This window comes from Bos indicus, chromosome 18 (assembly GCF_029378745.1).
Source record: "Bos indicus isolate NIAB-ARS_2022 breed Sahiwal x Tharparkar chromosome 18, NIAB-ARS_B.indTharparkar_mat_pri_1.0, whole genome shotgun sequence".
Classification (NCBI taxonomy): domain Eukaryota; kingdom Metazoa; phylum Chordata; class Mammalia; order Artiodactyla; family Bovidae; genus Bos; species Bos indicus.
Genome location: NC_091777.1, coordinates 52,450,197 through 52,566,211, shown reverse-complemented (window position 1 = coordinate 52,566,211; position 116,015 = coordinate 52,450,197). Strand labels below are relative to the sequence as shown.

Below are 116,015 nucleotides of genomic sequence, written 5' to 3'. Positions count from 1 at the left end.
TTAAAGTCCATTTTTACTATGTTGCCGGGAGCCAGCACGGGAGTTCCCACCCATGACAAAGGTCACGCGGAGAGGCCTGATATGCAAAGGCGAGTCAGGGCTCAAGGGGCCCCCCGGACCTGCCCGAGCATCTACCCCAAAACCAAAATCTGTTTTACTATTTTACGACTTTCACCAACTCTTCTGACATTAACAGGGAGTTATCCCCGACCACCTTTCTCTGTAAGAAAATCAATTTAGAGCTCTAGTTAATAAGTCTCCTGGGCATAATAGGAGTGTTTCAATTCAAACCCCCTGATGACTTTCTAGCTTGCCTGACAGGTTTGTTCAGATTCACAGCCTCCCAACCAAGAGAGACACAGGAAGCTTAAGGTATTCTAACAATGCAGAGCTTCTCAGAGTTAAAATTGTTAGACTAGAGCTAGTAGAGGATTTCTTTGTTGAGCTAATGCTTGCTGCCAAATTTCCATATCCCTTACCTACTGTCTCCCTGGGAGTGTATTGATTAATATAGTTGGTGTATAGAAATGTAAGTAGTAGCTTTAATGTTTGTAACCTTGGACCCTTGAGTTAATTCTTTTCTTGTTATAGCCCACCACACTTTTGCCCTATAGGAATGCAACTTTATCTAATGCTTTCGGAGGGTGGCGCCTGACTTTAGAATAATCACCTTGAGAGAATAATAAGTTTTCTGAAGAAAGGGTCATAAAATGTTAACAGAACTCCTGGCCAGAAGATGATGTAAATCACCTAAAACTTTTGCATATGATAAATTTGCAGAAAGAAAGCCTGGCTTCGATAAGGATCAAGGACTGCTGACCTTGCATGACTCTACCCCTTCCCCCATTATCCTCTATGCACAACTTAAGGTATAAAAACTACTTTGGGGAAAAAAAAAAAAAACTACTTTGGAAAATAAAGTGCGGGCCTTGCTCACTGAAGCTCGGTTTCCCCGTGTCGTCCTTTCTTGTTTTCTTTTCCTCCTTTTCTCTTCTGATCTTCCTTCAGGACATTTAATTGGAGTGTGGGGGTCCTCTGGGACTACTTATTTGTCTGGGCTTCTAAGACCCACTCGAGAAGGCGCCCAAGGTGGGGCACCTTCCTCTATTTGAGAGAGCGCCTGCGGCCTCCGTAGTCAGAGCAAGTTTGGTGCTACGAACTTTATTGATTTCCCGCGTAAACCAGTTATAATGAGCCTCTAATAAATCTCTCAGCCTTCGCTATTCTAATCGCCAACGCCGTCCTCCCGAGGGAATCCCTGGCTCCTACCGGGGCTGGACCCCGGTACTATGTTATGGTAAAGGGCAAAAAAAAAAAAAAAGGAAAAGAAGGGAGGGAGGAGGAACGGAGGAAGGAGGAGAGATGTCATTTTCAATGATTCCCGTCAATCAATTTCCAAATATCCAAGAATAATGGCCCATGGGAAGACCTCCATGCCATTTCCGGTTTCCAGTGCCAAGCACATGATGCTGAAGGGACCCCCACCCACCCCCACCCCCCACACACACACACTCCATCTCAGAAATGTCTTTGATAACTGGAACATCAGTCCTTAGCGGCTCGGATTTGGGGTCTCGTGCCTTTAAGCTAAGCCTCTTGTTCATTACGAAGCAGGATAATCAGCATTTTAGGTCAGGTTCCCATGGAGCAGAGGCTGTGATGGAGAAGTTGTCAAGCTGCTTAACTGAGAGCACTCTCAGGAGAGAGGGAGGGAGGTAGGCAGGTGCGGCAGGAGAGAGGCCAAGCAAGCCTGTTCCCACAAGGGGGCCCTGGTACACACACTGTTCAGTTAAGTTCAGTCGCTCAGTCATGTCTGACTCTTTGCGACCCCATGGACTGCAGCACACCAGGCTTCCCTGTCCATCACCAACTCCCGGAGCTTACTCAAACTCAGGTCCATTGAGTCGGTGATGCCATCCAACCATCTCATCCTGTCATCCCCTTCTCCTGTCTTCAATCTTTCCCAGCATCAGAGCCTTTTCCAAGGAATCCGTTCTTCACATCAGGTGGCCAAAGTATTGGAGTTTCAGCTTCAGCATCAGCCCTTCCAATGAATATTCAGAATTAATGTCCTTTAGGATGGACTGGTTGGATCTCCTTGCAGTCCCAGGGACTGTAGCACACTGTAGCACAGAGTTAACTCCTCCCTGAGACCATAGGCTGGGTTTACAGACCCCACTCCTGTCAATCATTGATCGCTAGCCATTCAGGTGATAGCCTCGTAGGTCAGGCTGCTCTTTAATGAAGGGCAAAACTCCTGAGAGATATACAGGTAAGAAGCTTTAGTAGCCAACATACACAGCAACTGGGGACGAGCCCGATTTAAGGGAGTTCCCCACACACACACTTCAATCTGCCTTGGAGGAGTACAGAGCCATGAACACCAGGGCAGATTCTGTGATAATTCCGCAGAATCCCATGTGTTGTGGTGAGTGAACACAGGTCATTAGGAACAAGTACAATGTAGAGAGGGGCTTCCAGGTTGCTCAGTGGTAAAAAAGAATCCACCTGCCAATGCAGGAGATGTGGGTTTGATCCCTGGGTTGAGAAGATGCCCTGGAAGAGGAGATCACAACCCACTCTGGTAATCTTGCCTGGAGAATTCCATGGACAGTGGAGCCTGGTGGGCTACAGTCCATGGGGTTACAAAGAGTCGGACATGACTTAGCGACTAAACAACAACACGTGTGGAGACGGGAAACTAGACATGAGATAACGAGAACTAAAAATGTGGAATAAGAACACAGACATCCAGGGACTTTCCTGATGGTCCAGAGGTTAGGACCAGAGGTTAGTTCCAATGCGGGGGGCTCGGGTTCAATATCTGGCTGAGGAACCGAGATCCCTCAAGCCAAGCAGCATGCCGAGAAAAAAACAGACATCCAGATATTTTGGAGTGAGCTTTCCTTTGTCAAAAAACAGCATTACATATAAGGGAAAGAAAGGAGGAGTAAGTTCAAGCAGGTGGTCACATACTCAGACAGAAAAGACAGTCCCCAGGTAAGAAGGGTAATCAATTTAGATTTTCCCTTCTTCAGGCGTTGGCCTTCAGCCAGCTGGGGAGAAGCAAGGTGGCAACCTTCTCCCTGCGGGCACCAATGACTAATGTTAAAAATAATGGCATGTTCAAATCTAGAGTGGATGTATGTATATGTATAACAATCACTTTGCTCTATGCCTGAAGTTAATGCAACATTGTTGTTAAGGTAACATTGTAAATCAATTAGACTCCAATAAAAAATTTTTTTTAAATAATAAATAAAATAGTCAAATTCAGAACAATAAATAAAATTGTTAGAAAAACCTTTTAAAAATAAAGAAGTCTGTTTGGTTTCTTTTCTTTCTTTTTTTTTTTTACTTTATCTTGATATTCTGAGAGTTTGGGGGCACTGCAGGGAAACCAGGTGGAGAATGAGATCCATATATTGAGAATGACAGAAGGCAAAGATTCAAAAACATCTGGGCCCTGATAACATCATGGAGCCGCTTTAAATAACAAGGCACATAGCCTCCCTACCTTCTGGACTTGTTACATGTTATAATAAATCCACTTTGCTTCAGCCAAAAAATAATCATGCCATCACTCCTCATTCAATGGGCTCTTTGCCAGGCCCTGCCCTGGCATGTTTCATTTCCTCTCCAGCACCGAGGGCAGGGTGGTGTCATATCTGGGCATGTGAGAGGGAGCCATCCTGAATTAGAGCCCCAAACTCAGGCTTTCCTGTCCTAAAGTCATGGCTCATTTTATGACTCGGGCTCAGTGCTGACAATGTGGTCCATGAGTGGCTTTATATCTATGCTTGGCTCTGGGAAATAAATTCAGGAGTACATCTCTCCTTGGACTTCCCGGGTGGCAGGTGCAATGAATAAGAACCCACTTGCCAACACAGGGGATGTGGGTTTGATCCCTAGTCCGGGAAGATTCCACATGCCTCTGGACAACTAAGCTTGTGTACGTGCTTGCTAAGTCCATGTGCCTAGAGCCCTGCTCTACAACAATAGAAGCCACCATAATGAGAAGCCCATGAACTGCAATGAAGAGTAGCCCCTGCTTTCAGCAACTAGAGAAAGCAAGCATGCAGCAGCAAAAACCAAGTGCAACCAAAAATAAAAATAACAAATAAATATATATATTTTTAAAAAAGGAATACATCTCTCCTTATAAGACTCAGAGTCAACAGTTACATCTCTTCCCTGTGGTCTAAGAAGAACTTGAAAAGAATAGGCTTTATGCCTTTTCCTCACACCACCCAAGGGGATAGCTCTTTATGGTTGTTTTTCTAAAGCTGATCTTGACCCCAGAGAAAACAAGAAAAAAAAAAAAAGAACCCACATTTTCTGTGTCAAAGCCAGACATTTATATAATTATATTTATTCTTCAAAATATTCCTACAATGGAGGTCCTGTGGTCCCCAGTTTTAAAGAAAAGTTTTAAAAGGTTGGAAGGAAAGGAAAATTCTAGCAAGTCTAATATTGAGAAAGTATGGACAAAAGAGGTCTCAGGAAGCCAAGAACAAAAAAGAAAAGAAGATGGGGACTCTTAACCCGCTCTCAGTGTCTATGCTGAGGGCTTTGTACTTTCCTCCTCTCTAATAAATCCTATTCTCTTGCTTAAAAAAAAAAAAAAAAGAAGAAGAGAAGAGTAACACAGTAAATGCCATAAAAAGGCAAGAGCTGGGACTTCCTTGACCATCCAGTGGCTAAGATGTCACCTCCCAATATCGGAGGTCTCGGGTTCAATTCCTGGTTGGGGAGCTAAGATCCCACATACCTTGGGGCCATAAAACCAAAACATAAAACAGAAGGAATATCATAACAAATTCAATAAAGACTTTTTAAATGGCCCACATTTTTAAAAAAAAAATCTAAAAAAACCTGCAAGCGCTAGTAGAGTCCTCATGAAGGTCATAGATTTCACTGTAAACTTCAGATTTAAGGTGACACACCACTTCTTCCCAAATAAGAAAGCATAGTAGGACTCCAAGATAAAGTTCCAACACCAAAAGTCACTCTGGGGGACTTTTTCTAACAGGAGAGAAAAGAAAAACATACTCACCAAGCAGCCCTCTGATATGTGCCTGGTGAGCCTGTCTCTGCCAAGGTTCATGTCTCAGGGTGTAAGAAAGCACCCCAGTTATAGGTTAGAGACACCATGACCTCATTTCCCACTAGTGCAGTCATTATAATGTCACTGGTAGCAGTGACATTGTCTGCCAGGAGAATTGATAATACCTCTGAGAAATGGTTGACTTTGGTTAAAAAAAAATAATAACATGATCAATTACTAACGCTTGATGAGAAAAATCCAGGAAGACCAATGCACCATGCAGAGAAACTTTCCTGTGATGCAAGGAGACAGACACATCCCTAGGGTGGAGCAGAGGGGACTTGCATGACTTGCGTGCAGTGACTTGCATGACTGTGCAGCGACAGACTCAATGACAAACTCCCATGTCCCCATGCTTACACTTCCATCTATGTTGATTGTCTCTACATCCGACTCCACAGTCTTCTCCCTTCAACCCTCCAACTGAGCTGCTCTGGGTCCACTGCCTACCAGCTGGTGAGGCAAACCTGACTTTTCAGCACCGAGGAATCCCCTTTGCCTAATTGAAGCCTCTTGTTTTCCCACTGTTGGAAGAAAGTGATTGCTTTTAAAAATCAAACTGTAAGTCACCTATACTCTAATAAAATTTTTAAAACCAGATAAACAAAGGGCTTCCCTGGTGGCTCAGTGGTAAAGAATCCACCTGCCAATGCAGGGGACACAGGTTTAATCCCTGGTCCAGGAAGATTCCACATGCCTTGGAGCAACTAAGCCCGAGAGCCCCAACTACCAAGCCTGCGTGCTGCAACTACTGTGGCCCTCATGCCTCGAACCCAGGGGTCCTCAATAAGAGAAGCCACCGCAAGGAGAAGCCCGCACGTGGCAACTAGAGAGTAGCCCCTGGCTGCCACAACTAGAGAAAGCCCGCGCAAAGCAACAAAAACCCACAGCAGCCAAAAATAAATCAATAAAATTATAAAAATTTTAAAAAAGAAATAAAATTCTAGCTCTTGAGGTAAATGCCCGATATCTAAGTGATACACTGAATGTGGACAAATAAACCCCACTATCTGTCAGGTATTTGTCTCTGTGCTGACTATAGAGCAGGAATTGGCACATTTATCCCATAAAGGACCAGACAGTAAGTGTTCAAGACAGGGTGTCTGTTCAACTACTTGATGTGGCCACTACGGTGGGACGGCAGTCATAGACAAGGGCCAAACAAACAGCAGAGCTGTGTTCCCATCACACTTGATTTAAAGACAGTGAAGTTCAAATCATAATAATTTTCAACTCGTCACAAATACTGTTTATCTCTCTTTAAAAAAAAAGTGACAACCATTTTTTTTTCTTAGCTCATTAGCTGTACAAAACGGGTGGTGGGTCTGACTTGACCCAGGGTTGTTGTTTTTGTTTTGTTTTGTTTTTAAGTTTTTTTGCCATCCCACCTGGTTTGTGGGAATCTTAGCTCTCCAATCAGGGACTGAACACACACCCCTGGCATTGGAAGCATAGAATCTTAACCACTGGACCGCCAAGGAAGTCCTGGGACCATAGTTTTCTGACCCTTGCTATCAATGAATATGGAGAAGGAAATGGCAGCCCACCCCAGTATTCTTGTCTGGAGAATCCCATGGACAGAGGAGCTTGGTGGGCTACAGTCCATAGGGTTGCAAAGAGTCAGACACGACTGAGCAACTAACACACATCAGTGAATAATCAAAGAGTCACAATGTCTGACTTAATGGACACTTTATTTGACCAAAGAATACAGACATAGAATAATCCAAATATAAAGAAACATAAAATCACACATTGTGATGAGTTGTAAGAACAAAAAGAAAAGGATTTTTGGAGAACTTGTGATGGATAATCATGATGTATATGTGAGTGTAGGGAAGGCCTGAAAGAGAAATTAGTGATTAAGCTGCTGTTCCAAAGATGAGAAAGAGTGTTTCAGGTGAAGATATGGAGGAGAGAATTTCTGGCATTGCAAAGACTTTGCGAGGGTAAAGTGCTTTGAGATTTTGAGAGGAACTGAAAGGTCAGAGGTGTGTGGGGGCACCACTTCTGGGTGTGCCCCTCATCTATCCTTCCATGAAAATTTAGTTCTAATGTAAGTGTCATTTGGCTGGATATCCTCCCTGAACAGGCTTCCCAGGTGGCTCAGTGGTAAAGAATCTGCCTGCTAAACAGGAGACACAGGAGACACAGGTTCGATTCCTAGGTCAAGAAGATCCCCTGGAGAAGGGAATGGCAACCAACTCCAGAATTCTCGTCTGGAGAATCCCATGGACAGAGGAGCCTGGTGGCTATAGTCCATGGAGTTACAAAGAGTCAGACACAACTGATCATGCGTGTAAGTATCTCCCTGAAGGGTTCCCACCAACAGTTTAGCTGGCTGACATCATTGCTGAGCTCCTCCACGACTAAAATTATCTTTCTTTTACTTTTATTGTGAAGGATATTTTGCCCAGTATGGCAGTCAACAGTGATGTGCTGTCCAATAACCATTTCCTTTTTTGATGACAGAATTGCAGTTTTGTTTTGTTTGGTTCGGTTGTTGTTATTACTACTGGTTTTGTTTTTGTTTTGGCCATGCCAAGCAGCATGCTGAATATTGTTTCCCGACCAGGAACCCGTGCCTCCTGCAGTGGAAGTGTGGAGTCCTAAAACCAGCGGACTGCCAGGGAACTCCCAAGTCTTGTTTTGAGTCATTAAGTTTTGGGGTGATTTCCTATTGTTGTTGTTCAGTCGCTCAGTCATGTCTGACTCTCTGTGACCTCATGGACTGCAGCATGCCAGGCTTTCTTGTCCTTCATCATCTCCCTGAGCTTGCACAAACTCATGTCCATTGAGTCGGTGATGCCATCCAACCATCTTATCCTCTGTCATCCCCTTCTCCTCCTGCCTTCAATCTTTCCCAGCATCAGGATCTTTTCCAATGAGTCAGTTCTTCGAATCAGATGGCCAAAGTATTGGAGCCTCAGCTTCTTCAGCATCAGTCCTTCCAATGAATATTCAGGACTGATTTCCTCTAGGATTGACTGGTTTGACCTCCTTGCAGTCCAAGGGACTCTCAAGAGTCTTCTCCAACATCATAGTTCAAAAGCATCAATTTTTTTGATGTTCAGTCTTCTTTGTGGTCCAACTCTCGCATCCATACATGACTACTGGAAAAGCCATTAACTTTTACTATACAGACCTTGATTGGCAAAGTAATGTCTCTGCTTTTTAATATGTTGTCTAGATTTGTCATAGCTTTTCTTCCACGGAGCAAGCATCTTTTAATTTCAAGGCTTCAGTCACTGTCTGCAATGATTTTGGAGCCCAAGAAAATAAAGTCTCTCACTGTTTCCATTGTTATCCCTTCTATTTGCCATGAAGTGATAGGACCAGATGCCATGATCTTAGTTTTTTGAATGTTGAGTTTTAAGCCAGCTTTTTCACTGGCTTAAAAGCATTCTCTTTTTTTATATATATTTCCTATGTATCAAAAAAACTGAAACTTTCTCTCAGATGTATAATTGTCTGTGTGCATGCCTGTGTGCTCAATTGCTCAGTCATGTCCAACTCTGTGCAACCCTATGGACTGTAGCCCACCAGGCCCCTCTGTCCTTACATATCCCCTCTATATCCTAGCACTCCCTACCCAGAAAAAAAGACTGAGGAAGCCGCCATATTGGATAGAAGTTTGGGAACCTTGTGTTGCAGGAGGACGGGGTGGATCAACGCTCCCTAGAGCTACTATCCCTACTCATCGCTCCTTAGGCACAGCTTCCTCTGGGACTGAAGACTTGCACCTGCTTCTAAATCTGAGCACCCCTGGGTGAATCCTGCAGCTATCTCTGGGGAAATGATTCCATGACATAGTCTTGTCAAAATCATGGATTTGGTCCATGTTGTTAAGAAATGATAATTCAGAGCACCCATTTTTCAGGTCTTTTATTTCTTTATTTTGACATAGTCTTCCTTGTCCTGTCATCTGGGATTGGTTGTTGGGAAACAGGAACAACTAAAACGTCCAACGTTAAGGAATTTGTTGGTACAGTTTTAACATCCAAACAATGATACATTGTTTAATAAAGTACTGAAGTACAAAACATTTGAATGAATTAGGTTCATCGTATATGACCTGGGACTCTCTACTGCAGAGTGATGACAGTATTGGTGCTTGGCTCAGTGGAACAAAGGGTATTTTTCCTGTTATTTTATTTGTATTGTCTTCTCATTTTAATGAGCAGACATTGCTTTTGTCATTACAAAATAAAAAGAAATGCATTTTACAAAAGTATTTATTGTTGTGGTTTTATTTATTTGTGGCCATGCTGGGGCTTCGTCGCCGCATGCAGGCGTTCTCTGGTTGCGGCGTGCAGCCTTCTGGTTGCAGTGGCTTCTCTTGTGGTGGAGCACAGGCTCGGTAGCTGTGGTGCATGGGTTTAGTTGCCCTGCAGCATGTGGAATCTTCCCAGATTAGGGCTTGAACCCATGGCCCCAGCACTGGCAGATGGATTCTTTACCACTGGACCACCAGGGAAGCCCATTGGGATTTTAAACTGATCTCACAAATTTCACATTTTCTGATGCCACAATTCTTCACTGTTTGACTTGTTAAGTCAATTCCTTTTACTAATGCTTTTCAGTGAGGAGATAAAACAGTAAGGAGTGAAGTCTTTCAGTTGAGTGCTTGAATATATCAAGAAAGAGTAAGCATCTGAGAGAGTAGAAAGCAGCATAAAATCTCTCAAAACAAGGAAAAATATGCATTTGGACTTAGTAATATTGAGTTGATTTTAGTTTTTAAATATTCAAACAACAGAGTCCATGGTGTTGCAGAGTCGAACATGACTGAGAGACTAATGCTTTCAACATTTCCAATACAGTAACTGGTAGTCACACTGACTAACAAGCATTTGAAACGTGACTGGTTTGACCAAGGAACTGAATATTAAATCTTATTTAATTTTAATAACTTTATTTTTTTAATGACTTTAAAAAGCCACAAATGGTTATCATGTTGTTCAGCATAGACTAACATTTCCTCAAAGGATTAACCAGAGGCTAATTTGGCATTACAGGCATGGCTTCATTAAGCTTTACTGTATTCACATCTCCTTTCAAGTCAGAATTTTTGTAAACTAGACTCTTTATGTAAAAATGCTGGTTTATTAGGGGTTTGCTTTCAGGCATTGTAATAATTATATCCAGATGAATTGCAAAAAGACTGTAGTCATTACCTATGAGAGTTCTCATTCCCCCACATTCTCAATAATACTGTATACTACATTTGTTTTTGAAATTTGTTAAGAGACATCATTTTGCCACCAAAGGTCTGTACAGTCAAAGCTACGGTTTTTCCATTGGTCATGTATGGATATGAGAGTTGGGCCATAAAGAAGGCTGAGTGCCAAAGAATTGATGCTTTTGAATTGTGGTCCTGCAGAAGACTCTTGAGAGTTCATTTGACTGCAAGGAGATCAAACCAGTCAATCCTAAAGGAAATCAACCCTGAATAGTTATTGGAAAGACTGATGCTGAAGCTGAGGCTCCAATACTTTGGCCACCTGATGCGAAGAGCTGACTCATTGGAAAAGACCTTATTGCTGGGAAAGATTGAAGGCAAAAGGAGAAGAAGGTGGCAGAGGATGAGATGGTTAGATAGCATCACCGACTCAACGGACATGAATTTGAGCAAACTCTGAGAAATAGCAGAGGAGGACAGAGGAGCCTGGCATGCTGCAGTCCATAGAGCTGCAAAGAGTCAGACATGACTTAGCAGGTAAACACCAACAAGTGAAGACATGGTAAGTCACTTGTTCCCATTATTAAATAATTGCCTCAGCTCGCAATGGTAAGCTTAACCAAAAGAGGGCACTAGAAGGACATTGCAGGTGGAGGAGGTAGGACTCTGGAAAGCTCCCTCATCCCCAGACCAACAAAACAATACATCAAGTCCTCATTTGTAGTAATTACCAATTCCCATGGTGTTAAGTGTCTTGTGATGGCCAATTTCTAGCTACCAATTCACTGAAGGTGGAGTTGGAAAGAGATGTCCAGTGAACACCATGATACAGTTATTTCCACCCTACAGACACAACAGACATAATCTCAAGAGCATAGATAATAGTTAGGAAGTGATGTGTTGAGTATTTATTACCTTAGTTTTCTAAACATATTTCTTTTAAGTCTATGTAACTTTTAAATATAATCAGCCCTCCATTGGAGAAGGCAATGGCACCCCACTCCAGTACTCTTGCCTGGAAAATCCCATGGATGGAGGAGCCTGGTAGGCTGCAGTCCATGGGGTCGCTAAGAGTCAGGCACAACTGAGCGACTTCCCTTTCACTTTTCACTTTCACGCATTGGAGAAGGAAATGGCAACCCACTCCAGTGTTCTTGCCTGGAGAATCCCAGGGACGGGGGAGCCTGGTGGGCTGCCGTCTATGGGGTCGAACAGAGTCGGACATGACTGAAGCGACTTAGCAGCAGCAGCAGCAGCAGCAACCCTCCATATCATAGGTTTAGCATTCATGAATTTAACTAAGCATTAATTAAAAAAATTTTTTTTTAATTCCAAAAAGTTCCAAAAAGCAAAACTTGGATTTGCTTTGTTGTTGTTATGTGGTCACTAAGTCATGTCAGACCTTTTTAAACCCCATGGATTGTAGCCAGCCAGGCTCCTCTACCCACAGGATTTTCCAGGCAAGAATACTGAAGTGGGCTGCCATTTCCTTCTCCAGAGGATCGCCCGGACCCAGGGATCAAAACTGTGTCATTAGTTATTAGGTAAATAATACCTAATACAAGTAATCCACAGATGACAATGTGTAGGGAAGGATATGCATAGGCCACATGCAAATACTATGCCATTTTATAAAAGGGACTTCAGCATCCTCAGCACTATCCACAGCGGGTCCCCAGCAGATACTGAGGGTCTACTGTAATGGTGAGGCAGGAGGTAGATGGGCCTCCCTCGGGTAGATACTTCAAAACAAGAATGGCAGGATAGAGAGAGGAGGCTGGGCCCTGCCCAGAGAGAAGATAAGAGACCACATATTTCTCATTCTCCAAGTCAGGAGACCGCCCCAACTACACATGCACAGAGAGGCTCCTTGGCGGTCAAAAGGGGAATGCTGCTGCTGCTGCTGCTAAGTCGCTTCAGTCGTGTCTGACTCTGTGCGACCGCATAGACGGCAGCCCACCAGGCTCCCCCGTCCCTGGGATTCTCCAGGCAATGATGCTAAGTGATGTTAACTAACCATAGGCCTCTTCACTGGAATCCATCTTGGCTAAGAGATGCACAGAGGGGAGGATCCTGAGATATACCAAATACGGGCTCTGAACCAGACAAATCAAAATGGTTAGCCAAGGAAAACTGCCGGGGTCCAGCCCCGGGCTGATCCAGGGTATTCGAAGGGGAGACGGCGTCGGCGACCTATTTATTTATTTATTCATCAAAGATATAAAGAATAATAGAATGAGGATAGCTCAGTAGGAAAATTCAGTGGAGAAAAGAGGCTGAGTAGCTTGGTTTACGCGGAAAATCAATATAACCTGTGACACCAGGTTAGCTCTGACCACGGAGGCCGCAGGCGCCCTCTCGAATAGCGGAAGGTGCCCCACCTTAGACACCTTCTCAAGTGGGTCTTAGAAGCCCAGGCAAATAAATGGTCGCAGAGGATTTCCATGCTCCAAATGGAGACTCAGCTGGAAATTGAGGGGAAGAATGACATGGGGAAACCAAGCTTTGGTGAGCAAGGCTCGTAGCTTTATTTTCAACAGGGGCTTATATACCCTAAGTTACACATAGAGGATAATAGGGGATGCAAAGTTAGCAGTCTTTGATCCTTATAAAAAACTAGGGTTTCTTTCCTGCAAATTTATCGTATACAAATGGTTTAGGTGATTTACATCATCTTCTGGCCAGAAGGCCTATTAACATTTTATGACTCTTGACAAAGGTTTATCAACCATAAGACTTATTTTCTCCAAGAGTAATTATTTTAAGGTTTGGCGCCATCTTCCGAAGGTGTTAGATAAAATTGCATTCCTATAGGGCAGAGGCGTAATGGGTTTACAACAAAGGAAAGAATTTATTACCTTAAGGGTCTAAAGTTGCTAACACCAAGGCTACTACTTTATTTTTCTACATACCAACTAAATTAATACACATTCAAGGATACAACACAGGGGATGTGAAAACTTGGCAACAAGCATTGGCTCATCAATGAAATCTTTTACTGGTTTTATTCTGACAGTTTCTAACTCTCTGAGAGGCTCTAAGCTATTTGAATATCTTAAGCTTCCCATGCCTCTCGAGGCTGGGAGACTGTAAACAATCGTATGCATAGCTGTAGGAGTCCGGGTAAACTTGTCAGACGAGTTAGAGAGCTATCTGAGGGGTTTGGATTTAAACACTCCTAATTGCCCAGGAACTTTATTAATTGGAGCTGTAAGTTAACTCTTTGACAAAGAGAGCGAGATGGTGGTGGGGGACAGCCCCTGGTAAAGTCAGAGGTGAGAGCACAAAGCAATAAAGTAGGCAGATTCTGGTTTTTTTGGGGTAGATGCTCAAGAATATCCAGGGGGACTCCTGAGGCTCGATCCCGCCTTTGCATATGCCGAGCCTCCTTCCTCATGACCTTTGTCACGAGTGGAATGCCTCACCGGCTCCCGGCAGAAAACCAGAAGAAATGCTCCATATAAGTAATTCAAACTTCCATGAAGGGGAGACTCAGCAACTGAGTCTGCCCACATGTCTATCCACGTATATTGTACTCTTTTTTTCCTCCTAAAAAATACTTTGTTACACTACTTTCCATCATTGTGAGAATTCTTTTTCTGCAAAGCTCAAGGGCCAGGGCCTTGTCACTGTCCATTAGCCTAGTGGCTGGGATTCAGTGCTCTCACCTCCTGGACTGGACCTTGCTCTCTGGCCAGGAACCGAAGCCTTGCTTCAAGCCAGTGCAGGCCGAGGCACTCCAGATCAATGGTTGTGTTAACACGTTTCAATTTTTCTGAGCATCTGACTGTAGGAACCAGCTCCAGAACACTGCCACACCCATCCAAAGCCATTCAATCTGTCCCTCACCTGTCACAGCAACCCAGAGTCAACACACACACACACTCCTGCTGGGACTCCAGAAGCTGGCGCGCCTGAAGGGACCTTCAGCCTACACTGGGCCTTCCGGAGCGCAAAGGTGCACAGGCACTCATATCGTCCAGCACCTGCTGGCCTTGGAATGCTCACCCTTGGCACCCAAGGCCAAGGATGGCCAGATCCGGCGCCTGCGCACTATGAGCCCCGACTACAACTCCCAGAAAACTCCGCGGCGAGGATGCCCCAAGGCCCTTAGGCTTCCGGTGTCTTCTGCTTTCCCGGCTCTGGACTACATTTCCCACAGGTCACAGGACGCGAATGACTAGAGCGGTCTTGTGGTCCTTGGGCTCCGGTTGTGAGCCGGTCCAGTGGAAACAGAAATCGATGTAGGGCGTGAAAGGGAGGACTTTGCTAACTCGGACCCCAGCCGGCGCCGGGGGTGAGAGGAGGGTAGCTGTCCAGGTGAACGCGAGTTGCGAGGGAGGTGATGCTGTGACAGACAAGAAGGGAGGGGTGGTCAAAACAGGTGAGGGTGTTTCCTGGTTGCGTGTGATGCAGTCAGGTATGGGACAAGGTCGGAGTGTGCTTCCGTGACCGTGAGGGACAGGTGTGGTGTAAGAGCTGTGTGTGAACACTGTGCACGTAGTAGGGCCAAAAGTGTGTCACACTGTATGAAAAGTGATGTTGTATTTGCATGACTGTGCACACGACAGGGCTGAGATGTCCTGTGACAGATGGAATTGGGTGTGTGGGTGTGTGTAAGCAGGCACCTGTGCCTACGAAGTGGCCAGTTTGTAGCTGCATGTAAAATACATTGTATGAGCTTCAACTAAGCTCAGTCGCTCAGTCGTGTCCGGCTCTTTGCAACCCCACAGACTGTGGCACTCCAGGCTTCCCTGTCCTTCACCAACCCCCGGAGTCTGCTCAAACTTATGTCTGTCAAGTTGGTGATGCCATCCAACCATCTCATCCTCTGTCATCCCCTTCTCCTCCTGCCTTCAATCTTTCCCAGCATCTGGGTCTTTTCTAATGAGTCAGTTATTCACATCAGGTGGCCAAAGTATTGGATCTTCAGCTTCAGCATCAGTCCTTCCAATGAATATTCAAAACTGATTTCCTTTAGGATGGACTGGTTGGATCTCCTTGCAGTCCAAAGGGCTCTCAGTCTTCTCCAATACCACAGTTCAAAAATATCAATTCTTTGTCACTCAGCTTTCTTTATGACCCAACTTTCACATCCATACATGACTACTGGAAAAACCATAGCTTTGACAAGACGGACCTTTGTCAACCATGTCTCTGCCTTTTAATATGCCGTCTAGGTTGGTCATAGCTTATCTTCCAAGGAGGAAGCGTCTTTTAATTTCATGGCTGCAGTCACCATCTGCAGTGACTTCGGAGCCCAAGAAAATAAAGTCTCTCACTGTTTCCATTGTTATCCCTTCTATTTGCCATGAAGTGATGGGCCTGGATGCCATAATCTTAGTTTTTTGAATGTTGAGTTTTAAGCCAACATTCATAAACTTTGTATGAGCTTATCTGTTGCTTATGATGGAGCTGGAGTGTTTTTCTATGACCGTGTGACAAGGCCATATGTGTGCGCCAGAGAGAAGGGACAGGATGACAGGATTGGGATGAATCTGTGACTGTGGTGAAAGTGTGTGTGTGTTTGTGTGTAGCATGACAGGGCTAGAGTGTGACTGTTGTGTGGTGGTGACAGGCCTGCGGCGTATCTCTGTGATTCTGTGTCATGTGTGTATGTATGCCCATCTATGCATGTGACATGTCAGCATATATCTCTGACTATGTGTGATGGGCATTGTGTATGTTTGCTGAGTGGGTTGTTTGTTGGGTGGGTTATTTAATATGATGTTTGCTCTAACTCTCTTTTTAAAAAACACACACTCTTAATTCAAAGAAATAAGTTCATTTCAATTATTAGTTTGCTAAAAAAATCTTCATAATTATTATTATAATTTTCTGTTGTTTTTTTTAATCAGATGTCTTTTCTGTGTCTACTAATATGACCATAAATTTTTTCTTCTTTATTTTGATAACATGGTAGCATACATTGATTTTTTAAATGTTAAACCAACCTTCCTTTTTTGGAATAAGCCAAGGGAGGGCATGATATAAGATCCTTTGTGTAAATTGCTGTGTAAGTGAAAGTGTTAGTCGATCAGCTGTATTTGACTCTTTGCAATCCCATGGACTATAGCCCACCAGGTTCCTTTGTCCATGGAATTCCCCAGGCAAGAATAGCGGAGTGGGCTGCCATTCCCTTCTCCAGGGGATCTTCCCAACCCAGGGATGAAATCTGTGTCTCCTGCTTTGCAGGCAGCAGATTCTTTACTGTCTGAGCCACCAGGGGACCCCAAATTACTGTCTACCTCTCTTAGTATTTTGTTAGTACCTTGATTTATATTGCTAGCATGTTCTGGGAAATTCAGGCTGAGAAATTAGTATAAAATTGATCCTGGGCTTGGAGTGCCAGGGTGTTTGGAAAAATCATCAAGGAAATTCTCTGGAGGATTGTAACTTCCATTCATACTTTGAAGAGCTTTTATAGACAGCCCCAAATTTAATGTAAGGGAACAAGCCACTATGCATTACAGTGGCAAAAACAACAAACAACATAAGTAGAACACCAAGAAAATTAGGTATTAAACTTAGTACATAAGTTCAAAACAGAATACCAGAATGAGTAACAGAAATTGGAGCAAAGCAAGTGAATTAGTGAAGCATGAGCTAATTAAGTAGAAAGCACTGAAAGGAAGGAAGGAAGGGACTTCCCTGGTGTTCTAGTGGCTAAGCTTCCACACTCCCAATGCGGGGGGGTGGGTTTGATCACTGATCAGGGAACAAGATCCCACAGGTGGCAACCAAGACCTGTTGCAGCCAAATAAATAGTTTTTTTAAAGGGGGGTGGGGAGAAAGGGAACAGATGACATAACAAATTCCTAGAAAGATACAACTTAAAGAATCGACAAGAACAAATAGAAACTTGTAATAGATAGTTAATCACTAATGATAATAGTGTCAGTAGTTTAGGAGCTAAACTCTAATCATCACCAGGCTCAGGTAATTGTGTAGAAGAGTTTAATTAGGGGAGCGTTCAGTCAGGTCTTAGGTGCTACTTCATTCATAGCCTCTCAGCCTCACCTGTGCCTGGGGCCTTGGGAAACTTGTTTCTCTTGATTCCCTGCTGTGGCAACCGTCCCTGCATGAATTCTGGTCAATTCTACATGGGCACAACCCACGGTAGTGCCCGACCTCATGCCTGACCTCATGCCTGCACTGGGTACCTCTTGCTTCAAGGCATCTGGGCCTGTCTGGTTGGACTTTGATCTTGATCACACAAATCAAATAGATTCTCCAAAGGGTTTTAATGGATATTGTGCCGCAAACCTATAACTTCTTTGTGGGCAAAAGTTCATGTTTGTGAATATTTCTCTTCGTTGGCCCTTCATTATTATTGCAGTTATTGTGTGAATGGGAGATAGATGACTGAGTTTCAAATCATTTAGCTCTTTAAAAATAGCCTGCAGAACCTAAGTGTCCAACAGATGAATAGACAAGATGTGGTATAAAATGAACTTATTTACAAAACAGAAATGGGCTCACATACTTAGAGAACAAACTTATGGTTACCAGGGGGAAGGGTAGGAGGAAGGGATAGTTAGGGAATTTTAGGATTGATATGTACACACTGCTATATTTAAAATGGATAACCAAGGGACTTTCTTGATGGTCCAGTGGCTAAGACTCTGCACTGCCCATTCAGGGGGCCCAGATTCGATCCCTGGTCAGGGGACTAGATCCCACGTGCCACAACTAAAAATCCCACATGATGCAACTAAGATCTGGTGCAGCCAAATAAATAATTAATAAACATTTAAAAAATAATAATAAAATTGATAACTGACAAGGATTGACTGCATAGCACAGGGAACTTTGCTCAATATTATGTGGCAGCCTGGATGGGGGGGGAGTCTGGGGGAGAATGGATGCATGAATATGTGTGGCTGAGTTGCTTTGCTGCACACTTGAAAGTATCACAACACTGTTAACTGAATTAACTGCAATATAAAATAAAAAGTTTTTTTTTAATGTTTTAAAAAAGAAGATGTGGGGTGTATATATATATACACACACACACACACACACACACACACACACATATGTATGTATATATGAAAGTGAAAGTGAAGTACCTCAGTCATGTCCGACTCTTTGTGACCCCATGGAGCCTACCAGGCTCCTCCGTCCATGGAATTTCCAGGCAAGAGTACTGGAGTGGGTTGCCATTTCCTTCTCCAGTATATATATACACACACACACACAATGTAATCTTAAACATAAGAAAGAATGAAATAATGCCACTTGCAACAACACAGATGGACCTAGAGATGATCATACTAAGAGCAGTAAGTCAGAGAGAGACAGGTATCTTATGATATCACATATATAGAATCTAAAAAAAAGATACAAATGAACTTATTTACAAAACAGAAATGGACTCACAAACATGGAAACAAACTTATGGTTACCAAAGGGAAAAGAGAAAAAAGCAGGGGTTTGGGATTAAAAGATACACACTAATATGCATAAAGTAGATAAACAACAAGGACCTACCGTATAGCACAGGGAACTATATTCAATATCTTGTAATAACCTATAGTGGAAAAGAATCCAAATCAGAATATGTATGTGTTTGTATAACAGAATCACTTTGCTAAAAAAACTGAAACTAACAAAACATTGTGAATCAACGATACTTCAATTTAAAAAGATAGCCTTCAGAGAGGGAGAGGGAGAGTCATACTTGGAAAAGATCATTGCCTACTCCAGGATTTATATTTAGAAGTTAAGCAAAATGATATCTGCCACTTGCTTTTACTGGTTCAACAGTAGTAGGTAAATAGAGCAAAAGTGCCAGCAAATGTGGAAAACTCAGCAGTGGCCACAGGACCAGAAAAGGTCAGTTTTCATTCCAATCCCAAAGAAAGGCAATGCCAAAGAATGCTCAACCTACTGCACAATTGCACTCATCTCACACGCTAGTAAAGTAATGCTCAAAATTCTCCAAGCCAGGCTTCAGCAATACGTGAACCGTGAACTTGCAGATGTTCAAGCTGGCTTTAGAAAAGGCAGAGGAACCAGAGATCAAATTGCCAACATCCACTGGATCATGGAAAAAGCAAGAGAGTTCCAGAAAAACATCTATTTCTGCTTTATTGACTATGTCAAAGCCTTTGACTGTGTGGATCACAATAAACTGTGGAAAATTCTGAAAGAGATGGGAACACCAGACCACCTGCCCTGCCTCTTGAGAAACCTATATGCAGGTCAGGAAGCAACAGTTAGAACTGGACATGGAACAACAGACTGGTTCCAAATAGGAAAAGGAGTACGTCAAGGCTGTATATTGTCATCCTGCTTATTTAACTTATACACAGAGTACATCATGAGAAACGCTGGACTGGAAGAAGCACAAGCTGGAATCAAGATTGCCGGGAGAAATATCAATAACCTCAGATATGCAGATGACATCACCCTTATGGCAGAAAGTGAAGAGGAACTAAAAAGCCTCTTGATGAAAGTGAAAGTAGAGAGTGAAAAAGTTGGCTTAAAGTTCAACATTCAGAAAACGAAGATCATGGCATCTGGTCCCATCACTTCATGAGAAATACATGGGGAAACAGTGGAAACAGTGTCAGACTTTATTTTTTAGGGCTCCAAAATCACTGCAAATGGTGATTGCAGCCATGAAATTAAAAGTCGCTTAGTCCTTGGAAGGAAAGTTATGACCAACCTAGATAGCATATTCAAAAGCAGAGACATTACTTTGCCAACAAAGGTCTGTCTAGTCAAGGCTATGGTTTTTCCAGTGGTCATGTATGGATGTGAGAGTTGGACTGTGAAGAAAGCTGAGCACCGAAGAATTGATACTTTTGAACTGTAGTATTGGAGAAGACTCTTGAGAGTCCCTTGGACTGCATGGAGATCCAACCAGTCCATTCTAAAGGAGATCAGTAGTTCTTTGGAAGGAATGATGCTAAAGCTGAAACTCCAGTACTTTGGCCAACTCATGCGAAGAGTTGACTCACTGGAAAAAGACTCTGATGCTGGGAGGGATTGGGGGCAGGAGGAAAAGGGGATGACAAAGGATGAGATGGCTGTATGGCATCACCGACTTGATGAACGTGAGTTTGAGTGAACTCCGGGAGTTGGTGATGGACAAGGAGGCCTGGCATGCTGCAATTCATGGGGTCGCAAAGAGTCAGACACGACTGAGCGACTGAATTGAACTGAACTGAACTGAACCATAAATTGGTCTTCTCCAGTGGCTCAGGGGTAAAGAATCCACCTGCAATGCAGGAGACACAGGTTCGATCCCTGGGTCAGAAAGATCCGCTGGAATAGGAAATGGCAACCCACTCCAGTATTCTTGCCTAGGAAATCCCATGGACAAACAGGCCCATGGGGTTGTAAGGAGTCAGACATGACTGAGCACAGCACGCGCGCTCGCACACACAGACACACAAAACATCTTTTTAAAAAATCCCTATTGGTATCTGTGCTTTGGCCACATTCAGTGTTTCATATTGCAATTCATAGTTTCTGCTAATTATTTACTATACCAGACTAGAAATACTGAATTCCAAATTTAAACCCATATATGCTTTCACTTGGCCTAAATCACTATATAATAACTAACATTTGATTAGGGTGTTCAGTTCAGTTCAGTCGCTCAGTCGTGTCCGACTCTTTGTAACCCCATGAATCGCAGCACGCCAGGCCTCCCTGTCCATCACCAATTCCCGGAGTTCACTGAGACTCACGTCCATCGAGTCAGTGATGCCATCCAGCCATCTCATCCTCTGTTGTCCCCTCTTCCTCCTGTCCCCAATCCCTCCCAGCATCAGAGTCTTTTCCAATGAGTCTACTCTTTGCATGAGGTGGCCAAAGTACTGGAGTTTCAGCTTTAACATCATTCCTTCCAAAGAAATCCCAGGGCTGATCTCCTTCAGAATGGACTGGTGGATCTCCTTGCAGTCCAAGGGACTCTCAAGAGTCTTCTCCAACACCACAGTTCAAAAGCATCAAGTCTTCAGTGCTCAGCCTTCTTCACAGTCCAACTCTCACATCCATACATGACCACAGGAAAAAACATAGCCTTGACTAGACAGACCTTTGTTGGCAAAGCAATGTCTCTGCTTTTGAATATGCTATCTAGGTTGGTCATAACTTTCCTTCCAAAGAGTAAGCGACTTTTAATTTCATGGCCGCAGAAATCATCTGCAGTGATTTTGGAGCCCAAAAAAATAAAGTCTAACACTGTTTCCCCATCTATTTCCCATGAAGTGATGGGACCAGATGCCATGATCTTCGTTTTCTGAATGTTGAGCTTTAAGCCAACTTTTTCACTCTCTACTTTCACTTTCATCAAGAGGCTTTTTAGTTCCTCTTCACTTTCTGCCATAAGGGTGATGTCATCTGCATATCTGAGGTTATTGATATTTCTCCCAGCAATCTTGATTCCAGCTTGTGCTTCTTCCAGTCCAGCGTTTCTCATGATGTACTCTGCGTATAAGTTAAATAAGCAGGATGACAATATACAGCCTTGACGTACTCCTTTTCCTATTTGGAACCAGTCTGTTGTTCCATGTCCAGTTCTAACTGTTGCTTCCTGACCTGCATATAGGTTTCTCAAGAGGCAGGGCAGGTGGTCTGGTGTTCCCATCTCTTTCAGAATTTTCCACAGTTTATTGTGATCCACACAGTCAAAGGCTTTGACATAGTCAATAAAGCAGAAATAGATGTTTTTTCTGGAACTCTCTTGCTTTTTTGATGATCCAGCGGATGTTGGCAATTTGATCTCTGGTTCCTCTGCCTTTTCTAAAGCCAGCTTGAACATCTGCAAGTTCACGGTTCACATATTGCTGAAGCCTGGCTTGGAGAATTTTAAGCATTACTTTACTAGCGTGTGAGATGAGCGCAATTGTGCGGTAGTTTGAGCATTCTTTGGCATTGCCTTTCTTTGGGATTGGAATGAAAACTGACCTTTTCCAGTCCTGTGGCCACTGCTGAGTTTTCCAAATTTGCTGGCATATTGAGTGCAGCACTTTCACAGCATCATCTTTCAGGATTTGGAATAGCTCAACTGGAATGCCATCACCTCCACTAGCTTTGTTCCTAGTGATGCTTTCTAAGGCCCACTTGACTTCACATTCCAGGATGTCGGGCTTTAGGTCAGTGATCACATCATCGTGATTATCTGGGTTGTGAAGATCTTTTTTGTACAGTTCTTCTGTGTATTCTTGCCACCTCTTCTTAATATCTTCTGCTTCTGTTAGGTCCATACCATTTCTGTCCTTTATTGAGCCCATCTTTGCATGAAGTGTTCCCTTGGTATCTCTAATTTTCTTGAAGAGATCTCTAGTCTTTCCCATTCTGTTGTTTTCCTCCTATTTCTTTGCATTGATCGCTGAGGAAGGCTTTCTTATCTCTTCTTGCTATTCTTTGGAACTCTGCATTCAGATGCTTATATCTTTCCTTTTCTCCTTTGCTTTTCGCTTCTCTTCTTTTCACAGCTACTTGTAAGGCCTCCCCAGACAGCCATTTTGCTTTTTTGCATTTCTTTTCCATGGGGATGGTCTTGATCCCTGTCTCCTGTACAATGTCACAAACCTCATTCCATAGTTCATCAGGCACTCTTGATTAGGGTGTTAGTAATCCACAAAGAATGTAGGTGGGTGGAAATGAAAGAGTATTACACAATAGTCTGTTAACTATATTATTACAGTAGTTGCTAATTATTGCCTTATAAATTTCATCAGCATAAAAACTATTCGAAAAATTAATTACTTGTTATGTACATGTTGTTTTAAGGTGTTAAAATTTTTAAAAAATTAATCCTATCTGACATCTATCAAGAAGGAAACACAGGGAATTCCTTGGCAGTCCAGTGGTTAGGACTCGGTGCTTTCACTGCTGTAGCCCCAGGTTCAAACTGGTCAGGGAACTAAAACCCTGAAAAGTCAAAAAAAGAAAAATAATCAGGGCCAGAACATGGAAAGCTATTACAAAACTAATTGGATCACTGAATACATTTTTGTGAAAAATAAGGTGGTGGGTTGGAGGGACTGTCCCAGGTGTTACTTCAGGTGAACATAGATGAATCCAGATCCATTAATTATTGGTCTGAATTTATCTTCTACCTCCATTTAAACTATGAAGGAAAAATGTCAAGAAATAACTAGAAGAGAAGGAAAACGAAGAATCCTTTCATCTAACTTTTTTTTGCATTCTTAATTCAACCCATGGACCTAGCCATGTAATTTGAATATGGGACTCAAATCTAAACTCTAGAAACTTGAATGTTTGGATATTAAACGCAAATTTAAATTCTTAAAAATTATTCGCTTTAAGTAGGAACATTGGGACTTCCCTGGTAAATTCACCTTGCAAGGCTGGAGATGACAGTTCGATCCCTGGCCGGGGAACTAAGATCCTATGTGCCTCAGAGCAACTAAGCTCACTTGCAGCAACTACTGAGCCCTCAAGCCACAACTAGAGAGCCTGTGTGCTGTAAGGAAAGATCCTGAATGATACAGCGATGATCCTGCATGCTGCAGTTAAGACCCAACACAGCTAAATAAATTAATTAAAATAATGTCATTTAATTAATTAAGATAAGGATGTTTAACTTCCAAAAGGCAGAAATGTTGTTTCACCAAATCCTTCCCACTGAGGAATCAATGATCAGATTCAGGTGAATTTATTTCATCTCAAACATTCTTAAAATTTATCTTTATTTCAAGCTCTGGAGATGGAAAAAAAAAATACACTAAAAAGAGAATGAGTAGAGGATGGTAGTTGCTGTGATTTATCACTAAGATCTTTTTAGGGATGAAGAACTTGCTTTTCATCTTAGCAGGTTCATGAAGAAGCTGCTAAGAACCCACACACTAGAGCTTCCCCAAGGTGGCCTGAGCCCTTCGTGGGGCTGAACCACAGCCCAGCTTTTCCCCCTGCCCAGCTCTGCCCCCTTGGCTTCCCTTCCACAGCTGTAGAGTCCCACAGTCTTGAGCACTTGCCTCTCAAGGAGTCACACAGAAATTGACAGACAGCGTGGATCACGTATTTGAAAACAAGAAAGTGAGGGGAACAATCCACAACGGTTTGCAATATTCAAAGTTAGGATCGGACTTAGTATAAATACCAAAGAATTGAAAGAAAGGTCCCCAACTGATGTTTGTACACCCATATTCATTGCAGCTGCATTCACAACAGCCAATAAGCGGAAGCAATCTATGTGCACGTCGACGGATGGATGAATAAACAAAATGAAATAGATAAATACAATGGGCTGTTACTCATCCTTAAAAAGAAAGGAAATTCTGACACATGCTACAACATGCATGAGCCTTGAGAACTACGTGAAATAACAACTGTAACAAGATAAACACTGTTTGACTTCACTCATACAAAGTAGTCAGATTCATAGAAACACAAAGTTAAATGGCAAATGCCAGAGTTTGGGAGGAGAGGGTAGAGAAGATACTGTTTAATGCGTCTGAATTTTCAGTTTTGCAGGATAAAAAGGGTCTAGAGATTGGTTGCACAACGATGTAAATATGTTTAACACTACTGAACTGTTTAAAAAAATTAAGGTCTGATCTGAAAAAGAAATAGTGATGTAGCAGAGTCTATGTGAAGTAAGAAAATACTGGCACACAGTATGCACAGTTCAGCTTTGGGTAAGGCTGTGACTAAAGTCCCAGAAGAAAACTCCACAGTTGTGATAATGTATGTGAAGAACATTTATGCAGAATATGAAAACTGGCAGGGACTTCCCTGGTGGTCCAGTGGCTAAGACTCTGTGCTCCCAAAGCAGAGAGACTGAACTCAGTTCCACTGAAATAAAATGAGAGAGGGGTTTTCAGCGCTGGACAAACTAGTGGGAAAGTGCCGGAGAACAGAGGGGAGGTTGGTCCAAGGGATGGCCCAGCACAATGACTTACTCCTGTGTTTGCAGTGTTCTTTGCTGTGATCAGGCATCTGCTGTTGCTAATTTGGCTCCTGCCCCACCATACACAGAGCCTGGGGGACAGGGGTACTATCTTCCTTAATGATGACATTTTGAAGGGATGGCTCCCAGGTCCCTGAGAAAGATATTCCTGGGCTGTAAAACTGGCAAGCAGCTGGGAGAGGATCTACCTACATTTCAAAGGGACAGGGAAAGAATCGGCAATGACAAGTTTTCTAAAGTAAATGCTCTAAGAAAAGGGAGGCTGGGGTTTCCTGTAGTCAGGAAAAAACCCCGTGTCGAGTTATAGTCAAGCTTAGGAAACCATTAAGGCTGTCCTGGTCACTGCCTCTGCCCGTCCATCTGTGGGCTTATGACTCTAGGTCTCTGCATCTGCCTGGTGCCCACCCCATATAGCACAGTGAGTGGGTATGACCCCAGCAAGCAGTGTCTTCAAGCAGTGAGAAGCAAGGTGGATCAGGCGGTGAGGACCTGGGGTCTCTGTCACAGGCCCCACTGCCCATCTGGAAGTCCCCATCTGCCCAATGTCTGAGCGTCCACGTGGGTGTGTCCGCATCCTTGGGCAACAGTGTATGTCTCCAATCATCTGACTGTGTCTGTCCCCTCCAGTGTTTTTAAATTTATTCATTTAACAATCTAGGGACTTCCCTGGTGGTCCACTGACTAAGACTCCACTCTCTTGCAGGGCCTGGGTTGGATCCCTGGTCAGGGAATTAGACCCCATATGCAGCCATTAAAGATCCTGTGTGCCACAACTAAGACCCAGCACAGCCAAATTAGGGGGAAAAAAAAAAAAAAGAATCTGACTTGCAATTCAGGGGACATGGGTTCGATCCCTGGCCAGGAACTAAGATCCCACATCCCACAGAGCAGTTGTGCCATGACTGGAGAGTCCATGCGCCACAACCAAAGGTCCCACGTGATGCAACTAAGATCCAACACTGCCAAATAAATAAAACATTTAAAACAATCTAATAAAAATCTATCAAATACCTTCTGTGGGCATGTCTGGCTCATCAGGTCTGGGTTGATTTGTCTGTCTAGATTTGCATCAGTTCACACCAGGTGTGTCTGTTTTTCTGCATCGCATGAGTAACTGCCTCTCTGGGAGGCTCTATCTCCCTGTCAGTTTGTCAGGCCTTTGATTCACTCATTCCTGCTGCTGCTGCTGCTGCTAAGTCACTTCAGTCGTGTCCGACTCTGTGCGACCCCATAGACGGCAGCCCACCAGGCTCCCCCGTCCCTGGGATTCTCCAGGCAAGAACACTCATTCCTACATCATCAGAAACGTCCCCTGAGGCCCCTGAGGAATTCACAGCCTGATGGAGGAGACAGACGTTAGCCTAACCCAGAGTGACCAAGGCTGGGAGACAGGGAGGTGCTTGAGGCCGAGGGTGAGGGGATGATGGTTGGGGCGGGGGTGCAGGTCAGGGAAGGCTTCAGGGAGGAGGTGATGTTTGCTTCTCTGGGTCGGGAGGCATGGTCCCCTACTGGTGGCATGTATCAGGGTAAAGGAAAAGAAGTTGGAGGCCACGTGTGCCCAGTTCAGACTAGAACACAGTGCTGGGGAAGTGGGGGGTAGACAGTCCCCAAAACACAAGTCCCCCAAAATGAAGGGTTACAAGGCCCCAGCCCCTCCTCCCTCAGACCCAGGAGTCCAGGCCCCCAGCCCCTCCTCCCCCAGACCCAGTGTCCAGGTCCCCATCATGATTATCTAGGAGGAGACTAGCCCAAGAAGGGGAGGGCGGGGGTGGAGGAATGCCAGCCTGCCTGGGTAGCCAGGATGCCTGGGGCTTGGCTTGGAGAACCAGCCAGGCAGAAGTCAGAGCAGGAGGAGCTGTCCTCTGTGTCTCCACTCAGGTCCACAACATGGCAGTGGGAGTCGCCAGAGTCATCCTGCTGGGCCTCTTTGGGCCTGTCCTCTGCCTGACCGATGTCCAGACTCCTGAGTCCAGTGGTAAGAAGGGCAGCTGGGTGGGCGGAAGCAGGACTCTTCTAGGTCCCAGGGAGCCAAGAGAGTGGGGGCCAGATTCCAGGGACACAGGGAAAAGTGAACTGGAGGCCCTGACTCCTGGTCTGAGGGAGGAGGGGCTGGGGGGCCTGGACCCCTGGGTCTGAGGGAGCAGGGGCTGGGGGTCTGGACCCCTGGGTCTGGGGGAGGAGGGCCTGGGGGCCGGGACCCCTGGGTCTGAGGGAGAAGGGGCTGGGGGCCTAGACCCCTGGGTCTGGGGGAGGAAGGGCTGGGGGCCTGGACTCCTGGGGCTGGGGGAGAAGGGGCTGGGGGCCTAGACCCCTGGGTCTGGGGGAGGAGGGGCTGGGGGCCTGGACTTCTGGGTCTGGGGGAGGAGGGGCTGGGGGCCTGGACCCCTGGGTCTGGGGGAGGAGGGGCTGGGGGCCTGGACCCCTGGGTCTGGGGGAGGAGGGACTGGGGGCTTGGACCCTGGGTCTGGGGGAGGAGGGGCTGGGGGCCTGGACCCCTGGGTCTGCGGGAGCAGGGGCTGGGGGCCTGGACCCCTGGGTCTGGGGGAGGAGGGGCTGGTGGCCTGGACCCCTGGGTCTGGGGGAGGAGGGGCTGGGGGCCTGGACCCCTGGGTCTGGGGGAGGAGGGGCTGGGGGCCTGGACCCCTGGGTCTGGGGGAGGAGGGACTGGGGGCCTGGACCCCTGGGTCTTGGTCAGAGAGACTGTGTCCTCTCCCTTCTCTTCCCCTCCTCTGGTCTTCCCACACCACTCACTTGCTCCACTATCTCTGGTTCACTACTCCAGCCTTTCTCATCCTCTTTGCCCATGTCCCCATTCATTCAAAGGTACTTCTGGGGAGGCATGGGGGCTCTTTTTAGAACTGGCAGGAAACCTTGACTCAGGCAACCTCTTCCCCTACAGGGACACAGTCATATCAGGATTGAAGTGGCTACAAATTTGAGATATTTGAGAGATGGGAAGGGGGTTATGCCTGCACACAACTTTGTGTGTGTGCGTGTGCTCATCCACAGAAAGAAGAGAGTACTATTTCTGTGCGTGTCCATGAGTCAACATGTGCTGTGGGTCTCTGTGCTTGTGTGTGTGTACATCTATAGCAGGTTTTAGTGTCTGGGTATTTGAACAAATATTTTCATGGGTCTGTTCATCTTTGATCCTCACTTTTCTTTGTAAAAGAGATGTGAGTATAATTTTGCATCTCTGCTTCTCTTTGTGCATCTCTATGACAGGTAGGCCTGTATTTCTCCCTGTGTATGTGTGTTTGGGTATTATGATGTGTGTCTGTCTCTCTGTGTGTCTCTTGTGTGTCTCTATGAATCTTGTATCTGAATATGATTTTAAGTTGCCTGATTTTGTAGGTCTCTTTTTTTGTATGTCTCTATCTTCGCCTAATTGTAGGCTCTGATTTTCTTTGTGATTCTTGGGTCTGTATTTTTCTCTCTCTGGGTATGAGTTCCTGTGTTCCTGGGTCTGTGTGTTGTGACTGTTTCTGTATCCACACATATTTCTGTCTGAGAGTCTGAATTTTGTATGTATGAGATACCTTGGTTTAGAGAGTTTCTATCGGAGGGTCTGGGTGGTACTTGTGTGTGAATGTAGAACTCTACATGAACGCATACAGGGTACTCTGTGTACATTTCTGAGATTGGCATGAGCCTGTGTCAATTTTGTTATTTTGCGTTTACAGCAGTGTTTCTGTGTTCTGTCCAGGTACTGCAGGGACTGGCTGTGTGTGTGTATTTGTGTGCATCCCGGTACTTGTACTAGAGTGCTTGTTTTCCATCAGCAGCCTTTTAGTACTACTGGATATTGTGCGTTTTGTTGGGAGAGGGGAAGGCCGAGCAGGAGTGAATTGCTTCCTCCTTTATCAAAATCTTAGAGGACTTCCTGGAAGAGGGTGGAAATTTGGAACAGCCTGGGGGGAAAAACTGGACTGGCAGGTGCAGAGGCCAATACCCTTGCCAAGAGTCAGGCATAGTCATGAGCAGCCACACCAGCAGACCCTGCTTCTCTCAAGGCAACAAGGCCTGTCACCTCTCAGAGCAGAAGGGCCTGGTTGTCATCTTTAGGACGGAGCCCCAAGTGCCTGGCCCAAGCTCATCGCGGGCCTGTTCCTCTCACCGTATCCCTGCTCTCCCCAGGCTCCCAGGCCCAGCAATGCTACAGCTTCCAACACATCTACTTCGGGCCCTTTGACCTCAGTAATGTGAACTTCAGCAATGTCTCCTGTCCGCAGGGATGCTCTGAGGCTGTCTTGTCCCTGAACACTGGTGAGGGGCAGGAAACGCAGGATAAGAAAGGGAAGGGAGACAGGGCACGGGGACGGGGGTGAAACATCAGCCAGGTGGGGTGGGAAAAGGGGGATGCAGTAGGAGACAAAGGATGGGGAGGAACTGGGTAGAAGAGGAGAGGAAAGACGGCGGTAGAGGTGGGGAGGTGGAGGGAAGAGGAAGCGGGAGAGAATGAAGGAGTGGGAGGTGGGAGGAGGGAGGAGTGGTGGAGTGAAGGGGTGGGAGGTGGGAGGAGGAGACCGTGCGGAGCCAGGAAGGGGCGACAGAGAGCAGACAGGAGAGAGAGAAAAGGAGGAGAAAAGGGCTGGTGGTGTGGGGCGGAGGGCGGGGGGCGCGGCGGGGGAGGGACGTAGGGAGAGCGGAGTTTGACAGAGAAGCGAGGGAGGAAGAGAAGGGCAGGGCAGCAGGGAGAAGAGAAGCCAGGCTGAGAGGAGAGTGGAGGAGGAGAGGAGACCGGAGGAAGAGACTTGAGACTACAGGGAGAGGAATGGGTGTGGGAGAGGAGGGCGGGCTGGAGAAGCAGTGCCCCAGACTCCATCCCCTCGCCCCCAGGGTACCGCTCCTCAGTGACCTTGGTACAGAAGGGCTGCTGGAGAGGCCCGCTTACGGGCCAGATGCTGTCGGATGACAAGTCGCTGCCGCCTGACTACTCGGTGGTGCGCCGCTGTGCCACCGACTTGTGCAACGCGAACCTCCAGACCCACGACTCCCTCCCCAATCTGAGCCCGGGTAGGCGAGAGGGCGGGGCTGGGCGTGGGGCGGGACGGCCCTCCGCGGCGTGCGGGGGCGTGGCCTCCGCTGGGCTCCTCCTCCCCGGCGCGCAGGCATTCCAGCCTTCTAGTCGAGCAAGGTGGGCTGCCTGGCGCAGAGCGCGCGCCCCACGCCCGGACGGCGGACGGTGGGTGACCTGAGTGTGCCTCCACGCTCTCTTGGCAGCGCCCAACCCGCCGACGCTCAGCGGCACCGAATGCTACGCCTGCGTGGGGATCCACCCAGAGGACTGCACCCCGGAGAAGTCCCGGCGGGTCCAGTGTCACCAGGACCAGAGCGTCTGCTTCCAGGGCAATGGACGAATGACCCTTGGTGAGGTGCTGGGAGGGCCTGAGCAAGGGGCGTGGAGGCAGGGCAGGACTGACTGAGACACGGCCCTGGTCTGAGGAAGGAGGCTTGGCCCTGGCCTGGGGGAGGAGGCATGGCCCTGGTCTGAAGAAGGAGGCATGGCCCTGGTCTAAGGAGGGGACTGGAAGGAAGTCCGAGGACCCAGTCATGGCCTTGGCCTCTGAGGTGGAGGTTCAGGTGTGGCTGCCTCCCTCGGTCCTGACCCCTCCTCACCACCCCTTTCCCAGGCAATTTCTCAGCCCCTGTGTACATCCGAACCTGCCAGCGGCCCTCCTGCACCATCAAAGGCACCACCAGCCCCTGGACAAACATCGACTTGCAGGGCTCCTGCTGTGAGGGGGACCTCTGCAACAGGGACTCCCTGACCCAGCCCTTCACCAGCGCCTCGGACACCGCCGCTCCCCGGGTGCCCCATGTCACAGTCCTGCTCCTTGTGGTCTCCCTGCTGGGTGGTGCTCTGGGAGGACCCCTCGGGCTCTCCTCATAGTCAGTCCCTCCAGCCTCTTCCTGAGTGGGATGCTGGGGGCAGGGGACACACATCCACTTCTGATTGCTTCACTCCCTGGAATGTGGAAAATCAGAGTTACACACCTGTCTCTCTCTCTCCCTCCCTCCCTCCTGCTTCCCTACTGATGCCTAGCCCTTACCTGGTCAGCAGGCCTGGAAGAAACTGGGCAAGGTCCCCAGAACCCCAGGGTGGGGAGAAATGGCCACATTCCACATAAAGAGCAAATCTGATCCCGTGCTGAGCACCAAACAGGCCCAGCCTCCCCGCAGCCCATTTCCTGTTGTGGGTTTCCTGGTCTGAGGCTCTCCCAGAACCTAACCAGCTCCAGCAGGGACCTACAAGGATGTCTTTACTAGTACCATCATGGGAGACTTGAAAGGCACTATAACCAGCATATCCTAGACATTAGGAGCCCAGACCCTGAAGCCAGGCTACATGGGTTCAAATCCCACCTCTACTGTTTAGCCTGTGGGTGACCTTGGGTGGTTACTTAACCTCGCTGAGACTGTGTTTCCTCACCTGTTGGGCAGAGGTGAAAATAAAGCCTACGATAAAGACAAGACCTACTTCACCGTGGTTGTGGGCAGAATTTAACGAGATGAACGTGGAGTACCAAGGACAAAACTGCCACCCACTGTCATGGTCCTCACGTCACAGACGAGCAGACGTGATGCTTCCAAAGGCACTTGACTGACCTCGTGTATCGCATGAGTGGGGAGCGTGACTCCAAGCCCTGTGAACCCCTAGGCAACTCTGCCTCACAAACATATGAATGTTGATTGACTTGATAGAAAAACACTTGAGACCCCGCAATCCCACTCCTGGGCATATACCCTGAGGAAACCATAACTGAAAAAGATCTGTACCCCGGTGTTCACTGCAGCGCTATTTATAGTAGCCAAGATGTGGAAGCAACCTACGTGTTCTTTACAGATGAATAGATAAAGAAGATGTGGCACGTCTTTATCACTCATTCATAAAAAGGAACAAAATTGGGTCATTTGTAGTGACGTGGATTTGGGCTTCCCAGGTGGCGCCAGTGGTAAAGAACCAGCCTGCCAATTCAGGAGACTTAAGACACACAGGTTCAATCCCTGCATAGGGAAGATCCCCTGGAGGAGGGCTTGGCAACCCACTCTGGTATTCTTGCATGGGGAATCCCATGGATGGAGGAGCCTGGCAGGCTATGGCCCTTAGGGTCTCAAAGAGTCAGACACAACTGAAGCGACTTAGCACGAATGAAGAGTCTTAGCACGACTCTAGCTGACCTAGAGTCTGTCATTCAGAGTGAAGTAAATCAGAAAGAGAAAAAAAAATCATATATTAACACATATATATGGAATGTAGAAAAATGGTGCTGATGAACCTGTTTGCAGGGCAGGAATAGAGACCAAGATGTAGAGAATGGGCTTGTAGACACAGGGCAGGGAAGGGGAGGGTGGGACGAATTGAGAGAGTAGCATTAAGTAGTGTCCATGTGTAAAACATATAGCTACTGGGAAGCTACTGTATAGCACAGGGAGTTCAGCTTGTGCTCCGTGATGACTTAAGAGGGGTGGGGTGGGAGATGGGGTGGGAGGGAGGCTCCAGAGGGAAAGGATATATGTATACATGTGGCTGATTCACTTTGTTAAACAGCAGAAACCAACACAACATTGTAAAGCAATTCTACTCCGATGAAAAAAAAATCAAAATTTAAAAAAGAAAGAAAGAAAAACACTTGAAGCAAAGCCGAACCAGGCAAAACTGTCTAACCTATGGGGATCAGGGAAGATATCCTGAAGGAAGTAAACCTTAGGCAAACTCATAAAGGATAAAGCGTGCGAGCTCAGTCGTGTCTGACTCTGGGATCCCATGGACTGTAGCCTGCCAGGCTCCTCTGTCCATGGGATTTCCCAGGCGAGAATACTGGATTGGGTTTCCATTTCCTTCTCCAGGGGTTCTTCCTGACCCAGGGATCCAACCCATGTCTCCTGCGTTGCAGGAGGAGTCTTTACCACTGAGCCACCAGGGAAGCCCAAAAGATAAAGAGGAACTGGCAAAGTAGGAGGAAGGGCATTCTAGGAGGAGGAGATAGCCTGGACAGATCTGGAGGTAGCAAGGGACTCAGGGTGTGTGGGACATTTACACAAGCTCGTGAACTTCATAGAAATGGAACCCTCCAGCACATCTGTTTGCACACAGGTTTTACAAAGTCCCTTCACATCATTTCCCCACAAACTGAATCCTCCCAATGACCCAACGAGGAAGCAAAAAAAGGGAACCGCATGCCCATTTTGCAGAGAACTTGCCCAAGGCACAATGAGAATAATTTTCAGAGTAAGTGATGTAGCAAGAATGTATCCTCGTATCTTCAACTTCACCCCAACAGGCAGCCTTGTGGGGAGGTGGGCGTCTCAGAAACGCTCCTACACTCCTCTGAGGTCATGGGGAGAAGGGCTCTCAATGCCTGTACATCCTGACTTAGGCAGGGAAGCTGAATGTCATTATCTATTCATTCGTCTCCTTTACTGAGCACCTTCTGTGTGCCACCTGATGTGAATAGTGACTCACTGGAAAAGACCTCGATGCTGGGAAAGATTGAGGGCAGGAGGAGAAGCGGGTGACAGAGGATGAGATGGTTGGATGGCATCACCCACTCAATGGACATGAGTTTGAGCAAACTCAGAGAGACAGTAAAAGACAAGGAAGCCTGGTGTGCTATAGTCCATGAGGTCGCAGAGTCGGATACGACTGAGCAACTGAACTAACTGAACTGTGTGCCAGGCACCATTCTCGCTGCTGGACATACAGCAGTGAACAAAACAGGCAAACATCTCTACCTTCAAGGTAATGATTTTTCTCGTGGGGGGTGCAGAATTGGAATTTTATTACAAATGTGGTTTAAACCTGGGCTGGTTCAGTCTGATGCGGACTTGGCTAGGCTAGGCTACAGTACCAGTTAGTCATTCAAATGCTAATCTCAGTGCTGCCTGGGAGGTATTTTTTAGATGTGATTAAAGTCTGTGATCAGTTGACTTTAACTTCAGTAGATTACCCTAAAATCATCTGGCTGGGCCTGATTCAATCAGTTCAAAGGCATCAAAAGCAGAGGTAAGGCTTCCCTGCAAAAGAAATCTACCTAGGTGAGACTTCCCTGGTGGCTCAGTGGTTCAGAACCCGCCTGCCAATGCAGGGGACATGGTTCAATCCCTGGTCCAGGAAGATCCCACATTTGGCAGAGCAACTAAACCCATGCACTGCAATTTACTGAGCCCGTGCTCTAGAGCCCTCATCCCACAACTACTGAAGCCTTCATGCTTAAAGCCCATGCTCTGCAACAGGAGAAACCACTGCAATGAGAGAACTGTGGGCGAAAACTAGAGAGTAACCTCGGCTGGCTGCAACTACAGAAAGCCCATGCACAGCAATAAAGATTCAGCATGACCAAAAATAATAAATAAGTAAATTAAAATGTTTAAAAATTTAAAAAGCACACAGAAAGATTCTGGGGAGTGGTGGCATTCTCTCTATGTGTGTGGTGATTTCCTGGGGGTCCACAAATGTAATTTTTTTCAATGAATTTAATTGGAGGAAAATTACAATATTGTGATGGTTTTTGCCACACATCAACATGAATTGGCCACAGGTATACATGTGTCTCCACCATCCTGAACCCCCCGCACACCTCCCCCATGAATGTAATTTGTCCAGTGTGCTTAGTCGCTCAGTCATGTCTGGCTCTTTCCAACTCCATGGACTGTAGCCCGCCAGGCTTCTCTGTCTATAGGATTCTCCAGGCAAGAACACTGGAGTGGGTAGACATGCCCTCCTCCAGGGGATCTTCCCAACCCAGGGATCGAACTCAGGTCTCCAGCATTGCAGGCCGATTCTTTCTGTAAAGAATCTGAGTCACCAGGGAAGCCCAAGAATACTGGAATGGGTAGTCGATCCCTTCTCTAGGGGATCTTCCCAACCCAGGAATCAAACCAGGGTTGCCTGCATTGCAGATGGATTCTTTGCCAGATGAGCGAGCAGGGAAGCTCCTATTTGCCCAATATATATCTCTATATTGTATGCATTTATGCATGTGTGGTATACTGCAAAAAAATACTAATGACAACAGTAAAGTCAGACCTAGAGCCTAAGACCCCCACATTGTGGCTCTTCAATCTTTAGTGACAGAGGTCAGGATACTGGCTGTCTCTGGTGCATCAGGTGGAAGAGGGGACAGGAGAACCTCTTGAGATAATGGAATTGCTCTATGACTAGCTTGAGGTGACAGTCATACATGTCTACACACAGGTAGAACTGCATCAGTCCGGACACTTAAGATGTGTGACCTTTGCAATGCGTAAGCCATACCTCCACAAAAGGAAACTTAAAAGTATGACATATAATTAAATGATCTCATGTCTGGGATTTGCATGAAAATAATATAGGAAGTGAGGAAATGGGTGGAGGCACTGATGAAATGCAATTAACCATGAGTTGGTATTTGTTAGACGGGTACGTGGAGGCTTATTATACTCTTCTGTTCACTTCTGTTTGTTTGAAGTTTTCCATAATAATATACATGTCTCTGTGTGTGTATACATGAACTGATAGATGGACAGAACAACTACCATTTGAGCCCAGTGACCCAGGCACACCCTCCCTTCAGAACTCAGATGCCTGCCTCCTCTCAATGGTCTACATGGTCCAGTGTCTGGATCCTGCTCACATCGATCGCCCTTCTCCTGTGAGTCCCTTGCCCTCCCCAGGTTAATGCAAATGGAGCTTAGGTCAGCACCAAGGATAGATCCACACACTGGGTCTCAGAACCACAGACAGCAACTCAACTAATAAGTGGGACAAAGGACAGGGCAATGAGGAAATGACATCCTTCCCACTTCCAGGGCAGTGTGGAACAGGGTGAGAGGGCAGAGTCAAAGCACAGCCAATCAGTACTATTGAATAAGAGCAGTCCTTCAACCAATAGCCACTGAGCATATCCTGTGCCCACCACTGTTCTAAACATTCGGGATGGCAAAATCCCTGTCCTGAACAACTTGAAAGAGAAGAAAACAGGATCATTTAATAATCCTAAGGGCCATGATAAAGACATAGTAGTGAGATGTGATATAGAGTTATTTATGGGGCAGGAGAGAACCATTTCTGGGTTGTATTTTGTTTTCTGGTATTTTTGTGGCAGGGAGGAGGCCCTGTGGAATCCTAGTTCCCTGACCATGCCACTTGCATTGGAAGCTTGAAGTCTTAGTCACTGGACCACCTGGTAAGTCCCAAAGGGAAGTGGATCTTTTTTTTAGGTTGCACTGGACAGCATGCTGAACTTCCCCGACCAGGAATCAAACCCACCCGAATCAAACCCTTGCATTGGAAGCACAGAATCTTAACCACTGGACTACCAGGAAGTCCAAGGACCATTTCTGAAGAAGTGGTCAAGGAAGAGACTATATTGAACAGAGAACCGGATGAAGTAAAGAAATGATCCAAGAGGAGACTGAAGATAAAAGCATTCAGGCAGAGAAAAGTAAGCACCAAGATGTTGAGGCAGGAAACAGCATGGCATGTTTGAAGATCAGCAAGAAGGTCAATGTGGGGGAGCAAAGTGGAAGGGACAGTGGCCAGAGGAGTTGTTAGTAAGATAGACAAGATAGGAATAGACATACAGAGAGAAAAAGATAAAGAGAGACAGGAAAATAGGAAAGACAAGCAGAGCCTGAAAGAATAAAAAAAGACCCAGAGGCAAAAAGAAATTAAGGACTTCCCTGGTGGTCCAGTGGTTAAGACTCTGCATTTGCAATGCAGGGGGCACAGGATGGATCCTTGGTAGGGGAACTAAGATCCCACATGTTGCACAGTGTTGCCAAAAAATAAAAATAAGTTTTAAAAAAGAGAGAAGTAAAATAACACTATTCTATTATCTATTGTATTACCTATTCACATATACATATTTATGGGCTTCCCTTGTGGCTCAGGTTCAGTCCCTGGGTTGGGAAGATCCCCTGGAGGAGGGCATGGCAACCCACTCCAGTATTGCTGCCTGGAGAATCCCCATGAACAGAGAAGCCTGGCAGGCTACAGTCCATGGGGTTGCAAAGAGTGAGCATCACATGACTGAGTGACTAAGCACAGCACACAGCATATTCATATATACATACTTTTTATGATGAAAAACTTCAAACAGAAAAGTGAACAGAAAAGTGTAATATTGTTTATTGTATAACGAACCACTTCAAAATTTAGTGTCTTCTTTCTGATAATTCATTGTATTTTTATTATTGTATCTTCTATTTAAAAAACTTATTTATTTTTAAATGGAGGATAATTGTTTTAATGTTGGTTTCTGCCATATATCAACAGGATTCAGCCATAGGTGTACATATGTTCACTCCCTCTAGAAAGATGGTACTAATGAGCCTATCTGAATCTATGCTATGTGTGACCCCATAGACGGTAGCCTACCAGGCTCGCCCGTCCCTGGGATTCTCCAGGCAAGAACACTGGAGTGGGTTGCCATTTCCTTCTCCAATGCATGAAAGTGAAAAGTGAAAGTGAAGTCGCTCGGTCGTGTCCGACTCTTAGGGACCCCATGGACTGCAGCCTACCAGGCTCCTCCATCCGTTGGATTTTCCAGGCAAGAGTACAGGAGTGGGGTGCCATTGCCTTCTCCGTATCCGAATCTGCAGGGCAGCAATGAAGATGCAGACATATTTGTGGACACAGCTGGGGGGAAAGGGGAGGGGGTGGAATGAATTGAGAGAGTACCAACATTTAGTGCCGTAAAACAAAAAAGTTACTTCTCATGATTCTGGGGGTTGACAAGGCAATCCTGCTGATTTCTCTGGAATTTACTCATGCAACTGCAACAGATGGGGCGGGACTGGGACTTGTGGCCAGGGTGCTTTGTTTCTCCTCTTCGTGGCCACTCCATGTGACAAGCTTGGGCTTCCTTTCAGCATGGAGTCTTAGAGTTCCAGCCTTTAGTTCTCTTAAGAACTGGACCTGGATCTGGCCCAGCATCATTTCTGCTACATTGCCATGAGTCAAAGCAAGTCACAAGCCAGCCAGATGGAAACAGAAAGGACGCAGAGTCTACCTGTTGGAGGGAGAAGCCACCTGCCAGCACAAAGGAGGAGGAATTACTGGAGCCAGCTTGGGAGACAAAGTGCCACAAGGGCTTAACATATGCCAGGCCCTTTGTATGTGTGTGTGTGTGTGTGTGTGTGTATAATTAGTCGCTCAGTTGTGTCTGACTCTTTGTGACCCCATTGACTATATAACCTGCCAGGCTCCATACATTTCCCAGGCAAGAATACTGGAGTGGGTTGCCATTTCCTTCTCCAGGGGATCTTCCCAACCCAGGGATCAAACCTGCATCTATGTCTTGCACTGGTAGGCAGACTCTTTACCACTGAGCCATGGGGCACTGCACCTAATCCTCAAGCAACCTTATGACACAGGGTATCAGTTCAGTTCAGTTCAGTCGCTCAGTCGTGTCCGACTCTTTGCAACCCCATGAATCGCAGCACGCCAGGCGTCGCTGTCCAGCACCATCTCCCAGAGTTCACTCAAACTCACATCCATCGAGTCGGTGATGCCACCCAGCCATCTCATCCTCTGTTGTCCCCTCTTCCTCCTGCCCCCAATCCCTCCCAGCATCAGAGTCTTTTCCAATGAGTCAACTCTTCGCGTGAGGTGGCCAAAGTACTGGAGTTTCGGCTTTAGCATCATTCTTTCCAAAGAACACCCAGGACTGATCTCCTTTAGAATGGACTGGTTGGATCTCCTTGCAGTCCAAGGGACTCTCAAGAGTCTTCTCCAACACCACAGTTCAAAAGTATCAATTCTTCGGCGCTCAGCCTTCTTCACAGTCCAACTCTCACATCCATACATGACTACTGGAAAAACCATAGCCTTGACTAGACGGACCTTTGTCGGCAAAGTAATGTCTCTGCTTTTGAATATGCTGTCTAGGTTGGTCATAACTCTTCTTCCAAGGAGTAAGCATCTTTTAATTTCATGGCTGGAGTCACCATCTGCAGTGATTTTGGAGCCCCAAAAAATAAAGTCTGACACTGTTTCCACTGTTTCCCCATCTACTTCTCATGAAGTGATGGGACCAGATGCCATGATCTTAGTTTTCTGAATGTTGAGCTTTAAGCCAACTTTTTCACTCTCTTCTTTTACTTTCATCAACAGGCTTTTTACTTCCTTCTCACTTTCTGCCATAAGGGTGGTGTCATCTACATATCTGAGGTTATTGATATTTCTCCTGGCAACCTTGATTCCAGCTTGTGCTTCTTCCAGCCCAGCGTTTCTCATGATGTACTCTGCATATAAGTTTAATAAGCAGGGTGACAATATACAGCCTTGACGTACTCCTTTTCCTATTTGGAACCAGTCTGTTGTTCCATGTCCAGTTCTAACTGTTGCCTCCTGACCTGCATATAGGTTTCTCAAGAGTCAGGGCAGGTGGTCTGGTATGCCCATCTCTTTCAGAATTTTCCACAGTTTATTGTGATCCACACAGTCAAAGGCTTTGACATAGTCAATAAAGCAGAAATAGATACTTTTCTGGAATTCTCTTGCTTTTTTGATGATCCAGCAGATGTTGGCAATTTGATCTCTGGTTCCTCTGCCTTTTGTAAAACCAGCTTGAACATCTGGAAGTTCACGATTCACGTATTGCTGAAGCCTGGCTTGGAGAATTTTGAGCATTACTTTACTAGCGTGTGAGATGAGTGCAATTGTGTGGTAGTTTGAGCATTCTTTGGCATTGCCTTTCTTTGGGATTGTGACACAGGGTATAATCATCCTAATTTCACAGGTCTCACAGCACAAACAGCTAGGGACAGCAGAGCTGGACATGAACTTGGGTCTGTCTCTAAACCAGGCCGTATATGTGTTACGTTATTATGTTCCACCCAAAAAAGTCAGTAACGGTGGCCATGTCAAGATTTAACCCAACTGACCCAAAGTCTCTAGACACCAATATTGTGAGACTGATAGTTTAGTTGTTAAGTCCTGTCTGATTCTTTGCGGCTTCTTTTGGACTCTAGCCTGCCAGGCTCCTCTTCCCATGGGATTTCCCAGGCAAGAATACCGGAGTGGGTTGCCACTTCCTTTTCCAGGGGATCTTTCTGACCCAGAGATCGAACCCTGGTCTGCTGCTTTGCAGGCGGATTCTTTATATATACATATACATGACTTAATAAAACAAATTGTTTTTAATTGGTAGAGAACACAGAAATACAAAGGATAGAATAAAAACAGAGAGGCATGCATTTGGCGACAAATACCAGGAGACAGAAACTCAGAAGCAAGGCCAGTGAGTACAGAGAGAGAGAAGCAGATTCACACAGACAAGGCAAAAACAAGAGAGAGGTTGACAGAACCACAGGGTCTCCCTCCTTTAGCCAGGGATCCCTAGGGCAGGGATTTTGTCTGTGTTGTTATTACTGTACCCCGAATGCTTACAGCAGTATCTGACACTCAGTAGGTACTCAATAGATGGATTGTTTAGTCAAGTCGTGTCTGACTCTTTTGTGACCCCATGGACTCTAGCCCGCCAGGCTCCTCTGTCCATGGGATTTCCTAGGCAAGAGTGGAGTGGGTTGCCATTTCCTTCTCCAGGGCATCTTCCTGACCCAGGGATCAAACTCTCCTCTCCTGCATTCCAGGCAGGTTCTTTCCCTGGTGGCTCAGATCATAAAGAATCCGCCTGCAATGTAGGAGACCCAGGTTCCATCCCTGGACGATCCTCTGGAGAAGGGGATGGCTACCCACTCCGGTATTCTTGTCTGGAGAATTCCATGGATAGAGGAACCTGGCGGGCTACAGCCCATGGGGTTACAAAGAGTCGGACATGACAGAGCAACTAACACTTTTTTTTTTTCCCTTTACCATCTGAGCCAATAGGCAAGCCCAACAGATGAACATTATACTGGAAATGAGTTCGGGTAAACTCCAGGAGTTGGTGATGGACAGGGAGGCCTGGCGTGCTGCAGTCCATGGGGTCGCAAAGAGTCGGACGCGACTGAGCGACTGAACTGAACTGAGACTGAAGAAACAGAGAGCATGCAGTTCCCCCAAAATACCACCAGGTGGCAGGATCCCAAGGCCCTGACGCCTCCTAATGTGTAAATCCAAAAGACAGCGGTTGGAGGATTTGACGCTACAGGCCTCGGACTTTCAGGATGTCTTCCCCCCGGGCTGAGCCCCGCCTTTCCCTGCACGAGCCCTGGGCGACAAGTGACCTTTCCGTCTGAGACAACCTCTTTACCCGCTCCGCCGAGTTAAACACCTCTTTGTCTTGGCCCCTTCCGGCTGGGCCCCAAGGCATGTGGGTCCTTTCCAGGCCCGGAGATGGGGCTGGGATGAAGGTGGGGCAGCTGGGAGGAGGCCAAGTGAAAGTCCTAAGGACTTGCAAATAAGTTCTAGTCTTCCCGGACCGGCGCTGTGGGATTCAGGCCCGCTCCTCCCTCAGACCCAGGGGTCCAGACCCCCAGCCCCTCCTCCCTCAGACCCAGGGGTCCAGACCCCCAGCCCTTCCTCCCCCAGACCCAGGGGTCCAGACCCCCAACCCCTCCTCGCTCAGACCCAGGGGTCCAGACCCCCAGCCCCTCCTCCCTCAGACCCAGGGGTCCAGGCCCCAGCCCCTCCTCCCTCAGACCCAGGGGTCCAGGCCCCAGCCCCTCCCCTCAAAGTCCCAGGCCGCTGCCCCACCCCTCCTCCGGGCAGAGACCTCCTCTGGGGCTCCCCCTCCCACTCTCTTCAGAGACCCCTCTCCCTCTGCACTCCCCCCTCCAGGCTTGAGAACAAGGCTGAGTCACAGGAAGCGCCGGGGCCCTGAGTCACCAACCCCCTCTCCGGGCTGCAGGGAGCTGGCTCTGGAGCCGCGTGTCCTACCAGCTGACCCCCACAGCCCAGAACTTCCCTGTGGAGGCAGGTGCCCTTCCCACTGAACCTCGCCGCCCACCCTGGCATCTCCCCCGCCTGCGTCTCTCCACTTTTCTCTTTTGGCTTTGGTCTCTTTGGAGGCAAAATTCCCCTCTACTCCAACTTCCAAGTCTTTGATTCTGACTCCTGCTTTCTCCTTACCTTTGGGTCTCTTCTGTCTCCATCTCTTTGAGTTTATAAAAAAAAGTTCCCACCCCTTTCTCTCCCACCATCCCCTCCCCTCTGTTCCTTCTCTGTCTGTCTGTCAGTCTCTCTGTCTTCCTCTCCTCTGGCTACAACTTTCAAGGTCTCCCTTATTGCCTCTCTTCCCTCAGTGTTTCACAGTTGCCCGCAAGCATGCACGGAGGCAGTGGAGGGCCTGGGGCTAGGGGCCCGTTCTGTGGCTACCGACCCTCTCAGGCAGCTGCAGTCTGGATGTCTCTGGCCTTTGGCCCCTGAAGCGAGGCGGGGGTGGAATGGGGGTGGGGGGTGGGAGGCAAGGCTGTCCCCAGCTGTGTCCCTGAACAGGAGAGGGAAAGTGAAGCAGAGATGAGCTTAGAGAGGTCCAGAGACACAAAGCTCTAGAGACAGAGAGAGGATGAGACAGAGAGCAAGAGACAGAGACCCGGAGTTGGGGTGGGGTTCTCTGGATGTTCAGTGGTTAGGACTCTGCGCTTTCCCTGTGGAGGACCTGGGTTCAAACCCTGGTCAGGGAACTAATACCCCGCAAATCACTTGGCACAACCAAAAAAGAAAAAGGAGAGACAGAGCCTGTTAGAGACACAGACAGTGAGAACAGAAGAGGGGCATGGAAGCAGAAGGACGAGGACAGGGAGAGAGAGCGAAATAGAAAAGCAGAGGGGTCATCGGGTATCACCTATATATGGAGTCTAAAAACATGGCACAAATAAACTTACTTACAAAACAGATATAGAGTCAGAGACACAGAAAACGAACTTATGGTCACCAAGGTAAAAGGAAAGCGAAGTTGCTCAGTTGCGTCCGACCCTTTGCGACCCCATGGACTGTAGCCTACCAGGCTCCTCCGTCCAAGGGATTTTCCAGGCAAGAATACTGGAGCGGGTTGCCATTTCCTTCTTCAGGGGATCTTCCCCACCCAGAGATGGAACTCTGGTCTCCCACATTGCAGGCAAAAGGGGGTGGGATAAATTGGGAATTTGGGATTAACGGATACCCACTACTGTATATAAAATAGAGAAACAAAAAGGACCTACTGTATAGCATAGGGAACTACATTCAATATCTTGTAATAACCTATCATGGAAAAGAATCTGAAAGAAAATATACATTTATACACGCACACACACACATATATATAACTGAATTACTTGCTGTACACCAGAATCATTGTAAATCAACTATACTTCGTAAAAATTTTAAAAAGCAGTGGGATGCAGAGACAGAGATGCTGAGAGACAGAGAGACACAAAGAGAAGCAGGGTGAGAGAGAGAAACGGAACCACACAAATGCACAGAGTCAGAGGTGCTCAGAGAGAGAGAGCCGGAAGAGACAGAGGGGCTTAGAACAGAGGAAAACAGAGACCGAGAAAGACAGCCGGAGACAGAGATAAAGACGAGCCCAGAGGCTTCCAGAGTGGGAGAGACAAGAGGAGTCAGAGGCGAGGCCCCGGGGAAGCCGAGAGGGAGGAGAGGAGAAACGGAGGGCTGCAGGTGGGCGGCTGGGGTGCGGGCTGCAGTCTTGTGATCGCCCAGAGGCGGCAGCGTCTCCTTAGAGCCGGCACACGCGTGCGTCTCCATCGCGCTCCCGCCGTGTCTCCGCCTCCCATCCTGAGTGGGGATCACACGCGCGGCATGGGGCAGGGTCCCAGCCTAGGTTGTGTTTTTGTCACCGGGTGTGTCTGCGTTTGCGGTTTGGTGCCTCTGGGCGTGTCTGTGTGGGTTGTGTTGGTGTGACGCCAGGCGTGTCTGTGTGTGTCTCGTTGCCCTGTGGCTGGCCGGTCCATGGTCCTGCTTGACACGTGACTCTGGGGAAGGGAGAGGGGCTAATGTCTTGTGTGTCCCTCCTCCCCACCCAGAGTGGTGTCCATGGGTCCGTGGGCCACACCTTGAGAGGGGTTTTGTGTCACCCCGCCAGCAAGTCCTCGTGCGTTGCCGCGGGAGGGCTTTGATCTGTGTCCAGCTGTATACAGTAGAGACCCGTGAGTGACTTCTGTGCTGCTGCACGCGGGCATGTGACACACGCCATGCGGCTGTCACTCTGGGAGTCATCACGCGTCATTCTGCATTGCATCTGCTGTTCTGTACAGCAGCGCACGTGCTGTGTCTCTTTATAGGTTGTGTGTGTGTAACAGTTGTGTCTCACTCAGTGATGTGACACTGTGCTCTCCTTTCAAGGTGTATGTCCATGTTGGGGGTCTCTCCTTTCCCTGCCAGGGACACAGCCCGGCGACCACACTCAGAGTGTTGTGACTGTGTGGCTGTGTATCACACTGTACCAGAGGGTGTCCCTCTGGTGCTGTGTGGGTGTTGGTGCTGGCCTACGTGACGGATGTGTCAGTGGGTCACATCCGCTGGTTCACGGGACACAGTGTCTGTGCTGGGCAGACTGCATCCGTGTTGGGGTCATGGTGTCTTTGCGTATTACCCTGTATATGTGGTGTTTGTGTGGCCGCTGGTGTTGGAGTGTATCATGTGCGTGGGGTGGTACGTGCTGTCTGTCAGTCTGAGGCAGTGGTGGTGTTCTATTCCGTGTATGTGGCTCTTGGGCATCAGGGCCTATGCAGCCTGTGTGCCCGGCCTCCCTCCCCCGGGCACCATTCTGTTGTGTCCTGGATGATGCAACAAAACAGCTCAGGACGTCTTATAGGGGCAGGTGCCCCCTGGGTTTCTGCGTGCATCACTGTGCCTGTAGGCTTTTCCCACACGCATCCATTCCTACTGTTCTCTGACTGTATATTTGAATGGCAGCGTGTACTTGGGTTACATTGTGTGTTGAGGTGAATCCGTGTATGTTGTGAATCATTCTATGAGCATATGTGCTGGAGACACTGTGCTAGGTGAGTGGTGACTGCCATGGGTGTGTCACTAAATGCCGTGTGTCTGCATGTATTGGGTACTGTTCCACGGGTGTGTGATGGCTGCGTGCCTTGTTCATACAGATATGCTGTGCGTGGCACAGGGGGATTGCTAAGTCAATACAGATTGCGTGTTTGTGGAACACTTGTATAGGTCGTGTTTGTGTAGCTACGGACGGGCATCATCCCCTGTGCCGTGTCTGGGTGTGGCTGTTTGTGTCAGACGATGTTGTGCCAGTTTTGACCGTGATGTCCGTGCTTCTGTGTGGACAATATTTGGGTGGCCCTGTGTGCCACGGGGCGCTGCCTGCTCGCTAAGTGCCGGCGTGTGTCACACCGTGTGTGTGGTGTCTGGGTGTGGCTGTGGGTTTCAGAGCTTGTCGGGAATTGTGAGTCACTCGGTGTCAGTACTGTTGTGTGCCCATGGGTGTTAGGTTCCGTCTCTGGCCATGCCACGGTTCAGGGTGTAATCACTGCATGTTGAGTGGTGTCCGGGTGTGGCCCAGTGTAGGTGTGTATTATACGCTGCAGACAGTTGTGTGTGACAAAGCCCATTGTGTGTTGGTGTGTGTGTGTCTTAATCCACGTGGACGCACGCCTCTTCCTTGCTCTGCCCTAAGACACACCCCCGCTCCTCCTTAGTCTGAGAAGGGGGGTTGGGGAGCCTCCCCTCTGCCCGGGGGCCTCCCCAGCACCTCCCCGCCCTGCCCAGCAGTCACCACCTCCCAGAGGGCACAGACTCTGCTGTGCCTCAAAGCACAAGCCCAGAGCAAGGGAGCAGAGCGGGCCGGGGGCCTCAAGCCACTGTGGCTGCCCTTTGCGTGCTGCGAGGTAGGGGACCCTGGGCAGGAAGCTGGCTGGGCCCCAAGACCCCGGGAGCCATGGGCGGGGAGCTGGTGTCGGGCCTGGGGGCCCTGCGGCGGAGAAAGCGCCTGCTGGAGCAGGAGAAGAGTCTGGCCGGCTGGACACTGGCACTGGCAGGAACTGGCATTGGACTCATGGTCCTGCATGCGGAGATGCTGTGGTTCGGGGGGTGCCCGGTGAGTGGAGGGTAGAGGCAGAGACTTCTAGTCTTGAAGGAGGAGGGGCTGGGGGCCAGGACTCCTGGGTCTAAGGGAGGAGGAGGCGCTGGGGGCTGAGACTCCAGGATCAGAGGGAGGTGGGGCCGGGGACCCCCGGGTCTAAGAGTGGAGGAGGTTGAGCGCTGGACTCCTGGGATGCAGGGAGGGAAATGGTAGGGGGCCCCCTCTGCAAAAGGAAGGGAAGAGGGGTCACAGGGTGTCAATTTGAAGATACTGCAGTCAGACAGTTGGAGGTCCAAGGGGTGGCTGGTCAGATACCGGAGTCTCCCAAGAGCAGATTAGGGGAGGGGTAGCCCCAGGTTCAGTGTAGGGAGGGTGAGGAGAAAGGCTGACTTCCACTAGGTGGAGGCTCCTTGGTCCTTATCTGAACTCAAATGTTTGCCCAGTATCTCAGAGGCAAAGGGCAGAGACGGAAAAAACTGGCTGGGGTTGGGGAGGGGGGGGCCTGGGGGGGGAAGAAGCATCCCCCCCGCCCCCCCCGCCAATTCCATCTCCATCATTGAGAAGCTCAGCTTCCTCAGAATCTATTTAGTCTGAGAAATAAGGGAGAGGTAGGTTTCTCGCAGGCTGAGCTCCTGGGTCCTGGGAAGGAGAGGCTGGGGGCCTGGGCTCCTGGGTTTGAAGGGGAGGGCACCTTAGAGTGTGTGTAGGGGAAGAGGGGCTGACTTTGAGGATAGTGTGCGTAGGGAAGGAAAGGACAGGTGGGGCCGGGACAGGTCTGAGCAGGCTTCCAGCACATTCCAGCCCGGGTCCGGGCTATGATGGGGGCAGATGAAGGACATGGGTCAGAACTGGCAGCTGCAGGACGGGACAGAATTGCTCAACAGGAAAGGAGGGGCTGCAGATCTGTCTGGGGTAAGGGGTGTGGAACTGGGCTCGTCGGGGGGCCCTCGATTTGAGGGTTGAGGTGGGGGCATTCCCAGGGACAAGGCTCAGGCTTGGATTTGGGAGTGGGAGAGGCAGGCAGCTTTGAAGTACCCAGGAGCCCCACGGAGGGTCGGGGCAGACTGGCTTCCTCTGGCCGGGTGAGGGCAGCGGGCACTGAGGGGGTGGGGCCGCCGAAGCCCAGGCCAACAGGAAGCATGGCCCAGCTGACCTGCCGCTCCCAGGCTTCAGCACCCCACCCAGCAGGGGAGGTGAGGCTAAGGGGGCAGATGCTATGGGTCGGGGGTCTTTCCTTCACCATCCAGTCTCTCTACCCTCTCACCTCCCCCTGCTTCCCTCCACTGCCCACCAGGCTGCTGCCTCCAGCAGGGCGACTCTGGCATCTGTTGCAGCTCTCTGGGCCCGTTTTGTCAACTGGAAATTGGGGGTGAGGGTTGAAATAGATGACCCGAAGGGTCATCCTCAGCCCCCTTTCTATGACCACCTTGACAATACCCATGTCCCCTCCCCACCTCCATCACAATCCATCACAGTCTAATGAATTCATTCTGCAGGGATCCAGACACCTGCTGGTAGCAGGGAGGGGCTGGAGGAGAGGCAGGGGCCAGAGCCCACTGAGACAGGGTAACGTGACCGATGCAGCCAGGCAGGAGAGGGAGGGTGGTGAGGGGTACAGAGAGGCTACCCAGGTGGTGCTAGTGGTAAAGAACCCGCCTGCCAATGCAGGAGACATAAGAGACACTGTTTTCATCCCTGGGTTGGGAAGATACCCTGGAGGAGGGCATGGCAATCCATTCCAGTATTCTTGCCTGGAGAATCCCATGGACAGAGGAGCCTGGCGGGCTACAGTCCAAAGGGTCACACAGAGTCGGACACGACTGAAGCGACTCAACACACACACAAACACACAGAGGCAGAGATACACAGAAAGACACAGAGAGAGACCAAGGTAAAGATGCAGTGAGAGACAGCGTGCTACAGACAGAGAAGGGGGTGCAGGATTCGGGGCAAAAGGAATTGCAAAGGAGAGAGGACCACCAGAGAAGTGGACGACAGAGCTGGGAGAGGGCTGGGTCAGGTGGGGTGCTGGTTGAGACAAACTAAAGAAAGGGAGAGGGAACTGGGGAGCCGTAGAAGGATGAGGGGGTGGGGGAGGCCTAGGGACAACAGCACCATTGTTCGGGGAGGGTTGCGGGGGGAGGCCCCCCGGGGCAGGAAACTGGCCCTTTTCCCCTGCACAGAGGTGGGGCCCTGGCCGGCGGGGAGAGCTGGCAGTGTTCTAGAAGAAACAGGTGCTGAGCTCATTGCGGGCGCCCAGGTGGCCCTTTCCCCCGACACCACCTTCCAGGCAGGCACCCCCTCCTAGGGAATCCAGCAGTCCCATTCCCCTCTAAATCTCTCCCTTAAGAATTCTAGATTCCTCCAAGGTATAGACGCACAAAGAGAGGGAAAAAAACTTCCCCTGGTTTCTGGAGGCCATGTGCTTCCGGCCAGATCTGCCCTGGGCTTGGAGCCAGGAGAGAGGGCAGGAGAGAGGGGGGAGAAAGGCCATTCTGGGCAGGACTGGAGGCCTTTCTCAGAGCTGGGGCTGGGGTCTCAGGGACCCAGCTCCTGAATGAGGGCAAGGGAGGGTGTCATTCATTCCTTGGGGACTGAGTAACAGTTTCTAGGCTCCTTAGGAATTGGGTTGCTGGGGTGGGGGGAGACTTGAAGTTGCTTTCTAGGGCAGAGACCAGCTGGGGAGGAAGGGAAGAGGAGGGACACTCTTTAGAGGCTAAATATCTGTTTCTAGACACCCCTCCGCCAACTGAGAACTATTTTTGATGGGGACCCATACGCGGCAGTTAGGAAGGAATGTGCATTTTGAGGTCTTCTCTCAGGGGTGTGGTCTTAGGAGAGGCTGAGGAGGAGGGTGAACCCTGCATCTGGGCCAGGGCTGTCCCCTTAGGAAGGAAGAGGGTGCTCTCCTTGGGGACCCGATGACAGTTTTGAGGCTTCCTCAGACCTGGAGGCATCAGTAGAGGGCTGGACTGGACGTGGGGTTAGGAGGCTAGGAATCAGTGGGAAGGGAGAAGGGATGGTGGTTTGGGAGGAGGGTAGAGGGGGCAGAGCAGGTGGAGACCTAGGATCTCACCCCTTTCTCTCTCCCTCCCAACAGTGGGTGCTCTACCTGTTCCTGGTTAAATGCATGATCAGCATTTCCACGTTCCTGCTCCTCTCCCTTATCGTGGCCTTTCACGCCAAAGAGGTCCAGGTAGGGCAGGCCCCACCCCCAGCCCCTTCTTGCTCCCCTAAGCCCCCACCACACCCTGTCAGCTCACACTTTCCAGCCTGCTGAGCTGAGTAATGAGCTTCCTCCACCCTGAGATGCATCCACGCCCTGATCTACCTGGAGGGGATGAACCGTGGACAACAGACAGAACCTCCCGGAGCAGCCCTGACCTTCCTCCACCTGCTGCCCTCTGACTCACCGGGCAGGCACACCTGTAGGTGCTGAGAGTTCCCACCCCCAGGCCTCTCTGTCCACTCTAGCTCCAGGCTACCTCACACCAGGCCCAGCCTCCCAGATCTCCCTTCTTCAACCCTTGGGCCCCCACCTATTCCGGTCCCAACAACTCAGATCCTAGTTATGTGCCTGAAGTCCTTCCCCATGCCTGAGCTCCCCACCTCTGTGCCAATGACCCCCAGATCCAGGCGCCCTTCCCATCACATGGAAGGGCGCCCTCTCCCCGACATGGATCCCCCCTCCCATCGCATGTCTCAATCCACACTGGGCTCCACACCCCTTCCCCTCTGCTCCCATCTTCCATACCCCTAGGTCCTTGCCCCACCACTTGGCGTATAAAACGGAGGTTATTGGCCGAGTGTGGTATGCCCCTTGCAGAGACTGGCATACAAGACAAGCTCAGTAAGAAGTAGACCTTATCATTCATAGCAGTCATTCAAGTAGTTAAGCGGCCTGATTTCGTAGCCCAGCTGTGCAGCTGCACCTGAGCACCCTGGGCCTCAGTTTCCACATCTATAAAGTGGGAGTAGGAATACCTTCATTCTCACTGTCTTGTGAGCATTCCGGGAGTCACAACACCAAAGAGGATACCGCAATGCCGGGCACCCCCCAGGTGCCCCGCACGTGTTGGCTATTGTCACTGTAATGGGATGATGCCAGTTACACTGCTGGGTCCCCAGAGACAGGAGTAAGGCCTGGCTCTGTGGATGTAGAATGTAGGCTCCAGGGAGGAAGGCGTTTTTGTCCTGTTCACCCATATCCCCAACATATCTCAACGTCGGGCACACAGTAGGCACTCAATAAGTGTTCCTGGGCTGGAGGTTCTGGAAGTAGGCTGCACGGAACACAGGAGTGAAGGCGGAGAGATGTCTTCCTCTGGTCCTGCCGTGTCCCTTCCCCACCCTTCCCGGCCCCAGGCCCTGCGCTATCTGCCTCCCTCTGCGGCCCCGCGAGTGCGCCCCCCTTATCTCCTCGCGCAGGCTGGGGAGCTGGCGCCTGACCTTCGCGTGACTCCCTCCTCCGTCCGTCCTCCTCCCCGCAGCTGTTCATGACGGACAACGGGCTCCGGGACTGGCGCGTGGCGCTGACCGGGCGGCAGGTGGCGCAGATCGTGCTGGAGCTGGTGGTGTGCGGGCTGCACCCGCCGCCGGTGCCGGGTCCGCCGTGCGTGCTGAGCTCGGGGTTCCCGAAGACCGCGGCCACGCAGTCCTGGCCCAGCTTCCTGGACCAGGGGGAGGCGCTGCTGTCGCTGGCCATGCTGCTGCGCCTGTACCTGGTGCCCCGCGCCCTGCTCCTGCGCAGCGGCGTCCTGCTCAACGCCTCCTACCGCAGCATCGGCGCGCTCAACCAGGTCCGCTTCCGCCACTGGTTCGTGGCCAAGCTGTACATGAACACGCACCCCGGCCGCCTGCTGCTCTGCCTCACGCTTGGCCTCTGGCTCACCACCGCCTGGGTGCTGTCGGTAGCCGAGAGGTAGGGTGCCAGGGCGGGTGGGGATGGAGGGTACCTGAAGCCTCTGGAGGAGCCGCTTACAACCACGCTTGCCCTGCACGGTGGTGCAGATCAGGACTCCCCGGGACCAAGCCGTGGAGAAAGCTATCTGTCCACACTCTTATGCAGCGGGGTGGGAAGAACCGAGACAGACCAGCCCCAAAGCCTTTCGTCCACTTGCAGCCTCCAGTCTCCCCCACCCCAACCTCCCAACACACATATACCCTAGGAAGCCCCGCCCTTCCTGCCTCAAATCTCTCCTGCCTCCGGAATCCAGGTATAATGCAGGCCCTGGGGCCTGGCTGGCCAAGGGTTACACCTGCTTTGAAGGAAGGAGACTTTCTGCCTTTCCAAATAAGCACAGATGCACTGGTAGGTGCTCCTAACCACCCCAGGGCTGCCCTGGAAGAAATTCCCAGCTGCCTGCTGGACTCTGACCTGATGCTGGAACTGTACCCCATCAGGGCCTCCACTTATCTTTGTTGTTGTTTTAGTCACCAAGTCCTGTCTGACTCTTTGCGACCCCATGGACTGTAGACTGTCAGCCTCCTCTGTCCCTGGGATTTCCCAGGCAAGAATACTAGAGTAGGTTGCTATTTCCTTCTCCAGGGATCTTCCCAATCCAGAAATTGAACCCACGTCTCCTGCATTAGCAGGTGGATTCTTTACCACTGAGCCACCAGGGAAGCCCCATTTATCTTACAGATAAAAAAAATTAGGGGTAATCTTAGCCAGTGGTTCTGGGACCAGCAGCATCTCCTGGATTTAGTTCAGTTGCTCAGTTGTGTCCGACTCTTTGTGACCCCATGGACTGCAACACGCCAGGCCTCCCTGTCCATCACCAACTCCTGGAGTTTACTCAAACTTATGTCCATTGAGTCGGTGATGCCATCCAACCATCTCATCTTCTGTCGTCTCCTTCACCTTCTGCCCTCAATCTTTCCCAGCATCGGGGTCTTTTCCAATGAGTCAGTTCTTTGCATCAGGTGGCCAAAATATTGGAGTTTCAGCTTCAGCATCAGTCCTTCCAATGAATATTCAGGACTTATTTATTTAGGATGGACTGGTTGGATCTCCTTGCAGTCCAAGGGACTCTCAAGAGTCTTCTCCAACATAACAGTTCAAAGCCTCGATTCTTCAGCACTCAGCCTTCTTTATAGTCCAGCTCTCACATCCATACATGACCACTGGAAAAACCATAGCTTTAACTAGACGGACCTTTGCTGGCAAAGTAATGTCTCTGCTTTTTAGTATGCTCTCTATCTCCTGGGAACTGGTTGCAAATCCAAATTCGCAGGCCCCACCCATATCTATGGAATCCAAGACTCTAAGGGGCGGGACCCAGCAATCTGTTTTTAACAGTTGATTCTGATGCTGGCCCAAGTTTGAGAACCTCTAGTTTAGTACATCGAGCAAAGGATTCTTGAGGGGAGGTAGAGAATGGGACCATCTGCCCTGAGATTTCTCCTCTCTGAGCCTCTGAAAGGCGAAGTCCTCAAACTTGAGTGTACTTTGGGATGAAGGGGGTGGGGCTTAACCATACAGATTCAGTCCCCACCTCAGGGCACTAACTTAGTGGTTTTGAGGTTTCTGGGACCCTGGTGAATGATGCTTTCTTTGCTCTGGCCTAACTATGGGTCAGAGTTAGACACATCCTGATTTTCAGTCCTTTCTATGACTAGACCTAAATATCCCCTTCCATGAAGTGTGGGGAAAGAAGAGAATCCCCTCGCCCAAGCCTTTTTAGAGTCCCATCTTTTTAGTCCTGACAGAGCCACCTCTAGGCCACATAGAATCTTTGTGGAAATCAGAAAACCCACTCTTTCTCTGGGTGGAGGCAGTTCCCTGCCAGGGACTGACAAGTGAACTTCAGGTTGGGTTTCTTCCCCCTTTCAACCCCTCAACCACATTAAATGCAGCAGCCCTGGTAGCCTAGCTGAAACCAAATGGGCTTTGGAATTGACAGGATCCAGGTTCAAAGCCCATAGCCCACAGTGGTTGAGCATTTTGTCTAGGTCACACAGCAAAGAGGAGGCCAGGCAGGCTTGCCAAAGCCAGGCAAGCTTTGAGTGCTTTTTTTGAGTGTGGGTGTGTGCTAAGAAAGAGGGTATCAAACACCACAGGAACATCAGAACTAACCCGCTCTTCCCCTATAGGCAGGCCGTGAATGCCACTGGGCACCTTTCAGACACACTGTGGCTGATCCCCATCACATTCCTGACCATTGGCTATGGTGATGTGGTGCCAGGCACCATGTGGGGCAAGATTGTCTGCCTCTGCACTGGCGTCATGGTGAGTACATCCATTCAGGGACTCCTGTATTGCACACTGCTCATCCCCTGGGCCCCAGGAAACCATGGAGCCAACTGAAGCACTCAGGGACACCCCAGGAAACATGGGTGTCTGGACCCCTACAGCCTCACTGCCTGTCCAGGACACAGTCGTTGCTGTTGTTCAGATGCTAAGTCATGTCCAACTCTTTGCAACCCCATGGACTGTAGCATGCCAGGCTCTTCTGTCCTCTACTGTCTCCTAGAGTTTGCTCAAATTCATGTCCATTGAGTTGGTGATGCTATCTGACCATCTCATCCTCTGTTGTCCCCTTTTCCTATTGCCTACAGTCTCTCCTAGCATCAGGGTCTTTTCCAATGAGTTGGCTCTTCCCATCCAGTGATCAAAAGTATTGGAGCTTCAGCTTCAACAAGAGTCCTTCCAATGAATATTCAAAGTTGATTTCCTTTAGGATTGACTGGCTTGATCTTGCTGTCCAAGGGGACTCTCGAGTCTTCTCCAGCACCACAGTTCAAAAGCATCAATTCTTAGCTCTCAGCCTTCTTAATGATCCAGCTCTCACATCTGTACATGACTGCTGGAAAAACCATAGCTCTGACTACATGGATCTTTGCTCAGAACACAGACACCAGCCCTATTTCCTTTGAAAATCCCAGGAATCCATCCCCTAAAGCCCTAACTCTCTCTGGAATCTAGCACCCCAGACCTCATCCTCCTTGGGAACCTCCCAGTCCTTTTTCCCTTTTTCCTCCCAGAATTCAGGAATCCAGCCCTGAGTTCCCCCAAGGCTCAGGATCTTGCTCTCTCCCCTCTTTACCCTCTCAATCATCCAGGACTCAGGGTACCTGGTTTCCCAGCTCCAGGTTCCTTCAGGACCCAGGGATCCAGTTTCCCAGTCTCCATTAAGGCTATTGCATATAGATATCAGGAGCTTGCCTGTGGGCTCGGGCTGCTCAAGTTCAAATTCTGTTTCTGCCACTTCCTAGCTGGGAATCAGCCATATAATCTTTCTGGGCCTCAGTTTTCTCATCTATAAAATGGGGATGATGATACCAGTGTACTGCTCAAGGAGCTCCTGAGAAGACTAAATGAATTAAACCATGTAAAGGGTCTCAAAAGGGCTTCCCAGGTGGCTCAGTGGGTAAAGAATCTGCCTGCAATGCAGGAGACACGAGACACCAGTTCGATCCCTGGGTCAGGAAGATCCCCTGGAGAAGGGCATGGCAACCCACTCCAGTATTCTTGCCTGAAGAATCCCATGGACAGAGGAGCCTGACAGGTTGCAAAAAGTTGGTCATGACTGAAGCAACTGAGCATAGCACAGCACAGCACACAAAGGGTCTCAGGCATAAGAAAGGCTCAGAAAATGGGTCAGGGGTGGCAATGGGGAAGCTGTTATTGTAGCTGGTTCCAAGCATGTGGCTGTCTGCTATCCTAGCTCCTGTGCCCTCAAGGATGAGACAGAGGGCTCCCTAAGCCTTAGACCCGAGCCTGTACCCCAGAGTCAGCCTCCCTCTGAATCTAGACACCCACCCCCTTCCCTTCGTAGACCCAGCACCCAATGCCTTGGCCTCCACCTCCCTATGAGATCTGGCTCCCTTCAAGCTCAGGAATTCAAGCCAACAGCCCCCAGCCCTGATTTGTCCCAGGAAGGACATGCTGAAACCCCGAGTCCTGGGTCCACAGGTGATGCATGGGGTGGCAGGGAAATGTGGCTCACACACACATACACACACACACACACACACACACACACAGTGGTGAGTCTCTGTGACTAGGAAAGAGGGGCAGGGATGCAGCCAGGGACACACTCCCAAAGGGTCAGAGGCCCTCAGGGCTGCCTGGGACCTCCTCCCTCATTTGAGAAAGGGAGAACCTGAGACAGAAGGCTCTCTCATGGTGAGTTTTGCACTAGCTTTGCACTAGAGTTCACAGCCTACTCCCGGCCGAGAGGTTCCAGGTGCAATGAAATAATAATGGCTAACTTTTATTGGGTCTGTACTCTGCCAGGCTCTGCTCTCAAGGTGCTAACTGACGGAATCCCTGGAGTAATTCTGTGAGGGCGTGTACATTGCACAAATAAGAAGCTCAGGCACTGAGATTAGATAACTTGCTCCAAGCTGGGCTTGGAACCCAAGTGGTCCCTGTAGCTAGTAAATTGTTCTGAGGGTCAAGAGCTGAAACAGAATGGGATGGGAACAGACTTCAGACGATTCATTCTAACTTCAGGGACAGTGAGCAGGTGGTACAGGGCAGTCGGGATTTGATGGGGCCTTGATGGATCAGAGGCCTCGAGAAGGAAGGGATGAGAGTGAGGGTTTGGAACAAGGTGCTCAGGCAGGTGAAGGATGAATTGCCTGAGAGGGAGGCTGGGCAGAGAAGAAGGAGTGGCCTGGACCTTAGCAGGCCCTGAGAGCCGGGCTAAGAAGTCTGGGGCAGTGGGAGTCCAGAAGGAGATTAGGGTGAGGGGGTCAGGGTCACAGCTGGGTCAGGGTGGGGTGAAGGGGAGGCTAGAAATTGCCCAGGAGGGAGAAGATGTGGCCAGAGCTGGGCAGCGTCTGTAGGGGTGGGGAGGAGGGGGAAGAACTGACCTGATGGCCGACTGGAACGTGGGGAGGCAGGGGTCCTGCCGGAGCCTGAGGTCTGCCCGTCACCCAGCACCAGCCCTTCTCCCCCATCTCCGATCACACCCTTAACAAAACAGGACATGGTGAGGTATAAACACCATGCCCGGTTGTTGCACTCAGATGTGTGATTTTGACCTCAGCTCCACCTCTGGGACCTCTGGGACCCTGGTTCTCTCCCAGTGGGTTTGCTTGTTTGTCAACTAGGAGGGTGGTGCCTGCCAGCTGTGGCTGTTGGGAGGGTTCAAGGAGAGAGAGAGTTGGTGGCACACAGCTGGCACTCAGAGCCCCAGGGCCCCTGTGTCGTAACACCTGCTGTGCCCACAGGGGGTCTGCTGCACAGCCCTGCTGGTGGCCGTGGTGGCCCGGAAGCTGGAGTTTAATAAGGCAGAGAAGCATGTGCACAACTTCATGATGGATATTCAGTATGCCAAAGAGGTGAGGGGGGCCTCCAGCACCCAGAACACACCCTCTCTCAGACCCAGCAGTCCAAGCCCCCAGCCCCTCCTCCCAGAGCCCTAGGGGGTCCATGTCCCCTGACACTGTGCCCCCCACACCCAGATGAGGGAGTCAGCTGCCCGAGTGCTGCAGGAGTCCTGGATGTTGTACAAACATACACGCAGGAAGGAGTCTGGAGCCGCCCGCAAGCACCAGCGCCGGCTGCTGGCTGCCATCAACAGGTGAGGACCTCTGTGTGTGCACACGCCGTGTACAGCCCTGTCTGAGTCTACACCTCTCTGCAGGGTGTGAGTGTGTGTGTGTGTCCGTGTGTGAGTATGAATGCATACCCAGGTCAGGATGCCCGCGTGTGGTCCCACTAAACAGATGCCCACCTGGACATCACAGTGACTCTGTGTGTGTGTGATGGTTTCGTCTGCATGTTTCAGAGTGCCTGTGTGTCTGGCTACCTGGTTCTCTATGTGGGAGGTGGGCTCATGGGTGCAGCCACTTACTCCCACCCCTTCAGTTCTCTGGCAACTTTTCCTCATTATATTCTTATCTTTGTGAGTCTCTCCTCCCCTCATCCCACCCCTGTGCTAGGGCCGCTCTGACCCCCACCCCTTGCTGTTCTTTTTAACCCCCAGGTTCCGCCAGGTGCGGCTGAAACACAGAAAGCTCCGGGAGCAAGTGAACTCTATGGTGGACATCTCCAAGGTACTGGGATCCTGTGAGAGGGGGTCTAGGAGAAGAGGGAGGTAGGGGTGGCTGGTAAGGCGCTCTAGGCCTGGAATCAGGGACGCTGGCACACACGGGCACTCAAGAAAGCTCTTGTGGTTGAAGGAACAAACAAATGAATAAGTGAATGATGCAATAGAGCTTCTCGTGAAAGGTGCAGCTTCCTTTGAAGCTTAAGGAACTTACTTGTGCAAAGAACTCCAGTGTTTGATGTGAAATTATTTCCATTATCAAGTTCCCTACATGTGGGTAGATATAAAATTCCTTTCAACTATGACTCTTATACAACCATAAAACCAAAGCAAATTGACAGACAAAGTTCAAACACAAAGTGCAAAGCAATAAAATGTGAATTAACAGCACCAACATACAGACGAGTGACATTGTTCCGGGAAAACTCAATCTGTGCTGCTGCTGTGAAGAGGAGGAAGGTGGCCAGGAGCGCCGGGCAGGCTTGCCTGGTCGAGGGCTTGCCCTCCTTCTGCTGGGTCTCCTTGACTCTGAAGTGCTCAGGGTCAGTGATGTTGCGCCCCACTGGCTTGGTTAGCAGCTCCTCTTGCTTATCCGGTAGCCTTTGCTTTTTTCTCATTAGCCCGTGACAACTCAAACAGTGACCCTGGGCCCTGATGCCATGGTAAACACAGCCGCAGGTGCCGGGCCCCTAAACTGCATGGCAGTGGCCTAGATCTGCCGGAATTGGCAGGTCGTGATTTCTAAGATTAGCCACCTGGCCCCAAACGCGGAAGTCAAGAGTTTTCATAGAAAGCTCCCACGCCCTGAAGGACGAAGCTGTGAATCCTAGTTTGAGAAGGCAGAGAAAGCGCTCTGTGGGTTTTAAAGTCAGGTGGCCATCAAGGCCACAAAGATCTAAGTGAGCGCCCACTACGTTCTCGGGTCACCCTGATCCGGGGGCTGCCTTGGGCATGTCAACTTATCTTCTCCAGGCCTGTTTCCTCAGCTGTTAAAAATGGAAACAGGATTCCCATTCCCACACTTTTAGGAGGATTTTAAACTGCATATGAGGATCACGTGGCCCAGTTGCTGGGCAGGTGGTTGATAAATGGTAACTGTTATTATTGAGGATAATCTCCTGGGCCTGTAAGGACTTAGGAAATGCTGGTTCCACTGCCTTACTCTGCAGGGCAGGGAGGGAGTCTCCCCCAGCCCCCTGATTCCTCTGACCTCTGCCCAGATGCACATGATTCTGTGCGACCTGCAGCTCCGTCTGAGCAGCTCTCACCAGGCCCTGGAGAAGCAGATTGACGCGCTAGCAGGGAGGCTGGACACCCTGAGCGAGTTGCTCAGCGCTGCGCTGGGGCCGCGGCAGCTTCCAGAACCAAGCCAGGAGGCCACGTAGCTGGTGAGGGGGCTGGGACTTGGGCAAGAGAACCTCCTAGAGGAAGGGTGCCCTGTGGCCAGCACCCCATGTGGCTAAAGGGGAGGGGGACGGAGGGGCTGGAGTTGAGGCCACCCGATCTCTTCTGCTCTGGCTCTGCCTGCAGTGAGGGACACCAAGTTTGGGGCTGGACCGCCCCCCGCCCTCTTTCTTTGCTTGGTTTGTCTCTTCCTCTGGTGTCTGGCCTGCCTTTCTATCCAACTCTCTGTTCGTCTCCCCAGGACCCATCTGGGAAGAACGAGGCTACCCTTCCCCAGGATTGAGGTCAAGGACATTCTCTCTGCTACTCCTGACCCAGCCGCACATATAAAGCCCCCCTAAGTGTGAGGACTGCTGGGGGCCCCACCTTGGATGGTGGATGCTGAAGGATGCCGGAGGGGATGCTGGATTAAGGAGGGAGGCCGTGGCCCACCCCCGACCAAGGTCCCAAATGGGAAAACGGTCACCCCTGCCCCACATACCCTCGACAAAAACATCCTCACTCTGCTGCTGTAGATGGCCACCAGCTTTCAGTTGGACGTGGAGGTGCTTGGGGGCCGGGACTCCTGGGTCCCAGAGGCCCAGAGTCCAGGATCCAGGGCTGCCTCAGTGACCCGCCGGCCGGCCGGCAGAGCTAAAGGAACCAGGCCCGAAGCCGGGACGAGGCAGGAGGCAGCGCCCCCTGGCGGTAGAGCGAGGAGGACACTGTTTCTCCAGAGGTGCAGAGAACTATCTGGTGGGAGAAGATGGGAGGGGCCAGGGTGCAGCCCACCAGTCTCTGCTCTTATACTTTGCAATAAATGTTAAACAAAGCCAGAAGTTGTTGTTTCTTTCTAAACACACCCACACTCCAAACAGGCAGGTCAGCCAGTGGAAGGCCCTTTCCCTGTCTCAACCTGCTTGCGTGCTCAGTTGCTACAGTTGTTTGGCTCTTTGCGACTCTATGGACTGTAGCCCTCCAGGCTCCTCTGTCCACGGGGATTCTCCAGGCAAAAACACTGCAGAGGGTTGCTGTGCCCTCCTCCCAGGGATCTTCCCGACCCAGGGATCAAACCTGAGTCTCCTGCATTACAGGCAGATTCTTTACCTCCTGAGTCGCCAAGGAAGCCCAGCTGAACCAGCTTCTGCAACTATAAAGGAAGGCTCCGAGAAGTATCCTCCCCAGGTCTGTAAGCTGAAGAGTCCTCAACACTGTCCCTACCCCTGCCCCAGCCCAGATCTTAGGCTAAGAGCAAGGGCTTTGAATTCAGACAGATTGGGGTTCAAACACTGGATCTGCCATCCACTGGTTGTGTGACTTTGGGCAAGTGGCTTCATCTCTCCGAACATTTCACTTCACCTGTGAGATGGGGTCACCTTCCCACAGGGAGGGGCACAGAGGGTTGGGCATTTAGTAAGAATTCATGAGAGATAACTTAATCATTTTTATCAGTGCTATTGATTTTCAGACACAATCAGTATATGGCTGCTCTTTCCTCTGCCCCTCTCTACTCATAGCCCACCAGAACCCAGATGACAACTCGTCCATCAGGAGAGTAACGGGAACCCCAAACTATCCCCTGTACTCATTTCTCGTATCTGCTAGGACTTGGCCAGGAAATGGGAAGGGGGCTGGCGCTTATGGAGGTCCTCCTGTATGCCCAGCTCTGCGGTCCCATTTTGTAAGTCACCACCACCTCTGCCTGCCCCGCCCCACCCCACTGTACAAATACAGAGACTGAAGTTTCTAGAGGAGGAAGGCTTCAAGGGTCTGGCTTCACACCCAGTGCATCCTGAGACTGAGCCTGGCTTGAGGTGAGTCAGAGACAGAGTGGCCTTGGATCCTGAACCTGGATCTCACTTCCCACAGCCGCTGCCTTCCACTTTGAGAGGCTGATTCATCCCCGCTTCCCTTGACTTGTGGGGAAGCCCGGGCTGCGAGTCATCCTTCTCTGCTGAGCTATCTTTGGATTTCCCTGCAAGTCCTCAGCCAGCCCCGCCCCTCAGCCCCCAGAGCTAAACTGGGGCTTGCCCCACCCACTGCCCCTTCCTCTGGACGCCAGCCCACCTGGGCGGCAGAGGAAACAGGAACACTTCCAACACCCTCCCCTCCAGTGAGCCCTCCTCAGTGCTGCCAGATCCCTTACTGGGACCACCCTTTCCTAGTTCTACTTGGCTTCACTGGGCAAACTCCTTCCAACTCCTTTGGGCCCCAGCTTACGTGTCCCCTCCGCCAGGAAGCCCTCTCTGAAGCTCCCACAGACCCCCTGAACCTGTCTCTATCACAGTAATATTTATTGTGCCAAGTCCCACATTAAATCCTTTATATAAATGATCTCACAAAATCTCTACAGAAGGAAGGTGGTATTACTGGTCCCATTATACAGATGAGGAATCCGAGGCACAGAGATTAAGAACCCTACCTGAACCCGCAGCAAGGAGATGGCAAAGCTGGGATTTGACCCAGATGGCCTGGCTCTGAAGGCCCAGCGCTTAGCCAGCCAGCTCATTCATTTAGGGATCATTATACCCTCCTTTCATTTTTGCTCTCTATATTGTGTCTTCATTGTCGAGGGCCTGCATATGCTGGGCCTCAGTGAGTCACCACTGAATGAACACACTGCCTACCTGGGGTGGCCGGAAGCGCCGCCCCTTCTATGGCTTGGTTTCTCCTGCGACAAGGTAGGCACTGGTGAGAAGGGGCTTTTTGCCTAAGGCACTAAGAGCACGGGAGAGCACTGCCGTTCTGAATGCTCGGATCTGCCCCCGCCACTCTGCTGCCACTCACTGTGGAGCACGGGTCCCGACGCCCCGCTTCCAGCAGTCTTTGCTCACCCCCGCACACCATCACCACTTCCTGACTGCCCTGCACCGGCGTGGGGGCTGCAGGCATGAGTCAGAGGGCTCTGCTCCCGAGGGACTTGGTTTCACGGTGATTTTGGCAACTTCCCCCTCCTACTTCAGTTTTGCCTCCATGCCTGTAAGAGGACAGGGTGGGGAAAAGTGGGTCCAGAAAGGGCTGGGGGATTACTGGGGTTCGAGGGCCAGTCAGGGGTTGGGGCCACCATCCAAGACATGACCGGGCCCTTCCCTTGCTCAAAACCCTGCCATGATTCCCACCTGTATTTCCGTCAAAGTCCAGCTCCTAGACCTAGCCCTGTGACATGTGGGATCCTAGTCCCCCCACTAGGGATGGAATCCATGCTCCCAGCAATGGAAGTGCAGACTCTCAACCACTGGACCGCCAGGCAAGTCCCCACTCATTTTTTCTTTTATTGAGATTTATTTTACATAAATGACACAAAGTTTAAAAGCAGCCTCAATAGATTTTTTTACAAATGCATTCACCCGAGCAAATACCACTCAGCTCAAGCTTGAAGTTTCCATGACCCTAAAAACTCTTCCTTCCCATCTTGATTTTCTTTTGCCCAATTCTGAACTTTGAAAAGAAACCTGCTGCGCACCCTGGTGTGTACCGGCTTCCAGGTATCAGCCAGGGCTGTGTTCTTTTTCCCTACAGAATGGTGTTAATACCCCACAGGCCTCACCTGGGGTGCTCTTCAGGCTGTGGCCCAACCCCTCCTCCAGCCTCCCTATCCCCTCCCTGTCACAGCAGATAATGATTCTGCACCCAATTCCAGTGTTGTGGTTTGGGTTTTTTTCCTCCCCCCAAGCAATTCTCAGACATCACAATTCAACTCAGCCCTGACACTGTCTACCCAGAGACAGCATCAGATTACACAGGTTAAGGGTTGGGTCCTACAAGACTGCCCCCAACCCCTACCCCTTCAGATGCCAATTTCAAGTCCAGATTGTCACCTGTGTGTCTGACCAACTGGCTACAGATCCAACAGCCCCTTCCTTGGGTTCAATGAGTGACTCACAGAACTCAGATACACGTTTTATTTACTGGATTATAGGTTTCTTATAAAATGATGTAATTGGGGAACAGCCAGATGGAAGAGAGGCACAGGGCAAGGGTTGGGGAAGGGGCAGGGAGTTTCCATGCCCTCTCTTGGCACTGCTCTCCCCAAATCTCCAAGTGTTCACCAACCTGGAAGTTCTCCAAGCCCTGTCCTTTGGGGGTTATTATGGAGGCTTCATTTCATAGCCATGACTGATTAAATCATCAAACTTTGGTGACTAATCCAACCTCCAACCCCTCTCCCCTTCCTGTAGATCTGGAAGTTCTAAACCTCTAATCACCTCTTGGGGCCCCTGGCACCCAGCCCCTATCCTCAGATTACCGAGATGCTTCGCAAAGCCACCTCATTACAAAAGACACCCTTATTACTCTCTTCACTGGAAGTTCCAAAGGTTTTAGGAGCTCTGTGCCAGACTCCGGGATAAAGACCAAATCCATATTTATTATAAACCAAGTATCACAGCTGCTCCAGCCACAGGGCTCCTCTTTCTTCCCAAGAATTGTCAAAACTGGTCATCTTTCCTGGACTCTCCTGTCCCCTTTTCCCCACCCATGTAGAACAAATATCACCAGTATTTTTCCAGTTCTTTATGAGGGTCCATGAAGGAAGCCATATCATCTACATCAATACCAGACTGCAGACTAAAGACTTGTTTTTAGGTTTTCTGCTGTGTGGGACAGCTGCTAACATGTAAAAACCAGGAGAGTGCTTTTGCAACTTGGAAGCAATGTCTTTTCTTTCTTCTACCAGAATGAACTGGCCCTTCTTCTAGTCCAGCCAAGGGTGTACCCTGGCTGCGCCCTTTCTCACTTCCTCAAGGGCCAGAGTCCTAAGTTTCTTCCCTCATCCATTTTCCCTGCTATTGAAATAGAAGGGAAGGGGCAGGGGGCAACCTTTAAAAGAAAGACACTGCCATAGGACATGACAAACTAGAACCAACTAGAGCCAAGATGGCTGGAGACTCGACTTCCAGTAGACCTGAGTCTCATTATTCACTCACTGTAATACATGAGCTAAACGACACACCCACCAGCTCCATGACAGTTTCAGGGCCAATGATAAAAGGTCAAAAAGTGGGCTGTGGTGCAATTCCTGGCAATCCCTGCCCCTTCCTAGAAATAGCTGGACTAATCCTCCCACTCATTAGCCCCAGTCCATAAAAAACTCACAACTCCAAAATTTCCAGGGCCTGTCACCTTCTGAGACAGCCCACGTTCTGTCTGTGGGGTGTGTTTCTCTCTAGATAAATCTATTTCTTACCCGTCACTTGGTCTTTCACTGAATTCTTCCTGCAAGGGGACATCTAGAACCTGAGCTTCATTAAGTGCTGAGGCCAGGTGTGGGATCTCAATTAAAGGACCGTGGGTTCGAGTCCCAGTCTGGGTTTGGCCGGGTGTGAGTCCTGGCCCGTGGGTTCAAGTTCCAGTTTGAGTGGCATGGTTTCACTGTCCCTCCCAGCAGCACACAAACATGCTGTCTTTCCTCCCATCTTAAAACTGGCCCCCCGGAACTTTAAGCACTTTCCATCCTCCACTATCCTTAAAGCCCACCATGTACTCACCACACTGCAAAGCAGCTGGAATTCAACTTGAGTCTTTATTTTCTACATTGTAAAACAACCTTCATGTAGAAATCCTTTCCAAGTTCTTACAAAACAAGCTCCTGATACACTCAACAGCAGGGAAGACTCTCACAGACCAAAGAGCTAAAGAAGGCAGACAACCCAGAAGACCTGCTGTCAGATTTCTCTCAAGTTCAAGAGCAGCCGCAACTCATCTGTAATGACTGGAATCAGATCAGAGGCTGTTTCTGGAGCAGGGGAGCTGACAGGGAAACAGCCCATCAGAAATCTCTGGGGTTTCAGAAATGTTCTCTATCTTGACCTGGTTAGTGGTTACATGAGTACATATATATATTTGTAAACATTTAATGACCCTTTTCTGCACTTGGCCACATTTAAGTTACACTGAGACAAAAAAAGATAAAGAAAAATAAGTGCCTATAAACTTTTCCTTATAGATTCTCTATTACGGTATTGAGAAGTTTCCACAACAGAGTGAGACCAAGACAGGAGGGAAGGGGACAGGACCCAACCTTTAAAAGAATGATGCAGATCTTGATGATACAATTAAAACTAGGCCTACTAGGCCCAAGATGACAGAAGATACAACTTCCCTAGACCCTGAGCCTCATTATACACTCATTGTAATATATCAGCATATGCTAAGTGACACACCACACACGCCATGACAGTTCTGAAGCTGACCATAGAAGGCCAAAAAGTGGGTGGTGGCCCAATTCCTGGAAATTCTCGCTGCTACCCCAAAATAGTTGGAATAATACTCCCACTTGTTAGCTTATGAAATTATCCAGCCCATAAAAACTAACCATCCCCACACCCACTGGCCACTCTTGCTTTCTGAGATGGTCTCCTTTCTGACTACAGAATGTGTCTCTCTCTAAATAAACTGACTTTCACTTTACACTATGGCTCACTCTTGAATTCTTTTCTGTGTGAAGCCAAGGACCCTCACTTGATCCTCTTCCAGACAATTATCCTGCAACAAGACTGGGAGATAAGACAGCCATGTTTTCTTCATGGTGGACCCACATCTACCTCCAGCTACTGCTCTGTTATCTCTGCTCCCCAGTTGATCACCAGCTTTTAGGAAATCTTCTTTCCCTTGGCCCTAGGTTATCACCTCTCCTGATGTTCCTGCTCCTTCTCTAGGACAGTGGTCCTTTCTCTGATTCCTAAATGTAGGAGGCCCAGGGCCCAGTCTCTGCTCAATCTACTCCCTCAGTCTGGATGGTTTCAACAAATCCCCAGGCTTTAAATGCCATCTATATATTAACAGCTCAAAATTTAGCATACTTGTATCGTTATTGATAAAATGACAGGACATCTGAAAGTCTGCTTAAAAGCTTAAAAAATAAAACAGAAACTCCAGGAGAAAGTGTACTTATAAAATTAGAAAGAAGAAAACAGAAGAAAAAAGTTAAGTAAAATGGGCTGACTGGCCATACTGGGTGGTGGGTTTCGAGTTCTTCATACCAGAAAAACTTTTGTGTGTGTTTTTAAAACTCCACAATGAAAAGTCAGTAAAAAAATTCTGAATCTACAAATGCTGGCTTCTCTCTACTGTGACCACTTACTTGGACCAACGTGCACCTCAAAGCTTGGTCCCACCAAGTCCGCTCGTTCCCATCTTCAAAAAGCATCACTCTTCACCCAGTGGGTCAGGCCCAAACCTCCAGGATGACTTTTAAGTCATCCCTGATTCATGCTTCCTCTTACAACCCTCCTCCTGAGTCATCATCCTCTCTCGCCCAGGGAAGGGACAGTGGCTTCCTCATCTCCTGCTTCCACTGCTGCCCAGCTGCAGCCCACTCTTCTCATGGCAACCAGCACTGCTTTAACTTTTTTGCATGTTCATAACAGTCTCATAGTTCAGAAATGTAAAAGTCTTAAGAAAATGTACATCACAACACGCTGGTCCTTGCTTATAGCCCTCCAAAGGCTTCCTGTTACACTTAGAAGTAAATTCAAAAGCCTTTACCATGGCCTACAAGGCCTCATGTAACTTGGCCCTCTCTATAGCTGTATCCCTAAATAATCCTATCCCTATTTCACTATGCTTCAGCCACTCTGGCTGATAATCCTTCAACTTGATAATCCTTGAACACCCTGGTCCGTTATCACTTTGGGATGTTCAATCTGTTTTTCAGCATCTGCCTATGGTTCATCCCCTTACCATCTTTCAGGCCTCTGCTCAAATGTCACCTTCTCAGAGGAGCCTTCCCCGACGACCTGTCACTTTCTGTGACCTCTGTCACTCTCAATTCCCTTATCCTGATTCTTCCTTCCAAGCATCTTTTACCTGACATCATCCACCCCACGAGAAGATCTGTTCCAGGAGGGCAGGTGCTCTGTTCTATCACTAAAGCAGCGGTCCCCAACTTTTTTGGCACCAGAGACCAGTTTTGTGGAAGACAATTTTCCCACAGATGGCATGGGGTGGTTTGGGAATGATTCAAGCGTGTTACATGTATTGTGCACTGGATTTCCATTATTACATGAGCTCCAGCTCAGATCATCAGGCATTAGATCCCAGAGGTTGGGGACCCCTGCACTACAGGATCTCCAACTTACACCACGTCTGGCAGATGACTAGAGTTCTAGAATTCATTCACTAGATATAAACAAATGAATGAAACCAACAGAGAAGTGCCTTGAGAAATGAACAGATCATTTGGCAAAGGGCTCTTAAAATTCCCAGTTCATGTACTCTTTGACCCAGCAATTCTACTTCAAATGAGGTACTCTATTGATAATACTATCACCTACATGCAATCTGATGTACAACAATATTCATTGTGATGAATGTTTGTAACAGCAAAAGTTCAGAAAGAACCTGAGTGTTTATCACTAGGGCAATGGTTAAATCCTGCACATCCACACAACTGCATACCATCCTACTAATACCAAAGGCAGCTCTCTGGGTGCTCAATTGTGACTCACCGCTAGGCAGGCTGCCCATTGCCTAAGAAAAAAATATGGGCTCGCCCTAGAATGAGACAGGCTGGAGTTTGAATCCAGGCCTTGATGCCTCCTGGCTATGGGGGCTTCAGTAAGGCCCTTCTTCTCAGACTCGTATTCTGCATGTGTTAAATGAGGAGGGAAGGTGGTTACAGTGGGCCCACGGCCCAATGCCAAGCCTCTCCTTTCCCCTTAACTCAAATTCCCACCTCTAAGGGTTTCCCAGAGGTGAAACTGGCATGGAGGCTCCCCTGGGGTTGAGAAATTCAGGTAATAAAAACAGATGCAACCTAACAGATGAAGATGCTAAAAAGGGATACCGACAGACATAATACAAAGGTGTCCTGTCATGTGTATCTCTGCCAAACACCCACAATCGTCTGGAGAATCATAAACAACAGGACTCTCAACTCAGTCTGTGTGATGGTTGTTTTCACCCAGACTGTAACGGCCTGGAGCAAGAATTCCACCTGCCACCTGTGCTGAGAAAATGGCAGCAGGGATGAGGCCTGGAGGGGAGGGGAGCAGTTCAGTCACTATCACTATCTTTGTAAACCACAAAATCATAACACAGTACCCCTCTGCATGAGTGCTCAGCCCCTCCGTTGGGTCCCACTCTTTGGGATCCCATGCACTGTAGCCTGCCAGGCTCTTCGGTCCATAGGATTTTCCCCAGGTAAGCTTATTGGAGTGTGTTGCCATTTCCTACTCCATGGGATCTTCCCAACCCAAGGATCAAACGTGTGTCTCCTGCATTGGTAGGTGGATTCTTATTCACTGTGCCACCAGGCAAGTCCATCTCCATTGCACCTTTTAGTTATTTGGCTGTACTGGGTCTTAGTTGTGGCACTCTGGACCTTTGCTCTTTATTGGGGCATTTGGAAACCTTAGTTGGTGCACATGAACTCTTAGCTGAGGCATGTGGGATCTAGTTCCCTGACCAGGGATGGAATCCAAGCCCCTTGCATTGGGAGTGCAGTGAATTAGCCACTGGACCACCAGGGAAGTGGTGATCCAGCACTCCCTTTTTCTTTCTTTGGCCTTGCAAAGCTGGATGCAGGACCTTCGTTTCCCAAGCAGGGATCCATCCCGTGCCCCCTGCACTGGAAGCATGGAGTTTTAACCACTGGACCGCCAGGGAAGTCCTCCACTGTAGAAACAGACGAAAAGGCAGAAAGGGTTAAAGAACCTGGCCAGGCTCAAGTTCTCAGCTCCAATGCTTTGGTGTAACAGCAGCTCCAGGACACTGGGAAGCGGGGCACTAGGAATGGAATATGGGAACCAGCGTGGAGAAAGACTTTTCTCGTGTACCCTATGGGCTGCTCGAATTTTGTCAAAAAGTACATGTATTCCCTGTCCAAATAGAATTTTTACATGAAAAAGGGTAAATTCTCCACTTATCTACATAGCTATGAATACACATACACTTTTCTCTTGAAGTATCTAGCGTTCCCATGGGTAACCATCAGCTCCATCTAAGTCGCGGAGCCCTTTGGACTGACTGCGCACGCACCCTCTGCAGACAACGCTCCGCCTGGCATTCCTTTTTGGCGCGCAGTGGGCTGCGCACGCAGGCGTTTGAATTTTCGACCTTTAGCACTATCCCTCCTCCACCGCGGCTCGCGAAGGGTTTAATACGTGGTCTTCTTCCCACCAGTCTGTCTCTCACCCGTGGAACTCCAGGAGTCCAAGCCAGTCTGGCTGGACCTTTCTCCCCCGGTTCCCTCGCCTGAAGTGTCCTTGCCCGACCTTCAAGACCCGCGCCCTTTCCTAAGTGATTTGATTACCCAACAGTCTCTTTCCACAGGCCGGGATCCCTTCCAGCGTATGCGCCAGGTCTGACTCATCCCTGTGTTCTCAACACTCAGTCAGCCCAGGACACTTAAATTCTCCCTTGCTGTCTCACCCCACAGCGTCTCGCCGACACTACTGAGGAAGAACTCGAACCTAAATTCTTCGGCGCCACCCCCACCCCACCCGTCTCTGCAAGCCTACGCATGCTCCCTGCGACGCGCACGCGCACCAAAGCAAAATCGGCGAGCCCGTTGAGGCTACTTCCATCGACGCATGCTCAGTCTGGCGCTCACGCTCGATTCTTGCGCGCCCAGCCCGCGAGCCCGAGACCCGATTTCAGTTTGGTCTCGCGATATTTCATCCAGCTGTTCCTCCCTCCGGCTGGCCTTCCTTCGGTGCTGCTTCCGGGATGCCCCGACCTGTCCTGGGTTGACCGGTACCGGTTCTCTTACTTCTCTCCTGCGACGCTCCTGGGCCCCCAGACTCCATTTACAGGCCGGTGGCTTCCGGTGGACCCTGCTCACCCCTACCCTACCCCATCTCGGAGAGCCCGCTGCGCCCCAGGAACCAATCAGCAGCCGCCTTAGGTAAGAGGCCCGCGTGTCCGCTCGAGGCGGGCGCCCCTACCGGGGCGGGGCGCGGGGCGTGTTTCGGGGCCCGCCCCTTCCTCGACCGCTAACTGGCTGCCCGGACTCCCGGCGGCTGTGTGTCACTGAGTACCCAGCTAAAGCAACCCATTAAATGCTGGCTGGGTTGGCGGGAGTTCGGTGGAGAGGAGACAGATGATATGTGTATAGCAATTTCAGTTCTGGGGGACGATTAATAGTGAGGGCCTGTAAACTAGCGGCAAAGTACTGCGAAATCCCTTTAATAACGTGCAAAGAGAAATTTAAGTCCTGGGGACACTCGTAGAGGGCCTCCAAACGGATCCTTGACTTTTGTCTTCCAAATGACAACAGATACTGCATAAATAGAAATTTAAGTTCTGGGGTTCTCCCGTGGGAGGCTTCTAAACAGATTCATAATTATGAGGACGTCCCCTGAGTAAAACATTCTAGACTCTAGTTCCAGGGGAGACCCCATATAAAAGACTGTACATATATATGTAATTGTTAGAGAGTGTTTTAGAAAAAGTGTGAATAGATTCAAGTACTGGGGGGTGTTGCTTCATTATACCATAAATACAGGGTTAGGAATTGGGAGACTCTCCAGACAACTTGGAGATAGACACTTTGATTCTGGGAGATCCCCCAAAAGGGGCTTGTTAAGAGATGCCTGAGTACTGAGGAAGTTCCTCAAAGAGCCTTAATTTAATTAGGCTCTTAATTTCTGGGAGGTCGCCTTAAGAGTCCTGTAAATAAACACAAATAGACTGGCTTTATACTTTTTTGGGGGTCGAATCCCCAGAGGAGCCTAGAGACAATGTTTCGAGTCCCCAGAATGCTTGTAGGTGAACTCTTAAACTCTGGGGAACTCCCCTTCAGGGCTGTAGAATTGACTCAAATTCTGTGTGAGTTCCCAGAATAACATGCATAGGAAGAGGATCCTGCTCAGGCAGAATCCCCATTGAGACAAGAAAACAGACACTTAAGTGCAGGGAAGGTCTCCAGGATAAAGTGTAAACAGACCCTTAATTGCACAAGAGTCCCAGTTTCTGAGGGGACTCTCCATGACTGTAAACAGTCATTTAAGTGCTGAATCAGTTTCCATAAGCATCTTTAAACTGGCCTTGCCCTCCTTTGTCTCAGAAGGCAGTCTTCCATCTAGTTTGTGGCTGGGGAAGAGGTCATGTAAAGCAGTGGGAGAGGAGCTAGACAAAATTACTAGCTAGCAAAATTACTCCTGCATCCAGTAAACAGTTATTTCTGTTCTAGCGAAAGTGTCTCACACAGAGACCTGTTAATGTCACTGTGTAATGGGGTAGGAGGTGGAGCGATTCATAGAATGATTTGAAGGCACCTAAGAGCTAAGCAAAGGTCAGCATACTTTTTCTGTAAAGGTCCAGAGGGTAGTTATTTTAGACTCGGCAGTCTGGACTGCTCTGCCATTGTTTCAAGAAGCCAGCCATAGACTGTTTATAAATTGATGGATGTGGCCGTATTTCAATAAAACTATTCCCCAAAACAGAAGGCAGACCAGCTGTGGCCCTGTGAGCTACTCAGAGATTTCCCTGGAATGAGGTGTAAACAGCTGGATAAACTCCCTGCTACTGCTACTGCTAAGTCGCTTCAGTCGTGTCCGACTCTGTGCCACCCCATGGATTGCAGCCCACCAGGCTCCCCAGTCCCTGGGATTCTCCAGGCAAGAACACTGGAGTGGGTTGCCATTTCCTTCTCCAGTGCATGAAAGTGAAAAAATAAAGTGAAGTCGCTCAGTCGTGTCTGACTCCTAGGGACCCCATGGACTGCAGCCCACCAGGCCCCTCTGTCCATGGGATTTTCCAGGCAAGAGTACTGGAGTGGGGTGCCATTGCCTTCTCCGGGATAAACTCCCTAGGGACCTATAAAAGAAAGAAAGAAAGTGAAGTCACTCAGTCCTGTCTGACTCTTTGCAACCCCATGGACTGTAGCCTACCAGGCTCCCCTGTCTGTGGGATTTTCCAGGCAAGAGTACTGGAGTGGGTTGCCATCTCCTTCTCCGGGGGATCTTGCAACCCAGGGATTGAGCCCAGGTCTCCTGCATTGCAGGCAGACGCTTTACCATCTGAGCCACCAGGGCTAGAGAGTGGGTCATGGAGGTAACTATATATTTTATAATGTCTTAGATTAAACCCTGGTGAGAGCTTGGAGTTTGAGGGGTGGCAGACCATCAGAAATGGAAGGTAAACACACTGAAAGCAGAGGGACACCAGATGAAAATGGGTCCTTGAGTATTGGAGCCCCCCCACCCCCCAAACATGTGCTGTTGGCTTATCAGAAGAGTAGTTGTCAAACTGGAAATCACGTTACAAATATGTTTGGACAGGATTTGCTACACTTTGGGAAAGAGTGTGTCCCATTTTGGGGGGTTTCCCTGGTGCCTCAGTGATAAAGAATCCACCTGCAATGCAGGAGACAAGAGTTCAATCCCCGGGTCAGGAAGATCCCCTGGAGAAGGAAATGGCAATCCACTCCAGTATTCTTGCCTGGGAAATCCTAAGGACGGAGGAACCTGATGGGCTACAGTCCGTGGAGTAACAGAAGAGTCTGACACGACTGAGCGACTGAACAACAACAATATCTCATCTTTATGTGACCCTCCTGCTATGTGTTACTATTTATGCTGAGCAAAGTGATTAGTAGTTGGGAATAGTTTTGGCTTCAAGAGAAGGGGATATTATTTGTCTCTGCATCCAGAGATAGCCAATTTAAGGTTAACGTTCAGTTTAAGGTTAATAGGGAATCTCCGAACCTCGTGTTTTGTTCTGTCCTGCCTTCTTTCCATTCAGTTGCCTCACAGGCCAAAATAGCTGCTTAAACTCCAGCCTCCAGACCCACAGTCCTTTCAGCCAGGAGGAGAAGGGGACAAACGGCATGTGCCAGCATCTGTGAAGAAGAGTTTCCCAGCGCTGCCAAAACACACTTCTACTGCCATACTGTTGACCAGAAAGAATTTAGTCACATGGCCACACCTAACTGTAGACCAGCCCGAGAAGTGTATCCTGGATAACCATGTACCCAGCTCAGAACTGCGGGTTTTATTTCTTTGAAAGAAGTGAAGCATGGATGCTGGGAGCCCACTGGCAATCACTGCCACAGCCACAGAGCTCTCTTGAAAGGATGTGCTTTCTTGTATTCCAGGGTAAGCCAGATGGAGTGAGGAGAGACTCTCTTCACCCTGGAATCAACCTCATTCTCCCCGCAGGTGACCATGTCTGAGTCTGGGCACAGTCAACCGGGGCTCTATGGGATAGAGAGGCGGCGGCGCTGGAAGGAGCCGGGCCCTGGCGGCCCCCAGAATCTCTCCGGGCCCGGAGGTCGGGAGAGGGATTACATCGCACCCTGGGAAAGAGAGAGACGGGTGAGTGTCTGGGTCCAAGGGCGGCGTTCATGCGTCTCCTCATTCCACAAAGTTTTGTTAAGCGCCTGCCTTGTGCCAGGGATGTATCTGTGGACAAGACGAACGGTCCTCAGAGAACGATAAAGGGGCTGTCTTAGATGAAGTGGTCAGAGGAGGCTTCTTTGAAGAGCTGACTCATGAGCAGAGACCTGAGGTGAGAGGACAAGCCCTGACAGTCTGAATAAAGAGCCTTCAAAACAGAAAAACAGCCAGTGTGAAGGCCCTGATGCCTTTATCTGGTGTGTTCAAAGAGGAGCCTGGGGGGCACCAGTGACTGCAGTGGATGAAGAAGGGAGAGCGATAGAAGATGAGGTCAGAGGACACTGGGGCCAGGCCATGTGGGATCTGCTCGGCCTTGGGAAGCACTTTGGATCTGATGCTGGGAGGGATTGGGGGCAGGAGGAGAAGGGGACGACAGAGGATGAGATGGCTGGATGGCATCACTGACTCGATGGACGTGAGTCTGAGTGAACTCCGGGAGTTGATGATGGACAGGGAGGCCTGGCGTGCTGCAATTCATGGAGTCGCAAAGAGTCGGACAAGACTGAGCGACTGAACTGAACTGAACTCAGTGGGATTGGCATTGGAGTTGGAGCTGAGAGGTGCCAGAGCTCCTGTCTTCCAGAGTTGTGTAATTGTAGTGGCCATTTCTGTTTGCTGAGCAGTGTGCTGGCGCTCTGCAAAGTGCTTTCCGTCCTTTGGTTCTTCTTGAACTCCTGCAGCTGCCCTGTGAAGTGGAGCCTACATTTGACCTGACTTTCAGTAATGAGGAGATGAGTCTTAGAGGGGAAGGGACACCCCCAAAGTCACAGGTCAATAACCTATGGAGCCAGAACTCAAACCCAAATCCAAGGGAGCCTAAGGCATAGCACCCTCACGCCCAGTCTAGAGACTGTCCTGTCCTGGGATTCAGGACTTGGGAACTTCAGCCTGGGCCCTGCCCCACCCTGCTCCTCTCACTGCCAGAACCACACTCCCAGGTTCTTTCTCCAGCGCCCTGCCCACCTCTGAGGGCTGTTTGTGGGGAGGTGGAAGAAGGTAACAGTTGGGACAGTTTCTGAGCCCTAAAATGGTACACATGAAGGAAATTTCTTCACAGGGGGCTTGGCTCTTGCTCCTTCCCTTGGGTCTCAGGGTAAGTGGTAACAACAGTCTCCCCTCCCACACACATCCTTCTGGGGAGTGTTACCATCTTCCTGAACTTTCAGCTTCAGCCCCTGAACAGGCAACTCCCAGATCTCTGGTCTGTGACTCTGACTTAGCTGCTGAGCCCCACAATCTGCTAACTGGCCAGTGGACTCCTCACAGCCTCCACATCTCCCGCTGACCCGAGTGTCTTCCTGCCATTTCTCTTCCTCTCAGGATCACTGACAGCCCATCAGGCCTCATCGTGGACACTCCCCACCCCCACCCGCCCTGCACCTGTTGCTGTACAAGGTGCCTTCTGACTCTGTCTCCAATCCATCATCATCTCCCCACCCTCACCTCTTCTTTTTTTTTATTTTAATATTCATTTTTTAGTTCATTTATTTAATTACTTGGCCGCATCAGGTCTTAGTTGCAACATATGGAATCTTTCCTGGTGGCATGCAGTCTTGAAAGCCCAAGGGATCCATAGTTACAGCACTTGGGCTTAGTTGCCAACCAGGGATCAAACATGCGCTCCCTGCGTTGGAAGGCAGATTCTTAACCACTTTTCCCCCAGGGACATCCCCCTCACCTCTTCTTTCCAAAGCACTTGGATATCCTTTGGTTTGTCCGTCATAGGCCAGTGAGTGAGCAGGATTTAAATGTGTCCTCAATATGTGGGTGAAGAAACAGATCCAGTGAGGGGTCAGGACTCTAACCCAGGTCTCTCCCCTTTCTTAGACAGATTTGGGGTGAGTCAGAAGAGGCCTGAAGAGGGCAAGGCGTGGGAATCAGCTCGCAGGTCTGGGGAGGAGAAGGGGACCGCAGGGCTGTCAGATAGCAGCTCTAGGTAGCTTGCTCCTGCCACGAGCCTGATGCCACGTGGACGTTTGGGGAGTCCTGTCTTTCAGCCTCTAAACAGTCCTGTGAGGAAGGAGTTCCTGTCCCCATTCGCCAGATGAGCACACAGGCCTAAGTGAGGGTGGTTCCTGGTCCAGGTCTGCACAACCAACAAAAGCCAGGGCCAAGTTGAACGCGGTTCCCTCTCCTGAGCCCCAGCTCCTCCCACCCAGGCTTGTCCAGCAGAGCAGCTGGCAGCGTGGTTCTGGAGCCAGATCCAGAACTGGGATCTGGCTCCACCACTTAATGGCTGTGTGACCTTGGGCAAGCCGGTTAACCTCTCTGGATCTCAGTTACTTCATTCAAAATGTGGGGCTCAAGGTACCTCTCTGACAGCGCTATCTTGGTAGGTTCGGGGGGGTTCATGTCTGAAGGCATTTAGAGTGGCACTTGGCACTTACCGAGTGTCCAGGGCATCATTGCTGAGTAACTGCCCTCCCTCACCACAGGATGGCAGCGAAGAGACCAGCACGGCGGTCATGCAGAAAACCCCCATCATCCTCTCAAAGCCTCCAGCAGAGCGGGTGAGCAGGGCAGACCCTTTTCTTTGAAAGGGGAGGCTGGGAGCAGTTAGGGCAAGGATCTCTTCCGCTGACCAGCACCTTCTCGCTTCCCCAGTCAAAGCAGCCCCCGCCTCCAGCAGCCCCTGCCGCCCCGCCTGCCCCGGCCCCTCTGGAGAAGCCCATTGTGCTCATGAAGCCCCGGGAGGAGGGGAAAGGGCCGGCGGCCACCACGAGCGCCTCAACTCCCGAGGGCACTGCCCCACCACCCCCGGCGGCCCCCGTGCCACCCAAGGGGGAGAAGGAGGGGCAGAGACCCACACAGCCCGTGTACCAGATCCAGAACCGGGGCATGGGCACTGCCGCCCCAGCAGCCATGGACCGTGAGTTGGGGGCAGGGTGGGATCTGGTTGGGAGCCGACACCCCTTCGCACAGAGCCTCACCAAGTCCTCTGCCTCCTGCTTTCTCTCGCCTGCAGCTGTCGTGGGCCAGGCCAAACTGCTGCCCCCAGAGCGCATGAAGCACAGCATCAAGTTGGTGGATGACCAGATGAATTGGTGCGACAGTGCCATTGAGGTACTAGGGGGCTGGGTGACTCCTGCTCGAGCTTCTCTGGGTTCTACCCTCCCCTCCCCTCCCCGGTGCCCTCCACTCTCACCCTCTTGGCAGGCAACACCAGCCTAGACGGCTTTTGGGCAGTGGCAGCAGTGAGAGGGATTCTCCGGTGGCTCAGCTGGTAAAGAACCTGCTAGCGAATGCAGGAGACACAGAAGACTCGGGTTCCATCCCTGGGTCGGGAAGATCCCCTGGACAAGGAAATGGCAACCCATTCCAGTATTCTTGCCTGGGAAATTCCAGGGAAAGGGGAGTCTGACGGGCTCCAGTCCATTGAGTCACAGAATCAGACACGACTGAGCGCGTCCATGCAGGGGTGAGAGGGAAGGGATGAGAGAGTTTTCACCTAGCTGGGCAGAATCTCAATGGTCAGCTGTGCTGGGGGTTCAGTTACTGAAATACTTCGATACTGGTTGGCCAAGAGGGCTCCACTAGCACCGCAGAGTCCCTGGGATCTCCCCGCTCCCACAGCAGGGCAGCCTCCAGGGCCTGCACCAGTCCTGATGGGTCGAACCCCGTGCTGGACCGGTGCAAAGTGGGTTGAGTGTCAGCCCTCCGAGGCTCCCCGCTCCGTCCCAGGAGCCCCCACTCTGGCTCTCACCTCACACTCCTGGCTGTCATACCTACTCCCAGCGTCCCAGTCTTTGTTTCCCCTCTTCTGATGTGTTTCCCCCACACCTGACACATCACTTCTCTTCTCGAATTCTCCCAGCTGATCCCCTCCTTCCCAGCTTGGCCTGAGTAGGACAGCATGCCAGCCCATCTGTTTCCTGGCCCCTGCTGCCTTGCTGGGTCCACTGTCATGTTGATAGCAACTGGGGCATGGGGGAAAAAAAAGATCACTGTCCAGACCCTGCTATTGAGCGCTTACCCACAAATCCCCAAATATGGATAACTGAAGAACTAAATTTGTAGTTTTGTTTAATTTTAATTAAAGTTAAGTCGTCACGTGTGGTCAGCGTCTGCCATATTGAATAGCGCTAGCCCTTGATATTCTACTTTGATGGGTCCAGAGTTTGGCCCAGGATTAGATTCTTTTTTTTTTTAAGAGCTCTCCAGGTGATTCTGAGGTGCAATAGCCGCATGGAGGGCATGACTGTTTTCCTTGAGGAGTGTGTCTCTCACACCCCCTGGTGGTGAAAGTCAGCGTCGCTGGCAGCCCAGAGGCGAAGGTCTCCAGACTCCACAGGACTCTTAAATCCCACAGACAAGAGCCAGGACCGGCCTGGCTCCCCTTCCTGCTTGCTGCTCCCTTTCTCACGCTTTCCCAGTTTCCCCAACTTCCCTGAAGCCCAGGGCCTCCCAGGGGCCACTGCAGTGGCCCACAGCTCCCTGGTACTTTCTTCCACCTGTCTTTTTGTTCCTGAGCCTCTCCCTTTTCATCGCCAAAGTCAGGTGCCCCTTGTCCACTGTGTTCCAGCCACACGGACTTCCTGTTAGCCTCTCGACCAGACAGGCTCTCATCCACTTCGGAGCTCTCACAAGTGCTGTTCTTTGTAGCAGGAACATTGCATGTATGCCTCCACCACCACACACACACACAGTCTCTGTGCCCATGTGAGGGGATTTGGGGCCATAAACACTTCTATATCTGACAAGGCAGGGGGGCAGCCACGGAAGTCTGTAGGGCCCCCGTCTCCCGCATTAGCAATGGGCAGATTTATGAAGGTTGCATTCCGGCATCTCCCCACAGTACCTGTTGGATCAGACCGATGTCCTGGTGGTTGGTGTGCTGGGCCTCCAGGGGACGGGCAAGTCCATGGTCATGTCGTTGTTGTCAGCCAACACTCCGGAGGAGGACCAGAGGTGAGGGGGGCATTGGGTAGGGGTGTGGAAGGCCGTGGGGAGGTGGACACCCACCTTAGCAGCCGGGGTGTTGCACGTGGCATCACCAAGGGCTTTGGGAATCACTTCCTCTCCCTTAACCTCAGTGTCTCTGTCAGAAGAGGGTGATGATGGGCTGGACCACACTCTCCTCTTATGCAGCTCCAAGGAAACCAGTCCTGTTCCTCCCTCCCTTCCTGCCTTACTCCTGGAAATGGTGCAGGGCCAGCCAGGAACTGGGATGGCCCATTCATTAAGTCTGGATTTAGGTCCACCTTGGTCTGAGCCCTGCCCCAGCTGGTTGACCTCGGGCAAGCCCCTTCACCTCTTGGTACCTCACTTCCTCATCTGTCAAGTGAGTTGTGGGAGGGTGAGACAAGATTGGGGAGGCAAACTTGAGCATGAACCTGGCACAGAGCAAACGCTCCCAGGATGTGGCTGTTTTGGCCTGGAAAGCCAGAGTGAGGAGAGAGACCTGGAAGAACGCTGTGGCTTCTAGACTAGCCTCTTGCCTGCCTTGTTAGGGAGGATGGGGTATGATTGTGAAGGCAGAGGATGGAGTTGTGGGAGAGGATGTGGGGGAGGGCAGAGTTTAAGAATTAGGGCTCCAAACTCAGGGCAAGGAAGAGAGACAGGCAGGGATTATAAGGAATAAGAGTAGGGGACATAGACAGTCTTAATTCAGGAAGAATCAAGATGGGGGGTGGTGAGCAGAAGTAGTAGCCATTGGGGATTCCTTTGAAACAGTAGGGGTCTGTTTTTTTATGAAACCAGTGATTTTGCTGTGGACTCCATGGATGGGCCTCAGGGGTCCATGAACCCCCCAGTGGTGTATCTAGGGTTTTACATACATCTACAGCCAGGCTTTTCTTCTAGGGAGAGGCTCCACAGTTCCCGGCAGATCTCAGAGGGGCCCGAGGGAAGCCCAGAACGGGTTAAGTTTCCCTGTGGCAAGAACATACACCCCCAGACCCAGAGCTGCAGGCGCTCTGCCTCCCGGCTGGCTCCATCCTGCTCTTCTTGCTCACGACGTCAGCTCCGATCTGGCACAGCTGCAGCTCTCTTGGCTGGCATTCTTTCCATCTCAGCTTCCACCCCCAGCTCTTGGCTCAGAGTCCTCAGCTAGACTCCCATCAGCCTGACATGTCTTTCTGAGGCAGCTCAGCCTGTGGTGTGGTAGACGTTGCTACCAACTTTTGTCATCAGGTCTCATAAGGCTTTTTTAAATTTTTTATTTTGTATTGGGGTACAGCCAGTTAACAATGTTGTTAGTTTTAGGTGAACAGCAAAGAGGCTCAGCCATACATACACATGTATTCATTCTCCCCAGACCCCACTCCCATCCAGTGTAGGCTGCCGCATAACGTTGAGCAGAGTTCCATGTGCTATACAGTAGGTCCTTGCTGGCTGGCTGTTATAAGGATAGCAGTGTGTACATGCTAATCCCAAACTCTCTAACTATCCCTTCCCCCCAGCACCCATTAGTTCATGTTCTAAGTCTGTGAGTCCCTTTCTTTTTGTAAGTTCATTTGTATCATTTCTTTTTAGGTGCTACATTTAAAGAACGTCATACAGGGTTTCTGCTTCTCTGTCTGACTTACTTCAGTCAGTGACACTCTCTAGGTCTGTCCGTGTTGCTGCAAATGGCATTATTTCATTCTTCTTAATGGCTGAGTAATACTCCATTGTATATATGTGCAGCATCTTCTTTATCCATTTGTCTGTTGATGGGCATTTAGGTGGTTTTTGTGTCTTATGCTTTTGTAAACAGTGCTGCAATGAATATTGGGGTGTGTGTATCTTTTGGAGATACTTAACATTTTTTTGTTTGGGATTTTTTTTTGGTCATACCACACATGTGGAATCTTCATTCCCCAACCCACGATTGTGCCCTGTGCATTGAAAGTGCAGAGTCTCACCACTGGACCGCCAAAGAAGTCCAGATCTCATAAGGTTTACTCCTAATTATCTTGAGAATAGGCTTCCCAGGTGACTCAGATGGTAAAGAATCCGCAATGCAGGAAACCCAGGTTTGATTCCTCGGTTGGGAAGATCCCCTGGAGAAGGAAATGGCACCCCACTCGAGTATTCTTGCCTGGAGAATCCCATGGACAGAGGAGGCTGGCGGGCTACAGTCCATGGGGTCTTACAGAGTCAGAACCTTGAGAATTCATCTGCTCCTTTCCTCCTCCACACCCACCTCCTGGCCCAGGCCACTGCCACCTTCCCTGGAGGAGGCCAGGAATCTCCTAACTGGTCTCACTGCTTCACTTCAATTCAATCAGTATTTACGAGGCACTTGCCATGGGCCAGGCCCTGTTCTTCACGTTGGGGCTACAGCAATAAACAAAAACTGGCAGAAATCCCTGTTCTTATGGAGCTTGCATTTTAATGAAGGAGATGGTAAACAAGCACGTTAGATGGTAACTGAACGGGGAAGGGATATAGGGAGGCGGCATTGGAGCCAGGTTACTGTTTTAAATCAGGTGGTCCAGGAGACATTCGAGAACAAGCAGACTTGGAGGAGGGGAGCAGGGAAAGCATTCCAGTCAGGGCAGGAACGAGGCACCGAGACACCCACATCCTCTCACCGTGGGGTGGAGAGTTTTCAGGTCTGCGTGTCCTGTGCCTGGCGTATGGTGGGTACGCTTGGTAGTGAATAGCTAGCGATTTCATATCGCCGTGTGTCAGCCACTCTTCTACGGGCTTTACGTATGTTAACCTCACAGTCACCCTGAGAGGTTGACACTACTGTCCCCATTTTACAAACGAGGAAACAGAAGAAAGATTAAGGAACTTGCTCAAAGCCACACAGCCAGGAAGAGGCAGAGCTAGGGTTTGAATCCGGGCAGCCTGGGGGAATCTCTGCTCTGAAACACCTCAGTCTAGTAATTTTGTTGAGAATTCGCAGGTCCACTTATGGGTTGGGGTGAAGTCACATGATATAAAACGTAGCCCCCAGACAGCAGGGCCATGGATGGAAAGCTTCACAGATGGGTGGGGAATCAAGTCCCACAGGCTCACTCATGGCCTCACTCTGGAGGCGGCAGAGGCCGAGAACCTGACCCCTGATGACCCTACCTGCTCCTCCGCAGGGCGTATGTTTTCCGGGCCCAGAGCGCCGAAATGAAGGAGCGAGGGGGCAACCAGACCAGTGGCATCGACTTCTTTATTACCCAAGAGCGGATTGTTTTCCTGGACACACAGGTGCTGGCCCCCACCCCCCCCACCCTCCCCCGCCGCATGCCGTGTTAAGCTCCTTCCCTGCGAGTGTCTAGGCCACAGCTTTGCTTGTGTTCCCCGTGGCTCCAGCCAAGCCGTGGACATGCTCATGCCTTTGGGCAAGTTGTGTCTCTTCTTGGCCCTTAGTCTCCTCTTGTCAGATTTTATCCCCCTCCCCTCCCGTCCGTTGTGTACAGAGGCGCCTCAAGAATCAGTGGTCCCCAGCCTTTTTGGCACTGGGGATCAGTTTCGTGGAAGACAATTTTTCCACAGGCTGGGCAGACGGTGGAATGGTTTGGGGATGATTTCTCATAAGGAGCTCACGAGCTAGACCCTCACATGGGAGGTTCACAATAGGATTCACGCTCCTGTGAGAGTTTAATGCCGCTGCTGATCTGACAGGTGGAGCTCAGGCAGTAATGCGCACATGGGGAGCGGCTGTAAATACAGGTGAAGCTTCATTCGGTTGCTTACCGCTCACCTCCGGCTCTGTGGCCTGGTTCCCCCAGGGGTTGGGGACCCCTGCTGTAGCCTGTTGGTTAAAAGTGGGGGCCCTGGAGTCAGTCTGAAGCCAGATCTGACCTTTAATTCTTACCAGCTGGGTGACTAAGTTTTAACCTCCCCCATACACCTCAGTTTGTTCATCTGTGAATGGGGTTGACGGTTGTTTTCAGCTTCATAGTCAGTGGACCAGTCCAGGCAGCGTGCTGGGCACAGGAGCCGGCACGTGGGAAAGCTTCATGGGAGCTGGCCTGTCCTGTGATGCCCGGCAGCTTTCCTCAGCTCCTCCGGGTTCCCCGTTCCTCAGCCTGGCATCCAGGGCCCGTGTGGCTAGCTTCCCTCAGGCTCGCCATGGGCTCGCTCCCGAGCTGCGCCACCTTGACCAAGTTACTTAACATTTCCATTCCTTAGTTTTCTGAAGCAGGATAGACAACGTTACCTCCCTCATGGGGCTTCTGTGAGGTGTCAGTGAGTGAGCACAAGTGAAGTCCTGTCAGGGCCTGGCAGGAAGAGGGTTCTCAGTACTGTTGGCCGTCAGGACCGGCACCAGCAGAACACACTCTCTGCCCCTGCTCTGTTCCCTGGCCACTGCCTTCTCCCTGAAGACTGCTTGGGGGGAAATGCCTCCTCCCAGGAGCCACCACCTCTGAGCGCCTGCTGGTGCCCATGTGGCCGTCCCAGCACCGCTCGTGACTGACCGCGGTCTGGTTCCTCAGGGAGCGTTAGTGCAGCAGAGTTCTGGCCGCTGCACACATGGGTGACGGGAGAGTGGGAACCCTTGCACAAATGTGGGATGAGGCCTGCGTGCTAGGACCCCCGGCACCTAGAGACACAGTGACATGGCTGTGGGCGGGGCTGGGAGCTCTGTGGAGCAGAACAGAAGTTAAGATCCAAATACCACTGTGGTGTCTGGATCCAGTTATAGAAAGTGAGCCCTTGGGAAAACCTCTTTCTTAAAGGATTCCACCAAGTGCAATAAGAAATAGATAGCCCAGCCACTAATTTAGGCTCTTGTTTTTCTAAATGGAATGTTCCTTTAAGAAGAGGTGATGAGCTCACCGCGGATTCTTGCACACCCACTGATACCGTTTTTAAAATCCTCACCAATCTTCACATTAATCATGGTTATTTGATCTAAGTAATTGTCTTAGTGAAATTTTGAAGGCATTTGAAACAACAAAACAAGGGTGTTGTAGGGACATGACTCATTCATGTAGATGTTAGATTTATTAGCCCTGGAAGTGTTCTTCTAGGGCAGGCGACACTTGAGAGCAGTGAGGATTTGCAAAAGAGCTGGGGAAGGTGAAACTGCTTTGAGACTTTTTTCTTTCACTTCCTCTGGCTGATTAGCTCTGTACTAATTAGAAGGAAGCTGCCTGTGTTTCCAAACTTTCTTTGTCCTGAGAGGCAGTGTACTTGCCATCACCAAGTGGAACTTGGGTGACTGTGTACCCTGGGATCCCTACGCCCACCCTGACAGTCCTCTTTCTTCCTACCCCAGCCCATCCTGAGTCCCTCCATCTTGGACCATCTCATCAACAATGACCGCAAGCTGCCTCCAGAGTACAACCTGCCCCACACCTACGTTGAGATGCAGGTGAGGGGACCGAGCCAGGCCTGGGGACCCGGGGCAGAGAGCTCATGGGTATGGGTTGCCACTTCTACTTGCAAAGAGCCCTGGTACCCCGAGAGCTGGTGGGAGAAGATGGCATCAAGAGTCGGGTCTGGCTCTGCCCCTCGGGAAAGTAACCCCCGCCCTTAAGCCTCCACATCCGCCTGTATGACTAGGGGCTGATCATTGCCATCTGGCCTGATCTAGGGACAGCTTGGAAGGGAAGTACCACTGCAATCTGGGCACACAGTAGGTGCTTATAGGCTCAGAGGCCTTTGTCCTACGGCCCCCTCAGCTGAGTCCTGAGATCAGGGACCCCATTCTGGACCTGGGGACCTTCAACCCTGTTGTCCCTTCCTGCCCCCTCAGTCACTCCAGATCGCTGCCTTCCTCTTCACGGTCTGCCACGTGGTGATAGTCGTCCAGGACTGGTTCACGGACCTCAGTCTGTACAGGTGAGGCACTTGGGGGGGTGAGCCAGGGGAAGGACGGGCCCCCAGACTCCGCGATCTGCCCAGCTCTCACCACTCCCATACAGCAGCCAAGGGACCCTCTGAAAATTTAAGCCAGAGAGGGTCACTGCCACTGAATCCCCCCTCAGCGCACGCACGTAGACTGCGCCTGTCACTCCCGGTAAAATCCGAAGCCCTTCCCCTGCGTGGTTTACAAGGTCCAGTGTAATGTGGTCCTGGTCACCCCACTGACCTCTCCCACCACGTCCCTCACTCCTTCCATCAAGGGTATAGTGGCCCCATAGCTGCTGTTCTTGCTACTTTGAACCTCTGCTCTCCTCATCCCGCAGCCAGAAACATTCTCCCCGGGTTCCAGGCCCCCCCCTCATGTCCTTGAGGTCAACCCGAGGCCTCCCCTGACCCACTGAGTCTCCTGTGACCCTGCTGTGTACTTCTTTGCACCGATGACACAGCCTTCTTTATGGTCTTTCTCCCTCCTTAATCCCAGTGCCTCGCACACTGCCTGGCACAAGGTGGACGTTTAACCCTAGTTTGTTGAATGAACAGCGTGCTGAGGAGCTGGCATGTCTGATTCTTCAAGCCTCATGGTCCATCTCCTCCAGGCACGGGTGCTGTCCCCGAAGTACCCTGCTGGGCTGGGAGGGGAAGGAGCCAGGATCTGGCAGGAGTGCTACCTAAAGCAGCTGGAGGTTCCAGAAATGCCCCCAGATAGGACTGGCTCCCATCCGTAGGTCCCAGGAGGTAGCTGTGGGTTGGCCAGCAGCCCTGGGCTCAAGGCCCAGGCAGACAGATGGAAGGAACGGGCGCTCACAGGGAGGGGGAGCCAAGCTGAAGGCAGCAGATGTCCCCAGAGTCAGGCAGCCCTGGGTTTGAATCTGTGTCCTTGTTAGGTGGTGGCTGCTTTTTCCACAGCTTCTTGTAAGCAAACGGTGTCCTGCAATGAAGTGAGTTAAAGAATGTAAAGCGTTCAGCGCAGTACCTGAAGTGAGTTAAAGAATGTTAAGCGTTCAGCGCAGTACCTGGTACATAGTAAGATGTTGACAAGTAGGAGCTTAATGTGTGTGCTAGCAACTCTGGGGATGGAGATAGGCTGAGGGTCTGGCCAACAGTAAAAAAACAACTTGTTGGGAGAGCCGGCTGACATGACCGGATCTAAGTGGCTTTATTCTGAAACAGCCCCCTCCTCCCACCATTGTCTGTTGGTTCAGGGACAAGTGTATTGGACGTTGTTAGGCCAGTCGCTGTCCTTTGCCCTGGGGATACAGGTGTGATGAACAGATAACACAGGCTGCCCTGGGGAGTTCCCGTTCTTGGTGGGGTAGGGGGTGCCTTGTGGGCTGACCTGGCCCATGCAGAGCCTCAGTTTTAAGTCAGTGTCTTCAAGGTGGGCTTCCCAGAGTGGGTGAATCACTGGAAACTGTGGGCAACATACTTGTGCGTGTGTCTGTATGAGGAGAATAGCCAGAGTTAATCAGACCCCGTTATCTCTTATCTCAGGTAACAGGTTTATTTTATTTACCTTTATTTACATATGTTTGGAAAAATTTACTTTAAAATCGCATAAACTGAGAACTTATATTGATGCAAAAACCTGCACAGCTTTATTCATGGTTGCCAAAACTGGGGCAGCCAGGATGTCGTTCAGTAGATAAATGGATCCGTGAGTTGTCGTACATCCACATGTTGTTGTTGTTCAGTCGCTCAGTTGTGTCTGACTCTCTGCGACCCCATGGACTGCGCCACACCAGGCTCCTCTGTCCTCCACTGTCTCCTGGAGTTTGCTCAAATTCATATCCATTGAGTCAGTGATGCTGTCTAACCACATTATTCAGTGTTGAAAAGAGATGCGCTGTCATGCCATGAAAGACATGCAGCAGCTTCAAATGCATATAATTAAGTGAAAGAAGCCAGTTTGAAAAGGCTTCATACTGTACGATTCCAACTCTGTGACATTCTGGAAAAGGCAAACCATGGAGACCAGTGAGAATACCAGTGGCTGCCAGGATTGGGAGGCGGAGGGGGGGCAGAGACAGCTTAGGGCCCGGCAGCTACTCAGTGTGACGCTCTGCGGTGTGCTCACGTGATTTTTTTTTTTTTGTCAAAACCCATAGAACAGACTAACAGCAGGAGTGAACCCACATGTAAATCAGGGGCTTTGGGTGACAGTAGAGGGTCATCAGAATGTTGCTAAGTTGGGGGCGCGGCGGGGGCAGGCAATCTATGGGAAATCTCTGTACTTTCCACTCAATTTTGCTGTGAATCCAAAACTCTCAAAAAATAAAGTCCTTCTGGATGGCATGAATTTGTTAAAAAATACGTAACATGTTGATGTGGGTCCATGAATTGGTGTCTAAGGGTTGTTTCTGGATTCCCTGAAATTGTGTGAGGAACGTGGTGTCTGTGTGGTGTTTTTTCCCAGCGTGGCTCTCGCTTTAATCAGATCGGCAAAGGGAGCCCCCTCCTTCCCCAGACAGTGGGATACAGAGGGCCGGTGCTGGAGCGCCAACCTCTCACCCCAAACCCGCAGGTTCCTCCAGACAGCAGAGATGGTGAAACCCTCCACCCCATCTCCCAGCCACGAGTCCAGCAGCTCGTCAGGCTCCGAGGAAGGCGCTGAGTACTACCCCCACCTGGGTGAGCCGCTTCCCCGGGGGCTGGAGGGGTGGACGGGGGGAGAGTTGGGGCAGAAACCAGGAGCGCTCTGGGGAAGGGGGCGCCGGGAGAGCGCCTGCGAGAGCTGTGAGGAGGGGTGCCAGGATTGTCTGCCACTTCCTCCGAAGGCCCCCTCAGGCATCAAGGGCTCGACCCCCGAGTCTGACTTTGGCTCTTTGATCAGAACAGGAACCTCTTGGGGGCAGGACCCTAGTCTTCCCATATCTGGATCCCTGGCCTGGGGCTTAGGGAGCAAGTGTCAAGTTGGCCTGAGTGGCGCTGTGCACCCTGGCCACACTGCCTGGGGCCCCTGCACGCATGTCCTTGGCCTGCTCTGTCCCTGCCCTGCTCTCCTGTAAAGATATGGCTCATTTATGATGCCCCAGACAGGCTCTTCCCTATTCTTCCGCCTGGCCTGGCCCCTGGTCTTTCTGGCTCAGTCCTGATCACATGCCCATCTAGTCTTCATCTTTTCCATCAGACTAGGGGCTTCCTGAGTGCAGAAGCCAGATCTAACTCATTTCTCCAGGTCCCCAGCATCAATCAGCACAGGGGCCTGGTACTGAATACTTAGCCGTGATCAGAACTCTGGGTCAGGGCAGGTCTTTGGAGTGAGGAGGGGAGTCCGCGTGGCAGAGCACCAGCTGCCTCTCAGACTGCGCCTCCCCCCCAACACCCGCGCCCCCCGCCCCAAGTCTTCCTGCAGAATAAAGCTCGCCGGGAGGATTTCTGTCCCCGCAAGCTACGTCAGATGCACCTGATGATCGACCAGCTCATGGCCCACTCCCACCTGCGGTACAAGGGTGAGGGTCCCTGGCCACCCCCAAGCTGGCCCGTGGCCGCCTGGCTCCTGGTCCAGTCCCACGGCCCTTCTCCCAGACTTGGGAGGGAGGTCAGACGTGGTCGCCTGACCCCAACTTGACCACCCAGCACAGATCTCCCTCCCCACTCCCTGGCCCTGCACCGCGGTGCCTGCAGCCTCTCACGGGTTCTCTCCACCAGGTACTCTGTCCATGTTGCAGTGCAACGTCTTCCCTGGGCTCCCGCCTGACTTCCTGGACTCTGAGGTCAACCTGTTCCTGATGCCCTTCATGGACAGCGAGACAGAGAGTGAAACCCCACCTCGCGCAGGTACGGTTCCCCCCGAGGGGATCTGGGCCATGGGGAGACACAGGCTGCCCTGGTTTGAGTGTGAGAGAGACTCTTCCTGGTCTGAGCAGAGATGCAGGCCTGTCCCTGAGTTGCTCAGACCCTTTCTTGGGAGTGTGTTTCCAAGTCGTGGAAGAATGGGAGGACCTGCACCGAGGCTGAATTCAGAGGTGCTCCTGGGAGGCCAGGGCGCTGTTGACGGGGAGGCTGGCCCTCTCTTGGCAGGCTCCCCCCCTCCCCTCCTAACCTCTAACTTTCCAGGACCTGGTTCCAGCCCCCTCTTCTCCCTGCTCCCTGGGTACCGAGGCCACCCCAGCTTCCAGTCCTTGGTGAGCAAGCTTCGGAGCCAGGTGATGTCCATGGCCCGGCCGCAGCTGTCACACACGATCCTCACCGAGAAGAACTGGTAAGAGTGCTTGGCAGAGGGAGGGGGTCAGTGTGAGGGCCCCATGTCGAGGGTCTCGGGGATCTCTCCACACCTCAGCACCTGTCCCAGAACATTGATCGCCGCCATCTTGCTGCTATTCTGTGTGATTTTGAATCCTCATGAGCTGGTAGCGTGTAGGTCTCGTTACCCGTTTTACTAGTGGGGAAGGTTAGGCTCAAAGAAAGGAAGTGTTGTATAGTGAGGTCACATACCTGTAATTAGGTGTCACTTGACTGCAAGGAGTAGGAGCAGTGAGCCTGGTCAAGTTAAAGGATTTATTCTAAGACCCTGAGTGCAGAAAGCATAGTAGCACCGGAGAGGAAAGCAGAAAGCTGTCAGGAACCATGGGCGCCGCGTTCTCCAGCTCCCACTGGCTCGCGGGTCCCGTGGTCCCCTCCACTTTCCCACCTCTGCCCTCAGGCTTTCTTCATCTGCCCTCATAGAGCCCTGCACCACCTCCCACCCCTGACTCTACGTGACTTTCTATGGCCAGAGCCCACAGCAGGGCTGCCACAGATCCAGGACTGCCTCATTTCCAAGGGAAACAAGAACTTGAGAAGTAGCTTTAGCTTGGTTCCCTGGGTCTGTCCAGTCGGCTGTGGGCAGAAGGGGCAGGGAGTGTGGGCATAGCAGGATGCCACTTGGCGGGTGCACGGCCTGGGGGATCGGAGGTCTGCTCCTCTTGTTGGTCTGAACCAGGACCCAGCGGGGAGAAGAGAACTGGGGAGGTGGTAGGGTTATGCTGCTGCTGGACATTCCTAAGGGTCTTCCGTGGTGGCTCAGTGGAAAAGAACACACCTCCCAATGCCGGAGACTCGGGTTCAGTCCCCGGGCCGGGAAGATCCCCTGGAGAAGGAAATGGCAACCCACTCCAGTATTCTTGGCTGGGAAATCCCATGGACAGAGGAGCCTGCCAGTCTAGTCCATGGGGTCACAAGAGTCAGACACAGCTTAGAGACTAAATGACAACACAAGACATTTCTGATCATCACAAGACTCGGGGGGCTGAAGGGATAGACCATACCCACGAAGGCCAGCACTGAGGGGAGTGGGAAGCAGTTTGGGCTCACAGCTGGGGGCTTGTGGACTTCAGCCTCGCTTCCCCCGGGGAGGTGAGGGGCTTGGGCCACCTCACATTCTCCGCATCCCAGGCGATGGGGTCGGTCGTGCAGGGCCTGCAGCCAGGGCAGCGCTGACTCTTGACCTCCCCTCACAGGTTCCACTATGCCGCCCGGATCTGGGACGGGGTGAAGAAGTCCTCCGCCCTGGCAGAGTACAGCCGCTTGCTGGCCTGAGACCGAGGGGAGGAATGTCACACAGAAAACCCCCTTCCGGGCCCCCGGTGGGTGGTGACGGGCTCCCTCGTTCTCCCCCCACAGGGTGGAGAAGGGCAGCAGGCCTGATGGACGAGGGACCGCGACTTCCTCGTCTGGAGACACGAGGGGTCCAGGGCCAGGCCCCTACCCTCCAGGGAGCATTGTTCAGGGGGCGACTGAGATCCAGCCCGGCAGCTGGGCGGGCAGTCCATCCTCAGCCCCCAGGGCCAGGCGGTGGGAGGAGCCTGTGTGGTCACCAGGAAGCCCTGCTCCGTGCCGGCCTCCCTCTGCAGGGACCAGAGCAGCAGGTCCCTCTGCCCTGACTCCAGGCTCCTGCCTGGAAGGTGAGGCATCTGGGGAGCTCTTCATCGGAGTGTCTGGTGGTTGGAATAAACGCAGTCACACAAGTCTGTTCCAGTGCTTCTCTTCCTCCTCCCCAGCATGCTGTCCTGACAAGCCCCGAAATTTCTGGTCCCAGCCCTTGGGGACAGAGGAGCCGTGGCCTCCCATTGAACTTCCTGTGGGGACACGTCCACTGAAATCAGAGTTGTCAGCAGATAAAGACAAGTCTGCTGAGGAGGAAGCCTCTGTAGAGAGGGGCTTTCTGTTTTGTGAGGTGCCGTCAAGCCTCCTGTCTGTCATGGAGAAGAACGTGCAGGCCCTCGCGTTTCATCTGTTCTCTTAAAGATGGTGCCAGCCTTTGGTGATACGGCCTAGCTAAGCGCAGTGCCTAATTCAGTACGTTAAAAAGTAGGACAGGTCCCTAGTTAAATACCATACAGAGTCACTCAGTGTCCACGAGGGATTGGTCCCAGGACCCTTGCAGATCCCCAAATCGTGGCGGCTCAAGTCCCTTAGGTTAGATAGCACGGCATGTTCTTATAACCTACACACGTGCTCCCATCTACCTAAGTCGTCTTCTAGACTGCTTAAAGCACCTAATCCACTGTCAATGCTATAAATGTAAATACAATGTAAATTGTATGTAAATAGTTGCCAGCCCTTGCTAAAGTCAAGTTTTGCTTTTTGAACTTTCTGGGTTTTTGTTGTTTTTCTTTTTTTTTTTTACTATTTTCAAGAGTGGTTGAATCCGCACACGTGGAACCCTCCAGTACAGAGGGCCAACTGCCCTTCCCCTTAGTCAAAACAGGCGCTACCCTTGTCAAACGCTCATACATTATTAACTGTTAGACATGATGGCTTCCCCTGTGTACCTCAACTACTCTTTGAAAAATGGCCCCTCCCTTCAAAGCCAGAACCTAACCCTCAATTAAATACACCATTCAGTTCATTATAGAACCTGCCCTCCCCTACTCAGTTAAATACAGCACACCATCCTAGTTCAGTGTTTCCCAAAATACGTCTCCGAATTGGTCTGGTCACCACACCCTAATCCCAAACTAGTCCTGACCCTCCAATGATGCCACTCCACCTTTGAGTAAAGCGCTTGGTTCCAGTCTAAGTGGCTTGAGCCAGCCTGCCCAGCCCGCCCCCCGTGCCACTTTGGTCTCCCTGGCTTCCCCTTGCTCTGGGGGATAGCCTGTACGCAGTCCTGGCGTGCAGGTCATGGCGGCCCCGGGGGCACTGGCCTCTGGAGGAAAAGGTACAGCTGAAGAGGGTGAATTAAAGTGATAGTCGCTCAGTCATGTCTGACCCTTTGCGGCCCCATGGGCTGTAGCCCGCCAGGCTCCTCTGTCCATGGAACTCTCCAGGCAAGAATACTGGAGTAGGTTGCCATGCCCTTCTTCAGAGGATCTTCCCACCCCGACCCAGGGATCAAACCCGGGTCTCCTGAACTGCAGGCGGATTCTTTACCATCTGAGCCACCTGGGAAGCCTGAAGAAGGTAGGGGGACAGGGAAGAAAGCAAACTTCTGGCCTCAGAGCAGGCCTGGCCGAAAGTGGGGAATCTGCAGATTCAGAGCAAGTCTGACGAAGCCGCAGACTCAGAGCAGGTCTAGCCAGAAGTCTAAGAGTTACGAGGCCCAGGGCAGGCTCTGGCCCTGCCACACACTGCCTAAGACCTTAAGCAGGATCTCCCTTTGTGACCCCCAAGATTACTGAGAACTGTTCACTGCCCTCTTACAGAAATGCTTCTGAACCCTTTGCCTTATCCCGTCCCCCTACCCTGACCTGCGTGGTGGACACCCTCCTGACTGCCCTCCCCAGCCAGGCAACTGGCTTTTCCCTGCCTTGTCACAACTTAGCATGCCCGTGTCTGTCCCCTCCCCGCGATTCCCATGGGACTGCTGGTTGATGCGGGGTTCACCAGAAGAGGGAAAGTAGGGGCCATGGCCAGAGAGGGCACAAGACCCAGGGCGCAAAAGCATGAGACAGCACACGGCTCAGTCCAGGACAGTTAGGAGCTAGAGTTTCTTCCTTCCCCTCCCCCAACACCCCCCCAGCCTGAGCACAGAGCCTGCAGGCTCCCAGCCCCTTGCTGCCACCTCTGGCTGGCCTAGGCGCTGGGCTGGGACCACTGACCATCTGGGAGCCTGCGGTCGGGGTTGTCAAGGGAGGCCTGAACCAGCACGCTCTGGGCATCACTGACAGCCACGTCCAGGGAGGTGCGGAGCATCCGGTAGACGGTGGCGAAAGACAGGCCACAGGAGGCCAGGGAGCCCAGGATGGGCACGTTGAGGAGCTTCTGACTGAAGGCCGAGGCATCCCCGGAGGCCTGACCCAGCAGCTCTGCCACCAGCACCTCAGTGACCTTGGTCTTCGGGCCCTGGAGCACCTGCAGGATCTTGTGCAAGGGCTGGCCTGTCTGCTCTGCCAGCCTGACGAGGGATCCCCCATCCAGGCCGAAGCTGTGGCGGTAGCCCTCCAGGGCCCGGGTGAGCATGTACAGGTCACACGCCACCTCCGGCAGGCCTGGCACGGGCCTTGGGTTGGCCCCGCAGGCCACCGTGGCCACAAGCCAGGTGTGCTGCCTCAGCGAGGCCGCCTTCCGCTCCAGTGTGGGCTTGGAGACGTTGGGCAGGGCCACCAGGAATGCGTGCCGCTTGTGACTCTCAAGGTCCCTCACCATCGACTCCTCCAGCAGGTGGAAGTCGTACTTGCCCAGCTCGAACATGGACAGCAGGAAGACCTTGGGGTCCCTGAGTCCCTGTGCTGCAGGAGACAAGGGCACCTTGGGTGAGTTTCCCCACTGAGCAGACCCAGGTGTCCTGACAGCTGCCTGTGTGTGTGTGGGGGGGGGTAGGGTGGGGGAGGGAGGGGGGTGATAAGCTGTGTCTACATAGCACGTGGCTTAAGAGCATCAGCCCTGGAGCCAGGCTGCTTGAGTTCAGATCCCAGCTGCTAAGTCGCTTCAGTCATGTCTGACTCTGTGCGACCCCATAGACGGCAGGCCACCAGGCTCCCCCAGTCCCTGGGATTCTCCAGGCAAGAATACTGGAGTGGGTTGCCATTTCCTTCTCCAATGCGTGAAAGTGAAAAGTGAAAGTGAAGTCGCTCACTTGTGTCTGACTCTTAGCGACCCCATGGACTGCAGCCCACCAGGCTCCTCCGTCCATGGGATTTTCCAGGCAAGAGTACTGGAGTGGGGTGTCATTGCCTTCTCCGTCAGATCCCAGCCTCCCTCCTATTCGCTGTGTGGCCTCAGGCTAGTTACCACACCTACCTCTCTGGGCTTCCCTATAAGTAAATAAGTAAGTGAAGCTGCTCAGTTGTGTCCGACTCTTTGCGACCCCATGGACTGTAGCCTACCAGGCTCCTCTGTCCATGGGATTTTCCAGGCAATAGTACTGGAGTGGATTGCCATTTCCTTCTCCAGCGGATCTTTCCGACCCAGGGATCAAACCCAGGTCTCCCACATTGTAGACAGATGCTTTACTGTCTGAGCCACCAGGGAAGTCCATGTACTTATCTGTAAAACAAGAGGATGGGTGTACCTTCCTCCTAGGAATGTCACGCTGGTGAAATGAGCTGTGAACATAGTGCCTGGCCTCTGGTGAGCCCCCAAGAACTGTTAGCTGGCCCCCGGGCCCCGGCCCAGAGGTGTGTCAGCATGGCCGTGGGTGCATAGCATTTGCATTGGCCAGTGGGACTTCCTGGGTGGCCCTAGTGGTAAAGAACCGGCCTGCCAATGCAGGAGATTTAGTAAGAGACTGAGGGTTCGATCCCTGGGTTGGGAAGATCTCCTGGAGGAGGGCATGGCAACCCATGCCAAGACTCTTGCCTGGAGAAGCCCCATGGACAGAGGAGCCAGGCAAGCTACAGTCCATGGGGTTGCAAAGAGTCAGACACGACTGAGCGACAGCACGCACACACCCTTTCTTTTCTTTAATGCAAGTGACTGGTCTCTATCATCTGTGACTGAAATGGCAGCTGTAAGCGGCATTTCACCAACAGGGGCCACATAACTGGGTGGCCTTAACCCCACCTTGGGCCTCAGTGGGAAGATGCAGGGGAACTGGGGTAATCCCTCAAGAATCAAGCCCCCCCCAATCAATGAATAAATAAAATAATTAAAAATAAGATAGGAATTTCCAGGCAGTCCAGTGGTTAGGACTCAATGCTTTCGCTGCCAAGGGCCGGAGTTCAATCCCTGTTCAGGGAACTAAGATCCTGCAAGCCGCATTGTGCATCCAAAATAAATAAATAAATAACCCAGCCCCCCAGAGCCTGCCCCTCACCCTCCAGCCGCTGCGCACAGTCGTCCCGGATCTGGTTGAGCACCCTCTCCTCCGAGAAGGAGCTGGGGCGGCGGCTGCGGGAGGCGGCGATGTCCACGTCCACCTTGGAGCGGACGCAGTAGAAATGCTTGCCCCGCCGCAGGATCTCGAGAGCCAGCTCAGCGAGGTCGGTGGTGAAGCTCTCGGAGGTAATGATGAGGAAGAAGTCATACCGGAAGAGCTGCACCCGCTGGAAGTATTTGTCAGCCCGGAAGGCGGGGGTGCCGACGCCTGGCAGGTCCCAGAAGACGACGCTGGGGTACTTGGGATGTGGGTACGGTGTGGGGTCCACGGTCATTTCCACCACGCCCGTGCAGGCCGAGTTGGGGTCCTCGTCCCCCAGCCCCCGGATAGCATTGACGAAGGTGGACTTGCCTGAGCCCATCCCCCCGGTGACGCCGACGTCCAGCCGGACGTTCTCCAGAGAATGAAGCGTAGATTGTAACTTGGCGGCGACTGCTGGCAGATCCCCCGCCTCAAAGGCCTCCTTCAGGGCCCTGGTGTCCTTTGAGAGCTCCAGGATCTTGCATTGGCTGAGGCATGATTGGAAGACCTCGCTGGCCATCAGCTGCCGGACCCCCAGTTCTCCGTCTTCAGGACTTGATGACCTTGGACAGGGAAGGGAAAGGAGTGTTTTCACTCTGAGTTGCCCTATCTTCTCTACATCCCTCAGCTTTCCCAGAGTATTTGTGGCATCACCAGTAATAGCGCTGAGGGTGTTACAAGATGCCAAGTCTGGTGCTAAGCACTTTATTTTAATTCACATTTACTCATCACCGCCAGCTTCTCCTGAAGTATCCTCAAATACTACAAATCCTCAAATCAGCTGGAGAAGAAATTTCCCTCCCTTCTTATCCACATTTGGCATTGAGAAAATAAATGAGGCCCAAGGTCCTCCCCTGGCGAAGGAAATGGCAACCCATTCAGTACTCTTGCCTGGAAAATTCCATGGACAGAGGAGCCTGGTAGGCTACAGTCCATGGGGTCGCAAAGAGTGGGATACGACTGAGCGACTTCACTTCAAGGTCCTCCAGCTAATGCGTGGGAAAACTGGGAATGGGGCTAAGGTCTTCTGGCCCTAGAATTCAAAGTCTTAACTTTGAGGAAGGGGGCAGGGGTTTTACCACGCGCCCAGCACCAGGATTAAGAGCTGGAACCTTCATCACTGGTAGTCATAGCTTGGGTTTATTTGAGGTTTACTAGGGGCCAGCCACTCTTCTAACCACACGCATGATTTTGTCAAGTCCATATGATGGGTGGGGCAGCCACGCTCACATCCTGGGATTGTGTGACTGTGTCTGGTCCCAGCCGTGCCAGGGATTTGCAGAGGTGACACCAGCCAAGTCACAGCCCCTCCGGGGCTTTTATTTTCCTCTCCGTGAAGGGTGGGGGGCGCCAGTTTCCTCACCTGTGGATTGGAAAGATGACTCCTCAGAACCCTCCAAGCCCTACTGTTTTAGGAAGACTCGGGGTCTTACTGCTGACGAGATTCAGGCAGAGGCCAGCTTGGGAAGGGCGTGGAGCATCCGGCTGCACTTGATCGTTATCTGTGGGTAGCTGTGGAAGGGTTCTGAGCAGGGAAGGGAGAGGTCCACTGGGGACGTTACCAAGAGCCCTCCTGGGAAGTCCTTGGTGGTCCAGTGGTTAGGATACCACGCTTTCATTGCCGAGGGCCCAGGTTCGATCCCTGGTTGGGGAACTAAGATCCCATAAGTCTCGTGGTGAAGCCAGTAATTTTTTCCAAAGAGCCCTCCATGACCTTAAGGTGCAGGAGACTGGGGCCTGGGAGACAAGGGGAGGGGTGGGGGCAGGACCTGGGTGGGCAGGGCCAAGAGCTGGAACAGGGGCTGGGGGTGGAGATGGGGGAAGGGAGAGACAGAGGCAGAAGGGACAGGACAGAATGAGGCCACCAGTTGGAAGCAGGGGACAGTGGTCACCTAGGCTCTCTCTTTTAGCCTCAGGCCCATTGTATTGAGAGCATGCCCAACCTTTCCATCCCAGCCACTTGGGGCCAGTGAGTCCGAGGGTCCTCAGGTATAGGGATGTGGGCTGTGCCTTTTGAGAATGGATTTGAAAGAGACTGTCTTTCTTATGCATCTGAGAAATGCCTACCATGGGGATTTCCCCTTGGGCATCTGGAATATCCTTGATCCTTTGTACCCTCTTTGGTGCAGAAAGGTCCATGTGAACCCCAAATAGTCCTCGCAGAGCCAATGGGAGGCCTTCTGGGAAGACAGGAATCTTTTTTGCAAAGCAGAGAGTTCTTCAACAAAGAAATTTTAACACCCCAGGTAAAAGTGGACCCTCTTAGTCCATTTCCCAGAGTCAGGGGTGATTTGAGGCCCCTAGATGGGGCGAGAGGAGCTTCCCAGGTGGCGCAATGGTAAAGACTCTGCCTACTAATGCTGGAGACGCAGGAGATGTGGGTTCGATCCCTGGGTCAGGAAAATGCCCTGGAGTAGGAAATGGCAACCCGCTCCAGTATTCTTGTCTGGAAAATTCCATGAACAGAGGAGCCTGGTCGGCTGCAGTCCATGGGGTCGCAAAGCATCATATATGACTGAGCACGCATGCACATACACATATGTACAATGAGGCTAGAACCATCATCAGGTCCTGGAACAGCTCAGGGAGTGTTAGTGAGGCCATCTCCACTGCACCAGAACCACCCTGTGAATTCCTCAAATCCCACCCTTCCTTGGACCCTCGTCCCAGTCCACGGATGCTCTTGGGGCAGCCCCTGTCCTGTCCAAGTGCCCCAGTCTGGTGATTCCTTTTTAAACATGCGTGACCCTCGACTCAGCATGTGAGTTTTGGTTTGAGCAGATAAGGGTGTCAGATTCACTTCTGTATCCAGCTGGAGAGCCCAGCACAGAGCCGAGGGGCTGTGGCAAGCAGTTGAGGTCCCAGGGCCGCCTCACTGTGTTATACACCCCGTGTCTTTTGAAACCTCGTGCAGCTTCAGAAATCCCAACAGGTGCCCTGTCAGACCCACGGCCTTACAGCACCATCCCCAAAATTTGTTCCCAGCCATGAAGCTAGGCACACACAGACCTGGAATCCCAGTCTCAGCCAATCACTCACAATCTTAGACCCACCCGCAGCATCCAAATCACCAAGGCTTACCAAGATCCCTCCCAGTCAGGCACACCAGCAAGCTCATTCCCACACGCATCCACATGCAGACACGCTGGCCATCTTTCTGAAATGAGGTTTGTTCCAGGGGGCTGGTGCCGTCCCCGCCTCCTTTCTCCGTGGATGCTCATAGACGCGCCCACCCACCCCCACTCTCATTCTGTGTCCCCAGGTTCTGCACAGAGGCCAGTCCAGTGGCCACCTGGCTGCACCCTCCCTGCTCCCCACACCTCCCCCACCCCCCATCACTCACAGGCAGCAGAGCTGGCTCAGGATGTCCCATCTCCCTGGCATCTGTTTCACTCAGTTGGTTGCTAGGCACTATTGTGCCCAGCCCGAGTACCAATTGGCTGCCCCTCCCCCACTAGAGCAGACCTTTGGAGTTCTCAGAAAGGGACACGAGAATGCAGGCCCCAGGGCCCATTCAGCCACCCACCTACGTTGACAGGGGGCTCCTGGCTTGGCTCCAGGCCAGGCTGTCCTGTTGCCCCCAACACCCCCCCTCCACCCGCCATGGCCACTTGGGGATCAGGGGAGAGAGAGGCTTTTTTTTTTTTTAAGAGTCCTGCCCACCCGCATCCACACCTTGAACCTCTGGCTCCCAAGATAAATTCCTATCCTCAGTTAGGGACTTGGCCCTGGGCCTCCCTCCACCCACCTCCCTCAGCCCGCCCCACCCCGTCCCCACTCAGCAACTGCATCTCTCATTTTCACCACATTAGGCCTTTTTTGATTGTTTGGTGGGTTTTCAAAAGGCTTGGTTTGTGGGTGAGGCAGTGGGTAAGGGCTGCACTTTCATTTGTCTTCGGCCAAGTCTCGCTTCTTCCAGCTGTCCAGAATGTACTTAAGGAGGAGGCCAAGCTTCCGGCGGGTCGAGAGGGGGGCTTCCTCCATGCTCCCCTCCCCGGATCCCCGTTTCTCCACTCCGTTGTCACCAGCCGCCTCCAGGCTGACATCGGGCTGAGTGTCCTCCTCTTCCTCCAGAGCCTTGATGCGGACGCGCTGGGCATCCTCGGCCATCTCGTTCAGGCAGCCCTGGAGCATGGTGTAGACGGTGCCGAAGCTGATGCCCCCCGCCACCAGTGTCCCGAACACGGGGATACCCTTCTCAAAGGCCCGGGCCACCCTCATGGCACCGTCGGACGACTGGGAGTAGAGCCGCAGGACCGTCTCAGGGGAGACCTCGTTGGCCAGCGGGGAGCGGATGACGGAGCGCAGGTCCCCCGCCTGTTTGCCCACCTGCTCGGCCAGCTTGGCCAGCGAGTCGTCGTCCAGGCCGAAGCTGCGGTGGTAGCCGCGCAGCGAGCGGATGAGCAGCGCGTCGTCGTAGGCGGCCGCCAGCCCGGGCACGGGCAGGGCCTGGATGACGCCGGACACCAGGGCCGTCTTGAGCACCTGCTCCTGGAGCATGTCCTTCTTCTTCTGCAGGGCCTCCAGCGAGATGTCCGGCAGCGACAGCAGGCCGGCGTGGCGCCGATGCGCGGGCAGATCGCGCTCCCAGGTGGACATGAGCAGCGGGAAGTCGTAGCGCGCGGGCGAGAGGTTGGACACAAGGAAGACGCGCGGGTCGTGGACGCCGGCCCCGCGCAGCCGCTCGACGCAGTGCTCGCGGATCTCGTGCAGGACCGCCCCCTCGCTGAAGCCCGAGGGCCGCTGCATGCGCGTGGCCGCCAGGTCCTCGTCCACCTTGGTGCGCACGAAATAGAACTTCTTGCCCTGGCGCAGGATCTCGGAGGCCAGGCGGGTCTCCACCGCGCCGCAGCGGCGGGGTGAGACAAGTAGGAAGAAATCGTAGCGGCCGAAGTCCACCTGCTTCAGGTACTTGTCGGCCGAGCAGCCGGGAGAGCCGGCCCCTGGCAGGTCCCACAGGGTCACGTCTGGAAACTGCGGGTGCGGGTAGGGCGAGGGCTCTATTGTGGTCTCCACGACGCCGGTGAGGGCCGCGTCGGGGTCCTCGGCGCCCAGGCCGCGAAGGGCGTTGATGAGGGACGACTTGCCGGCCCCCGATTCGCCTGTGACGCCCACCTCCAGCCGGGTGCAGTCCGAGGAGGCCAGCAGCTCCCGGAGGCGGGAAGCGGCCTGCGGGATGTCTCCCGACTCGAAGGCAGTGCGCAGGGCCTCCAGCTCTTCCTTGGCCATGAGGATGGTGGTCTCCTCCTCCCCGGACACCGCTGGCAACTTCGAAGTAGCCATGGTGACTGGCGGGTCAGAGGGTGCGGGGGGGTGGGGGAGAGTCACGGACGGACGCGTGGTCCTCAGTGTCTGCGGAGGGGAGAGCAGAAGGGAGCCAGCCGTTCAGGCCTCCTGGAACGTGGCGTGGGGCAGGGAGAGACACACCAGGGCTATAAAGGAAGTCTCTCTGGAGCCCCACAGCCCTCTCCTTTAAAAAAAAACAAACCCGGGACACCTTTTAGACAGGAGGTAGGGAGGGGGCTTTGTAGTCGGTGGCCCCAGGTTCCCATCCTATCTCTGCCACTAACCTGCCGTGTGACCTGGGGCAAAACGAAGCACACCTCTCTGAGCCTGTTCGATTCTTGCTTAATGAGTGTAATGACTGACCTGCCTTCCAGGGCACTGAGGAGTCTTCGGGATAACCCTAGGAACTCCCACCGTTTTGTGGGCAGCTTGAGACCCATGCCGTCACATGGGGCCCCACATTAAAAGGCCCAGCTCTCCTGGGACTTCCCTGGTGGTCCAGTGGTTAAGAATCCACCTTGCAAAGCAGGGAATGGGGTTCGATCCCTGGTTGGGAAACAGATCCCGCATGCTGCTGGGCAACTAAGCCTGCGTGCCACCTCTAGAGAGCCCAATTGACCCGACACAGCCAGATAAATAAAATAAATAAAATTTTAAAATAAATAAAAAACAAAACCCAGCTCTTGCCTTAATGCTCTTTTGACATTGACTAAAATTCTAAACATTCGAAGCAAGGGTGCTGCATTTTCACTTTCGACTGGGCCCTGCAATTTGTGTATGTAGCCAGGCCTGCAGTGGAAGGGGCTTTACTCAGCTCCTGGGCCCAGGAAAAGGGAGCAGTGGATCTCCCGCTGCTGCCTCTGCGGTGATTAGAAGCAGCAAGAAGTGATGGCCAAAGGGACCCAGACCCTGGAGCCACACTGCCTGGGATTCCATCCAGGAGGGCCCTACCGCACACCAGCTGAGAGACTTGGGGCAAGTTCCTGACCGCTGCCTCACTTTCCTCATCTTACAGATCAAAGCGATCTGCAAGCCTTATAGCAGACCACTTCCTAGAGCTTTTGAGAATGAAATGAGTTCATCCAGAAAAAGCACTTAACATAGTGCCCAACCCGGTATCTGTCCAACAGAACCCATTGTGAATTTTACTGCAGAGGCCAAGTACGTTTAGCCTGGCATTGAGCTGTGATATAGTTTTACTTTGATGTGCATTTTGAATTTCAGCTACACCTAGATAGATGTAAAATGATAATTAAAGTGCTGTAGCCAACTTATCAAATGAAATCAGCACCCAGCCACTATTTTGTTGACTATGAGGAAGTTTATGTTAATTTTTAGGGTCTGATAGAATATTTCATGTGTATTACAGTGGTATTCATACACTATGTCTCTAAACTTTATTTTCAAAAGCTTAAGGCCCAAATAAAAACTTCTCTGGAAAAAAAATTAGTGCCCGACTCAGAGCAGGTGGTCTGCATTATCAGCATCACTGTTACCATCATTATTAATATTCCTGGCTGTGTGACATCCCTGCCCTCTCTGAGCCTCTGCTGTAGCACCTGCATGGTGGAAGATAACCTTGCCCACGTCACAGGGCTTCTGTGACCATCATGAGCCCCATCACCTGTCTGTCTCTAGGTCACCTTTGAAGATATTCTTGGGTTCAGCCAGGCATGGGAGGGGTGCCCCCACCCTGGGCATCTCCTTAAACACCCAGCCCTGTTTGGCAGGGCTGGCTAGGCTAAGTCCCCTCCCTCCTCCATGAGCCTGTCATGGTGGTCTCTCCTGAGATCCTTCCTCCTCACCTGGGAGCTTCCCTGGCCCTCCCTCTTCCCGATGTCACACTCTCCTTGTCTATCGCCTCTAAAATACACTTCCTCATTGACTAAAGACTCTTCAGAGAACCCTGGGAGAGATGCTCAGGTCAGGGATCAGTGTCCCCATCAGATGGAGATGGACTGAGGTTCAGACTAGACATGAGAGGTCCCCACTCAGAGGCACAGCCAGGGCTCCAACCCAGGTCCTTCTGAAGAGCTGCTCTCCCTTCAATCACGTGTCTTTACCTCTCCTCTCTCCCCTCAGCTGCACCTGGCCCCATCCTCACCCAACCTTCTGCAGGAAGACAGTCCTTATTTCATTGTTCCCGCCAGATCTGATCACCCATCCCAGGTGGGGGCATTTCACCCTGGGGCTCAACCCAGTCCCTCCTGCGTCCCGACCCCTAACCCATCTCAGAGCGTGGTCTGGGTAGAGGAGAAGGGGAATCCTTGAACAGGTCTCAGTGCAAGGGGCGGACAGGCCAGTGGCCACTGGGGTGGACCGAGGGGCTGAGGGAGCTGGGCCTGGGACTGGACAAGGGGAGCTGCCCTCGGGGGGACTCACCTGCCCTGCGGGCTCTCCCTCTCCCCTTCACTCTCCCCGCTGGTGGGGCCTCCTCTCCTGTTAGCACAGGATCAGGGCCTGTTGCTAGGACCCATTATAGTAGCAAACCACAGCTTATTGGTCAGCCAGCCCTGGTGCAATAATGTGAGGGTGATGTCAGGGGGCGGGGTCCCAGCCCCGCTGTGGGACCCCGCCCCTCGCTGCTCATGGGACCATCACTGGGTAGTCTCGGGCCCTTAGCCCCCTCTACCCCTCCAGGGACCCAGAGAGAGCTTTCTGACACCAAGACTTGTTCAAAACCCGCCCGTGGTCTCCATCACCCCCAGCACACAATCCGAGCTCTGGCATCTGAGAATCTGGCCCTGCTCACCATCCCACCCTCTATTTCTCCTCCATCCCAGGACTGTTTCCCAAACAAGTCATTCACTCTCCCTCCTTTGCACTGTCTACCCATTCACCCACCTCACCAAGGGTGGTGTAGACTCTGTGGGTGGTGATTAAGCTCAGCCATCTCTGGCTGAGTTGGGAGGAAGGGCTGGGAGAGCCCCGTGCAATTTGGCCTGGTCCTGGCCGGGACTGGTGGTCCATGGGGCAGTGGGGCAGCACCCACACCCCAATTCAGTATCTGGTTTCCAAGCTCCCTTTTGGGCTTCCTTCTTCCCTGGCATTTTAACATCCTCTGATGCTGGGAAAGATTGAAGGCCAAAGGAGAAGAGGGCGGCAGAGGATGAGATGGCTAGATAGCATCACTGACTCAACAGACATGAACTTGAGCAAACTCCAGGAGACAGTGAAGGACAGGAGCCTGGAGCGCTGCAGTTCACGGGGTCTCAAAGAATCAGACATGACTGAGTGGCTGAACATTAACAGCAGTGTACCCTCAGCCCATCCTTCAAATCCCAGCTCAGGTGCTGACTTCATAACACTTTCCTCCTTTCTCCTGTCTCCCTCCCCTGCTTCCTCACAACCATTTAAAATGGCATTGACGGGGCTTCCCTGGTTGTTCAGTGGTTAAGACTCCACAGTCCCAGTGCAGAAGTCATGGGTTCATTTCCTGGTCGGGGAAGTAAGATCCTGCATGCTGCATGGCATGGCCAAAAAATAAAAATAAATTAAAAAAAATAAAACAGCATCTTTTAGTATGACAAAGAGGGAGATGGAAGCAGGGGAAGGTGTGAATGAGAAAAGAAAGTTGAGGGGGGTGGTGGGAGGGAGGCTCAAGAAGGGGAGGATATATATACACTTGTATATGTACAGCAGAAACTAACACAACATTGTAAAGCAATTATCCTCCAATTTAAAATAAATTTTAAAAAAGAGAGAGAAAGAGTTGGAATGGAAAAGAGACTCCTTAAGGAGGAAACAGAGGGAGAGTCAGGCAGGAATTCAGGGATGAGAGACTGAGTCAGAAAACCACCAAAGATACTCTCAGAGGCACAAGTTACAGACAGCAAAAAGATGCAGAACCACAGAGATGGAAAGCAAGGCGTGGAGCCAGATGCACACAGGGAAGAAGCCGAAGGTCTAGAGACCAGGACACAAGAACGCCAGCCTTCTGGGGGATATCTCTGGCTCTCCTCAATTCCAGCCCCCATCTCTGCAGCTTCCAAGCCTCCCTTCCAGTCTAGGGAATCTTTTATGACAGTCTCCACCCTGGCTCTCCTCCCAACCCCCTCTTTGCCCAGGCCATGTGTCCTACCCTTACTCCCATTTCCTGGGATGTAGCCAGAAGCCCACACTACCCAGAGGCCCCTGCTTCCAAGGTGGCACTAGGGGTAAAGAACCTGCCTGCCAATGCAGGAGACATAAGAGATGCAGGTTCGATCCCTGAGTCAGGAAGATCCCCTGGAGGAGGGCATGGCAACCCACTCCAGTATTCTTGCCCGGGAAATCCGATGGACAAAGGAGCCTGGCAGACTACAGTCCATGGGGTTGCAAAGGGTTGGACATGACTGAGCAACTTAGCACGCACACAGCCAGAGGCCCTGCATACTCAAAGGGTTTTACTGACAATCTGAAGCTCAATTCTGGAAAGAATCCTCCAAAAGAACAGCTGAGGAAGAGCTGTTCTAAGGAAGCCCCAGAAAGGAACGAGAGGGGACTCCCCCCTCACCAAAAAAAAAAAAAAAAGGGAAGAGACTAGTTGAAGACCACACTGAGAATGGGAAAAGGGTACTCTGCTGACTACACTGAGTTCTTAAACCACAGGCGAGACAGAAATGCAGGTCAGCACACAAACTCTTCCACATCCTCACGACTGGCACAGACACAGAGACCAAGAGCTGAAAAAAGATCCTCAGACATTCCCAGACGGCAAACACATGCACTAAGGTTTCTCCCCGCAAATCCAGACCCAAAGCCTGGCCCAGGAGGGAAAGGAAAGACACAGAGCCTCAAGTACAGAGTCATTACAGACAAGCCCAAAGGAGGCAGACTTAGAACAGCCTCGCAAGCCACTCACACGCAGGCACACACAGACTAGCAGACCGGAGGAGACGCAGTCACACTAGCATATTCAGATGGCAGCCCCTGAAACCCTCCACGTCCATTCATTCTGCTCCAGCTCCTAAGCTGTGTGAGCAGCCACAAGCCAGGGTCTCCAAAGTAGATATATCAGGCTCTGCCCTTGGGAGCTCCCGGTTGGAGGAAAGGAGGGGGATGGTCACGGCCGAGGGTAACTCTGGACCAAGACCAGGACGCAGGACACCTGCGCAAATGTGTCTAATGCAGGCTGGCACACTGCCAGGGGCGCTTCTCCCGGCTCCGGAGAGTGCCAGCCCATGGGAGGCTGCGCCTGTGCCTGTCCGCCAAACCTCCTCTCTGTCTTCATTCATCAAACACTCAGCACCTCTCCAAGGCCCTGTCCTGGGCTAGATGCTGGGAACACAGACAAGACCAACACCCCCGGCCCCCGGCTCTGTTCCCGCAGGACTGATTCATAGTGCAGTTAGAGCGTTAGTTGCTCAGTTGTGTCTGACTCTTTGCGATCCCATGGACTGTAGCCAGTCAGGCTCCTCTGTCCATGGGATTCTCCATGCAAGAATACTGGAGTGGGTTGCCATTTCTTCCTCCAGGGGACCTTCCCAACCCAGGGACTGAACCCGGGTCTCCTGTATTGCCGACGGATTCTGTACCATCTGAGCCACCAGGGAAGCCCATGTAGTGGGGGAGTCAGATCCATCCCCAGGCAATGATGACCCGGAGTGGGCCAGACTGGGATGGGGAGGGTGGCCCAGAGGGTGAGAGCACCAAGGGACCACCTGAACTAGCTCAGGGGTCAAGGAGGGCTTCCTGGAGGAACTGGCACCTGAGCTGAGAACTGAAGGATGAGTAGGAGTGAGCCAGATGGTCAGCTAGGAAGTTGCATCCCAGCCCTAAAGAACCTAGGCAAAGACCCCGAGCTGAGAGAGAGCTCTCGTTAGTCTTGTAACTGACTCAGCTGTGTGGTCATCCCACAGATATTTGTGTAGACCTCACCAGTCCCTGTGCTGGCCCCAAGATGTGACTCACACATCCCGGCTCCTACAGACCTCCCAGGCTGGTGGGGGCGCTATCGTGCTCACATGCTAAAGCCAGATGCTCACTTACGGGACATTTTTGATACACCAGGTGTGCATGGACTCCCCTGGTGGCTCAGTGGTAAAAATATCTGGCTGCCAATGCAGGAGATGCAAGTTCAATCCTAGGGTCAGGAAGATCCCCCAGAGAAGGAAATAGCAACCCACTCCAGCATTCTTACTGGGAAATCCCATGGACAGAGGAGCCTGCTGGGCTACAGTCCATGGGGTTGCAGAGAGTCAGACATGACTTAGTGACTAAACAACAACAAGATGTGTGAAGCCTGTCAGGTGGGGTAACTCATTTAGCCCAGACTAAAATTCTGTTCTGCCACCTATCATCCCAAGATAGACACAACCCAGGAGCTGAGACTGGAATAGAGAGAAAGATAGAGACAAACATACCAATTCATCCTCTCCTTCTGTGGGTTCCCCAGCTCATCCAATCTGAGGTACCATGGTTGTCAGATGCACCGTTTTCTATCCCATTAACAAAATTTTTAAAGTGCTGCCAATAAAATTATGATGTATTTCACTATCACTTAAAATGTTTAGGAAATTCCCTGGCGATCCAGTGGTTAAGACAGGGCACTTCCACTGGAGCGGGTATGGGTTTGATCCTGTTGGGGAACTTAGATCCCGAATATCACATGAGGTGGCCAAAAAACAGAAAATAAAATTAAATGCAAGAGCGCTTGGTAGATTTACTTAGAAAATATAGGTTTGTATCTTATACTATCCGTGTGTGCATCTAACTAGGAAAATACAAGAGAAATAAGTTAGCTAAGCTGAGCCTAAAATCACAGACTCTGACTCTGTGGAGTCACTTCTGCTCCAAGCAGTGGATGTCCACACTTTCTCACACAACACATCTTCTCTCCTCCATGCCAACAGGCACAGCCATGAGGCTATTAAAAGCAGCTCAATTATGGGTAAAGAAGATGTGGTACATATATACAATGGAATTCTACTCAGCCATAAAAAAGAATGAAAGAGTGCCATTGGCAGCAACATGGATGCATTTAATGATATCATACTAAGTGAAGTAAGTCAAAAAGAGAAAGACATGTGTTATCACCTATATGTGGAATCTAAAATATGACACAGCCACAACTAAACTGAGCCCGTGTACCCTAGAACCTGTGCTCTGCTATAAGAGAAGCCACCTCAATGAGAAGCTGCTCACGGCAACCAGCGAGTAGCCCCCACTCGCCACAACTAGAGAAAGCCCGCGTGCAACAGTGCAGATGCAGCGCAAGTGTTAGTCACGCAGTCGTGTCCGATTCTTTGTGACCCCGTGAACTGTAGCCCTCCAGTCTCCTCCATCCATGGAATTCTCCAGGCAAAGAATACTGGAGTGGGTTGCCATTCCTTTCTGCAGGGGATCTTCCTGACCCAGAGATCGAACCGAGTCTCCCGCATTGCAGGTGGATTCTTTACCATCTGAGCCACCAGGGAAGCCCAGTGAAGACTCAGCAGAGCCATAAATAAATAAATAAATAAAAATGTTAAAAGTAGTAAAATGTGACACAAATGAGCTTATTTATGAAACAGAAACCTACTCATGGACATAGAGAAGACTTGTGGTTGCCCAGAGGGGCAGATGGGAGAGGGATGAAGTGGCAGTCTGGAATCAGCAGATGTAAGTTATTATATGTGGAATGGATAAACAGCAAAGTCCTGCTGGGTAGCAGAGGAAACTATATTCAATATCCTGTGATACCTCATATTAGAAAGGAATATTTAAAAAAAAATGTGTGTGTGTGTGTGTGAGTCATTCAGTCGTGTCCAACTCTTCGCAACCCCACGGACTGTAGCCCGCCAGGCTCCTCTGTCCATGGAATTCTCCAGGCAAGAATACTGGAGTGGGTTGCCATTCCTTCCCCAGGGAATCTTCCCAACCCAGGGATCAAACCCGAGTCTCCTGTATTGCTGGCAGATTCTTTACCACTGAGCCACCAAGGAAGCATACGTATGTGTATACTGAATCACTTTGCTATGTAGCAGAAATTAACACAGCATTGTAAGTCAACTACACTTCAGTAAGAAAATAAATTTTAAAAAATGCTCTCTGGTGAAAATAATGATAACCATCCGGGGCGGGGCAGGGGGGAGGAAATCTCCGTATGCACACCCAGTCAGTGACAGCTGCGTCACAATGACTGCCTGGCTGTAAGGTGTCAACCTCTATGACTCTTCCTGATCTCAGAATTACTAAAATGCAGGGTGGGTGCGGGGGATGAAGGGTGCATCTTAGAATCGATGAAAGTGCTTCCTGTGTGTTTGCTCTGCGTCTGCTAGTCCGGGAACACAGCGATGACGCAGATGGTACTTCCTGCAGGGAGGAAGTTTGTGCAATAGACGCTGACTGTGGGCCAAAGCTGTTGGTTGACAGGTCTCATAGTGGTGGCTTCTCTGTTGGGGAGCCCGAGCTCTAGGGTGCAGCACACAGGGTCAGTAGTTGCAACTCCCAGGCTCTAGAGCACAGGTTCAGTAACTGTGGCACATGGCCTCAGTTGCTCCGAGGTCATATGGGATCTTCTCATATCAGGGGTCGAACCCGTGTCTCCTGCACTGGCAGGCGGATTCTTTACCACTGAGCTACCAGGGAAGCCCCCCCCCTTCGCTCCATTTGCCATCATCCTGGGAAAACCTGAAGCTAGCCCCCAAGGATTCATCATTCATTCAGATAGGTATTGTCTGCCTTCTGGATCTAGACAGAGTTCTGGGCACTGACACACGGGCGAACAACCCACAGATGACCTTTGCACTCATGGAGCTTATATTTTTTGAAAGATATAGATAATAAACAAAAGCAAGATACTGTCCAATAGCAATAAGAAAAGAGAAGAACAAGGCAGCAAGTGTAAGGGATGGATTGAGGGGTTGGTGGATCGCCTGCAACTATGACTGCTGACCATCTCTCCATCTCCTTACACACATGCCACTCTTCCCCACAAGAGGGGGAGTCTTTGTCCTCTCCAGAGTCTGAGCTGACCTTGTAACTTGCTTCAATCAACAGAATGTCTGTATAGGATTGTCTGAGTTTGGGAAATGAAAACAGGAAGAGATATCTGAGATTGTTAGCATGAGATTCCTGGGATGAGCTTCCCTGGGGAAAATCTCTGGGGAGAAAAGAGAAAATGCAAAAGGAAAAGGCATGATTCAGAAAACTCAAAGCATGGACACAGGTAGCAAAACTGCCACTATCGTGTTTGGGGCAGAATTTATCTCAGGCGAGGAGAGAGGAAAGGCAAGCGGCCAGGGAAAGGGGCGCAGGAGATTTCAACTGTTTCGTTAATTCTTTCTGCCTTTTAGCTGAGCCGTGAGAAACACTACCCATTTCTTTATTTGTTTTTGTAGGTTGATTTTGTTTTTTGTTTATTTTTTAAATTATTTAAAACATTTTGTTTGCTTATGTAAGCTTTAAATAATTAATAGTAAAGATTTTACCTTGAATCATGGACCCACATGTATGCTGTTACAGAAAAGTGGAAATTAAAAGACTTGACAATAAAAAGACCTGAACAATAAAATTCAAGCTTCTGCCCAGGTCAGCCCCACCCCACTCCCAAAGTACCTTTCTCTTCCTGCAGACTCCAGGGTTGCTGCTGCTGCTGCTGCTAAGTTGCTTCAGTCGTGTCCAACTCTGTGTGACCCCACAGAGTTACAGCCCACCAGGCTCCCCTGTCCCTGGGATTCTTCAGGCAAGAACACTGGAGTGGGTTGTCATTTCCTTCTCCAATGCATGAAAGTAAAAAGTGAAAGTGAAGTCGCTCAGTCGTGTCGGAATCTTAGTGACCCCATGGACTGCAGCCTACCAGGCTCCTCTACCCATGGGATTTTCCAGGCAAGAGTACTGGAGTGGGGTGCCATTGCCTTCTCAGGACTCCAGGGTTAGGGTCATTCAATGATTGTTTCCTTCTATGAGCAGTTCCTGACCACCTGCCATGGGCTCCAGCTCAGCCCAGGTGGATCATATCCTGGCCTCATCCCTGGGGACCTCTGATCTCACAGAAATACTTCCTTCCTTCCTCTCCCCTCCCTGCCACCCCAGGTCACTCCACACCCACACCTCAGGGCAGGCATCCTCTAGACAGGCCATGTTGGGGAGCAGAAAGAAAGGGACTTTATTTTTTTAAATAGTGTATGTTGTTGTTGTTGTTTAGTCGCTAAGTCATGTCCGACTCTTTGCGACCCCACGGGCTGCAGCACGCCAGGCCTCCCTGTCCCTTACTACCTCCTGGAGTTTGCCCAAGTTCATGTCCATTGAGTCGGTGATGCTATCCCACCACCAATAAACAGTGTGCGTTCTTTTTTAAAGATTTATCTATTTTATTTTTTATTCAATGTTTTGGCTATGCGGGGTCTTCGCTGCTTTGTGCCTGCTTTCTCTAGTTGCAGCGAGCAGGCGTGGTGTGCACACCACACTCCTCGTTGTGGTGTGTGGGCTTCTCATTGCCGTGGCTTCAGTCGCGGTGGCGCACGGGCTTCGTTGCTCTGGGGCGTGTGCGATCTTCCCAGACCAGGGATGGAATCCGTGTCCCCTGCACTGGCGGGTGGATTCTTAACCACTAGACCACCAGGGAAGCCCAAGAAAGGGATTTTTAGAGCCAAAGGGCATTCTCCCTCCCAAGTAATAGTAGTAAATGCTCTTGGTTACTTACAAGAAACTCTTTCCACATGTGCTTTTCTGATTTCTGTACACGTATCAACTCTTGAGTAGGAAGCATGATCACCCCATTTCACCAATGGAAAAACTGAGGTCTAAGGGCTCACCCAATGTGATAAAACTGGTAACTGGCTAAGCTGGACTTCTAGCCTAAGACAGACTGGTATCAGAGTCCATATTCTTAACTACTGCGCTGGACTCTCTCTTTGATTGTGTCTCCTTACTGCAAATTGAACTTTTGACATGATTTTTCTATGAAGACTTTAGAAGAATGTCACTATTCCAGGGGTGAAATGAGATAGATATCTGAAGGTGAAGGACATTCTGGAGCCTTTTGCTAATGGGCAGGGATGGGGGCAGGTCATGCTTGGCTCTCATCAGGTTTGTTTTAGTTAATCCTCTCTCCCAGGAAGGATGGGTAACCCAAAGGGACTTCCCTGGCAGTCCAGCGGTTAGGACTTTGCCTTCCATCGCCAATGCTTTACAATATTATGTTGGTTTCTGTTGCACAACAATCATGCAGCTGTATGTAAACATACATTCCTTTCCTCCTGAGCCTCCCTCCCACCCCTCCAGGTCATCACAGAGCCCTGAGCTGGGCTCCCTGGGCTGCGCCGCAGCTTCCCACTAGTTAGCTATTTTTCACATCATAGTGTATATATGTCAAGCCTCCTCCCCCAATTCATCCCACCCTCCCCTTTTCCCTCTAGGTCCACATGTCCATTCCCTCTCCATCTGCATCTCTATTCCTGCCCTGCAAAGAAGTTCTCGTCTCTCCCATTTTTCTAGATTCAACATATATGCGTGAATATAGGATATTTGGTTTCCTCTTTCTGACTTGCTTCACCAGATCACAGTTTTGGATGACAAATCCGGCACAGTCTGAAAGGTTATAGTGATGGCCTGGGAGAAATGGATGATGGCATTATCTTTCCAGACCTGGGACAGAGTAAAGGAAAGAAAGGCAAGAAGAAAGAAAGTGTTTTCTGTTTAGCTCAAGTACAAAGTCTTTATCTGGCATCTTGGGAGGGAGCAGTCCACCGCAGTGTCAGCTACATCTCTTCCCAGTCAATTTGATTCGGAGGTCTCTAGCATTTTCACAGGATCAGATGCCAGGCAGGGCCATTTCAGCTGTGAAATGTGTGGCCAAGTTTCCCGTGCCTGAAGTTTGGCTGCCATCCAGGTAATGAGGAAGACCTGGTGTAGTCCCTTCCAAGGAGATCCAAGGCCAGTGGATCCTTTGTTTCTACTGATTGAAACATTCGTTTGGGGATTAATAGCCAGATATCTGTGGAAACCAGCAGAATTCAGGGGCTTCCCAGGTGGCACAGTGGGAAAGAATCCGCCTGCCAAGGCAGGAGATGCAAGAGATGAGGGTTTGATCCCTGGGTTTTGAAGATTCCCTGGAGGAGGGCATGGCAACCCACTCCAGTATTCTTGCCTGGAGGATCCCATAGACAGAAGAGCCTGGCGGGCCACAGTACATGGGGTTGCAAAGATGCTGACCACACACACATGTACACACGAAGAAGAATTTCCAACATCCAGTTCAGTTTATAGGTATATAATAAAACCTCAGAGACTGTTGACAAGATTAGAATATATACAAAGGTGCAAACATAATTTCTCTCTACAGTTGCCCTCATTTTTATCAAAGATACACAGGGAATCCCCTGGCGTTCCAGTGGTTAGGACTAAGCGCTTTCACTGCTGGGGCCCCAGGTTCAATCCCTGGTTGGAGAACTAAGATCTCACAAGCCACACACATACACACAAACAAACAAGACCCCAAAACCCACACACAGTCAAAATAAATTTATTTGCATGAAATGTTGCCCAATTGTTGACATAAATACAGCAAGAGCAGTGATTGACCAAATATTAATAAGCTCTTTTTAAGACTGCTTTGTTGGAAATGTTTATAGGGAGTCTGAGATTAAATGCTTAAAAAGAACTCTCAAGGCCAGGAAGTCATACCAAAGTTAAAGTCACTCCTTAAAGCTGTCTGGTCATATTTAAGCCTATGCATATCTCTCTTGACTACAATATTCCAGTCAACATCTTGGTAAACATCCAGTGTCTCTAATTATCCTGTTACTAGGAGAATAGTTTTTTGGTGGGGAGGGAGTGGGTTGCTGCATGGTATGTGGGATTTTAGTTTCCCAACAAGGGATCGAACTCATGCCTTCTTCAGTGGAAGCACAGAGTCTTAACCACTGAACCACCAAGGAAGTGCCAGGGAGGACAGATTTTTATTGAGCTTATGTAAATAGCTAACTATATTGCCACGAGAATAATGTGCAAGGATTTCCAAATTCTGGAAAGATCAAGTAGAAAGAGAAAGTAAATGTTTCATTTTTGTTTACAAAGTTATACTTTGCCAAGTTGCTATATGTCATGATAGCTTAAGACAAAAATGTATATGTTAGTCTCTCAGTTGTGTCTGACTCTTTGTGACCCTCATAGACTATAGCCTGCCAGGCTCCTCTCCATGGGATTTTTGCCAGGCAAGAATACGGGAATGGGTTGCCAAGCCCTCCTCCAGGGGATCTTCCTGACCTAGGGATTGAACCTACATCTCCTGATTCTCCTGCCTTGGCAAGCGGGGTCTTCACCACTCACGCCACCTGGGAAGCCGGGCCGAAGACAAAAGACTTCCTTAAACTCGAAAAAAAACCCACTAAGGAACAGTATGGTTTCAAATGAAAAGTGATTTAAAAATTATAATCCTCTCAGTTCATTCGATCCTATCTGATTAACACTTGTGCTTCTTGAATCCAGTTTTTCCTTTAGCTCTGGAAATTCTTCCCTAGTTCAGTTTGATGATCTTCAAGCTATCAGAAACCTGTACTTGTGAAAAGCCCTTTCCTTGAATCTCTTTGAATATGAAGTACTTCCACAGGAATGCTTTTGTGAAAGCATGAGGATAAAAGAATAACTGTCTATCAATGACAAAGGCTTAAAAATGGCAATGGCTAGATATCTGATGAGAGTTTAGTACAATGCAATTGACAAGAAAATGCCGTTGTTTCTGTGACACGCGTTTTAAGACAGTAACTAGAATTACAACTGAAAACATTATGCCAGAACATATCAGAATGTTAGGGTTTTATACAGTTTCTAGAACACATATTAATAATATTCACCCATAAAACATAACTTAAGAACTTTTATCATCACTTACTTGACATTGCTTCTCATGTCATTTAACGTACCAAAGAAGCCTAGTTAATTTAAAATTCTATTTTCCATAAAGAGAACAATTTTTTTGCAATGTTCCAGAGGCCCTCTGGAAATCCCCAGAGTTACTTTAGATCAAAAAGACTTTCTTTAGAATTTGGTTTTGGGGAAGTTTGGCAAAAATATCAAAAGATTTTAGACACTTGACTAAATTGGGTCACAGACTATCATGAAATGATAATTATCTACTTTACCAAAGTGACAAAAAGACTTCTAAGGTAAATGTAGGAAGTTTCATAGTTCTGCGCAAAACTTACTCTTTAAATATTGAGGAGTCTCTGTTTTCCTTAAGTAATCAAAGATCCGATTAAGATGACATGAAGGTCAGGAAATAATTTTAATAAAACACAGAATCTTTGCTTTCTAGGCATATTACTTAAAAAGTAAGGGAAACTGATTCACATTTTTGTACAGCAGAAACCAACACAACATTGTAAAGAAAATTTCCTTCAATTAAAATTTTTTTTAAAAAAACGGAAACCTTTAACAAGCCCCTCTCAGAAGCAGACCCATTCTCCAAGAAGCTGTCATTTTAGCAGAAGAAAGAAGGTTAAGTTCCAATTTTACACATAAGTACATTATTGATATTAAAGCTTATTTAAAAAAAAACCTTTTATAACCAACTTTTTTTCAATCTTATCCAGCTTGATCACACCGTAAGATTTCTTTCCCAGATTCCTTTTCCACAAATCTTCGGATTCCTGTGTTCATTTTCATTTCTTTCCCTTTCCAAAACAACCAGCTTTATTTTAAGACAAAATCACTTTCATTTCCCTCAACAAAAATGCATCTGCACACCTTGTACACTTTTGTATTTTATTTATTTTTTTGGCTGCGCTGGGTCTTCGTTGCTGCACACGGGCCTTCTCTAGTTGTGGGGAACGGGAGCTGCTGTCTAGCTGCGGTGCTCAGGCTTCTCAATGCAGTGGCTTCTCTTGTTGCAGAGCACAGGCCCTAGGGTGCTCATTGTGGTTCACAGGCCTGGTTGCTCCTCAGCACATGGGATCTCCCCAGACCAGGGATAGAACCCGTGTCCCCTGCATTGGCAGGTGGATTCTTAACCACTGGGCCACTAGGGAAGTCCTCTCATACCCTCTCATACTAACAATAACAATAACAACAAACCCATATCTTACTTTTCTTGCATACTGAGTTATTTCCCTTATCATTTCCAGTAGCTTTAATTGCATATATTAATTAGAATTCTTTACCCTTAGATCTTTCTGTGTTGTTGGGTGTTGTCATTATAGACATACCTGAACCGGCTAAGTCTGCTCCTGCCCCTAAAAAGGGCTCTAAAAAAGCTATGACCAAGGCCCAGAAGGACAGCAAGAAGCGCAAGCGCAGCCGCAAGGAGAGCTACTCCGTGTACGTGTACAAGGTGCTGAAGCAAGTCCATCCGGACACCGGCATCTTGTCCAAGGCCATGGGAATCATGAACTCCTTCGTCAACGACATTTTCGTGTGTATCACTGGCGAGGCGTGGCACCTGGCGCATTACAACAAGCGCTCAACTATCACATCCAGGGAGATCCAGACCGCTGTGCTCTTGCTGCTACCTGGGGAGCTGGCCAAGCACGCCGTGTCCGAGGGCACTAAGGCTGTCACCAAGTATACCAGCTCCAAGTATATATAATATGCCAGGCGCTGTTACGGAGAAGGCAATGGCACCCCACTCCAGTACTCTTGTCTGGAAAATCCCATGGACAGAGGGCCTGGTGGGCTGTAGTCCATGAGGTTGCTAAGAGTCGGACATGACTGAGCAACTTCACTTCACTTCACTTTAACCTTAGAAGGGCTTCCCTTGTGGCTCAGCTGATAAAGAATCAGCCTGCAATGCGGGAGACCTGGGTTCGATCCCTGGGTTGGGAAGATCCCTTGGAGAAGGGAAAGGCTACCCACTCCAGTATTCTGGCCTGGAGAACTCCATGGGCTGTATAGTCCATGGGGTCGCAAAGAGTTGGACATGACTGAGCGACTTTCAAAAAACCCTTAGAAACCTCAACTTTTAGTGACTATAAAAGAGTAAAGAATTATGAACTTTCTTTTCTAATTAGCATTCTCTGGCTTGGCAAATTTAGATATACTTGTTATAACTTCCAGAAATATACTTTCTCATGGAACATTTTCTCAGTGTGGCATCAAACATATTTACCAATAAGCCCAAATGTCTAAAGGAAGCCCAAAATGATAAACTTATGTTCAATATTTAGTGTTTCAGTGTTTTATCTTATTTGGAAATCATCTGGATATTCAATGATTTTGGCTTAACTCATTATTTAACTGAACTTGACTTCCCTGGTGGCTTAGACAGTAAGGCATCTGCCTACAATGTGGGAGACCTGGGTTCGATCCCTGGGTTGGGAAGATCCCCTGGAGAAGGAAATGGCAACCCACTCCAGTACTCTTGCCTGGAAAATTCTGTGGATGGAGGAGCCTGGTAGGCTTCAGTCCATGGGGCCGCAAAGAGTCGGATATGACTGAAAGACTTCACTTTCACTTCACTTAACTGAACTTAACAAAACTAAGGTTTCCAGGTTACCAAAAGATATGGGGAAACTATTTGTAAAATTATCCTGAAAACTTTTTATTCTACTTACATCTATTTACTTTTGGAGGAGGGAATGGCAACCCACTCCAGTATTCTTGCCTGGGAAATCCCATGGACAGAGAAGCCTGGCAGCTACTGCCTATGAGAGTGTCCAAGAGAGTTGGACATGACCTAGCGACTAAATAGCAACAACTATTTAGATTATTTGTGAAAATTTCTTCAAACGAACTTACTTTTCTTACTGACAGATTTTGTGGCCTGAACTTATTTGACTAATAAACCCAAGTAGAATAAAAATTGTATGTTTGCATTACACTCCATATTTATAATTCGAAGACATGTCTATTTTAATCGAACCAACAAAGTAGTTCTAATATTGAATATTTTCCCATATCACATGAACCTGAAAAGCATTTTGGTGATGTTCTACTGTATTTCCTAAAGTTTTATGAATACTTAATTTATGTAAGCACTTTATTTTCTTTAAGCTAATTCGAT

At 50.3% G+C, this 116,015-nt stretch overlaps 6 protein-coding genes and 1 long non-coding RNA gene across 14 annotated transcripts; 4 read left to right on the top strand and 3 right to left on the bottom strand.

The window, feature by feature from the left end:
* Window positions 1-27,030: 27,030 nt before the first annotated feature.
* Window positions 27,031-31,659, top strand: LYPD5 (LY6/PLAUR domain containing 5). The gene is made up of 5 exons (XM_070771193.1): window positions 27,031-27,160; window positions 29,323-29,451; window positions 30,025-30,201; window positions 30,409-30,555; window positions 30,819-31,659. Exons 1-5 carry the CDS (start codon window positions 27,073-27,075, stop codon window positions 31,076-31,078), a joined length of 801 nt encoding a protein of 266 aa, XP_070627294.1. The 5' UTR covers window positions 27,031-27,072; the 3' UTR covers window positions 31,079-31,659.
* An 11,880-nt stretch (window positions 31,660-43,539) lies between these two features.
* Window positions 43,540-59,328, top strand: KCNN4 (potassium calcium-activated channel subfamily N member 4). 6 transcript variants are annotated; one of them, XM_070771186.1, is made up of 9 exons: window positions 43,540-46,118; window positions 49,204-49,299; window positions 50,594-51,024; window positions 53,199-53,334; window positions 56,286-56,396; window positions 56,520-56,638; window positions 57,044-57,113; window positions 58,276-58,494; window positions 58,752-59,328. In XM_070771186.1, the coding sequence occupies exons 1-8, from the start codon at window positions 45,960-45,962 to the stop codon at window positions 58,489-58,491; spliced, it is 1,338 nt and encodes a 445-aa protein (XP_070627287.1). In that variant the 5' UTR covers window positions 43,540-45,959; the 3' UTR covers window positions 58,492-58,494; window positions 58,752-59,328. The 6 variants fall into 6 exon arrangements, with proteins under 6 accessions (XP_070627287.1, XP_070627288.1, XP_070627292.1 ...); XM_070771187.1 differs by having other exon boundaries at window positions 43,546-46,118; window positions 58,327-58,494; XM_070771191.1 differs by lacking the exons at window positions 43,540-46,118; window positions 53,199-53,334 and adding an exon at window positions 49,376-49,531 and having other exon boundaries at window positions 49,203-49,299.
* Window positions 59,329-63,991: 4,663 nt separating this feature from the next.
* On the bottom strand, window positions 63,992-68,873 carry LOC139177138 (uncharacterized). Its single transcript, XR_011561614.1, has 2 exons — window positions 68,742-68,873; window positions 63,992-68,104 (listed from the first exon to the last, which is right to left on the bottom strand). It is a non-coding gene; the product is annotated as an uncharacterized lncRNA (long non-coding RNA).
* Window positions 68,874-69,123: 250 nt separating this feature from the next.
* SMG9 (SMG9 nonsense mediated mRNA decay factor) lies at window positions 69,124-89,513 on the top strand. Its single transcript, XM_019980033.2, has 14 exons — window positions 69,124-69,335; window positions 72,592-72,747; window positions 75,264-75,338; window positions 75,433-75,697; window positions 75,794-75,891; window positions 77,624-77,736; window positions 80,850-80,961; window positions 82,979-83,074; window positions 83,459-83,544; window positions 86,090-86,196; window positions 86,910-87,017; window positions 87,217-87,345; window positions 87,625-87,769; window positions 89,007-89,513. The coding sequence occupies exons 2-14, from the start codon at window positions 72,598-72,600 to the stop codon at window positions 89,083-89,085; spliced, it is 1,563 nt and encodes a 520-aa protein (XP_019835592.2). The 5' UTR covers window positions 69,124-69,335; window positions 72,592-72,597; the 3' UTR covers window positions 89,086-89,513.
* Window positions 89,514-91,311: 1,798 nt separating this feature from the next.
* Window positions 91,312-97,247, bottom strand: LOC109571747 (interferon-inducible GTPase 5-like). Its single transcript, XM_070771185.1, has 3 exons — window positions 97,173-97,247; window positions 93,746-94,392; window positions 91,312-92,219 (listed from the first exon to the last, which is right to left on the bottom strand). Exons 1-3 carry the CDS (start codon window positions 97,211-97,213, stop codon window positions 91,564-91,566), a joined length of 1,344 nt encoding a protein of 447 aa, XP_070627286.1. The 5' UTR covers window positions 97,214-97,247; the 3' UTR covers window positions 91,312-91,563.
* Window positions 97,248-97,620: 373 nt separating this feature from the next.
* On the bottom strand, window positions 97,621-101,600 carry IRGC (immunity related GTPase cinema). 3 transcript variants are annotated; one of them, XM_070771182.1, is made up of 2 exons: window positions 101,498-101,600; window positions 97,621-99,181 (listed from the first exon to the last, which is right to left on the bottom strand). In XM_070771182.1, exon 2 carries the CDS (start codon window positions 99,110-99,112, stop codon window positions 97,715-97,717), a length of 1,398 nt encoding a protein of 465 aa, XP_070627283.1. In that variant the 5' UTR covers window positions 99,113-99,181; window positions 101,498-101,600; the 3' UTR covers window positions 97,621-97,714. The 3 variants fall into 3 exon arrangements, with proteins under 3 accessions (XP_070627283.1, XP_070627284.1, XP_019835868.2); XM_070771183.1 differs by having other exon boundaries at window positions 97,621-99,223; window positions 101,498-101,588; XM_019980309.2 differs by having other exon boundaries at window positions 97,621-99,299; window positions 101,498-101,582.
* A 6,635-nt stretch (window positions 101,601-108,235) lies between these two features.
* Window positions 108,236-114,602, top strand: LOC109571746 (histone H2B type 1-H-like). The gene is made up of 2 exons (XM_070770223.1): window positions 108,236-108,245; window positions 114,217-114,602. Exons 1-2 carry the CDS (start codon window positions 108,236-108,238, stop codon window positions 114,600-114,602), a joined length of 396 nt encoding a protein of 131 aa, XP_070626324.1.
* The last annotated feature ends 1,413 nt before the right edge of the window (window positions 114,603-116,015 follow it).

What these genes read in the sequence shown, in the direction of transcription:
- LYPD5 (XM_070771193.1), top strand. Translation starts at nt 27,073, where the DNA reads ATGGCAGTGGGAGTCGCCAGAGTCATCCTGCTGGGCCTCTTTGGGCCT. An exon ending in CCAGACTCCTGAGTCCAGTG is followed by an intron (nt 27,161 to 29,322) that starts GTAAGAAGGGCA and finishes TGCTCTCCCCAG; the next exon opens with GCTCCCAGGCCCAGCAATGC. An exon ending in CAATGGACGAATGACCCTTG is followed by an intron (nt 30,556 to 30,818) that starts GTGAGGTGCTGG and finishes CCCCTTTCCCAG; the next exon opens with GCAATTTCTCAGCCCCTGTG.
- KCNN4 (XM_070771186.1), top strand. Translation starts at nt 45,960, where the DNA reads ATGGGCGGGGAGCTGGTGTCGGGCCTGGGGGCCCTGCGGCGGAGAAAG. An exon ending in TGTGGTTCGGGGGGTGCCCG is followed by an intron (nt 46,119 to 49,203) that starts GTGAGTGGAGGG and finishes CCCTCCCAACAG; the next exon opens with TGGGTGCTCTACCTGTTCCT. An exon ending in ATATTCAGTATGCCAAAGAG is followed by an intron (nt 56,397 to 56,519) that starts GTGAGGGGGGCC and finishes CCCCACACCCAG; the next exon opens with ATGAGGGAGTCAGCTGCCCG.
- SMG9 (XM_019980033.2), top strand. Translation starts at nt 72,598, where the DNA reads ATGTCTGAGTCTGGGCACAGTCAACCGGGGCTCTATGGGATAGAGAGG. An exon ending in CCTGGGAAAGAGAGAGACGG is followed by an intron (nt 72,748 to 75,263) that starts GTGAGTGTCTGG and finishes CCCTCACCACAG; the next exon opens with GATGGCAGCGAAGAGACCAG. An exon ending in TGAGTACTACCCCCACCTGG is followed by an intron (nt 86,197 to 86,909) that starts GTGAGCCGCTTC and finishes CCCCGCCCCAAG; the next exon opens with TCTTCCTGCAGAATAAAGCT.
- LOC109571747 (XM_070771185.1), bottom strand. Translation starts at nt 97,213, where the DNA reads ATGCCAGGGAGATGGGACATCCTGAGCCAGCTCTGCTGCCT. An exon ending in CTGAGCCAGCTCTGCTGCCT is followed by an intron (nt 94,393 to 97,172) that starts GTGAGTGATGGG and finishes TCCCTGTCCAAG; the next exon opens with GTCATCAAGTCCTGAAGACG. An exon ending in CTGTGCGCAGCGGCTGGAGG is followed by an intron (nt 92,220 to 93,745) that starts GTGAGGGGCAGG and finishes TGTCTCCTGCAG; the next exon opens with CACAGGGACTCAGGGACCCC.
- IRGC (XM_070771182.1), bottom strand. Translation starts at nt 99,112, where the DNA reads ATGGCTACTTCGAAGTTGCCAGCGGTGTCCGGGGAGGAGGAGACCACC.